We start from the raw sequence: 130,957 nt of genomic DNA, 5'->3' as shown, positions 1-130,957 counted from the left end.
CAACCTCAGAACGACACATGACGGGAAAATGGGGATGAACTGATAAAACTTAACCTAATGAAAAAGTCTCTTGATTAGAGTGCATCCTGTATGCCTTGACATGTCAGCTCATTGATGCTCAAAAACATATCCAGACAAGTGATATGGCCTTTCTACACTTGCCGATGACTCCTTGTAGATGAAGTAGGCCTATTATTAATTGATCTCATATAACTTAATAATATTCATTCTATTGTCATTTAAACTGAATTTGGAACAACTCTGTTGTGGGATGGTTGCAATATTTATTATCAGCATTAAAATACTAAAGATTTACACAAACAAACTTTTATTTGGTATAGGACATGTTCATCGTCCATTACTGACTTTTCGCATTCCTATGGTAACTGTAGAAAAATTTAATGTGCAATCTGCGCACAAAGTTTCTTTGCTGCACTCAAGAAACCATCATTCCGCCTGCGGCTCGTGTGTGAAACGTTTCTTTTGGTGCAGCAAAGTGGCACTTTGCGCACTAGTTGGCACAAATAACTATTTCAAAGTTTACATATAGAAATGATTAAATATAATGCGATATTCTATTATTATTGTCACCTGCAAAATGTATATCCTAGTGTTAAAATTGAAGCAAATTTTTATAAAGAACGGGGACAAGAATTCCATAGCATTGAAACAGCTAGCTAATTCAATATTATACTGCACTAAAAATTCAGATTATGTTCATTGTCAATAGTTTATTTATAGGCCTAACACATTTCAATTTTAGGCGTAACTTTAGGTCTAGTGCCATTATAACTGTCATCAATTTTTGGTTGGGATCGATTTTGTATGTTATTTTGATCACAAAAATTAAATGGTGGTTAGTATTGTTTTCAAAATAAACTAACCCCCTAACCTACCCTTTTACTTTTGAAAAACCAATAAACGGAATGGTTGGTAGCACTGGCTGCCTTGACTGGTTGATTGTATTTGTGTCTCCAAGTTTATCTCTTTTCAAGTATTTTCAATAGTTTTCCATTACTTAGAAATAGTTTTTCGAATACATACAGTGGTTGTCTTCAAGATTAGTGTCAAATCGTGAGTAAAAACCTGGAAATTGAACTTTTTGAGGTCAAAATTGTTTTCTAACCTACCTGAAAGCAATGGAGAAAGACGGTATTTGATGCATTTAATCTTGCTTAATAAACTTTGACCACCCTGCTTTAAACGTAAAGATTTGAAATTTCTCTCATAGAACTGTCACTAATAAGAAACAACTTCTGAATTGGGACTACACAGAGGAGTGCTCAATCCTCTGCGGTTCCCCGTTTCATCTAGAACTTCAACCGTTGCACGGTTGCTTAGCTGTTGTAGCAACTAGTGGTCACTACTCACTACTTATCGGCAGCATTGATCAATGGTATTGTTGTTGATCTGAGCAGCGTATCATCAACGGAGTCATCCTCTGTGAAATTCTCACCCTTGCTGTTATCTCGGCGTTGAGTGGAGCCTTTTGATAGATCTATGTGTACCGGTATCTTCTTATCTCAGAAAACCCGACTCTTCTTCACAAATTGAATCTACGAATTGTTGACAAGGCTGAGACTATCATTATCATCATTACTGATTTCTATTGTTTTCTTTCAGGGTTGAACACTTTTGAATTAGAACCTTAACTATATCTGGTGAATATAAGTATCGGTTTGTTTATTATTCATTGATTGCCGTTTATTGAGTTTTTTATATCATACAGTTATACAGTTTTTGAGTTTCGCTGTCATCAACTTCATTATCTTAAGATTATATAATTGAATATCATAACAGGTGTAATTGAGACTATCTCCATTGATAATAGCCTTCCACATTAATTATTCATTCAACACAGTATATAACTCTAGACTGGTAATAGTTCTAGTAGACTGGTAATTATTAGTTCTATTTTTTTTCTTATGATTTGGTAAGTAAGATGAGTAATTTTTCTCTTGGTGTCACCAGTCAGGGCAACCCAAAACTAGTGTATAAAAAGTACTCTTTTAGGAAATCAACACCAACTGCATTGGGTGATATTAGATGGCGGTGTCTTAATAAAAAATGTAAAGCATCTCTCAAAACAAATGGGTCCGTATCCAGAGTTATTGAGCCTCCTATCTCTCATAATCATTCTGCTCCAGATTGTAATGTGGATCTAAGTAACAATGAGTTAGATTACTCTGTCGCATGCTCGACTCCGATTATTGATAAGGAAGAAAGAGTATTTCCTTCTGAGTTGGATACTGACTATAGTAGTAAGAAGATTGTGAGTGTGGGAGCTAATGAAATCAACTACACCCCTAATGTCGAGCAGTGTTCTGAGAATGACTGTGTCGCTAATCACTCCTTTTCGCTAATAGGAAGCACAGGTTTAAATATTGTAAATACAGAAAGGTGCTCCTCACCTAAATGCGTTGAGAATTCCAAATTTTCCTGCTCCACAAATATAAATAGGCTTGAGAGGGAGAATAGTACACTAAAAAGTGAAATTAAAAAGTTAAGATCTGAATGGGACGCGGCAATACAAAGATCGATTGACAACGATATAAAATTAATGAGCTTTATAGATAAATCTGTTGTCGATTGTGGATCTCAAACAGAGAGTAAAAATCCAGGTGAGGTGTCGTTTGTTGATCGCGGAATTCAGACTGAGATCAATGAATACGTAATTGATTATGGAACTCAGACTGAACCGAGTATCGAAGACTTGCCAACTACAACTATTGAGAAACAATATGATTTTCAAAGCATTGCCACGCAAACGGAATCATGCTACAATCTGTCAACAAAGAAATGTAAGCCTGACTGCGATGGGTTGGATATAATACATCTCCGAGGAAATACAATAAAAATATTAAATGAGAATAACAAACTCCTCCACACAGAAATTGAAGACTTGGGGAATGAATTAAGATCCAAATTTGACAAAACTAACTCCTTATTGCAAGAAATTGATGAGCTAAAAGAGACTGTATGCGGTCTAAAAAATAAAATCAAAGAAATGAATTCCATAAAAAATTCAAGAGTAGCCTAACTTCTGAGCCTCCTTTCCCGCAGGTATTGAAAAATAAGAATCAAAAATCCTCAAACACTAAAAGCTATAATCACGCAACACAGGGTATTATAAAACTATTTGCTGACAGCCATGGCAGAAGATTGAGCGATTTAATTTCAAGTAAATCTAGCTGTCGTCTCTCTAGTATTCTAAAGCCTGTAGCTAAATTCTCCAAAGTGACTTCGGAGTGTGTGAATGAAGGTGAAAATCTATCTCACAATGACATGATGGTAATAATGGGCGGTACAATGATATTGATATCATTTACACACGGTATAATGATCTACTGAGCTCGATAAATAGTCTTCTCCCAAAGCTGACATGTACTAGAATCCTACTTGCAAATATTCCACATAGGCACGACCTCCCTTCGAACTCACATATCAATAATCTCATATGTGACACCAATAGTATGATCGAATCAATTTCCAGTGAATTCAGTAACGTTGAAATATTGGATATGAACAATTTGGGAAGAAGATTTCACACCCTACATGGGTTACATTTGAACACAATAGGAAAGAACATTATCGCAGACAGAATCATTGAAACATTTCGAAGAGTCAAACTTTCACACTCATGCCAGCCCTGTAATTTTATAAAAGTTTCTCCATTGGCTAGTCAAGAAACAAAAGACAAATCATGTACCGACCACATAGTATCTAGTCCAGCCACTTTAGTATCTCGTTCGGTTTCCGCTGAATTGAACTCATCACTTGGCTATGTAGATGCTTCTAGAAGGTGTGGAGAAAATGTCTCATTGACTGATTTAAACGAATAAATAACGACAAGGCTCAAGAGAGAGCTCCTTTTTCTCGATGTGACATGAATATCTGCCTACTTAATATCAGATCACTTAGAAACAAGCTTGGTCAATTGGAGGCTGTCCTTAACTCGAAACCTGCTGACGTAGTTTGTCTAAATGAGCATTGGCTCTGTAAAGAAGAAGTTGACTATTATGTGCCTGAAAGTTTTGAGCTAGCCAATTTTTATGCAAGGCAATCTCCATATGGTGGTTCATCTATATTTGTGAAAATAGGAATACCATTCAAATGTATTGACATCTCACAATTTTGCCTAGACAGTATTTGCGAGGCATCGGCTGTTAGATTGACTCAGTCCAACCTGGTTATCCTGTGCATTTATCGTTCACCGGAATCAAATCTTAAAGCTTTCGTAGAAAAACTAGAGAATCTTCTTGCGCATCTCAATGGAAAACATCTCAAAAAGAATGATTGGCTTGCTTTAGCTGGTGACCTGAATGTGAATCTTTTAGATGATGAAAGAAGAGAAATTTCAGAGGTTCTGGGAGTGTTAAGATCATTTAATCTGTACAGTACAAACAAAAGTCCAACCCGCTTCAATGCATGTCTGGACAGCATCCACACGAACATCCCCTCTGACTCTCAACAGGTGTCCTTACTGCTGCAAGATATTATTTCCGACCATGCAGGAGTCTGGCTGAAGATTAGAATGAATGAATTACAAAGAGATGGACCATATAAAAAAAGTCAAGGTACATTTGTGAGATTGATGAACGAGGAAAAAATTAGTAATTTCAAAGAGTGCTTATCACAAATTAACTGGTCTGGACTATATAGCATAGAGGATGCGAATTCTCCTCCACAACTTTTGTTGCTGTATTGTCTTCGTTATTCAATGAAATATGCCCGCTCATATATGAAAAACCAAAAAAACTAATAATAAGTACAGCCCTAGCTCTAATAAATGGTTCAATGCTGAATTGAAAGCCATGCGTGATTATTTACTCCTATTGTATGACAAGTGGAAATTCACTGATGACATAGATGACAAATTGAGATTTTCGAATTATAAGAAAGAATACAATAAACAAATTAAAATAACGAAAAAATAAGAAAATGATAACTTGATTAAATTGGCTAAAAATAGATATAGAATGGCTTGGAAGATTGTCAAAAAAGAGTCTGGGGCCATCAAACAAGTAATGAAATTTTAATAACTCCCAATGATCTCAATGATTATTTTGTCTATGTGTCTTTGACAGTAAAATCTTCTCAATGTAGAGCAGGCTTGGAAAATGGAGAAGTGCAACATTCTGACCTATTGGTGAACTTTCGTAAGCCTATTCCTACCTCAGGTTTCAAATGGAAATTAGTCAATTGTAAACAGGTAAAGCAGGTTATGGCCAATCTCAGCCTCTCGAAAAGTGAAGATGTTTTTGGTCTCTCTAATTTCACAATAAAAGCAGTTAGTGACAGTCTGATAGATCCAATGACTTTCATAATAAACAAAGTGCTCAAAGACGGTGTTTTTCCTAAATGTTTCAAATACACAAATGTCACTCCAATTTTTAAGAAGGGTGACTCGAGTAAACCAGAGAATTTCAGACCCATAGCTATTGTCCCTATTCTTGGGAAAGTTATTGAATCATGTCTTGCCTTGCAATTATACGAATACTTTGTAAATAATGACTTATTGTATGAACATCAACATGGCTTTCATCCCAAACACAGTACTGTCATGGCTATTGAGAAAATTGTTGATTTTGTCCTCCAAAACTTTGAGAATAAAAACATGGTAGCAGCAACCTTAATTGATCTCACCAAAGCTTTCGATTGTACACCCTTTGATATTCTTTATGACAAGCTCTTCTTCTATGGAGTGAGAGAGAATGACCTGAAGCTGATAAATCATACCTGTCTGATCGGAGGCAAAGGGTTGTTATTAATGGTAAATGTTCTGGCTTTAGAGATGTTGTGGCAGGTGTCCCACAAGGTTCTATTTTGGGCCCTCTTCTTTTTCTTATTTTGTTAATGACCTGTATTGTAATGTTCAAATGTTGTCTGTTTTATATGCCGATGACACGACATTAATATCCTCTGACCAGAATTATGAAAAAGTTAAATCTAAGCTGCTCTCTTTATTCTTCATACCTTGCTATATGTTAAAATGATTATAGAATCTTTTCCGCGTCTGGGAGCCAATCATTCTCACTCCACCCGACGTGGCAATGATCTATCACTGCCTCAAATAAGACTTTCCAAGACAATAAATAGCCATATTTTCAACAAGCCAAAATTTATAACAATCTTTCTTTAGAAATTAGAGAGCTGCCAATCTATGAATTCAAACAAATTTTAAAAAATAAATTGACAGAGAGTGCATACTATTCGGTAGATGAGTATTTTCAGTCTACAATATTATGAATGCTCATGATGCAACATTTACCTTTTATTTTTTGGTAAAACTGAATAACTTATTACTATGAATTGTAGTTTGTTCCTAAGACTAAGACAAAAAAATAAGACAAATTGTTATTGTAATATCTTCTTATTAATAAGTTTTATCGTTTTTAATAAGTCTTATTATTTTGTCTTAGTCTTAGGAACAAACTACAATTCATAGTAATAAGTTATTCAGTTTTACCAAAAAATAAAAGGTAAATGTTGCATCATGAGCATTCATAATATTGTAGACTGAAAATACTCATCTACCGAATAGTATGCACTCTCTGTCAATTTATTTTTTAAAATTTGTTTGAGTTCATGGATTGGCAGCTCTCTAATTTCTAAAGAAAGATTGTTATAAATTTTGGCTTGTTGAAAAATATGGCTATTTCTTGTCTTGGAAAGCCTTACAATATATTGTATTGTCTTGTAATATCTTATTGTATTGTCATATATTATACGATTTCTTTTATCATATGCTTAATTTTATATCACAATTTATCTTTTATTTCACAAGTGTTATATTATTGTTATTATTTTTTGACTTGCTCATACAATGTAAAGTTGTTCTGGCAATAAAGAATCTTGAATCTTGAATCTGAAAACATAACTCAACCTGATCCCTAACCAGTGTAATTGTAGGTCCATTGAAAAGAGGTGTGTGAAAAGTCTTAAACAATGTAAGGTTAGTAAAACTAAATTATTTTTTTAAATCTATGAGTGGCCGCCGTTTAATTTGTTGTAATTTTGTGGTCAAAATAACATAGGTACTTTATCGATTGTAATAAAAAATTTGATGACAGGTAATATATAATTGCATTAGAACTGGACTTAAGACTAATTTCATAGCTGATAGCTTCAGATAACCTATACTTTCAGATGTAAAAATTGTTTCCAAGCATTACCAGATTCTTCTTCAGTAATTGAAACATATTCAATCATTGATTCAGTAAGAATTTTATAGATATTATCACTGAAAACACTTGCTGGTCATAAATAAAATATATTAAACACTACTTACTTCACAAAGTCTTGAAGTAGGAGTTGGTTTCCACTTATCTCTTCGGCAATTTTGAACCCAAATTGCTTGTCTATTATTGTCGCTCTGAAATCTAAACAAGCGGTAGCCCTTAGAAGAGCTATTTGAACAATTTGGTGCTGAACAGCACAACATTATTAAATTTTATACTATTTACTAAATGCTGTAAATCGTTCACACGCCTATTATAATGGATGCTTTTTGACTGAGAATGACGAACCAAAATGGCGGCTGAGAATACCTGGTTTTTACAGTGCCCTAGTTGTAACAATTATCAGCTGGCCGACTCCAGTTCGCGCGTTTCAGATTTGAATTGCAGATTAAAAATATTTGTTGGCTGGTATTTTGAATAGAATAAAATATTTAAAAATGTGTATTCATTTTTATCGTCTACTGATATTAAGTATGTTATATCATACAAGCATATATTCCATTAGTTTATCAAATTTCTGGTTGAGGTATTTAATTCAGTTGGCTCAATTACAAACAACTCTATTATGTTTCCTCTTTTGAGCTTCGAGCTTCCAACCTATTTCCAATGTAAGTTTTCAAAATAGAGATGCTTCCCATGTTACTTTTTCTCCCTAGGGAGTTTTTTTGTTTTACAGTCCCGAGGGCGAAAAAGGCACACTTTAGTATTAGCCTATGTTTCAGGGAGTCAGGGAGTAAAGTAAGTACTTTAGACAGTAGGTGGAGGAAAAATAAATGTAGGTATTGAATTTACTTTTTTAGTAAAGTGCAATTTGCTTTTTTATTTACATCAAAATATATTTGAAACAAAATATTGTGACTTTTGAGAACTAGAATGATACCTAGTAGTCCAGTAAAGGAAAGGCTATAGAGGGAAAAGTTGGTAAGTAAGTCTGTAAAAGTTTAAGTCTGTTTTGGGTAGTAAGGAGGTAAACATATCAAAAGTCCCCACTCCTACCCCCTGTGCTAAGGGGGTGAGGGTGGTTTAAAGGTACCATTTTTTGGTTTCTCGCATAAAACTCTAAAACTATGTATCCTAAGGACTTGACTGTCATATAACAAATTAATGCTCACATAATTTCCTACAATATTCATCCTATAACTTTTTTTATAACTCCTCCAGTTTTCGAGATATCCGCTCTTGAAGGTGTTACATTTTTGAAAAAACCACGTTTGCACCAATTTTTTTTCTATTTTTGCTCTTATAACTTTTTAAAAATCGATCGGGAAAATCCATATTGATTATGAACTTATAGAGCATTAAATTCTCTTCAACTTGATGTATGATTTCACACTTTTACGAATTTTCCTACACCTTTTGCAGCAGCTTTAGTGTTGAGTGTGGAGTCTCTATTTTTGTAACAATAGACCATTTGACAGAATAATTTGGAGGGAATGTTTTAAACAAAATTTTAGACTTTGCAGCTTTGCAGCAGTAGGAGAACATATCAAAAGTCTCCATTCCTAACTCATGTGCTAAGAGGATGAGGGTGGTTTAAAAGTTGCATTTTCAGCATTTTGCTTCCACGATCATATCTTGAGAACAATGCGTTGAACCGACATAGCTAACCATTCAAGAATGAAGCTTGATAAACTCTCTACACTTTTTGTTCAGTGGAATTTTGTGATATTCCCAACTGTTCCCGACATATTCGCTCTTGAAGGAGTGTAATTGTTAAAATGTCAGGTTTTTATCCAATGTTTTACTCTTTCAGGGCTTATAACTCTCCAACAATGCATCATAAGAACTGATGCTTATCGTAGGTTTGTAGAGCATTGAATTCTCTTCGAAATGATGTATTATTCCACTATTCCAAGTTTTCCTTTCATTGTTATAGCAGCTTCAATGTAAGGGGTGAAATTTTCATTGCTACAACAATATTGATCGTTTGACAATGACATTTGAAGGGGGTGTCTGTGACACAATTTTTGACTTTGCAGCTTGATTTGGACTAGTTAGTAGGTGAACATAGCGAAAGTGCGCATCTTTATCCCCTCTGTTGAAGGTGTGGAACCACTGAGTAGACACTTGTTGCAGCAATGGAAATTTCACCCCCTACATTGAAGCTTCTATATCAATGGAAGGAGAGCTTGGAATATTTAAATAATACATCATTTCAAAGATAATTCAATGCTCTACAAACCTACGATAAGCATCAGATTTTATGATGCATTGTTGGAGAGTCATAAGCCCTGAAAGAGCAAAACATTGGATAAAAACCTGACATTTTAACAATTGCAAACCTTCAAGAGCAAATATCTCGGGAACTGTTGGTAATATCACAAAATGCTACTGAACAAAAAGTGTAGAGAATTCATCAAGCTTCATTTTTGAATGGTTAGTTATGTCGGTTGAACAACGTATTGTTCTCAAGCTACGTGCGTGGAAGCAAATCGCTGAAAAATGCAACTTTTAAACCACCCTCATCCCATTAGCACGTGAGTTAGGAATGAGGACTTTTGATATTATGTTCTCCTACCAACTAGTCTCAACATAGCTGCAAAGTCTGAAATTTTGTTTAAAACATTCCCTTCAAATTCTTTTGTCAATTTATTGGTCTATTGTTCTCTAGAGTAACTTGACAAATAAAAATGATTCAATGGATAAATAGAATAAATCCAATTTAGTTAGCTTTTTAAATTCTGATACTTTTGAAAATCAAGTTTTGAACGAAGCTTAAATGGCTTAATAGAAATATCGGGGCACCGAGCTTCGCTCGTTATTTTTATTTATTGATAAACAGAACACAATTCTCCAAAATGATCGTGTTTATATTTTACAGCTGGCTATACGTTAGTTTATGAATTTCGGGGATGTGATATTTTGATTTTCCACAGAATCATTTTTACTTTCCTTGCCCTATATTACCATAGGTAAGGAAAGTATTGCTTTCCAAAGAAAATTAAGGTACCATAATTTCATGTTTTCTATACGTTTCAAGGTCCACTGAGTCCAAAAACATGATTTTTGGATATATTGGTCTGTATGAGTGTGTGTGTGTGTGTGTGTGTGTGTGTGTGTATGAGTGTATGTGCGTCTGTGTACACGATATCTCATCTCCCAATTAACGGAATGTCTTGAATTTGAAACTTAAGGTCCTTACACTATAAGGATCCGACACGAACAATTTCAATCAGATGCAATTCAAGATGTCGGCTAAAATGGCAAAAATATAGTCAAAAACAGGATTTTTCGCGATTTTCTCGAAAACGGCTCCAACGATTTTGATAAAATTTATACCTAAAATAGTCATTGATAAACAACTTCCACAAATCCCATATCTGTAAAAATTCCAGGAGCTCCGCCCCATCTATGCAAAGTTTGATTTTAGATTCTCAATTATCAGGCTTCAGATAAAATTTAAACAAAAAATTCCAAATAGAAAAGATTGAGCATGAAAATCTCTTCAATTAATGTGCAGTAACATTTTCACCTAAAATTGAAAATAAGATCGAAATTCGAGAAAATGTTATTATTTCAATCGCAAACTGTTGGCAACTGTTGATTCTATTAAACCATTCATTATGAAGAGATAGCAGACCTCGTGTCTCCAGCGTTATAGTCCTGTCACCAGCTGGCTTAGATCTTTGCATAGTAGACTTGAGATGCGCGGGAACACTAGCGTCAGGTGATCAATGTTCATAACGGCAAGGAAAGTAGTGTGAGTGCGCCACACCAGATTTTTTACTATCCACTGACGACTAAAGTTTCAGCTTTTACAGTCAAGGATGAATTATCCTCTAAATGTCGTTCATCGAGTTCTCCCAAGGATGAGATCTAGTGCAATCGAATTTTTATATCATAAACCTACTATGTTCCAAATTTCGAGAAAATCGTTAAGAGCTGTTTTCGAGATCCGTTGAACATAAATAACCATATAACCAGGTATGAAAATAACCAGATATACAGAAACTGCTCGCTTAATATAATAGGATATTTCCAAATACTTGGCTGTATCGGCAAGTTCTATTACAGCTAGTATATTATACTTGTTTATCGAATAATTATTGCACATTTACAGGAAAATATGCAGTATATAAATTGGAAAATAGTGAGGCACATCCAAGTGCTGTCTGGTCAGAGGCTGGCTGTCCTGTTTATCCAGACTCCGAGCTGAGAAGCAGAATGAGAAAAACACAGGTAATTAAGTAAACAATTGATTAATTCAAAAAATCGAAATATATGGATATTGAACAGTGTATGTTATATTGCATCATATTTTTCACGACTGCTGGATTGTTTTATCTTTACTTTGTAGGGTACCCATCTTTCTACCCTTGGAAGCTTCTCTCGAATTCGTTCGTTGGATTTGAAAGTTCAAGTATCAATGCCGAGTATCACTCTTATAAACATCTGCGAAGATGGTGGCGTGAATGCAGCTTTATATAAGGTAATTTTATAATAATAACAAACAATCAACTATCAGTAGTTTATACTGATAGTTGTATTCAAAGAGAAATAACCCGTGCCTTTTTCGATTTATGCAAATTGAACATAAATGGATGGTTTTTATTAAAGTAACTCTATAACCATACAATCAATAGTAATTTTATTGTATTTTTACTTTCCTTGCCCTATTACCATAGGTAAGGAAAGTATTGCTTTCCGAAAAAAATTAAGGTACCCCAATTTCTAAATTTCTATACGTTTCAAGGTCCCCTGAGTCCAAAAAAGTGGTTTTTGGGTATTGGTCTGTATGTGTGTATGTGTGTGTGTGTGTGTGTGTGTGTGTATGTTGTCAAAAACACGGTTTTTCGCGATTTTCTCTAAAACGGCTCCAACGATTTTGATCAAATTTATACCCAAAATAGTTATTGATAAGCTCTATCAACTGCCACGAGTCCTATATCTGTAAAAATTTCAGAAGCTCCGCCCCATCTATGCAAAGTTTGACTTTAGATTCCCGATTATCTTCCTTCAGATACAATTTAAACGAAAAATTTCCAGTGGAAAAGATTGAGCATAAAAATCTCTACAATTAATGTTCAGTAATATTTTCACCTAAAATTGAAAATGAGCTTCAAATTCCAGAAAATGTGATTATCCAATTACAAAATGTTGGCAACTGTTGATTCTATTAAATCATTCACTATGAAGAGATAGCAGACCTCATGTGTCACCAGCGTTATTGTCCTGTCACCAGCTGGCTTAGATCTTTGAATAGTATAAACTTGAGATGCGCGTGGACGCTAACGTTAGGTGATCAATTTTCATAACGGCAAGGAAAGTTGTGTGAGTGCGCCACACCAGATTTTTTGAATTTGGAAAATCAACCATGAATGATCAAGCTGATCCTGTTGCCAATGTGGCAGACATTCAATCAATTGAAGATCCTGCTCAACCAATTCAAGTGGCTCAAGCGCCTCACCTTAGACCTTTGAATGTTATTGATGGTCAACTTGACCTCATCCTTAATGATGGCAATCTATGTGATGTACAAAATCAAGATGGCTATTTTGCTATTGAACATCTAAAAAATGAAGTAACTTTTCTCAAAGAGAGGTATCATGCATGTCTTGAAAGAGTAGAATCTTTGAATATTGAATTGGATTTTAATTTAACTCATACTATTCGTACAAAATTCACTAAACTTTTTTCGAGAATATCTTCTGTCATGCGTAACTTTGAATGTGAGAACAACTTACTTTCTAATGCCCAAAATTCTGTGACGAATTCTGGACCACAACCTGTGACGCACCAAGCCTTCAGCGCTCATCTCCCTGATATTCCACTTCCTACGTTTGATGGAGGTTTTGACCAATGGTTGAATTTCAAATCGACCTTCACTAGTTTGATCATTAATAATAAGTTGTTAGAGTTCGTTTATCAGTGCGCTCTGTGACCTGTAGCTTGCTGCTTCAACTTTCAATACAGTACCTATAGACTCTAGTTTCAATCTTCGTTATCATATCGTTCAGCTGATTGTTACATCGCTTTGGATGATATAATAATAACAAGGGTCAATCTGATAATCAATCCGTCATTACAGAAAGATAAATTACATATAAATTTACGTATGAATTTGGAAATCATTCAAATGAATTGTCATCCAGGTTGAATCTTACAACAAACTTTACAAATGAAAGTTTTCCCTGTCATATTGAACTTATGTCAAAAACCGCTTCAAATGTTGAACTGACTTGAGAATTGCTCCGTATCAACTAGCATTTCTCAATTACTACTAATCTACATTTTTGTATTTTTGTATTATATTTAGTGTATACCAGGATACCATAGTATACAGTGTTGTCTGCCTTCTTGTTCATAACTCTGCGTTTTGGATGCTGCATGCTGGCTGTGTTTAATTGCATCGGACACTACACCTGTTTGAGAGAATCGTATTGATAACTTGTGATAAGGAGTATTGAAGACTGATGTCATCCTTTCTATCGGCTTTATCTCCCACTCGTTGGTGTTTTCTTTGTAGAATTGAATTGGCTGCTTGGTGACTAGTTGTCCTAATCTACACTTCTAGTGCTTGATACTGAGACCTGAGATGATAATGATTACCTATTGAGCTTGACGACTGTTATCACGTTTTTCTCATTTCTCACTTTCTTTTAATGCTGATAGCGGGTTTACCTTATTATTCTAAATTTGTTTACTTAACTCTCATCCAGATATATAAGAGCATAGTTTTCTAGTTGAACAGTTGTAAATACATAACAGTGCTCTTTTAATTCCGCATAATATAATATTTCCTTTTCATTAGTGAAATTTGATCAATACATATTTAAGAAGAATAAATCTTTATAAATCGATTGTTCTTCCTATTTACTATCTATAAAAATGTGTTCCTAACTATATGTGAAAAGAAAATTGTTTGATGATAATTCATTTATGCCTATAGTCTATAGTATAGTTTCATAGTACTTAGATCATAGTATAGTATATTGTCAGTCGTTATATTTGATTCTTTCTAGTTTTTATTTTTAGTATAATTGCTATCATTCAAGGGTAGGGATGAATAAGTTTTCTCTTGGTGTTACTAGTCGCGGAAATCCAAAACTTCAGAGGGTACTCTTTTAGAAAATCAGCAGATACTGCATTGGGTGATATTAGATGGCGTTGTCTTGATAAAACATGTAGTGCATCTCTCAAAACAGATAAGTATGTATCTAGAATAACTGAGCTTACTCTCTTACATAATCATTCAACTCCGGATATTAGTAACAATGAGTTAGATAACTCTGTCGCATACTCCACACCAAATATTGACAAAGAAGAAAGATTTTTGCCTTCTGACTTCGATGCGGACTCTATAAGTAAGAGGATCATGAGTAAGGGAGCTTCTAGTGGTACGGTAATTGCACCCCCAGGGTTGAGCAGGGCTCTGTGAGAGTTTCCGGTAATTTCTCCTCATCCTTCATAAAGAGCATTAGTCTAAATATTAACAGTACTCAATGCTCTTCACCAAAGGAATTTGTATACATTGAAAACTCTGGTCACTCTTGCTCCTTGAATAATACAAATGGGTGTGTTTCTCCGATAATCGATAATAGGCAAGAGGGTTGTGGAGGTCACTCAGCGGCGGAGCGTGATAATGTCGCACTTAGACGCCAACTTGATAAGTTGCGAACTGAATGGGACGCGGCAATACACAGATCAATTGAGAATGAGTTGAAATTGATGAGCCTAACTGATAAATCTGTTGTTGACTGTGAAACTCAAATTGAAGATCTGACTGACTGTGATGGGCTGGATATTATTATTCTCCGAGAGAATACAATTAAACTTCTAAATGAAAATAATAACCTTCTCCATAGAGAAATAGAAGACTTGAGTAGTGAATTGAGAACGAGCTTTGATAAGATTAACTCACTGTTGCAAGATATAGATCAAATGAAAGAAGAATTGATGAATAAAAATGAAATAATTAGAATAATTCAAACTGAAAACGATAATGTACCTACGAATGAAGTATTGTCATAGAAAAACTAGGCTCTCAGTATGATGATTTTATTAAGCCAAGACATTCGATAAAGGCTGGAACCAATCTTAATGAAACAGGAGCTGCTATAATGGTACAAAACAGATTTGATTCGTTCTCTGAGTTTTCGTTATCTGCGACAAAGAATAGGCCTATTTCTCATAAACAACAGGTGGAAGCTAAAGTTCATAGACCTGCTGCTGAAAACAGGGTTCAAAAGACCCATTACTTGAAATATAGTGATTCAACCTACAATAAAAAGAAAAAGAGGATGACAATATTAGCTGATAGTCAGGGTAAACAATTGAGTAAATATCTTGATTAACTGCATGAGGACTTTGATATTTTCGTTTATACCAAGGCAGGAGCTAAATTAAAACACGTCATCCTGGATGGGCTACAGTTTGTCAAGGATTTCACTGAGGATGATGTCATCGCAATACTGGCAGGAACAAATGATTTTCATAAAGATGAACCCCATCAACTTACAATTTGCCAAGGAATAAGTAGTCTTCTAGATTTTAAGTTGGAGTCCAATATTTTGATTTGCAGCGTCCCTTGCCGCTATGATGACACCAGCCTAAACAAAAACATAATCTACTCAAACTCCTACATATCAAGAGTGGTGCACGGCTATGTTGGTGTGCTGCAGCTTTCCTTCCTGGACATCAATGACTTCCTCCAGAGATCCAGCCTCACAAAAAACGGTCTTCTTCTAAATAGGCACGGTAAACAATTACTCTCAAAACACTTGGGAAGATTCGTAAAGCAGACTGTGATGAGTGGTGCTGATCGAACGGTGACTACTGGAGGTAAGGCTGCTATAAATAAAATAATCAACCGATTGCTTGAATCTCCCAACATACGGTCTTGCCCCATCACAACAATCCATCCAGTTCTCCGACTCTCTGTTGTCTGACTCCTGTTCCTGCAGAGATGTCTCTTATGGGAGTAGCCTCCCTCTATGAATCCTCTTCTCTTGCACCCTTTTCATCGCAGTCTCCTGTACCTTGTAATACAACTCCCAATAGGACAATGTTTTCAGTTATTTCGGTGATGATGAATGATTCAAGCATCGAAGTATCGGATGATTTATCTGTTATTCAAATACATGATAATGGTAAAAATGTGGTATTTGAACATAATGATGCATCATCTTCATGTAGCCCGGATTTAAACGAATAGTTTATGACAAGGCTAATGTGATGGCTACTACTCCTTCTTCTTCTTCCTCTATCAATCATGTATAAATAACATTGTAGATAACTGTGAATTCAAGACAAATAGACATACGCAGGTGGCTAATAATTTTAAAGTAATTCATTAGAACATAGATGGTCTATTTCACAAGATAAATCTGCTAGAGATTTTAATTGAAGATGAAAGGCCTGACGTCTTAATTATTACAGAGCATGATCTAAAGGAGGACGAAATAAATTGTATAAAATTGAATAATATGTCTCTGTCATGTAGCTATTGTAGGTCCGGTATGAGAAAAAGGGGGGTTGCTATATTTGTTAGTGATGTTTTGTTGGATTTTTTGGGTAGCAGTTTGAGGATTCTGGATAATAGTAGCATATGTTCAATGGGCGACATTGAGATATGCGGTAGGCCCATTAGGTTAGAATTTGGGAAAGATGTAGACTTTGTAATCTGTGTGGTATATCGACCACCTAATGGAGATATTGACTTGTTTTTCGACAGATTCTCATGCTTAATTGAACGGATAACAGAGAGGTTGAAAAATAACATTATTTTAGCTGGCGATTATAATATTGATGTCTTAAAAAATACCCCAGTTTACAGAAATTTGGTTATCGTCTTGGTTCAGTTTGTTTTACCGTACGTTATACAATATCAGAGCCAACAAGAACTAGACCTGACTCCAGAACAGCGATAGATAATGTAATGACCAACATTTTTTAGGATAATTGTAAGGCAGCGGTTCTGCATACTTTTTGTCAGATCATTTAGCTCAAGTGTTCTCCACCACTGTTGATCTTGATCCGGGGAGAGCTGATAAGAAGGATGATCAGGCTGGTCCAGCATTTCCTTATAATTTCTCCAATTCAAATTTGAACAATTTGAAAGCAGCTCTTAGTAGAGAAACGTGGTCCTCTCTATATGAAAAGTCTGATGTGAACCAACAATTTGATTCCTTTCACAGCTGCCTATTGCATCATATTGGTGCTCAGTGTCCACCAATATTCCTTTCACAGCTGCCTATTGCATCATATTGGTGTTCAGTGTCCACCAATAAAAAAAGAGAAAACGCAGTAAGAGAAATGAAAATAGGATATTTTAGAATGAAACTTGAATCGATAAATCCTGAGATTCAGCAGCTAAGGGCGCTTATAGACTTGTCAAGATTCAGGATCAAGGAGGGGTTGGTTGTAGATGAGGATTTATTGAAGCGTCTTAAGCGGCAATATGTCAATAAGGTCATTGAGGCGAAGAAACAGCACTATGCTAACATTATTTCAAGTTCAAATAATAAGTCTAAAACTAGTTGGAGCATAATAAATAAATTGAGAGGAGGAAAAATACATTGATAGGACATAGTTCTGGAAGTGAATAATAGGAAAGTGTCTGAGCCGAAGGATATTGCAGATGTTCTCAATAGATATTTCATTTCCATTGCTCCCGTTCCAAAGTCTAGAGGTAGGCCTATACAAAATAATACACAATCACCAACTGTGAAAAATAGATTAGCAAGCTTCTTTCTAAGTCCAACAAATGTAACAGAAGTTATGCAAGTGATAAAAAGCTTGAAGCAAAAAAATAGTGTTGGGTATGGCAGCATTTCTGTTAAAGTCCTTAAAAAATGTTGTGATGTAATCGCTGAGCCTCTCGTTTTCATTGTGAATAGCGCTTTTCAAGCAGGAGTCTTCCCTGATTCTTTGAAAATCGCCAAGGTAATACCTATATTTAAGAAAGGTTATCAAGAAAATATGATTAACTACAGGCCTATATCTGTTTTGCCAGTCTTATCAAAGATTTTTGAAAAGATTATATATAACAGGATCATAAACTATCTGCAGAAATTCAAATTATTGAGTGAATGTCAAAATGGGTTCATAAAAAATAAGTCAACAATCACAGCCGCAGTAACTTTTATTGAAAGAGTTATTCAGGAGGTTGACAAAGGAAATTACACTATGGGAGTGCTGTTAGACCTTCCTAAAGCTTTTGATAGTGTAGATAAAAAGATTCTCTTGGAAAAACTGCATCTGCTTGGAATCAGAGGTCTCATGGGGAAATTAATTGATTCTTACATGAGAAATAGATTGCAGTATGTGAGTGTTTGCACTGATGGCCGACTTGGGAATTCAAGAAGATTAAACATGACTAGGGGTGTACCTCAGGGTTCCATTCTGGGTCCTCTTCACTTCGTTTTATATTCAAATTCAAATTCAAATTTATTGATTCTCAAAAAAAATATACAACACTTTCAAGACAAAAAATATATATATAAGAATCTACACCTGCAAGGAAACCCTGTGCGCAGGTGTGAGTTGCCATATAATGTTTTTCAAAATATTTAACAAAATGATCCAAAACAAATTTCTTGAAAAAAATACAGAATTAAAACTAGTACTTAATAATAAAGAGGATACTAAAAATAAAGGAACGGAAGGAGAAAAGACGGAAAAGGCCAAGAAGAAAGAAGAAGACGAAGAAGAAGGAGAATGAAGAAGAAGGGAACGATAAGAGGTAGGTAAGTCAACTGCAACCATGGAGTAGACAAAAATTAGTTTATTTAAAACAATTTTTCCTCGATTTTATTTGCTATTATCCATTTATCTATGTCTGATCTAAGCCTTTGGTTTATGTTTGTTTTTTCAAGAATATTTAAGGGAATGTGGTTTATTAATTTATTAACGATTAACGATTTATTAACGATATATTAACGATTTGCAGCTTTCAGTTGCAAAAAATTTTGATATAACATTGTATGCAGACGACACAACCTTGTTATTCTACAACAACAGTATTCAAGAGCTGGAGTTAGTTGCTAACATATCCACTAATGAGGTTGTACAGTATTTCAATGACTGCTCACTATCTGTTAACTCTGATAAGAGCCAGGCTATTCAATTCAACTTAAAAAGGAAATATCATTTTGAACCAGCAATCACAATAAATTATAGCGATAGCATGATTGAGAGCGTGTGTGTGGTCAATTTGCTTGGTTTGACAGTGGATGACAAATTATCTCGGAACGAGCATGTTGATAAGGTGGCTAATAAAATGAGCAAAGGCATTTTTGTATTATGATATATATTTTGTCACGATGTATATCGTAACTAGAGAAAGGAATTGAATTTAGGGCTCATTTATTTGACGCTCGGCTATCTTTCATAGAATCTGAGGGGTCAACGTTCAAGCCAGCCACTGGCCTACCGCTCAGCGGTGCTGCGCATCCTCTCTCCCCTCCCTCTCGGTCACTGAGGGAGGCTCGAGAAAGGCTAGCAGGAGGCAGTCGAGTTCGGAGAGCCAAGTCGAGCGGTCGAGAGAGGTGAGAAGGAAGCAGCGAGCAGCTAGCAACGTCACAGTACGTCTTGTACTAAGTGAACTCCGATTTCTTCAGCGACCGGGAGTGGTGTTGAGGCTAAAGACGATTAGCCTCCAACACGGTGAACTCCACTGCTCTACACTCGTTTGGGCGAGTGTTGAAAGACATTTAACCTGTTTAGACGATGGGCTACCAGTTTCGACCAACGGCGACACGTCAGGTTTGGTCGAAACCTGACTCCCCATTGGTAGACCACCAGTGGGACATCGAGGCGAGAAAGGACATCTGGGAAGGTGTGGAAAAACCTTTCCCGCAACTCCGCGGCCGATCCGGACCCCAGGAGACAGCTGTGCCCGGCAAGTGGGACTTAGGAAAGTCCAGAGTGCTGGCCGCCGCAGCGCACTAATCCAGTGCGGGATCAAGAAAGGACATCTGGGAAGGTGTGGAAAAACCTTTCCCGCGACTCCGCGGCCGATCCGGACCCCAGGAGGACAGCTGGTGCCCGGCAAGTGGGACTTAGGAAAGTCCAGAGTGCTGGCCGCCGCAGCGCACTAATCCAGTGAGGGATCGAGAAAGGACATCTGGGAAGGTGTGGAAAAACCTTTCCCGCGACTCCGCGGCCGATCCGGACCCTAGGAGGACAGCTGGTGCCTGGCAAGTGGGGCTTAGGAAGTCCAGAGTGCTGGCCGCCGCAGCGCACTAATCCAGTGCGGATCGAGAAAGGACATCTGGGAAGGTGTGGAAAAACCTTTCCCGCGACTCCGCGGCCGATCCGGACCCCAGGAGGACAGCTGTGCCCGGCAAGTGGGACTTAGGAAAGTCCAGAGTGCTGGCCGCCGCAGCGCACTAATCCAGTGCGGGATCGAGATAGGACATCTAGGAAGGTGTGGAAAAACTTTTCCCGCAACCCCGCGGCCGATCCGGACCCCAGGAGGACAGCTGATGCCCGGCAAGTGGGACTTAGGAAAGTCCAGGTGCTCAAATTATTGAGTGAATGTCAAAATGGATTCATAAAAAATAAGTCAACAATCACAGCCGCAGTAACTTTTATTGAAAGAGTTATTCAGGAGGTTGACAAAGGAAATTACACTATGGGAGTGCTGTTAGACCTTCCTAAAGCTTTTGATAGTGTAGATAAAAAGATTCTCTTGGAAAAACTGCATCTGCTTGGAATCAGAGGTCTCATGGGGAAATTAATTGATTCTTACATGAGAAATAGATTGCAGTATGTGAGTGTTTGCACTGATGGCCGACTTGGGAATTCAAGAAGATTAAACATGACTAGGGGTGTACCTCTGGGTTCCATTCTGGGTCCTCTTCACTTCGTTTTATATATTAACGATTTGCAGCTTTCAGTTGCAAAAAATTTTGATATAACATTGTATGCAGACGACACAACCTTGTTATTCTACAACAACAGTATTCAAGAGCTGGAGTTAGTTGCTAACATATCCACTAATGAGGTTGTACAGTATTTCAATGACTGCTCACTATCTGTTAACTCTGATAAGAGCCAGGCTATTCAATTCAACTTAAAAAGGGAATATCATTTTGAACCAGCAATCACAATAAATGATAGCGATAGCATGATTGAGAGCGTGTGTGTGGTCAATTTGCTTGGTTTGACAGTGGATGACAAATTATCTTGGAACGAGCATGTTGATAAGGTGGCTAATAAAATGAGCAAAGGCATTTTTGTATTATGATATATATTTCAAGACTTGTAAACAGTAGTATAGCTAAAAGTGTTTACTTCTCGCTTATTAATACTCATCTGGTGTGTTGTGTTGAGCTCTGGGGTGCAAAAAGTATAAAAAACATTCAGAGATTATTTGTTCTGCAAAAGCGTGCAGTAAGATTTTCAGCAAATTTAGAAAATAATTATCCATGCAGAAGCACTTTTAGAGATCTTAGGCTGCTCACTCTACCATCCATATATATCTATCGCTTCCCACTTTTCACTGCAGATAGAATTGGTACCTTAAGAAAGAATTCAGATGTTCATAAATATTTTACACGTGGTAGTAGAAATCCATTCATTGAATATCATAGGTTGAAATTTTCAGATAAGAGTCCGATTGTTTATGGCTTGCAACTTTTCAGCAAGCTGCCTAAAAATTTGTCAAAGTCAAGTAGGTCCAATTTTAAGAGAGATTTGTATGCATTTCTGGTTGACAAGGCATATTATAGTGTTGAAGAGTTTTTAAATGATAGGGTATTATAATTTGTTCAACTGTAAAATTACAGTTATTTTTTGTATGTAAAGTGTAGAAGAATGTTAAAATTTATGTGACGTGCAATATTTTTGTAAGCTTCTTTTATTCTATTTATTTATTTATTTCATGTATTTTTCAATACCTGTTGACATGGCCAGTTGTAAAGTGTTTTGGCTTGATAAAATTGAATTTGAATTAGACAATACCCTCAGGTACCATTACCTCCGTCAAGTCCTGTCAGGTGAAGCTCTCAATCGAATTGCAAACTCTCCTTCTGGGAATTTTTCTGTAGCTTGGGATTTACTTACACAATGGTATGATAATTCGTTGCTTATCCCTGAAACCCACATCTCTGCTATTTTGAACCCGCCCAAATTGGATAGCTGCTCAGCACAATCCTGGCATATTTTCATAGATAATCAAAAAACTAACATTTCTGCCCTTGAAAACTTGTCACTTGACATTCCCGTCAAAGATATAATTTCCATGTCAGTTACTGTCTCACATTTTGACACCTCCACCATTAGGGATTGGGAGCGTTTTGTTTCTAATAAAAAACAATTGAATATTCTCATCTTTGGGATTTTCTTGAATTCGCAACATAAGGTTTCTCATGCTGTTTCATTCACTAATAACAATGCATCTCAAATCAATTTGCGCAACAATGTAACTAATCAACCTTCTGCTATTAAGCCCCCCATGCAATCTAAATTTGGAAATGCTAATTTCAATTCCAATTCGAACCAACCCACCATGTTCAATAGGTCTACCAGCTGTTTATTTTGTCAGAATACCACACAATGTTTTCAATTGCAACATACTTAAGAATATTCCAACTTCAGAATGCATTCAAGCTGTCTTGTCAGAAGCGACTTTTTTTACTGCTTACTTCACATCGTTGTACTTGTAGCTGCCATACTTGTCAGAAAGCTCATCATTGATGCTCCATGGAGCCCAATAGCCAAATCGAGCTGCTAACTGCGCCTACACCGCCAACTATGCGCATAACAGACTTACCACTCTGTCACCGCCTAGTCAAAGGAAACAATACTGTGAGTACAACGATCTTTATTATACTCAGCCACCAGTCAACTGTACTGGGACCTCACATCACAGTCAGCAGACTTTGCCACATCCAGCGCATCATGAATTCAGCGCTCCTGTTAGCCAAGTCTCGTCCAGGGCACAATTTGCGCCTATGTTGTTGACATCCAATGCACCTTCTAGGTCAATGTATTACAATGCTGTCGACGATTCTCCTTCGCCGTCGATTAAGTCACAGTCTTTGCGTTCTGAATCTACAAGTTTCAACAGGTCAGTTGCATCCAGCGCTCAACTTGCGCCTGCCCAGCAGTCATGTCAACCGCCGACTCCAACTCCTAGTAACCAGATTGTCAGTAATTCGAATTGTGCCACTCAAGGTAGTATTCAAAATCCTCCTTGTACATGTATCATGCCCACAGTTCTACTTACTGTCTTAACCATTGGTGGTCAAGCTGTTCCTTGTCGTGCCTTGTTGGATAGTGGATCTGACAGTTGTTCTGTTTCATGCAATCTTGGGCTTCATTTGCAATTGCCGTCAACCTGTTCTGGTAGTATTGTGCATACCGTTTCTGGCAGCAATTCTACTCTCATGAATGTTTCATCTTCGAATATTTTTCTTCAGATCGCACTTGGTCTCGTTCTATCAAATGTATCATAACTGAGAAAATCACGTCTAGCCTTCCACCGCCAGGACTTAATATTGAAAAATTTAAAATTCCATCTTATTTGAAACTTGCTGATCCATCTTTCTGTCAACTTACTGGTGTTGATATTTTGTTGAGTGTAGACCATTTATGCATCAATTATTGTTGACCATTTATGCATCAATTATTGTTCCAGGTCAATTTTGTTGTCTAATAATTGTGTCTTGCAAAACACATGCTTAGGTTGGGTAGTTTGGGGTTCCATTCCTGCCTGCAATTTTGTTGGTACTGTTGAACCCATTTCAAACTTTGCCACTAATGGTGACATCTCCAAACAACTTGAGATTCTGAATCTAGCACCCCCACTGAACAAAACTTATAGTCAAAAAACATTTCATTGATAATGTTCAGCACACTGAAGATGGACGTTCCTCTGCCACTCTTCCCAGAAAAGATTCATTTTATACTCTTGGTTCGTCATACTATCAGGCACTGAATAGATTTTACTCATTGGAAAAAATATTGTCTAACCTTGAATTGAAAAGACAGTACATTGCCTTCATGGATGAATATATTGATCTTGGTCATATGTCGTTGGCACCTCCATCTCATCACTCTACAAAATGTTATCATATTCCACATCATCCAGTCTTCAAACCAGACTCTACCACCACTAAACTTCGTGTTGTCTTTGATGCTTCTGCAAAATCAAATACAGGTATTTCTCTCAATGAGGTCTTGCGTATTGGACATACGGTTCAACCTGAGTTGTTTGACACTGTGCTTTGTTTCTGCACACATCGCATTGCATTTATAGCTGAAATAATGAAAATGTATCATCAAATTCTTGTCCATCCTGAAGATAGAAACTTCCAACGTATCTTTTGGAGAGCAGATCCAAGCCAACCCATATAAGTATATTTTTTGAATATGGTTACATATGGTACGTCCTCAACTCCGTTTCTTGCGACACGCACACTCAACCACCTTGCTGATGTGGATTGTCAACCTGAATCTCCTGTCCTTGATGCAATTCATAATTCATTCTATGTTGATGATTCAATTTGTGGATGTGAATCTGTTCCTGCAGCTATTGAACTCGCTCAACAATTACTTTCTACACTTGATCAAGGAAAATTCAAACTTTGAAAATGGTTATCGAACTCGACTGAGTTGTTGGATACTATCCCCTCTAATCTTGTTGAAACAACGTCTTGTAAACCTCTTTCTGATTCAAATGACAGTGTAGTCAAAGCACTTGGTTTGATTTGGAACTCCACTGCTGATCAACTTGTTATTTCATCCAGTGTCTCTGATATCATCAGTAAGACTTCCTTCACTAAGAGAGAATTGTTGTCTCGTGTTTCAAGTATCTTTGACCCACTTGGTTTAATTGCTCCTATTGTCATACTCCCAAAAGTTTTGTTTCAAAAACTTTGGCTCCATAAAATTGATCGAGACCATAAGCTCCCTCCTGATCTTCTAGCTGAATGGTTGACTATTCTTCATGAATTGCCCAACATTTCAAATATTACGATTCCTCGTTGTGTCCTTCTGCAATCTACTGATGTCACATTGGAACTTCATGCCTTCTCTGATGCCAGTGCTACTGCTTACGGTGCCTGCCTTTACATTCACAGTTTGTCTCTCAGTGGTATTCAAGTTCGACTGCTTACAGCCAAACCTAAGGTAGCATCCATCAATCCCTTGCTCACCATTCCTCATCTGGAATTACAAGCAGCTCATCTAGCTGCTAGAGGTCATCAAAGCTATCAGCGCTTCCAAGTTGTCATTCTCGAAAGTATTTTTGTGGACTGATTCTAAGATAGTCTGTGACTGGCTTAAATCTTTGCCAAATAGGTCAGATGTTTTCGTTTCTGTCCAAGTTTCAGTGATTCAGAACATCATGTTGGAATTTACATGGAGACATGTCGCATCCAAATCGAATCCTGCTGATTTAGTTTTGAGAGGTTGTACCCCTACTTCTCTCATTTCCAGCAAACTCTGGTGGAACAGACCATCTTGGTTGATGGAATCACAGCCCTCATGGCATGACATCACATCCAATGTTGCAATTCAATGCCCTATTTCAACCTTAGCTACTCATGTCACCCCTTCACTCTTTTCTGCCATAATTTCAAAAATTTCTGAATATCATTGTATGGTTCAATCTACTGCCTACGTTTTGCGTTTTGCGCACAATATGATTCACCACAACGATCCTACCAGTTGACTGACAGGTCATCTATCTGTAGAAGAGATTCGAGCAGCTGAAATCAAGCTCATCTGTACTGTTCAAGAAGAATCGTTTCCAGATGAGTTTCATCATTTACAGCAAAATTAGTCCAATCCAACTAATGAGCATAATCAAATTCAACTAGAAGGAGATAATTTGTTAACTTTGAATAGCTCACCAAGGACAATTCCTGATAACCAGGCAGTACTAGATAAATCTCTCACCTCTTTAAACGACACAGCTGACATCGACATCATATCCTCTATTCACACTATTTTCTCAAGTAGTACACCACATTCTTCCAAGTCTCCTTGGAATTCAGATTTTCAACAATCAAATGTACATTGCAACGAAACCATAGAATCACTTAAAAAAGAAAATAATCAACTGGTTGAGAATATGGAAATACTTAAAAAACAATGGAATGACGTAATTGATCACTCTATGGATGTGAACAAGAGATTAATGGAAAGTGAAACAATAATTGAACAGATGAGAGTGAGTATTGAGGTGCTGGAAGCTGAAAATTCAGTACTGAGAGCTGAAAATAAAAGTCTTGACATGGAATTGAGTGATCTTAGAAATTTTTATGCTCCAGGTGATACAGTTTTCAACCGTGTAACAACTCAAAACCCAGTTACTATGACAGATAACTAATTTAGTGTTTTAGATAACTGTGATGCAGCGCACAACGATGTAGATAATGATAAGCAAGCTAGAAATGCAAAGAAACCTCCAAGTAAAGCTAGGGTAAAAAGGAGTAGGAGAGTATTGGTAGTAGCAGACAGTCACGGAAAGGATTTGGGATGGGAATTGAATCGTATCGTTCACGACGATGGTTTTGAAGCTACGGTAATGGCAAAACCTGGAGGGGATTTCAGGGCAGTAACACATGACTTGGAAAAACTGACTTCCGATTTCGATTTTGACGATAGGGTAATTGTACTAGCCAGAACAAATGACATAGTTGACTCTACAACTCAGCCTACTGACGCTGACCTGGACCCAATCATAAAGAATGCTAGACGTACTAGGGTATCTGTCATCAACGTTAATGTTAGTGAGTTCAATGCATGGTTGACTGGACAGATTTTACAGCTTGATGGAATCAATCTCATGGATATGGGAAACTTTGAAATAGCTGGCTATACGAGACATGGACTCCATCTGAATAAGATTAAAGGAAAACTTAAACTTAGGGTACTTTTGAAAGACCAACATATAAATGAAAGTTGACTCAGTACAGGAAGAGGAAATGCAGGTGAGTCTTGTGGTGGGGTGGTGCGTGTGTCAATGGATAATCAGGTGCGCTCAAATATCTCAGTTTTGTCCAATACTACTGATTTTTTATAGGATGTGAGGTTTTTCACGTAAACGGCCAGGGCTTGCTGAACTCTAAATTAGACATTGAAATCCTATTGTCACAAGAGGGAACTTGTTTTGATATTATTTGTCTGACTGAGCATTGGCTGCAACAGAATGAATTAGAGGTTTTTGCTCTTCCTGATTCAAGTTTGAGATCACAGTTTAGTAGACAACTAAAAAATAGAGGTGGGTCTTGTATATTCGTTCGTAACAGATCTATCAAGAATTGTAATATCAGAAATGACATAGTCTCATTGGCTATTGAAAGTGTATTTGAAGTATCCGCTATAGAATTGAGATTGAAATAGATGCCACAGAAGTTGATAGTCTTATGTTTGTATAGAGCTCCTAATTCGGATTTCAACATTTTTATCGAATCACTTAGATCTGTTTCATCAAAAGTCACAAAAGAGAAAGGTGAAATAGTATGTTTATGCGGTGACTTAAATGTGGATTACAATAAGGATGATAGAAACAGCAGTGTGTTCAAAGATTTATTAAAAACATTCAATTTGAACAAAATAACTAAGGGCCCAACAAGAGTGACTAAAGATTCAGCCACAGAAATTGACTACATTGTTTCAAACTATCCATCAGCTCTCTCTACTGGCGGAACTATACCCTGCTCTTTTTCTGATCACGATGGTGGTAGTGCTAAACTAAAATTCGAGAAATTAAAATCCAATTCTGAGGAGAAAAAATGTTCACCGTTCGAGAAAAGTAAAAAGTACAGAGTAATTAATCAAAAAAATGTAACAGCTTTAAAAATGGGCTTTCAAATGAATGCTGGCACTCTGTTTACAATTCTACAGATGTCGATACAATGTTCAATAGCTTCATGAACTCCTATATAGGTCACTGTAATCAATATGTTCCAGAAAGATCAGTGGGCAGGGGAAAAATAGATAAGCTATTGTGGATTACTCAAGGTATTAGGATATCTAGAGACAGATTGAGAGACAGCTTGTTACTGAAAATGCCATCTTCGGTAGGTACTATGATTCACCTAATTACATCGTCAGGTATAAAATACTTTAACTCAAAAACCTTTTTTTGAATTTATAAAAATACTTATAGAAAGGTCCTGAATGCTGCCAAAAAAATTGCAGCTAGTACATTTATAAAAAAATCTTCAAATCAAACAAGAGTAATATGGAAACTAGTTAAGACTGAGACAGGAAAAAGTACCGCTCCAACATTAGAAACAAACATAGCCAATGAAACTGGAATTATAAAAGGAGGCAAAGAAGCTGCAGAATTACTAAATAGGGGAGAAGTGGGAGGCTTGAGACATTTCCAACATTTTATGTCATAAATTATTCTTAATTGAAAAATGCAATGGTTCATCAATTGCATACTCTTCAATAAACTTTTGTCTATGATTTGGACACTTTCTGGCTGTCAAAGAAACAATATTATTTTTTTTATTTAATATTTACCATCCCATGTTTTTTGTCTCAAGGCTCCCTCAGTAGGGGTGGCTTGAGACAAATGACGGGAGGCTTGAGACACTGATTGAAATTTTAAAAATAAAACTCAATTTCTATAAAAACTGCAATATTTATTGAGAAACACTTGATGAAAAACTCATTTTTGACTGATATAGACCAACAGAATAACTATTCAAATTGTAATTTTTTTACATCATCGTAAATTGGTGTATTTATTGGTAAGAGTCTTTTTGAAGTAATATTTTCCTCTCCTTGATCGCAATAGTGGTACAGTTTTGCATATATCTGCAAAAGAAACAATTCATTTGTCTTCCACTGCTGGGTAGACAAATGCAATACCTTGCCAACGTAGAAATTTAACTTCATATTCAAATGAAGGATCAATCACCTTCTCCACTGATCCAATGTAGTGAACGATATTTTTTTTACCTGGAAATTTCACCACTAAAAAGTCTGTTTCTTTTATTGATAGATTCCCTTCCTCGTTTTCATCAGATGATAAAGATGGATTATTAGAAAACAAACAAAAGCCTGACTCTTGACACAAATCATCCTCATTTGCAGCTCTTGTAGATGGTGGTGACCGTGGTGGTACCTTCCAAATTTCTCTACTCTCCCTCTTTTTCTTCATTCTCGGTGCACCCAGATTCAGTTTCCTCCTACACCTCTCTTCAAACTCTCTCTCTCTATTCCCTCTTTCACTGGAGTGCTAGTCAAAATTCGAGATTTTCCTTTCTTCCTATTTACAGAAGGACCTTCCTTCTTAGGCTCTCCTGCCTTGGGGAAAGGCATTATGACTTCTGGTGAGATTACACTTTTACTCCTGGCTGATGACTGCTTTGAAGTTCCAGCACTCAAGGGTTGAGTTAATGGTGACAGATGTTGGCAGATTTCGGCAGATGTTGGTCCTGAAGAAGGTGAAGCTGATGATGTAGGCATTTCAAAAATTGTTTGTTGGGTGGGGCTTGTACAAAGAAGAGAAGTTGTCATAGTTGTCAGGTTGTCAGGTTGTGATGGTGTGGACTGAAGTTGAAATGTTAAAGCTGTCTCTGTGGTTGTGGTTGGACATAGTCGATCTGTAACATCAGATGGCATGAAGTCCAAATCATTGAAAATGTCTCTTGAGAATGGGAATATTCCTGTTGACTTGAATCCACTAATGATGTTCCGTGGAGTGAATGCTAAGGGAATAGCTTGACCTATGAGTTCTCCAATTGTTTGTAAAGTTATTGACTTCCCTGGATTGTTCAATATGTATTCATCTGCAATGCAGTTGTTGGCTGACTTGAATGGCCCATAAACTGTTCGGTCCAGTGGCTGCAATTGGTGGGAGCAATGTGGTGGAAGGGAAAGGAGAACCAGTCCAGTTACCTTGGCTTTTGTGATGATGCAAGGTGAAATATGACTTTCGTGGTTGTCTAATACTAACAGGACTGGGTTCTCATTGGATGGTTTGGAGTATTTTATAAAATGGTCCAGATATTCTTCAAAATTGGTTGAAGTCATCCATCCATTTTGACTACAACCAATTTTAGTGCCTGCCACTGATCCTCTCCCCATGTATTCTTGGTGGCAAACTCTAGGGTATATTACTTAGGGTGGAATGCTGTTCTTCAAGGCATTTATTGTACGACAGACTGTAACAGTTGGTCCACGTTCAGCTGATGTCATTTTCCCAACCTGTTTAGAACCTTTTGTGGCAATGATTTTACCTGGGCGGTGCGTGGTTTGAACACCAGTCTCAACACAGTTGTAGATATTTTGTGGCTCAAAGTTGAATTTCTCCATAACTGCCTCCAAATTATTGTAGAATAATCCAACATTGTGTCGGTTAAAGCTGGAAGAGCGGCCTATGCTTGTGGGTTCCGGTTGTCTCAGAGATAGCTGTGGATGACGTTTCATAAAACCTTTCATCCAGTCAGTACTGGCTGATCCATTTTCTGTCCATGTTGGTGGGACTTGCACATCATTTGCTTCAGCAAATTGAAATGCCAGTTTTCGAGTCAGTTTTGGGGTGAGACCATAATTTAAAGAAGCTGATTTCTTTAAATACTCCTCTAACATCATTTCCATCTCCTCAGTGAAAAACTTTCTTGTTACATAATTTGGCGTGAAGAGATCCATCAAAGGAGCTTCAGTTTCATCAGTTCTACTTATAAATTTCTGTACATACCTTGTCAAAGTTTACTTATCTATCTCAAACTCCCTTGCTGTCTCCCTAATTCCTCTTTTTTCCTCCACAACAGCTTTCACAGCCTCCTCCATTATCTTTGGCTTGTTTTTTTCCTTGTTTTTCCACTTTTGCTTCTCCATTGAAATGGCATCCTGAGAAACAAATAAAGTACCAAATATAGTACAACTGTAAGTAGAGGACAGACTTGTACTGTTTTTATGAAGATTTCAATAATGGTTTTAAAACATAGAATGACATGTTTGTTTGAATAACATAATAAAAACATTTTTCATAACATTTCCATGAGAATAAACCTATTAGAAGGACTATTAGAAGGACTAAAACCTAAAGTTTAGAAGACCTAAAGGACTAAAACCTAAAGTTTAAAAAACCTAAAGGACTAAACCTATTAAGGTTTTCTATAGATTTAAATAATGGTTTCATAACATAGAATGGCATGTTTGCTTGTATAACATAATAAAACCATTTTTCATAACATTTCCATGGAAATAAACCAGAAAGGATGTATAAGAATCAATTCATTATCAGAAAAAATGATAGGGTGGTTTGAGACAGTGAGTAGAATTAATGGGAGGCTTGAGACAGTGTCTCAAGCCTCCTTCAACCAAGTGTCTCAAGCCTCCCTTGAGAACATAATTTTTCAATTGCAATAATAAAATTTTCACATCTAACTTACATAGAAACTAGATCATTAACAGCTTTCTACATACCTTTGCAAGTTGTTGGTGACTGTCCAATACAAAAAATTATCAATATATGAAGATCAGGACCTTATAATAACACTCCTGATAATTGCATCGATCACTTCTGAAACATTGATCGCCATCTTGAAGAAGCCAAACATCAATGCCATCACCATCAAACAAAAATATATACTTAACATATGTCTAGGTTGGCTGCAATGAGCCGGGAAACTCCATTTGAATTCAAAATACAGAGATAGAGCACTGTCTCAAGCCTCTCACTTTTCCCCTAATTATTTTATAAATACTCCTCTGAAAATACAACAATCTATCTGTAAATATACTGAAGTAGATGAATTTTTAAAGTTCTTTAGCAGTGTTCATCAACAGTCACACACTTTCCACTTGAAAGAATTTGATCCAATAAGTAGAACAGAACTAAGAAAGATAATTAAATAATTAAAAAATAGAAAATCCTATGATCACTACAATATTTCAAACTATCTAGTAAAGCAAACATCTGAACATATAATTGAACCTCTGACTTATATCTTTAATGAATCAATGAAAGCCGGTTGTGTACCGTTAAAGTTGAAATATTCTAAGGTAGTCCCCATTTATAAGAAAGGTAACCAGAAGCTTCCTGAAAATCACAGACCGATTGCCAATCCACCTGTATTTCTAAGGATATTCGAATATGTAGTGCTCCACAGATTAAGAAAGTAAAAACTGCGGATTAAACAAGTTAAAACTGCTGTTCCCTAAACAGTTTGGATTCAGGCCCGGCACTTCTACAGGTGATGCACTTTTTTCTTCTATTAATGGAGTGCTGAATTGTGTGGATGGAGGATCCAGGGTATGTGGTCTGATTGCCAATCTTCCCAAAGCTTTCGATCTTGTAAACATTGAAATTTTATTGAAAAAGATGAAATTATATGGTTTTGAAGGCAAGGTTCTCAAGTGGTTCATATCATACTTTGATGAGAGACATCAGCGGGTGAAAATACAGTCTCACTCTTTTGTGTATCAATTGGAATGGTTACAGGCGAGGAGTGGGGTCCCTCAGGGATCAGTCCTTGGTCCTTTGCTTTTCCTTCTATATATTAACGACTTGCCACCACACCTTGAGCCAGCACACTGTGTTTTATATGCTGATGATGTAAGTATTTTATTGAAAAGTAACAGTCAGCATGATATGGAATCTGAAAGTAGAAGAGCTCTTCAGAAACTAGAAGAATGGCTGGCTTTAAATATGTTGGTACTAAATTACATAAGATTATGCAGATTCCATTCAGGACAGCTCGGGAAGCAGTATTGGATACGAGAGATGGAAACATAGGTTCAGCAAACGAGGCAAAGGTACTTGGATTAGTGCTGGACTCTGAACTCTCCTGGCGACCTCATATTTTAGACCAGCTGAAAAGCAAACTAAACTCGGCAGTATTTGTTCTTAGAACCGTGAAGAAATTGCTGGATGCAGGAGCGCTTACAAGTGTTTATTTCTCTGTGTTCCATTCTCTTCTTCCATACGGTGTTATATTTTAGGGGAATTCAACTCATGCAATACATATATTTAGGATTCAAAAGTGGGCAGTTAGAGTGATGGTGGGTGAATCTATTAGAGCAAGTTGTGGAAATTATTTCAAAGAGTTGAAGATTCTCCCACTACCAGGTGTATATATTTTGGAGGCTCTTTGTTTTATTGATAGGAATAAAGATAGGTTCAATACAGGAGAGTTGTTCCACTCATACAATACCAGATATAGACAAAACCTCAGAGACGACATTCATCAAACTGGTATGCATGAGAGGGGGGTAAAGAGTGCAGGAATTCGGCTTTATAATTCATTGCCAACATGCATAAAGGCTCTTACAGTGGAAAAGTTCAGAATTGAGGTGAGGGAGGAGTTCTTGCAGGTTTGTCCTTATTCCAGTGAGGAATTCTTTTTGCATTATGGAATGCAAAGATTGATGACTTAGATTATAATTGACAAATCCTTATACCCCTTTCATAGGTGGTCAATGGGATGAAGGATGAAATGAAATGAAAAAAATTGTGAAATATCTGCTAATAGTCCTTTGAAAGCATTCTCACCGTTCATCCATTCTGACACTCTACTGAGAGTAGGCAGTAGACTTCAAGAAGCTGATATTTCATTTGACTACAAGCATCAAATTTTGTTGCCTTCAAAACATCATTTTACGCGTGCATTAATTATGTCATATCATCGCCGTGTACAACATGATGGAGTTCAATCAACAATGACTGCTCTAAGTCAACAGTATTGGATATTATTTACGTGTCATACTGTCAAATCAGTCATCAAATCATGCAAACTCTGTTTCCGATTCTCAAAATTTTGATCTGAACAAATCATGGATCAACTACCTACTGTCAGAATTCAATCAGACAACCCCTTCTACAATTCTGGAATTGACTAAGGTGGCCCCTTTTCACTCCACCTAGGTACCCCTAAGTCTCGTACTTTTTCCAAAGCATATTTTTAGCACTATTTGTGTGCAGGTCACCAAGGCAGTCCACATCGAAGTAGTGTCAGAATCAACTACTAAATCTTTCATTGCCACACTTGTTTGCTTTTCAGCACGTCGTGGTGTCCCTCATGTGATCTATTTGGATAATGCAACCACTTTTGTAGGAGCTCACAATGAACTTCAAGATTTGTATCAATTTTTTGAATCTGACAAAACGCAATGTGAAATTCACAACTACACTTTAGTCCTCAATATTACTTGGAATTTCATTCCTCCTCGAGCGCCCACATTTGGTGGATTATGGGAAAACGCTGTAAAGAACTTCAAGAAAATTTTCAAAGTTATCATACTCAACCAAGTTCTGAATTTCGAAGAAATGTCTACATTTTCAGCACAGATTGAAGCCATTTTGAACTCGTGCCCTCTCATTCCATTGTCAGAAGATCTGCAAGATTTGCAATACATCTCTCCAGGGCATTTTCTTGTAGGCAGACCACTCACTGCTCTTCCATTTCAAGACCCTCCTACTATGCATCTTGATCACAGATCACGATGGCGTCAGCTTCAAAATGTCACCAAGGAATTATGAGAAAGATGGTCTAAGGAATATCTTGTCACCTTACAGAAAAAGAACTAATGGACTTCAGAATCTCCAAACATCACTGTTGACACCATTGTACTATTGAAGGATATGAATATGCCCCCTGCCTCCTGGAAACTTGCTAGAGTCGTTGAAGTACACCCAGGTCGTGATCAAAAAGTTAGAGTCGTTACTGTCCAGACTAGTCATGGTAGATTCGAACATGCCATTTTGAGCATTGCTCCCCTACCCGAATTTGAGGATTGATTTTGTTGGTCCTTTGTCCAGCACTCTGCATTTTCTTTTGTGTATTTACTTGTATCATATTAATTTTATTATACTATAAAAAATAACATTATTTTCTATTCAAAATTGAGAGCAAAAATTTCTTTATATCTTTCAACATTAAATGACACAAACCATAGTTCACATCACAATATTATTCGATAGAGAATATTTTAATTTAACAACAATAATATTTTATAAGGATAACAAACTTGCAAAATAATGATACAGGGTTGCAACAGAACATGTAATAGTATAATTGTCTAATAGTTGTTGCTTGTCATTGCAATGCTCACTTTGTATTGTTGTTTGTCTCAAATTGTCTTTACAGTATTATCATCTGCTGTATTTCAGTTGTTTTTAACTGTATGACATTCATTTTTACATTTTTTTTTCTCTTTTTCTTGGGCCTCGCTTTGCTATCACTGCACTTCCCCCAAGGCCTGGACCTCATGTAAAAACTCAGTCATACAGACTTGGGTCTTTGTAAGTTGGCGTCAAGCTCCTTCAGTTTGTAAGTTGTCCGCTCTGATGCTAGTTGTTTGTTATTGCTGCTTGTCATACACACACTTTGCCTACTTCCAATTTTGTATATTTTAGATGTGATTTTCTGATGTATTTTATTCATTTCATCGTTCTAGTAATTTATATTGCAGTTTTCGTCATATTCTGCAATTATTCAAGCCATTTTGCATTGGTTCTGTGTCATTTTTATTCTCAATATTTCAATCTCCCATCAGTTGGTTACGATAGAGACTCACTTCTGTTCTCTTGCTGTCTTCAGTCAAATTGCCTGTTCAAGGCATCGCTTCTCATTTCTTCAAATATGTAGCAATTTTATCTTTTCAGCTAAAATTAAAGTTTTAAAGTGTTCTCCAAGTTCTCCTAGTTGTTATGTGCAAATAAGTTTCTCTGAGGGATTTTTTCTCTTCAAAATATCTTCATTGTTCCAAAAGCTAACCTATTAGTGCTATGTCACCTCATGTTCAACTTTAAAAATGCAGAACTAATTTTCCACAGACTCTATCATCAAAATTCAAATGTTTTCTGCTGTCATAAAGTAGTATTATTAACACTAAAAAATTGTATTTGTGAGTATTTAAATGTAGGTTCAATTTTTTCTCTCTAGGCACTTTGTCTGATTGGTTCAGTTACAAGTCACAGTGACTTGTAGGCCACAATACTACCTTTCTGCATCAGGACACCATGTCCGCCACATTCAGCATCAGGATTGAAGATCTGCCGCTCTACTATTTTCAAGATTCTAGATCTTGTGGGTGTACTAACCCAGTTCAATTCTCAACCAATCATAAAAGTAGCCTTTGCTGCCAAACTCAAGTTTCATGAACTCTGTTTTTGCCCATGTGCGATTCTTGCCCATGTGCAATTTCTGTGTGCATCCAGTGATCTGGCTTATCAAATGTGCTCAGAACCTTCTTTATCAAATTGTTTTCAACTGTGTCAAATGAACTGTATCAAATCAATTCAAATTATTTTCACTGTTGTGATGGACAATTCTAGTTTGTGCTAACTGCAACCACTACCTCATATTTGCATATGTTCTGAACTCTGGCACTGTGCCATTCGAACCTTCAATTACAAATTCTGTGTGTCAGTCCACGCTGGATCCTGTCTATCTGCTCTGAGGTCATTCATCAGTCTTCGGTGCTCTTCTCTTTGGTCAATGGAGCTCATCTCATCGGTCGTTGGAGTTCTGCTTCATCAGTCTTTGGTGTCCTTCTCATTGGTCTCCCCTTCTCTCACTGATTGCATCCAAGGTGCCCTGCCGCCTGTCCAGGTCAGAGTCACTGGTGTGTGTCTCACGCGCCCTCCCGGGAACAAGTTAGATGGCTTGACTTGCAATGATTGCTTATCAGATGAGTTTTTTGACACTTTCAATATTTTCAGACTTATTCTTTGGTCCATTTTTCACAGAGGTATTTCTAATATTCATATTTTAATTCTGTTTTAAATTGCTACATATTTGTTACATTGAAACTTCTACTTACCTTTTTTATGAGTCTCTTTCTCCTTTTACAACAACATTGGAAAGCCTGTTGTGCAACAATTTTGCCACTTCAAGTATTTGAAGTCACATTTAGTAATTCTGTATATGTATGATTCTAGGAATTTTCAACGTTTTCACATTAATTATCAATCATTTTAAATCAGACAGTACAGCTGTCTTTGCTCTGTTCTACACATTAGCCAAGTTGCTTCTGATGTACTCTCACGTCTCACGTCATTGTTATGATTCATTGAGACTTATTATGAATTTATTGATGGTCCATGGTTGATTCTAATCATCAATACTGTGTAATATTTCTAGCCTTTTTGTCATTCATTTTTCAGGAACAATAATCTTAAGAATCAGTGAAAGTGAATTCACAGACAACTGCTTACCTATTGAATTATTGACTTCATAAAATTTATATGTTAATTCAGGACTATTAAATTTCTCAATTCAGTTATTGGTAGAAACCAAAATTATTCAAGTTACATTTATCTATATTTAAATTATATATTACTCTGTTGTATATCCATACTTTTTCACTGTTCAAATTGAAATTGAATTTTAAAAAACACTTTTGAAGTGAAAATGCACTTACTTTTGTAGTGACGATCATTTCGACCTGTTGTTGGTCATCATCAGACTGTGGGAATTTACTCAGATGACAAGGCTATGTGTGGTAAGGGATGAAGGTGGTGGAATAGGTTGTGGTGGGGGTTGGGTTGGTGGATACTTAGTCAGGCGGTAATTTTGAACTGTGGATTATTTTGTCGAAGAGTGTGTGGGAAGAGAAATCTATTTGATCATTTAGGAGACTGTTGGGAAACTGTTTTGTGTGGTTGTAAATTTCGTATTGTTCCAATACATTGAGATTTCTGCTTTTTTGTGAGATATGGAGGATTTCAAGATTGGTGGCAATGTCGGTGTATGTGTGATCTGTTTATATAATATGGTCAGCAAAGTTTGAGTGGCTATGTGGTTTACTAATGGCTCTGATGTGCTCTTTGTATCTTGTCTGAGAGTCACGTCCAGTCTGTCCGATATACAGTTTACTACAATCATTACATTTCAATTTGTAGATGCCTGGTTGCTCAAATCTCTGTTTGTTTGTTTGGTAATTTTGACCTAACCGTCTTGTTTTGGAAGTGTCAGAGATTCGATGTGTCTGACTTTCTCGTTTCTGTACGAATGTAAAAGTATCCGGTTTTGGCGCCTAACGCACACGCCAATTCCAGACTCTTTCAAAACAGTCTTTCCCTGTCGCTGGCATACAGTGTCGATGGATGAGATAGTCGCTGTTCACTCCTGTCAGGTTCTGGGTGTGTCGGAGGACTAAGGTGGCGCGTACCTGTCTTGACTGGTAGCTTGAAACGGCGGTAGGAATGAGTCATGCATAGTTGGTGGGGAAGAGGAATTTAGGAGTGGTAAGGTGCCTGGCCGCGCTCCTGCCATTCGTGCGAGTGCGGGCGCTGTATAATCATCCGTTGTGTGCGTGCCGAGCATAGCAGACGTAAAACCGTGCTTTAAAGGTACACATACCAGCGGCTATAATTGTGTCTATAAAAGAAGTTTAAGCATCCACTTTATTCATGAAGAACAGCGCTACGAGTTGATATAAATTTGAAATCTATAGAACGAACATTAAATGTGAAAAAGAAGTTTAAAATGCATAAAAATTTAATTTTTCAAGATTTTAAAAACAAAGTTGACGTGATTTTTGCTATTTTGATGAGGAGACTTGCATATTTTTCTCAAATTTTTCTGATCATTAGTTTTTGTAGGGTATGTGTACCATCTGCCTGAAAAAGTGACCTTTGAAGCCCTATTGTTAGCTAACAGAACCTGATAAAAATGTTTTAATTGCTAGATTATGTCCTAAGAACCTGTCCAATAGATTAAAAGAAGGAAAAAATTTTTTGAAATAAAAAATATTGAATGCACAACCTTAAGCTCATTTCAGTTTTTGAAAGTTTATCGTTACATACCCAAAAATCAGCTTTTTTATCATAACATTAGTGTTTTACGAGCAGTTTTTGAAAAATATAACAATTTTCTTAAAATACTTTTTATTCGAAAAATTTTTTGATCTCAAATATAATTGTTTTTATTTTCAGCTAATTAATTTTTTGGTTAATATTTTGCAAGCTAAATTATAAATAATAATTAAATAAAAATGTTCAAGCTAACTTAGAAACACTCGTTTCTCACAAATCTTGGCGGAGCATGGATTACACCTTCTCGTTGTGAAATATGTCATTCTCCACTTATAAATTACAGTATTGCATTACATTCTCCGCTTTATCTGAATTATTGTGTCCAATATTAAATTTGGGAAATAAAACTAATTGCTGTATTATTTCTAGAAATTTTTTTGTGACATTTTCAATTAAATTAATAGATAGATTATACTTTTTCCATTAAAATACAAAAAAAAATCGAGAAAATGCACATAATATTAAAAATTAAATATAAAATTTACTGTAGATCTAAAGAAAATTTATTTTTTCCGGAAATTAACCTACTCAACTATTGGAAAACCATGTACTAGAGCAGGTGTTAGTAGCGGTAATAAATTTTGGGTGGGGGTGCTAATACATTGCGTAAGTGAGCTCATATATTGTTCGGAATTATGTTTTCTATATAATGCCTCCCAATTGTTGTAATCCAGTTTTTAACGGCGCTTCTCTTGGGTTTTCTATTATCCTGATGTGTGCAGAAAGTAAATTGTGTAGTTTTGGTGCTAGGTGGTTGAAGTGTCGTTGGTATGTTGATTCATAGCCACGTTCATGATAAGAAGGTTTCTATTCATTGTGTTATGACAGTGGTTTCTATGTTGAAAGCTTTCTGGGTTTTCGTGTAGTCTGCAAATGATTTCCAGGGAGTAGAGCTGTCTTGCGTCCATCACACCGAATTCATTGTAGAGCTGGTCTGATGGATTCAATATGTCACTTGATTCGACCATGAAAGTTTGATTTGATATTTTTGATTTTTTAGGTAACCAATCTAAGGGCTTTCAATGTTACCTTCAATGAAGTATTACTACTGTGGAGTGACAATAAGGTTCATTCACGGTAAGCGTTTTCTATTTTTATCATTATATGCTTTGTTACATTTAATACTCAGTGAATCAAGTTTTTTACTCTCAACAATGCCATATTCTGATAACTTGAAATGATGCTTTCAGTGAAACATTACTTTAGTATGGAAAGTTTCATTCACTCTTCTTTTACATTATATCTCTTGTAGTCTAATCCATAAAAATTCGAATTCAAAATGTTTTAGATTTTTTTTCCTTGTCAAATCGTCCAATAGAATCGTCTAATATAATTCAAATGTTGAACAATACATTAAAAATAACAAATTTAGTGATCATATTTTATCCCAACTTGAATTCTTCGAATGGAATTCGGTATTATCTGAGAATTTGTGTCGTTCAATTACCATTTTCCATTGTTACAATTCGCCTTATTTTATTAACTACTGTATGTAATACTATAAAAGGATTAACTCTGTTAATGAAAGGTTTCATTATTTTTTAATTTATCAACTTGAAAACTTAAAAACTTTCTTTGATTTCCGCAGATGTATTCTGATGTATGAAGTGCAGTTTTGTCCAGGATTATGTGAGGAAGAAGATTTCAAACGAATTAATAGATTGAATGATAATTCCTTATCATTCCATTTCTCTCGTTCACTGCCGTCAGGGACTTTAGGTAATGAAACTTTAATTTTGAAAATTCTCTAATGCTGGTGAACACCCATTAAGATCAAATCAGGAGTCGCGCTTGAAATATTTGATTTAGAGTGGCCTATGTGAATTTGCAACAAAGCTGAATCAGTAAGATCGAGGTTGATCATTGACCAGATTATTTGAAAATGTTGTTGCAATAACCGAGGTTAATGTACTTAATTCATCCAACTAAACAACTGAAGAAATAATATTTGAATTGTGAAGTATTACTCTCGGTTTATTATCATTATTATAAATTTATTAATAGTTTACTTTTTCTGAGTGGAATTTAGGTAAGCTTAGACTTGAATGTGTTGGTTTAACCTCAATTCTTAATACTCATAGAGACTGGAATTTCGAAATAGAAGTTTTGAGCTTTTCTTTCCACACTGTCACATTGCCCCTTGTAGTCTATAGTTCATAAATTTTAGTTACAATATATAAAGTAAAATTTTATTTCATTCTCTCACGCTGCTCTTGCTGTAGGTCTATGCATTCGCGATTGGAATCAATGAATTCATAACAATCATCACTCGATTGGACTTGATTATGTTCGTCTCCCGACCCTTCCAGAAATGTTCCCATCATTTTTTGATTGATAATTTCTTATCCAATATCATTAATATAAATTAGTTACTTGATTATACAGTGCGTTCATTATGTCGTGCACATCAAAATAAACATGTCTGTAAAAATTGGGGTTTTCCTATTGGTGTAATACTTTGGTTTTCATTTTGGGTTTTCATCTTGCTACCACAAGATAGCATCATATTTATATATAAAAATAAACTTATGCTATCTTATTTAAGTTTTACAGGCTACAACAGGTCTGCAGTATTTTGTGTACGATAATGTCGTAAGCATGTCGTTTTGCCTAGAGCAACGAGGGAGTGTTCTTTCTTGGATAGTTTTCATCAGTATTCAACGCCACCAGATTTTTTCCTCACACTTTTATCTCTAAGGGTTCAATGAATAGGCCTCGTAATGAACATAGCAACGGTGTAGGAATAATGTATGTTGTTGTTAATAATTATGTGAATTAATAATGAATCTATTTATATATAAAGCGAAATGGCACTGATTCACTCACTCACTGATTTATTTATCAGTGTCAGAGTCTAGAGAGATTGTGTACAGAGAGCCTCAAGATTCTACAAACGTTTTTTCGGGGATCACTGAACTTGAAAGTTTGAACTCGATACACAAGTTTAGTTTGGGCAATGGTGATGCTACTTCTGTGGGTTTCCTTTCTACAGTTTTTCAATTCATTGACCTACATTTTTCAAGTAGATTGGAAGTTGAAAGGGTGAAATGAATGTTTTTTAAGTTCTGTACATTATTTGTTTCAAAGAACTAGACTGAAATAAAATAATTCTCATATTATTATCATTCCACGTTGGAAATGATATATATTCAAAATGAACAGACATTTTGTCAACCCTTTGCTACATAGTTGTTATCACCTTTTCTCAAACTGATGGATAGGAAACGTTCATATTCGGTACAGAGGCTCAGCTAGGGTCTAGAAATATAGAAAAAGTTTCAAAATTCCGCCAGTCATACGACCAAAATCGGTGTTTTCCAGCGCATTCCTGCGCGGTCTCAGTCAACTGGTGATTGAATCGAACCTTAAATTCTGTATTTTACCATTTGACGGGAAGAAACAAGCTCAAATGAAGAATTCTGTTCTAATCCCTGGATGATTGAGCCGGTGGTCCAGACTGATAGACGGATAAGGCAAGCGAAGCGAGAACATAATGTTCATGGATGCTATACAAAAACATTTCATAAACATAAGTTTAAAATATCTGCCTTGTTCATTGATACACGCAAAAATTTGTTGACACCTCTTGATAACACTTTTGTTTATGAAATATCTCTAAAATAATATTTCTAATCTTCGTTGTAATGTTCATTATTTATCATTTTATTCAGAGTATGAGGCCTATCTATTAAACCATTTGATATAATATCACAGGAGTAAATCTGGAGGCATTGAATACTGGTAAAATACTAGGCCTATTCAAAAAGAAACACTTAGGCTAGGGCCACACGAGCGCACAAAGTGCGTTCGTTGCAACTTACTTTTTGACGTTCGTTGTAGATATACATAGAAGTGAATTGGAGACAACACACGAGGTACGTACCTAGTAATGGAAGTCGTAACGGTCGGTGATTTTTGAACTGCGCAGAAATGCTACAACGCACTTTGGGACATGCAAAAGTTATTACTACGTCTGGTTTGTGCCGTGCTATGAATTTAGAATTTAGAAGCACACACAATATAACTTAATAAAGGGGATGCTTGATAAATATACTTAGTGCTAGAGAACGGGAATCCAGAAATGACAAAAGAGACAACGAAATAGAGAGAAGATATCAAATATATTGTCGCCTTTAACAGTTAAATTCAACAGTAAATAAAACAAAAATTAAATCGCATCATGAAAACCGAAAATAGAATTACTAATTTTAGAAAGTATCTCCGATACAGATAATTTTGTAGTAGCCTACTCTGTCTGCTTCACATTGGAAACGATCTAGATTGAATCATAATAAGCTTGAAGGACTCTAATTCAAGAAAGAATAATGAAAAGTTATCAGAGATATTTATCGATCGTTAATCATAAATAACAATAAATATATAAAAGACAGATCAAAATAAAGTTCAGGAAACACTTGGAGAAATATTGACATTAATAATCCCAGATATAAAAAACACTGTAAAGACAAATGTTCCAGAAGGGTTATATCACGACAATTTTACATAGGAGGATTATTCAAAATATGTGACATCAAAACAAAATTTAGAAAAGCTAGAGTCCTTGAAACTTCAATCGATTCTTTACAACTTTAAGATGAAAATATCATTTAAAAAACATTTATCAATAATGGACCTTTAAACATTTCATTTACTAGTTCAACTCTAAGTAATTTAGTAGATTATTAAATATAAATTTGAAGAAAACTGAAATTCCCAGCTGGATCCTTACACAGAAAATATGGCCACATATTTATATGTAAAGGTACAACCGGAAATCCACTATTCAAACAAAATAAAAACTTGTAATCTATTGATCTCCAAGTCCCAAATCCAAAAGTTAAGATTTAACAATAAAATATGCATCTAATTCAGCACGTTTTAATTGATTTAATGGTTCACGTTTTACCCCCTCTTTGAAAGTCTATAGTCACTGAAACCCATTCTGCCACATCCGGGATTCCTGGGACGTTTGTTTGATTTGGAAAAAGTTGTTACCTCAAGGCTGTTTCGTCAATTTGAATCTAAGCTCGGTGGTTGAGCTCTACACGTCCAGATGGGACAGGAACTGCAAACCCCAAGAAGGCTTGGCTTCCAGGACCGCCATCAGTCAAAGGCATCTCAGCGGTTTTAAGACACACGTTCACGAGACATTCATGGACCCGTACATTGACTGCTGTTAGAATAAAAAAATAAACTAGGATAATGCAAATTAACTTAACTTCAGTTATATCATAAAAATCAACATTATTTAGTTTCTTCCAATATGAAACTCAAATACAAAAAATACTTTAAAATACAAATAGCCATTACTTTTATAACTTGATTTAATAGAATTTATTTGTAATCAGGGTCATGCCCTATATACAAAGAGGTGAGTACATAGTATTCCATAATACATAATTTACTAGTTGATTGAATCACTTTTCATAATAAGGTCTTTCGATTATTGTTGTTAGTTTGTTCAGTCTGTTCTCTTACATAAATTACATATAGTGCAATTTAAAGGTAAATTACATGATAGGTGTTTCCTTAAGAATCAAGAAAGCTTTTCATTAGAATCAGCAAAACAAATAAAATCTATATCACAAAATATCAATAGAATTCATAATAATATACTACAAACATCAGTAAATTTAAATTTAAATAACAGTCATTCAAATTTAGGTTAATAGCTTCCTCTTCAGAAATAATATCATACAAAAATATTTCAATTCCTTCTAATAGGTTCGGTACTCTACATTTCTACAAGAGCATTTTCTTCCATCACTCATCAGTTTGAATTACAATTTCCATCTTCATTACGAGAGAATCAATAGGACTATTCTCAATTACTTTACTTATATCACAATAAATTTAATACTTTGATGGAAGCTTTCATCGATAATAATTTCCTAAACTATATTATAATCTACATACCTTTAGTAGCGGTTATGTATGAGGTTAATATCCATAGTAAGGTAACAAATTTGATATCCTCTCTTCTTAATTAAAACATTTACTAAGGCGATAATACTAAAATATACTATTGGAACTGATGGTTCCAAAGCCAAATACTACCAAGCAGGCATAAAGCCATGATTAATACAAAAAACTGAGACTACATTTAGTACTGCTTTCAACAGAGGACAGACTCAAAGTGTCTTTGACATTAGCTACATAAGCTACTGTACGCTTGCCAGCTGTGTGATCGGCCATACTAGATTCTCAACTATAGCACCCTAAACAAAGTTAAGTGTGATTGGCGGTTACTATTTTCTATAAAATATTCATCAGATTTTCTGCCAATGGAAAGGAGCGGTACAACTACAATTTAAGATACATTCTCCCACCAAGTGCCAGATATTTTCCAAATTCCTAACCAAATAAGGCATGATTGATAATCAATCGGACACAAATTCCTTGACTTAAAAGATCATGAACCAGGCTGATGCTCCAGGAAAATCGTTGATTTTCCTAGTAGTGTACCTTCTATATGCACACACTTACAACGTTAACACTACACAATGCAGAAAAGCAAAGCAGTGTTATAAATTTTCATAACAGGCTGACTTCTCATGACAATCAGCATAATCCTCATCATTCATAATTGGAACAATGAATATTTTTACAGGTTCAATTGCGTAAAGACAACTGATGTTGACGCACCACACTCAATGCTCGAGTGGTGTCATTGGCGACGGCCGCAAAAAGTAAGGTGCAACGGACGCACTTTGTGCGCTCGTGTGGCTCTAGCCTTAATCTTGGCAAAACAACATGCTTACATTATTGTATACCTGTTACAAAATTTACACATTAAATAACTCTACTATGCTTTTTTATACATAAATGTTATGGTGATGATATCTTGTTGTAGTCACGCACCAAATATAAATAAAAAACTTACTTTTCACAGCTGTTTATTTTGATGTGTGTAACATAATGAACGCACTGTAGTTGAGTTATGATCAGTATCATTTTTCGAGAAAAATGTAATATTTATGCTTTTATGAAGAGTTCTAATATTTTTCAGATTGTAAAGAGGAAGTGATTGGCAAATTTAGAGTTCGCGCTTCCGACTATTGGAATAGAACAGGACCATTTTCAAGCATACTACACTACAAAAATGTTGATCAAAGACATTGATACATGTGACGAGAAAATTCAAAGTGAATCAAAACATGAAGCTCTGTAGTGAGTAACAGCCTAAAGGCCTTTCCACACAGCACGTGGCGTGCGTGGCTGGACGCACGCCACGCCAGCCACGCTAGCCACATGCCAATTCACACCGCCACGACTGTTGCGATGCTATACCGGCCACGTATCCCGTCAGTATGCAGGAAGATGTCAACTCCGACGGTTCCGTGGTGTGAATCTGGATTTTCTTGTGGCTTACCTTGGTTTGATGACTCCAGCAGCAACAGTAGTAGTGATAATGAGCTGGTTTTATTGTATTCGGTGACAGCACGGGACCAGTGGGTACATCCAATCAATAAAAAAAGGAAGACCTATGGCGAATTCCATCATTTAATGCGCGACCTTGAGGCTGACAATGATAAATTTTGTACATATTTTAGGTTAAGTTGTGACCAGTTTAATGAAGTGATGTCGATGGTTGATGGTGACATAAGGAAGACCAATACCACCTACAGGGAGGCAATTGTAATTGCAGGGAGGCAATTAGTATTTGCTTACCGAATAGCATAGAGCAGCACGGATTATTAGCTCTTTTACATAAATTTAGTGTTTTTCATCATTTTTATTTTTTCAATATACATTTATGTTCCATAAAGTGGATTATTTTTGTTTAATATTTGTAATATTGTTATTATTATTCACATCGTACTGTGTATTTTCTTTCTTGAATTTGTTTATTTGTCTTTTTTTATTACACTTATATGTTCCAAGAATATGTCAACTTAGAAGAAGTACTAGTTGACACAACGTTTCACGAAAGTAGTGAAAGCTGTAAGCTATTTTTAAGAGGAGAAAATGATTTCTCTTTATTCCACGTTAATATTCGTAGTATCTTACAAAATTTTGATAGTTTAGTTGTTTTATTGACTGAATTAGAAAGTGAATTTGATGTCATAGTTCTGTCGGAGACATGGATGAGTAGCAAGAATTTTTCCAACTATTTCTTACCAGGATATTCAACTTATTATACTGACAGATTTGTGAACCAAAATTCAGGAGTGGTATGTTTCTTGAAGGATACATTGATTAATCATAATATAAAAGAGATTACAATTACTAATGCCAATGCACTTATTTTAGAGTTTACTAAGGGTTGTAAGAAGCATGAGGTCATTGCAGTTTATAGATCTCCATCTGGATGTCCAGATTTATTTATGACAGAGATTGGAGAATACTTGGATAATAGAGGTAGTGAAACTTCCCACATAGTCGGTGACATAAATATCGATATAGCATCTGAGAATGACTCGTCGGTTTCAGAGCGGTATCTAGATTTTATGTATGAGAAGGGTTATATGCAGATGATTAATAAACACACCAGAGTAGTGATAGGGGGATCTAATACATGTGTAGACCATATTTTTGTAAGAACGGTTGGTGACATTAATATGGCACGCCCAATTGTTCTTGATTATAGTATAACTGACCACTATCCTATAATGATAATTTATTTAGCTCAAAAATCTAAACCGAGCAGGCATGATAACATGAGGGCGACTAAAACAAAAATTAACCAAGATATACTGCTAGAGAGACTTATAGGTGAAAAATGGAATCAAGTTATCAATACAATAGATGTCAATGATGCAGTGAGTGAATTTTACAAGATTCTAAAGAATCACATGGATGAGTCCACTACTGTAACACCTGTAAAAGTTAGATCTAAGCTACGGAAAATAAAGCCCTGGATCACACAAGGACTGGTAGTGTCAATAAGAGCTAAAGAAAAACTATATTTACAAGCTAAGAAAAATCCCAATAATGTTTCACTAAACAATTATCTTAAGAAATTTCAGTCAAAATTAAAATCATTGATAAAGGAAGCTAAGCAGAAGTATTATCACAATAAGATAGATAGAACACATGGGGATACGAAACATATTTGGAGGGCTACTAATGAAATACTAGGTAGAGGGGTGAATCGAAATGATATAAAAAACATTAATGTTGGGGATAATGCTTTGAATATGGATGAACACAGAACGGAAATAGTGAATTATTTTAATCAATATTATATTTCCGTTGGAAAAACACTGGCTGAATCCCTGCCACAGTATGCTGATGATGTAGATGAATGGCCGGTAATTACCAATCAGAATCGGCAGTTATGCAACTTTAGATTGATTACTGTTAGCGAAGTTGCAGCACTCATTAATAGTCTTAAAGCGGGTGCCAGTCCAGGTGAAGATAATTTGAGCACAGATTTTCTGAAGCAAATTAAAGAGTTCATAGCTGAACCGATAGCACATATTATAAATTTGAGTATTGCAACAGGAATTTTTCTCAATAGTTTCAAAAGTTCAATTGTTAAGCCAATATACAAGGGAGGTAGTAAACTGGAAATGGTCAATTATAGGCCGATTTCCCTTGTGTCTAACCTTGCCAAGATTCTAGAGAAACATATTAAAAAGTGTTTAATCGAATTTCTTGAAGAATGTGAAGGGTTATCTGATAAACAATATGGTTTTAGAAGTGGTAGAAGTGCTGAGGAGGCGATAGCTGATTTGACTCATATTCTTTACAATGACTTAGATGAGGGGAAAAAATCACTTGCTGTTTTCTTAGATTTGGCCAAAGCATTTGATACGGTTTCACACCCTAGATTGATAAGAAAACTTGTGGAGAAGGGCGTCAATGGTCTTGCTCTCGGTTGGTTCAGATCCTATTTGGGCAATAGGAGTCAAAAGGTAAGAATAAACAATGTATCAAGTGAGAGTCAGCAGGTAGTCTATGGAGTGCCCCAGGGTACAGTTTTGGGTCCATTATTATTTGTAATATACATTGATGACTTGTGCTCTATGGACCTGGGTGAGAATGTCCATCTGCAGTCCTTTGCCGATGACACGGTTCTGTGTGTAAAAGGCACTACATGGGAGGAGGTTTATAATTTGACAGAAGATAGGTTGGCGAGAATAAAATGCTGGTTAGATGTGAACAAATTAACTTTAAATAGTAATAAAACTAACTTCATTGCCTTCTCTCTTAACAAGACTGGCCAGCCTCCTGCACTGGATTTGCTGCTAAGATCAGGGGATTGTAGGACTGATGGGTGTAGTTGCTGTGTAAAACTTAAAAAGGTTAACACCTGCAAGTTCCTTGGTGTCACCATAGATCAGAATCTACGCTGGGATGTCCATGTAAATAATATAACAAAAACTATGAGGTATTTGATGATCCAGGTTTCACGGCTAAGGGATCTCCTTCCGAGTAGAGCTATGCGACAGGTGTATATGGGGTTGGTGCAGGCTGTCCTCCAGTATGGTATTGTGGCATGGGGTGCAGCCTTTCATACAACTGTTGAACCACTTAATAGGGCACATAGAATAGTTCTAAGAATAATGTTGAAAAAGGATCCATATTATCCATCAAAGGAACTATTTGTTACAGCAAGGGTTTTAAACATAAAAAAGCTGTACATCAAGGGCTCGATTCTATTCATGTGTAGAAAGAATAGTTTTACAATGTTACCTCATGCACATCAAACTAGAAGGATGGTGTCAGGAATGGTAGAGGAGACAAGAAGGGAAACGACCACAGGGCAGCGACATTTCTATTATCTGGCCCCAAGATTATTCAATAAATTGCCGCCAGAATTAAGACAAAAAATCAATCAGAAATGCTTCAAGTTAGAGCTTAAAAAATTCCTTTTTTCTACTGATATTAACTCAGAATTGGCATTGCTTTTGAATGCAGTTTAGTATTGATCCTGAATAACTTCCAGTCTTGGCCTGTACCAGTACCTGTCTCATATGTTATGAGAAATGATTATTATTCTTCTATCCATTTGGTAGAGAGTTAGTGGGGAGGATATTTTTAATATTCTTCCCAAAGAATGGACATTGATATGTCCAAAGCTCCGCCAATTTATGTAGATGCATAACAATATGATTATTATCTATAGTTATTATATTACAAATTGCTTTTTCATATCATATACAGTTCAATAGTTATTTTCTTAGTCTATATTATGTAAATTCATCTATAACTTTGCTGTATTGTAAGCTATTGTATATAAGTGTATAAGCCAGTATATATTGTAATCTACATAAATAAAGTACTCAATCAATCAATCAATCAATCAATCCATGTTAATAATTATGTATTGTAGAAATTATTGTTTTCAAAATGTGTAAATGAGTGCATTTAATGTTTGTTTCCAGAACTATGAAAAAAGAAAGGAAGCAATCAGTTTTTGTTTATTGAATCTATTTCTATTATTACTTATTGGCTAAGAATTTGAGATTATATTTCTTTCAATTATTGTTTTATGTGTTAGTATTGTTATATGTAAATATGTTTGAATAGCTTATGCTTGTAAACTACAGCAGTAGAAAGTCAAATTTTTCTTTCTTGTATTGTGTCTATTGTTGTAATGACTCCTCCTCTAAACATGGACTTGTTCCATATTAGAGGGAGTAATTTTCAGGGAATATATTGTAAAATGTACTTTCTGGAAATAAATTGTAAAATAAAAAAAAAATTAGTAGCAGAGAGTGACTAGCAATTTGTTTGAGGTAAAAAATTATCCAACTTAATTAGAAATGAAAAGTGAAAGAGCAGCAAAATAAATTTTTGTTTTAATTTCAAATATTTTGCCACACGGTTTGGTCAATGGAATTAAATAAATATCCAGTTTCAAGACGGGATGAATCAGTGTGCTTGTCTTTTAATAAAACTTCAGCGATTTCATCCCATTCTTTATCCTTTAATGTGTTGTCTCTGTACAACTCTGATGTGGAGTCCCAAATCACTGGACAAGTACAGACCTCTTCAATAAGCTGCTCCATATCAAACTCAGAAAAGAAGAGCCACTTTTAAATAAAAACCACTACAAACACAACAAAACCAGTAGATACAACAGATAAGCATGTGTGTTGGACCGCCGTTCTAAGTGAACTGTCTGTTTCCACGTGGTCTAGTATACGTTCTGCGCATGCTCGGACCAAAACGTGGACGAATACGTTTGAAAAGATCGCTCAGAGAGCAAACGGTAGCCACGCGTGGCTAGTATAGCAATCGTTGCCGCGTGGCCGTGGCTGCTATGTGAATTGCTTCATTTGATTAGCTGGGAAGCGATGTTTTGAAAAATAGCTAGCGTGCGTGGCTGGACGCACGCCACGCCGGCTACGCTAGCCACATGCCAATTCACACCGCCACGACTGTTGCGATGCTATACCGGCCACGTTTCCCGTCAGTATGCAGGAAGATGTCAACTCTGACGGTCCCGTGGTGTGAATCTGGATTTTCTTGTGGCTTACCTTGGTTTGATGACTCCAGCAGCAGCAGTAGTAGTGATAATGAGCTGGTTTTATTGTATTCGGTGACAGCACGGGACCAGTGGGTACATCAAATCAATAAAAAAATGAAGACCTATGGCGAATTCCATCATTTAATGCGCGACCTTGAGGCTGACAATGATAGTATACGTTTGCGCATGCTCGGACAAAAACGTGGCCGGACACGTTTGAAAAGATCGCTCAGAGAGCGAACGGTAGACACGCATGGCTAGTATAGCAAGCGTTGCCGCGTGGCCGTGGCTGCTATGTGAATTGCTTGATTTGATTAGCTGGGAAGCGATGTTTTGAAAAGTAGCTAGCAGTGCGTCCAGCCAAGCACACCACGTGCTGTGTGGAATGGCCTTTAAGAACAGATACAGTAGTTGTAATATTTCTTGAGTACGGTATCCATTTTTGAGTTGCAGTGTAGTACTACTATACCTCCATCTACAATTATTATGATGTTATATACATTTACATCTTCCTCACTTTTTGCTTTTATCATACTTGGCTCATTCAATATTTATTTATTCCATCAATGGGCGCCCATACTCGGTGGCAGGGGGGCCGTGGCCCTCCCCCCTGGCACTCAGGAAAAAATAATTTCAATAAAAAATTGTACCTTCACAGTTAGTTTGAACAAACTGAGATACTGTTTTACAGAGTTAATTGGAACCATTCAATAAGTTGGAGATTGTTGTGGATATAATACTGTGACTTCCATGATAAGTTATTGTTCGAATACATTACCTTTTGATGTGGGTACAACTGAATTTCAACACCTCATAAGGCATGAACTTAGGGGTTGTTACTCAAATATTTCAAATGTAAACATCTTTTGTGATGTTCAATCAGTTTAAAGGCCTTCTTAAAACAAGAAAGATGGTATCAATAAAAATGTTCTATGATACTTGTATTGAAAATGGCGCCTGATTGGAGTTTTAGTTTTTTAAGAAATCATTAATGAAGTTATGAAACTTAAAACAACACTTTTTGAATGAATAACAAAATGCATAGAAAAAACTGGTTATTTATTTAGTAATTTGTTTACTGCTATTCACATTTCATTTCAAAAGATGCTCGAAATGTTCTTCTCTCTTTTGACAGTGTGCCATCATCTCAAATCATTGTTATTGATAATAACATGAAATAGTTAAATGATACATAAAATTGAAGAGAAATCAATGATCCACAAATATACGACAAGTATCCATTTTTATGATGCATTTTTGGAGAATTATAAGACCCGAAAAAGTAAAAATTTGGATGAAACGTTGTTATTTAAACAACTTTACACTTTCAAGAGCGTACATCTCGAAAACTGTTAGGAATATTACAAAACTGCACTGAACAAAAATAGTAGAGAAACCATCAAGCTTCATTTTTGTATAGTTTATCAACTTAAGATATAAGCGTGTAAGCAAAACATTAAAAAATGAAACTATTAAACCATTCTCATCCCTATAGCACTAGGGGTAGGGATGGGACTTTTGATATTTCCACCCCCTAACTGGTCCCAACAAAGCTGTGAAGTCAAAAATTGTGTTAAATGTTGATTGACAATGAAATAGACTAAATAATAATATGTGTGATTGGCAAGGCACTGGTGACTGAGCTGCGCGCCAAAACTTCACTGTACTGCACTCTGTCTCTGTGAAGTGTGTGTAACATGCCTTAAGTAAAACGTTTGAGTTCAATGTATTGGTTTGACTTCAAAGTAAAAATAAAATCAGTAATAATGTTCAAATAATCGTAATACTTTATTTCGTCTTCTTATCATTCTGTTTTTTACGAAAGTAACAGTCTTTGTCTTCATGATTATTCTTCTTGCAAATACTACAGAATAGACCACTTTTCTGTTTCATTTTATTTCTGCATTCACGGGAAATATGTCCATAATTTTTGCATCTGTAGCACTGGATTTCCGATGTTTTGAATACCACTGGTTGCACAGAATCACCTTTATCAGTAGATAGTCTGCGTTCTTCATTCACCAACCGGGAGGTTAGGTTTGTGAGATTTCTGTCACAAATTGCGGTTGCTTCCCACGAAGTTTGAAAGTGGGTGTATTTCCTGGGCAGGGAGCTGAATATTTTGCCAATAACCATCTCGTCATCGATTTCGTGTCCAACAGATTTCAATTTATGGGTCAAATTTTCCAGACGGCTGATGAAACTAGCAATGTCTTCATTAGCCTCTAGTGTAAAATTGAAAAAGTCCTGCATTAGAGAAAATTTCTGTTGTTTTTCATCACGTTCATAGATTTGACACAGTTTTTTAAACATTTCACATGAAGTTTCACAGTTCAAAATGTGATTCAAAGGTTTTGAGTCAATTGTAGTTATTATTATTTTCTTGGCTTTAGCGTCCTTCAAATTGAAAATAGAAAGTTCTTTTTCTTTACTAGGGTCGTTTGGTTTTAATTCTTTTCCATTAACAATATCACTAAATCCTTGAGAGTCGAACAAAATTTTAATTTTAAATTTCCACATTTGAAAGTCTTCATCGTTGGATAGCTTTCCAACCATACCCAAGTCCGAATCACTGGAACCAGCCATTTTTACTTTGAACTCGATTGCCTTACCTGATTTTACTTTTGGGTATTTTACTTTTACTTTTAATGTTTTTACTAGAGTTCAATCACTTCACCGGTATTACTATTTTAGAGTTGAATCTCCGAACTTCCATTGTCTTGCACGAGAGTATTTAGGTTAAAAAAGTTTTTTACTTGCACACGAAAGATCCAGCCTGGGCCCATAACCTGTTGAAGGTTATATCGGTGAAGTAATAAAGTATTACGATTATTTGAACATTATTACTGCATGTGGAGTACAAGAAACTGGAATAAATGAAGTTGAAGAAATTGAAAATAATGAAGTAGAAGAAACTGATACAAGTGAAGCTGAGGGTATTGAGATTGAAACAAATGATATTGAAGATGGAATCAATGAAGTAGAAGTAAATGAAGAAAGTGGAGAAGAAATGATGGATGAAAATAATGAAATAAGAGGGAGAGAGAAAAGAGTGATTAAAAAACCAGTGTGGTTGAAAGACTATGAAACCAGTTATCTTAGTCTACAAGTAGATGAGCCTCTTACATTTTCTGAAGCTATGAAATCAAACAATTCTGTAAAGTGGTTGGAGGCAGTAAAAACTGAACTAAATGCTTTGAAAGAGAATAATACTTGGACAGAGGTAGATACTGTGCCAGAAAACAAAGAAATTATTGATAGCAAATGGGTATTTAAAATAAAAATGATGAGAAGGGTAACATTCAGTACAAGGCTAGATTAGTTGCTAGGGGGTTTCAACAAAAGGATAGCATAGATTTAAATGACATTTATGCCCCTGTGGCCAAATTGCCAACTTTTCGGATTTTCATGAGTGTTGCAAATAAATTAGGGTTTCCTGTATATCAGATGGATGTGAAAAATGCTTTCCTTAATGGTGATATCAAAGAAGACGTTTATATGTCATTACCAGAGGGAGTAGAAGGATTTAGGAATAAGGTTTGTAAACTTAAGAAGTCAATTTATGGTCTGAAGAAATCTCCAAAAGATTGGAATTCTAAATTTGATTCTGTAATGAAAATGAACAATTTTACTAGGTCTAAAAATGATTATTGCTTGTATTCTAAAATTGTGGAGGGTAAAAAGGTATTTCTATTATTGTATGTAGATGACATACTTATTTTTGGTTCAGATGAGAATGATGTTTCAAGATTGAAATCAGTATTACAAGAAAATTTCAAGATGAAAGACTGGGCTTAGTTTCTAATTTCTTGGGAATTAATGTCAAACAAGATATTGAGAAGGGGGTAACTGTTATTAGTCAGAAGGAGTATCTCAAACATGTATTGGAAAAGTTCAACATGCAGGATTGTAAGCCAATGGACACTCCCATGGATAAAAATTTCATTTTTGTATAGTTTATCAACTTAAGATATAAGCGTGTAAGCAAAACATTAAAAAATGAAACTATTAAACCATTCTCATCCCTATAGCACTAGGGGTAGGGATGGGACTTTTGATATTTCCACCCCCTAACTGGTCCCAACAAAGCTGTGAAGTCAAAAATTGTGTTAAAAACATTCCCTCCAAATCTCTTTGTATTGGTCTATTGTTGTCAAACCAAGGATTTTACACTCAACACTATATAAGGGCTGCAGACAATCGTAGGAGATGCGTAAAATAGTGGAATAATACATGAGATTGAAGAGAATATGATGGTCTATGAGTTCATGATTAGCACGGATATTTTCAATCGATCGTTGAAAAGTTATAAGGCCAAAAAGATAAAAAATCGGAGCCGGAAGAGTTTTCCTTGAAAATGTGACACTTTCGAGAGCTTATTTTTACCTAGAAAACTAGAAGAGATAAGTTCAAAAAGTTGAAGGAAAAACTGTTTTTTACACTTTTAAAAGTACTGTACCTAGATATCTCGAAAACCAGTCCAATATTGTTTTCCAAACGTTCCCTCCAAATTTCTGTTAATTGATTAGTCCAGTCACTATATACATTGGTGCATGCAATTATATTGTAGTTCTGATTTTTTAATATATTATTTGGGTACATGAGAGAAGTCCAGAACCAATTTCTTCATGCAAAATTTCCTTGTGCTAGATACAGAGTGGCCCAAAAACCTTGTATTTTCGGCTCATTTTCCAGTTTTCAGCTATTGATGCCAAATCTCGTAATCGGACAGAAAAATTTGCTCTTGCTTTTTTTCTAGACTATGAAATTCTGAATAAAATGAGATCATTCGGAACTCTCTATATCCATTGAGTACTGAGTTATGATTTTTCAAAAATGAGTGAAATTTGAAGAAAAAATCAATTTTGATGAATTTTAGTTTTTGATCAACAATATCTTCCGATTGTTACCATTTACATGTATAATTCGAAATCCCTCTGGGCGTATTTTTGTGCTCTACAATCTGAAATCAGGTAGAGCGCTCTATCTCATATAGATTTCCAGGTACACCTGACAACAATGCTCCCAGGTTCCACCCCTTCCTTGAGTGATCGCCTAACTATTGTGTCTCCGCTGTGATGTGATCGCGCTATTCGCACCACAGTCTCAGTAAACTCTAAATAATTATGTACTAGGAATCCCAAGTGTAAATTGCACATTTTAAAATTATTTTTGTTTCATAAACTGTTTTATGTTTCCGGTTGCAGATATATTTTTTATAAGCCGACTTAAAGGTTATCAGCTGTTTAAGTTACAATTTATTGACATTTAAATAAATAATATCGGGGCACCGAGCTTCGCTCGTTATTTTTATTTATCGATAAACAAAACACAATTCTTAATAATAGCCAGATATAAGAATAACCAAATATAAAAATCTGGTGTGGTACACTCACACAACTTTCCTTGCTCATTGAACTGTGAGCCTCATTCTTGAACGAGAATAATTCAGAGGAATAACATAATGACGATTGGCGTCAACATATTTGAAACTACGATCAGACTACTGTATATGTGTATATATAAATTGTTTTCAGAGTACTGTTTCCTTTGTGTAAATTGTGAAATCCGGTGATTTTTTCAAAAGTCGTCAAAACAGCTGTTATACAGATGAAATATCTTGACTATGTGTTCATTTTATAGACTGCTCTGCCCATCTACCTCATGCACGAGAAGGAGGTTACGAAGTCCATTTCTCAAGGATGGGGTGGACCCCCCATTAGTTTCCCAGGAAGGAGACTCATGCCAGTTGATAGAGCTGATAAATAACTATACAGAGTATGAATTTGAAATAAATCAGTCAAGTCATTTTTGAGAAAATCGTGAAAAACATGGTTTTTTAGTAATTATCCACCATTTTTCTCAAGAATATTACGGAGCTCCTTCAATTTTCCCAGAAATGATTCATGTCAGTTGATAGAGCTTATGAATATACCATAAGCTATTCATGGTATAAATTTGAAGAAAATCGTTGAAGCCGTTTTCGAGAAAACCGTGAAAAACATGGTTTTTCAGTATTTATCCGCCATCTTGAATTGAATTTTATTGAATTTCTTATTGTCGGGTCCTCATGGTATAAGGACCTTAAGTTTAAAATTTCAAGTTAATCGGTAAATTGGGAATGGAGTTATCATGTTCACAGACATACACACATACAGACCAACACCCAAAAATCATGTTTTTGGACTTAGGGGACCTTGAAACGTATAGAAAACTTGAAATTGGGGTACCTTATTTTTTTTTTGGAAAGCAATACTATCCTTACCTATGGTAATAGGGCAAGGAAAGTAAAAATTATAGTGTTAATATTTTACAGCTGGCTATACGTCAACCTATGAATTTCGGGGATGAGATATTTTTATTTTCCAGAGATGCACTCGCTTACTCACTATTAATTATCCACAATCGACGAAAGTCTCAGCTGCTTTTCCAAGGATGAATAATTATCCTTTTAATGTCCTTCAGCGAGTTTTTTCCCATGGATGAGACCTAGTGCAATCGAATTTTTTTATCATAAACCTACTATGTTCCAACTTTCGTGAAAATCGTTAGAGCAGTTTTCGAGATCCGTTGGACATAAATAACCATGAATAAATATAAATAACCAAATATAAAAATACAGAAATTGCTCGCTTAATATAATAGGATTTGACAAATATGGGGGAACATCTGCAGAAAATATCTGATTGAACTATTTTTATGTTCGGAACAGATACGGTACACAATAAGAAAACAGGCTCTGCAAAGGCTAAAAGTTAACTTTCCACTGGTGATATTTTTCAAAGTTTTTCTATTTGTATATTATCAAGTCATCAGAATGAAAAAGTTTTCTTAAGCTGCATTCACACCAAATTAATTAACAAAATGTTAATAACTTAAATCCTTATTGATCCTATTAGATTGACATTAAGTTTCATACACATACTCATTTGATGATGAACATGTGTTTGTCAAGTTCCGTTCAATCTAATAGAATCTATAAGGATTAAGTTATTAACATTTTGTTATATAGTTAGATATTAACATTCAACTTTGGTGTGAACGCAGCTTTCGGAAAACATTTTTCCGATCATTACTTTTTGAGATATGAGCACCTAAAGTTTAAATTTCTTGGACAGAACATTTCAAATTCTTCAAGAGATAAATCCATGAGATTTGAAAGATAAATTCTTCATGGTATTGTTGATTGAATTGAACAAAAAATTTCTGAAAATATCAATTTTTAAGAAAAACCTTCAGAAGCCAGCCCCTTGGTCGCTTTTATATGCAGATGACATAGTCCTTGTAGCAGAAAATTTACAACAGGTTCAAATAGACTTAACAGCATGGTGCTCAGCATTAGAAAGTCGAGGGTTGAGAGTAAGTCGTACCGTACTAAAACAGAATACATGCACTGTAACTTCTCAGGAATCAGAACATCTAACATCAGCGTGTCACAACCTCAGCTTGATGGCACCCCTTTAAAACAAGTTGACCACTTCAAATACTTGGTATCTACTCTTCCATCTACAGCTACCGTTGACTGAGACATCAAGGACCGAATAACAGCTGCATGGCTGAAATGGCGATCATTGACGGTAGTCATCTGCGATGTAAAAATGCCCATCGAGGTCAAAGGAAACATATATAAGAGAGCAATTAGGCCAGTTTTAATGTATGGATCTGAATGTTGAGCTATGCGAAATACAGATGAACAACAAATTCATGTTACAGAGATGAAGATGCTCCGGTAGTCGGGAGGTGTAACCTTGAAAGACAAAGTTAGGAATGAATATGTAAGAGGAACATTTAAAGTTGCTAATATAACTGATAAGCTGAAAGAAAATCGCTTGCGCTGGTACAGGCACGTAATGATATGCGGTGAGGATCACATGACCAGACTCGTCATGGAAATTGAACAGCCTAGGAGACTCCCTGGTAGACCGCCGACAACCTGGATGGGTACCATCTCCAAGGATATGAGGACAACGGATTTAGAGCCTGAGCTGACTCAGCAGCGCTGGGAATAGCGGAAGGATTAAGAGGGACGACCCCAAGAGAAATGGGACATAGGCTCAGAAGAAGATCAATTTTTTTACTGGTGGATCAACTCAGGAGTACTATCAAATCGGTTGAACTATCAATTCACTTGAACCAGCAAATAGAAATAAGCTTGCATTTTTTGAAAGTAGGTTCAACTCACTTGAATGAACAACAAGAATGAACCTTGTACCGTTTGAAAGTAAGTATGTGTTAAGAATAGCATGCAATCATTGAAAACAGCAATTTCTGCTGGATTTGACCAGTTTCAAGAACAATGAAACCATTTTATGTAGATACATTAATTCCAGTGTTGGATACCAGTAACATTGAAACAGATATTCATTCATCAATAGTACCACCCATTTGCAATGGAGTCAGCAGATAACTCTGAATCTTCATGTTCCTGCATCTTTACCATGATCACCAGGTGGACTGTGGAGTTACTGTTTGAGTATAGAAAAGAAAATTGTGAACCATTCAAATCTTTGGAGAACTTTCTTGATTCAATGACTTTGATTTTCCCACATGCTTCAATTTACCTCTGCAACAATGATCGAATGGTTATTCTGACTTTTCCATACAGCCGATGTTACTGTAAAATGGCAGTGCAGTGCAGTTTTTAGTGAATAGCAAAGTAAGTACAATCTATATTGTTTATTATTATTGTTGGTTATTATTTTAAAAGATCCATTTTGATGAATACTTTGTGTGGGGGACTTTAAGATGTCTCCTCATCATTATCCTAAATGAGAATAATGGCCACGCCCACCAGCATTAGAGGCATCAATGGGGGACCTATCTTTCTAGCTCAAGTTGATCATGCAGGAGCATGGTTGGGGGTCGTCCACTCAGTGGTCAGTCAGTCAGTTCAATTACTGATCAGTCACTGTTCAGTCACTGTTCACTTTCAGCTCACTAGAAGCTGCAATGAGCTTGGATATAGTTGTTAAAGTATACATAATAAACAACAAGTAAATAGATATCCACTGTGGTGTAGTGGTTAGCACTTCTGCTTTCCATTCTAGAGGACTCGGGTTTGAATTATTCATAAGGACTTGGGTTCGAATCTTCTTTGTATATATGGGGATGTAAGATGTTTGGTTAAGGAATGTAGGTAGGTAGGTAGAGTGTAGGTGTAATTGTTTGTAAACCATTACACCATGATGGATATCTTTTGTTGAAATATGATTCAACATGAAAGTTTTCATGTTTCAGCTATCAATCATCATTCTTTAATCATGGTGGCTACAAGCATGTACCAAGCAGCGCTCTACCTTGTGCTAGTACTCAGTGCTAGTGCATTGGATCCAAAGTACAGGACACAGGAATTTCTCACTTCAAGGGAACACAGACTGGATACATCAAACATCTGTCATATGCAACAGTGCCTGCTAACATCAGGGATTCCTGCTCTACATGGTAATCAGTCAGCAATCGATCAAATGTACATCGATATCAGAGACTGGTACATGAATATGGCTGGGGAACGAGCTGTGGTGGGATCTCTCTGCAAACGAGTCCACTGCGTATACAATCTGCACACCTGTCTTCACCCTACATTCACATTGTTGGACTTTCTGGAAGTGGTTGTTGTAAGGTCAGTTGAGGTCTGTGCACCGTACTGTGAAGAACAAGCATCCATTGTTATTACTACTCCAGTGAGTACTGCAACTGCTACAACAACTCTTGCTGCTATCATCACAACTACTCAAGCTATTACTACAACTCCTGCTAGCACTACAACTCCTGCTAGTACTACTCCAACTAGTACTGCTGCTACTACAACTCCTACCACTGTGCCAGACCCAGTAACAACATCAGCCTGCAGTGGAGCAAGTAGACATGCGTGAGTGTGGAGACTGTCTACTAGTAACCAGCAACCAATGGATCATACAACCATTCCTAAACTTTGGAGATAAGGACCTGCCTGAACCGTTTGGAACGGCTCAAAACTTCTTGAAGACATTGACATACATCTTCCACGACGCTGAAGTATCAAGCTGCTGCACCGATCTATGCAAGGGAGCAGTCATCTTGAAATTCATGTTCGGCAGAGGATTTTGTGAAATAAGCAATCGACTAGGAGATTTGTATCACTGGATAGTTCTTGATATATTGGACTGAAATATTATCTTTGTGCACTATATATATATTTTCATGCATACACTGTAAATAAACATCAAGTAATACCACAATTGTTGCACATTTTATTCCATACAACCTTCAACTTCTAGAGTAAGCACAGGGTGTGAGATAAAGCATAAATTATATCCTATACTGTTAGTCATTCAATACAATAGGAATCATCCTACTCTGATAAACTTATCTTTATGCAGGAAGTTGGTTAATCATGACTTCTGCCAACATCATGATCTGATGAACTTGTTGCCTCCAACTCAGGAGTACTATCAAATCGGTTGAACTATCAATTCACTTGAACCAACAAATAGAAAGAAGCTTGGATCAACTCAGTTGATGGATCAACTCAGGAGTACTATCAAATCTGTTGAACTATCATTTCACCAGTACTTCGTTGAAAGTATAGTAAGGTGATTTCTTACCTATATGAGCTCTAAGTGAACAGTGACTGAAAAGTGACTGAAAATGAGGAAGTAGGATAGTCAATAATAACAAATGGCTTATTACACATAGTATTTATTGACAAACATATAATTAATCTTCAGTATTGAACAGAATATACAGCTGAAGAAGTCTTTCTCCTCGGCTATAATCATTGTTGGTGACATAACGCTCAACTGATGGCTTATTCCTTTCACGAACATTGCATGGTCCATCAACTTCATCATATCCCCCAGTAGATGGCAGTGGCATAGGTCTGCGTATAGCCTTGTAGATGCTAATCTCAAAAGCTGAATCACCAGATGTTCCATCCTCCAGCCTGAATCGTTTCACATGTCCTGTACTCTCAATTGTTGGACTTTCTGGAAGTGGTTGTTGTAAGGTCAGTGAGGTCTGTGCACCGTACTGTGAAGAACAAGCATCCATTGTTATTACTACTCCAGTGAGTACTGCAACTGCTACAACAACTCTTGCTGCTATCATCACAACTACTCAAGCTATTACTACAACTCCTGCTAGCACTACAACTCCTGCTAGTACTACTCCAACTAGTACTGCTGCTACTACAACTCCTACCACTGTGCCAGACCCAGTAACAACATCAGCCTGCAGTGGAGCAAGTAGACATGCGTGAGTGTGGAGACTGTCTACTAGTAACCAGCAACCAATGGATCATACAACCATTCCTAAACTTTGGAGATAAGGACCTGCCTGAACCGTTTGGAACGGCTCAAAACTTCTTGAAGACATTGACATACATCTTCCACGACGCTGAAGTATCAAGCTGCTGCACCGATCTATGCAAGGGAGCAGTCATCTTGAAATTCATGTTCGGCAGAGGATTTTGTGAAATAAGCAATCGACTAGGAGATTTGTATCACTGGATAGTTCTTGATATATTGGACTGAAATATTATCTTTGTGCACTATATATATATTTTCATGCATACACTGTAAATAAACATCAAGTAATACCACAATTGTTGCACATTTTATTCCATACAACCTTCAACTTCTAGAGTAAGCACAGGGTGTGAGATAAAGCATAAATTATATCCTATACTGTTAGTCATTCAATACAATAGGAATCATCCTACTCTGATAAACTTATCTTTATGCAGGAAGTTGGTTAATCATGACTTCTGCCAACATCATGATCTGATGAACTTGTTGCCTCCAACTCAGGAGTACTATCAAATCGGTTGAACTATCAATTCACTTGAATCAACAAATAGAAAGAAGCTTGGATCAACTCAGTTGATGGATCAACTCAGGAGTACTATCAAATCTGTTGAACTATCATTTCACCAGTACTTCGTTGAAAGTATAGTAAGGTGATTTCTTACCTATATGAGCTCTAAGTGAACAGTGACTGAACAGTGACTGAAAAGTGACTGAAAATGAGGAAGTAGGATAGTCAATAATAACAAATGGCTTATTACACATAGTATTTATTGACAAACATATAATTAATCTTCAGTATTGAACAGAATATACAGCTGAAGAAGTCTTTCTCCTCGGCTATAATCATTGTTGGTGACATAACGCTCAACTGATGGCTTATTCCTTTCACGAACATTGCATGGTCCATCAACTTCATCATATCCCCCAGTAGATGGCAGTGGCATAGGTCTGCGTATAGCCTTGTAGATGCTAATCTCAAAAGCTGAATCACCAGATGTTCCATCCTCCAGCCTGAATCGTTTCACATGTCCTGTACTCTCAATTTTTGTAAATCCTGCAAATTTAATCTCCTTTTGACCCAGTCCCAGTAGACATTTAGATTGTTGTCCGCATATAAAATCACACTTGTAGTATTGGTCTTGATTGAGAACACTCAACACAATCTTCACATCCTTATCCCTCCAGTTGGGTACCTTCTCAAGATTAACAATAGCAGCCATTCACCCTTATCCAACTTGAAGAAAGATTTTAGCAGTATGCAAGTGTCATCAAACATGACAGTGAATTTCATTGCAAGTCCTGGTGGGCAATGACGCATTGCCCTCTTGTTGATATTATCCTTGATACTTTTCATAGTTTGCGTGAAAACTTTCAGCAGGAAACATTTCACATCGGTGGAGGTTACATGAGTATTTCTCAATGGGTTGTGAAGATCATCACATACATAGAAAACGTTGCTATCCTTGACTGCATCAACAACAGCCTGCTGCTTCTGCCTGAGTCGTATGCATGCACAACTATGAGATTCACGATCTGCACAAAACTCTAAATGACCGCTCTCCTTGAAAAAGTCACTCAATGTCATTATACCATGATAATTCAGTTCAGCTTCAAGCTCACTCACTGCATTAAGCAGATAACGTTCACGTTCACTGTCTGACAACATTGTAAGACCGAGTGCATTTTGTTGTCAGCATCATCTTTTATACTCTGAGAACTCACAAAGATACAAGAATCTCACATTTATATCAGTTTTATGTGAAAATAAAAATTAAAGTACAAACTGGCAAAACTGATTAAGTAGTTTCAATTGAATGAATGTTCCAATCAGAATTGTGGTAGGAGTAGTCCGTTGCATATGGTCTACTTTTGTTCAAAATTTAATCCCATTACACATCAAGGTGAATCACAATTCAAAATAAATTATGTAGTTAGAACATTGGCAAAATGTTACAACAACGTCAGCTCACATATCAATATCAACAATATAATAACACATAATCAAATCAAATGAATCTTGAAATGATTCACATGATGCACGAATTAAACTATAAAAACAATATTATAATAAATAAAAGTAAAACTCCTTGATAATTAGTTTTCAATAGTACAATTATCACAATAATGAACCATAAAAGACGACTTATTTGAATAATTATCCATTCATAATAATTCTCATAATAATTCATATAATAATCCATTCAAAATGCTCCCCAAGAAGTGGAATTCTCTGAAGAGTTGCTAAGAATTCAATCATCTCATCAGAAAAGCCATCATCATGACCTGAACTAGTCAACACAAAACCAACTAATCTCATCTGCAGTTGCAAAACTCTGGTCCAAATCACCTGATTTGCGTCTTTTCATATCAATAAATAATCACTTATCTTGATAAAGCTGTGTTTTCGTAACGGGCAGAAGCAGAATCGATTGCAGCACACCCAGGCGGGCAGAAACAGTAACATTCAAAGAACTAGTTCTTTGACATGAATTTTGCTTTATGTGTTATGGGTAATGAACTTTTTGGGTTGTCCAAAAGGTAATTCTGAAATGATTATTGGAGATTTAATTCAATAAAGTGAATTAATTGCTTTTTAAAACTCAGATAACTTTTCCACAATTATTAGTTACTTCAATAATTATGCAAAATTCTATGCTTTATAGGCATGTCAATCTAAGAGTTAACTTTTCATTTCCTATGCTTGAAATTTGTAAGGGTAAATTATTTGAAGTAACTGATTGTATTTCATTATTAATAAGATATTGTTTTATTAACTAGAAGCATTCCATTATTAATAAGATATTATTATAATTATTTTATTAACTAGAAGCATTCCATTATTAATAAGATATTATTATAATTATTTTATTAACTAGAAGCATTCCATTATTAATAAGATATTATTATAATTATTTTATTAACTAGAAGCATTCCATTATTAATAAGATATTATTATAATTATTTTATTAACTAGAAGCATTCCATTATTAATAAGATATTATTATAATTATTTTATTAACTAGAAGCATTCCATTATTAATAAGATATTATTATAATTATTTTATTAACTAGAAGCATTCCATTATTAATAAGATATTATTATAATTATTTTATTAACTAGAAGCATTCCATTATTAATAAGATATTATTATAATTATTTTATTAACTAGAAGCATTCCATTATTAATAAGATATTATTATAATTATTTTATTAACTAGAAGCATTCCATTATTAATAAGATATTATTATAATTATTTTATTAACTAGAAGCATTCCATTATTAATAAGATATTATTATAATTATTTTATTAACTAGAAGCATTCCATTATTAATAAGATATTATTATAATTATTTTATTAACTAGAAGCATTCCATTATTAATAAGATATTATTATAATTATTTTATTAACTAGAAGCATTCCATTATTAATAAGATATTATTATAATTATTTTATTAACTAGAAGCATTCCATTATTAATAAGATATTATTATAATTATTTTATTAACTAGAAGCATTCCATTATTAATAAGATATTATTATAATTATTTTATTAACTAGAATCAATTGCCTTCAGAGTCAATGCATGTTCTTTGAATCACATCGTTTATAGGTAGGCCTACCTACTATGAGTACCGTATTCAACTTCAAAGGCCTATTGAAGCTCTATCGAAAAAAAAATCAATAAATAAATAATAAATAAGTGCTTTACTTTTGGCATTTTTGGAATCTACGGGTTATATTACACCAAGGGATATCAATATTGTAAACGTTTTTTAGGCAATTTTATTTTAGCAGTCCCCTTTTTGATCATTGGATGGGTACGGTCCCGGCTGATATACAATCATGTATAAGAATCGTGAGGCCAATTGACTGCCTAAATCAATATGCCTTCTCAGGCAATGTTCAATTAGGGACTCCTCACCAGTAAAAGCTATACGAATATTGGAAATTATTATTATAGATTAACACATATGACATGTACAAAGTGTATTCAAACAGGCGAACTAATTCTAATAATAATTATTGTTGAGATAACTATATCTTGCTTTAATAAACGAGTTCTGTTATGGTACTTTAAATAACACATAGCCTATTTTAAAATGGATGAATATTTATTAATTATAGAAGGTAACTAGTACCCTTGTGATATTCCAAAATGAAACATGATTAGTTTCGACATTTTCAATAAGGACTCTCTTGACAATGACATAATTAGAAACTGGTCATGCTTATTTTGAATATTTTAGGGTAGGCCTACTAGTTATTTTCTACAATTAACCATTAAAGTTGCCCTATTAAAATTAATACTTTATTAGGGTATTAATTAGAATTAGAGTAGCCTTTCAAACTCCTTATTCACTATAATGTTCTAGAAGCTTATCAATTTTAATCAAAACCTTGGAAATATAGCCTAGAAGGTAGAATTGAAAGTGATTATATTTGATGTGGCTTGGAACATCATATTTTCAACTTTTGCTTAAGTTATTTTTCATATTCAAAGAATTATTACCCCTTCAATGCAGTAAATAAGTACTATTACTTAATTCTTAATACAATACATAATAATTGTGATACCCTATTTTATATCCAATTCAAGTCTATTATTTAACTACGTGTTACCTATAGCATTTGCCAGTCAGCAATGTTAAATAATTTTATTAGTTCCAAAAAAGCAGAAGACATACAGAACCAATAAAGTTGTTAATAAGAGTTCGATGCTTTTGGGTTAAATATAGTTTTAAAAATCCCTCAAGTATAAACAATTAAAACATATTTTATTAATTTCATGTCACTCGCAAACTATTTCTGTTTTCTTCAAAACTACCTGAATTAAAGCAGTTAGCAGGAGCGATCAGAAAAAGAAGATATTATTATGAATAACATGAAATAAACACATCAAGATGTACTGAAAAAATGAATATATTTCTTAGATTAGTCCATCTCTTTCTTCTGTAGGCTACTACATCATACATGAATCATATCCATGGAATATTATTCATAGTTGATTTTCTTTGTCATCCTCTACTTCTGGCTGGTACATCACTAGGCCTGAAATCAAAAAGTTATAGATAATTTATTATTCATTATAAAAAAAAACTTTGCAAAGTGAATTCTGAAATTGATTGTAATCTGTATAAGTTTTTAATTATATTTCTTGGGAAGGAACCCCCCAATAATGACAAAGTAATATTATATGAGAAATTCCAATAAACCAACATTCAGTTGAATTATTATTAGCATCAATTTGTTAGTTTTGTGTAATTCTGAATGATTGAATAAATAAATCTCCATGCAGGAATTGGGATTAATCAGTGTGCCCCTAGGTCAAAAGAACTTGTTGGTGAACAATATATTTTTGGATACCATGAACAATTATTTATTTATTTCTGTGGTCAGTAGGCCTACTTCTCGATCGTTTGGTTTACTTAACTCTTCCAAAATGTACTGCATAAAGTAATTTTTAGTTCTACATTTAGAGAAACAAGTTTAATGAAACAAATGGAAATAATCAATAAATTAATTGCTTAATCTGAAATGATGATTATCTACAACATTATAAGTAGAACTAAGTGATTTGAAAATGAATACCAAACTGCAAATACATAAATCTCTCTCAGAACAATGTGGGTATTTCATCCATGAATTTAATCATAAATTTTAAAAGGTGGAATGACTGTCATTAAAAGCTATTATTCAGTGTTTTCTACCAGCACTTGCTGGGTGAATTTTTGAAGTCATCTATTCATAGTTCTAATGTATGGTCATTTATAAAGTCATCATCCACTCAAGATCAAGATGGACAGTTGAGAAGAGTGTTTTAAAAACAATTTTAACATCAAATTATTGATGTAATGTTATCACATTATTAGATAATGTTACATTAATTATTTCTTTATGGAAGGAATCCCAAATATTATGAATAACTCTATTCCCTGTAAAATGATAAGTGAATACATTGTTTTTTAAGCACTCTTCTCAACTGTCCATCTTGATCTCATGTGGTTTCACGTAGTTTCGAAATATTAAGATTTCCTGTAAGCTATTAATGATTTCAAAATTCAGTCAGTTTTTCTATTATTTTAGTCACGTACCATAGTTAAATCTTACTATTTGAATATCTACCATCAAATCGATAATAAAACATTGAAGTGGATAAACCTTTTTAAAAAATGGGAAACTGTATAAAATGACATCGCCTATATAAAGTTTAAAAAATGAGTGGAATTTCATCTTACCTAACTAACTTATTCTAACTATAGGTTCCAAAGAATTGTTCCATCCTGGTCAACAAAAAAGAATTCATATGCATTTCCTTTGAGCACATTCTCTTCAATATTTTGTTTGTAAATGGTACCTGAAAAAAGAAACATAATCTTTCAGCATATTCATTTTGGAGATAATGTGAAGTTAATCATCAATGATAAGACATAGTTTGGACTTTGAATAAATTAGAAGTGAACTGGGCCTCAATAAACTATTTACATTAGATATAAATACTATAAGTATATACTGACATTCATAGCACATAACAGAAAACACTTTAAAGTTTTATAATATAAATTAAAACAGGTGACACACGACATAGATAGATTAAAAACACTGAAAAACTTACATTACACTCTCTGCTCGGTTGAGAAAGGGGACACAGTTCATTAAAAATTTCTGATTATAATGTAAGTTTTTCAGTGTTTTTAATCTATCTATGTTGTGTGTCTCCTGTTTTAATTTATACTATTCACATTGATATACCTGGCATCACGCAATATATCGATCAATAGAGCATGAATAAGTTTTTCAAATACATTACTATTGTAGTTTTAAATGAGTTTGGTAGCAATGGTCAACCAGAAAAATAGTACCTATTTTATATTTTTCCAATGGCAGTCTTTCAATATTCAATTACACTGACTCTGATCAAGTTATTACTATAACAATCTATTTAATATTGTTTCCAAGTGATTTTAAATTATAAATTAAGAGAAGATTAATTCATAGATAGGTACCAAAGACAAAGTAAATGCTCTAATAGTCAGGTTAGTTTTGTTATTATATTGATAAACTATGGGTTTACAATATTTTGAGGTGCAACAAGGATAATGGAAGTTTAGGACTTAGAATGTAATGAAATACTTCTAAGTCAAATTATGATGTTATTTTTAATAAATCTGTTTGTGAAAACTACTAGCTGCATTATAAAAAATGTATTTTGTGATTAGGCCATGTTAGAGCCAATGTAATGGGCTTCAAATCACGTTACTTAGTAGCTCAAAATAAAGTCGTTACCTTTAAAAAGCTTCTCGTACAAGGATGGCGGGTTCGCAGCGGACTGTAACAGCGGTTTTCTCGTTCGGGTAGGCGGTAGCACGTTATTGTAATAAGAAATCACTTGCACTGGCTGGGGGGAAAACATGGGCCCATGTCGCAGCAAAGAGGTCGTACATTTATAAGTTCTTTCAAAGGGAGGAAAAATTGGTAGCGTTAGTGCACGTTTTAGAACAAGCCATCTTGACAAAGCGGAAACGGGCGAAGTAGTAGTGGGGAGTGGAACAAGCCGAGAGAGAGAGCAGTGCCATCTACAATGGGCTTGGCGATATCATTGCGGCTGATGGCAGTGGCATGTTAGATGGCCATGGGTGAGCGCGGTTGATTCAAAACACACAGCCAACTTACCGACAGATATAAGAGGGAAACTGCCGAAGTTATATTGGCGGTAACATACCCCCCCCTCAAAAACGAACAGTTTTTCATAGCGGTGGAAACAATCTCCAGCGGGTCGGTGACAATACACAGTGAGAGCGTTGCACAAATGACCAGAAAGGTGGCGCAGACAGGAACAGTGGTGTAGCTAGGAGCAGCGGTGTAGACAGAAACAGCAGTGTAGACAGGAACGGCGGTGTAGACAGTAGCAGCGGTGTAGACAATAACAATCCTCACGGATGTGAGCGAGGCGGTCTTCATGCGGTGTGTGCGGTAACTTGTAGAAGGTTTCAAATGATGCGGTGAACTTTGCGTATGTCTCGAACAATGTTCCCAGATGCGCATTTGATAGTGACTACACGTACTAGTCCATCTTTACCAGGGTGTAGCGCAATAATCCTGCCTAACGGCCAGCTGAGAGGAGAGGTGTTGACAGATTTGATTATGACCAAATCGTTAAGTTGCAAGTTTCTTTCAGCGGTTTTCCATTTTGTGCGATTGATCAAGGTGCATAGGTACTCCTTGGACCAGCGATTCCAGAAATATTGGGTCATTTGGTTTGTAAGTCTCCAGCGGCGTGCGACCAATAGTTCCTTCGTCTCTATGGGTTGCGGTGGTGCGGTAAGAGGTCTACCAATTAGGAAGTGCCCGGGAGTGAGCACGGAGGCAGCTTCAGCAGGTTCAGAGGACAATTCTGTAAGCGGTCGACTATTTAGAATACTTTCAATTCTAACGAAAATGGTGTCATACTCTTCGTATGTAAGAGCTGTGTCCCCAATACAGCGGTGTAGCAGTGTTTTGGCGGATTTGACGGCGGCTTCCCATATGCCTCCTTGATGCGGAGCATAAGGGGGAATGAACTTCCAGTTTATGCCGTAGTTAGACAGAAAGCACTTCACTTCAGAGGGCATCGTCTTCAAGAGTTTTTCTAACTCATACATTTTTCTTGCGGCGGATGTGAAAGTCTTAGCGTTGTCTGAAAACAGAGTGTGCGGCGCACCTCTGCGGGCAATAAATCGGTGTAGAGCGGCGATGAAGTTGTTGACAGACATCGAGGACAGGAACTCTAGATGAGTAGCTTTGGTGGTCAAACATACAAATATGCACAGATAACCTTTTGTTGTTTGTGTGCGTTTCAATAAAGATGTTTTGCATGAGAAAGGACCAGCAAAGTCCAAGCCAGTTAAATTGAATGGTCTATTGGCGGTGACTCGTTCAGCAGGTAGCGGGGCCATACGTTGCTGTAGGTTGGTGCGGCAAAAGCGGTTACAAATGACACATTGATGTATTATGCGGCGAACTTGATTGCGGGCAGAGATTATCCAATACTGTTGGCAAACAGCTGCTTGTGTGGTGCGGGGACCGGCATGACAATTTTGAAGATGTATGTGTCGAATGATGAGTGAGGATACATGCTCATTTTTCGGCAGCAATAATGGATTTCTAGCTTCACTAGAAATCGGAGCGTGCTCAAGACGACCAGATAAGCGTATCAAATCGTAATCATCAATGTACGGTTGCAACGTTAGTAGATGCTTAGGACATTTTCCAGCTTTCAACTCTGTTATTTCCTTCTGAAATTTATCCCGTTGCACAACATGAACAATGAGTTTTCTAGCTATTTCAGCTTCACAGGCGGTGGTGTCAATTGAGGCAGGCGTTTCACAGGTTTCAATCTGTTTGACTATTTTGCAGCGATATTCATAACGGGCTGGTTTGATGCGGTTGACAAATCTTAGTATGTAGACAAAAATACGACATAGCTTTCCAAATTTGGATACACGTTCTATAGCGGTATACAAACGATTCTCAATTGGTTCTTCAACAGTAGCGAGAATGTACAGCGGGTTAGTTTTCATCTCAGGTACAATGTTGGAAACAAGATGATTGGACACGGGAAAGTCAGTGGCGAGACAACGAAACGCATTGGTAGTGTGCCACCAATCATGGCAGGAGACGATTTCAGCGGGAGTCAAGCCTCTCGAAGCAATATCTGCACAGTTGTTAGCAGAAGTAACGTGATGCCATGACTCAAGTTTTGTTAACTGAGTAATTTGCTGTACTCTGTTGGCAACAAAAATCTGCAATTTGTATGTGGGTGTGTTGATCCAATCCAAGGCAGTCTTGGAATCGGTGTAGAGTCGAATTTCTTGTAAATCATATTCGGACAGCGTAGGTAAGATGGCGGATAGTAAACGAGCAAGCAGCAAACAACCCATCAATTCCAGGCGTGGAATTGTCATAGTTTTCAGCGGGGCGACATGACTTTTGGCGGCTATGAGACGGCAGTTAACATATCTATTTTCAGTCTCTTCATGAATATATATACAAGCAGCAAACCCCTTTTCGGAGGCATCGGCGAATCCAAGCAGCCGGGTAGTAGAGCGGTTACAGGCGAGTAAACGCGGGATTACAACATTGTCCAAACGGGAAATTTCAGCGGTAATCAGCTCCCAATGAGCTCGAAGTGAGGCTGGAACCTCAGTGTCCCAAGCTAATTGCTGAGACCACAGCGTGCGCATGAATAGCTTGAACAGCATTATGAGAGGAGTGAGCCACCCAAGGGGGTCGTAGACTCGAGCGATGAATGATAGAACGGTTCTTTTAGTGATTTGCCCATTAAAAGGAGAAATGAAATAGCGAAAGTTGTCCGCGAGCGGGCTGTAGACAATTCCAAGAACTTTTGCAGTAGCGTTGTCATCAAACATACAATCTTGATTTTCCAAAAATTCTGCAGGCAAGTTAGCGATCAATTCAGGAGTATTAGAGTTCCATTTCCGAAGTTCAAAGGAGCCAAGCGACAATAACTCAATCAGTTCAGAAATAAGCGTTTGTGCTTCAGAAAAATTGTTACTTCCTCCCAGCAGGTCATCAACATAAGTTTGACTTGTTAAAACTTTACTTGCCAGAGGGAATGCTTCTCCTTCATCCTTGACAAGTTGTTGCAATGTGCGTTGCGCTAAATAAGCACTGGAAGTAAGCCCATAGGTTACGGTTTTAAGTTCAAATTCTTTTGCAGGTTCATGATAATTAGGTTTCCAAAAAACATGTTGGTGACGGCAGTCTTCAGGCCTTAACAAAATCTGGCGATACATCTGCTTGCAATCAGAAAGGACAATGTACTTGTAAGTGCGGAATTTGGTCAATACTTGAATAATATTGGACTGCAGTTTTGGCCCTGGTAACAAATTCTCATTTAGTGAATGCCCATTGGTATCCTTGCTGGAAGCATTAAACACCACCCTGATTTTCTGAGTGGGGTCCTTATTTTTAAAAACTGCATGGTGTGGAATCACATAGTCAGAAGCGGATTTGGCAAGTTCCAAATGGCCAAGCTCATGATATTCTGTCATGAAGTTGTCGTATTTCTTCTTTAGTTCCGAAGAATTTTCCAAGCGTTTTAATAATCCAAGGTGACTTCGATAAGCTTGCTTGCGGTTTGAAACAAGAACAGGCGCGCTAGGCTTGAAGGGGAGTGCGACTACATATCTGCCTTCATCATTGCGGTAGGTAGTGGACTCATAGAGCTGTTCACAGAGTTCATCTTCAGGTGATAAGAGTTTCGCATTTATTTGGACATCTTCAGTCTCCCAAAACTTGTTCATGACCTCAGCAAGCGGTTCTTCGCGGGCAAACATGGTGCAGATAAGTTGCATCTGATGAAGCGGAGCAGGCGAGTCCTCAATATTTAGCTTTCCACTCAGAACATAGCCAAATATAGTGGCGAAGGCAGCGGGATTTCCTGGTATAATAGCATTGGCGGAAGAAACAAATACATTAGGATAAATGTCAGCTCCAATCAAGAGGTCTATCCTATTGGGTTGGTCAAAACCAGGGTCAGCGAGATCCAAATGTGAAAGTGAGGTTTTGAGCTCACTGCTGATTGGAAAAGCGGGTAGGTCACCAGCTATTTGCTCTAAGACAAGGGCTTCAGTTTGGAGAAAGGTGTTAAACTGCGGTCGAGATAGCAGTGTCAAATGAGTGGTACCTTTTACAGCGGTCGCTTGTTCAGAGATACCATTAATCTGAATGCGTGCGGGCATGATGGTGATACCAAGTTGCTGGGCAGCTCGGGTAGTGATAATCGATCTCATGGAGCCACAATCCAATACAGCACGTAGTAATTGTGATCGGTTGTATTGATCAACAACGGCAACGATAGCGGTGCCCAGTAAAGCAGAAGCGTGTACAGCTTTCACTTGTGCACAGCCACTGAAGGTGTCCGGCATGCCGGTGGATGAACTGCGGGTTGGGGTTGAGATATTGGTCACAGGCGCTGTGCCAAAAGGTGACGAAGAAGACCGTGAGGGACTGGCCGTGTTTTGCGGGATTCTCGAATCGGTACAACATGAATTACTTACATATTGTGATGAGTGTATGTCATCGGTAAACCGCTGTGTTGACATTGGTTCAAATCCTGGTGGCGGGGAGCGACAGCTAGCACCTCCAGAGGTGGAAGCTGGTTGGTAACTAGATATGGTAGGCCTATTATGAGAGCCAGAAGGGTAGCGATCTGGTCGGCGTTCAGCAATTAAAAAGGATTGTGAACTCTCATTATTTTTGCATAGCAGGGTATGGTGATGGATTGATTTACATGCACGACAAGAGGACAGTGAATTGCATTTGGCTTTGAGGTGGGACCCGAGGCATCCGAAGCATCTGCGGTTTTGCTTGACAATATCCATTCGTTTGTTGATAGGTTCCTTCCTAAAGCGCTCACATTTGTACAATGGATGAGGAATGTTGCATAGTACACACAGATTGCTGCCACTTTTGTTTTCAGTAAATTGCGGTTTTACTACTTGTGAATGATCTTCAGTCTTCACTTTTGCGGTTGGTATAGCGGTGTAACTAGCACTAGATAACTGTTCGCTCACCTCATTGATGGCGGTTACCTCCAGCGATTTTTCTTGGTTGGAAATGAATTTCATCAGGTGGTCAAAAGCAGGTAAGTCGTCAGGGCCCAAAGAATTCTCAAATTTGGCTCTTACAGCGTTAGGCAATTTCTGAAGGCAAATCATTGTTATTAAGAAATCAGCATGGTTCAATTTCAAATTAAATAGTGATTGCTTAGCTGAGCCTAATTCAATGGCAAAATGTCTAAGTACTTCAACAAGACTGCCCTTCGGCTGAAAGTTTGTGATTTTGCTGTATAAGGCATAAGCTCGATAGCGTTTGTTGTCATATCGGTTATGCAAACTTTCGAAGGCAAGCTTGTATGCATTTTCAGTGTCAGCAAAGTTTTGAACTAAGCACAAGGCGTCTCCACGTAAATAGGATACAAGTAGATAGTATTTTTCATCATTTGAAAAGTCTTTGCAATTATGTACAGCCGCTTCAAATACGTTTTTAAAGGAAGCCCATTGCTCCATGTCTCCAGAGAATACTGGGATGGACAATTGCGGCTTGATAAAATTTGACGCTTTAGATTCAGTAGGAGTGCAGGTATTTACTTCTTCTTTTAATTTAATTTGATCAAAAGTGTCTTGAAATTCCTTTTGAACGTTATCGAATTCGGTCAAAGTAGCTAAAGGCATTTCATCACGTTGTAGGTTGTTAAAATCATCAGCTAATTTTTCAAATTTTTTGTTTAAGTCCAAATAATAATCGCATAATTTTATCGGTATTTCAAATTCATATTTGTTGGCTAAAGCGCAAAGCGACAGCTGAGTGCGTTTTAGCTTGTTGAGCAAGAGTACCTCGGCCATTTCAGCGAAATAACATTCAAAAACAGTTCAAAAAATAATTTTGTAAACAAAATTTTGAGGCTAGGTCGATGTTTCAGTAAAATCGATAGTCGATAGTCGATATCTCGATGATTGATGACGGTTAATGATCGATATTTCGATAGTCGATGCTTGCACGCTACTGATTCGATTCATCTAACCTCAACCTTGAGAAATTCGAAGAATGCGAAAATAATTGAAGATTCATCCATAGGTCGATCGTAATAATTTCATGCGGCTCGGTTGGACCAGAATCGTGTTAGAGCCAATGTAATGGGCTTCAAATCACGTTACTTAGTAGCTCAAAATAAAGTCGTTACCTTTAAGAAGCTTCTCGTACAAGGATGGCGGGTTCGCAGTGGACTGTAACAGCGGTTTTCTCGTTCGGGTAGGCGGTAGCACGTTATTGTAATAAGAAATCACTTGCACTGGCTGGGGGGAAAACATGGGCCCATGTCGCAGCGAAGAGGTCGTACATTTATAAGTTCTTTCAAAGGGAGGAAAAATTGGTAGCGTTAGTGCACGTTTTAGAACAAGCCATCTTGACAAAGCGGAAACGGGCGAAGTAGTAGTGGGGAGTGGAACAAGCCGAGAGAGAGAGCAGTGCCATCTACAATGGGCTTGGCGATATCATTGCGGCTGATGGCAGTGGCATGTTAGATGGCCATGGGTGAGCGCGGTTGATTCAAAACACACAGCCAACTTACCGACAGATATAAGAGGGAAACTGAATAATGTTTTGAATCTGATTATTTAATGTTAATCTAATCAATCAATCTTGAATGAGTTTAAATCTAATCAGTTGATTAGATTTCTCTCTTTCTTGTAATAATTCTCTACCATACACAAACTAGCTAGTCTAGGATTTACATTATTATTAATCACTACAAATTAAACATTAAAAAAAGAAATAAATAAACTTTTGTCAACTTCTAACCTCTTGAAAAATGAAAAAGATAGCAATTTAGACCTAGAGACTAGGTTATTAAAGGCCTACTACAGTGGGCTACCTGAATAAAAATTGTAAACATGCTAGTAGGCTACTCATGAAATTTATATCAAATAATTGTGTACGGTAGATCTAGCCTACTTTATTATGAGAAATTTAAGTGTACTTACTTGAATCCTCTATTACATCAGCAATTTCTAACCATATTCTATTTTTCAAATAGGTAATTCGTTGTGCAGGTCTGGAAAGTACAAAACTTTGAACTTCGAAAATTTCACGCCTTTCTGTTGTAAATCCATTTTCAATTTCTCTTGTAAAAATTATAAGAATAAAGAAACCAATAGAAATATTTTATACCTCAATTTTTCACTGAAAATTAATTTCACAGTATAATAGTAGCAATCCGAAATCTGACAACCAATATCAAAACTCAAAACAAACCATCCAACAATTAAAGATTGAGGTTAGTTAAAAAGAACATGGCGTCTGATCCACAGAAAGATTATTCTGCCGGTGTCATGTGATCAGAGCAGAAAAGTGATTCGAAGCTGTCTGTTCTCGTTGACAGAATCCCGAAATTAGTTCTTTTTCGATAAAACGGTTCACGAGCAGTGATCGGTCGAAGCAAAATAGCATTGTGTTGATAGGCCTTATAAAGAACGGCAAGATGAACGACAGTTTGTCTCTGATTTGAACAGTTCTTTTTTTCTGCTCAACTTTCTGCCGATGGGTGAATACTCCCATAAGAACCAATGTTAATTTAAAGTGAATTCTGTCGTCTGCTGTTACGAAAACACACCTTTAGATGTGTTATTTTTTCATCTACCTCACCACCACTCTAGAATAGAGTAGATTATATAGAAGAGGACTCTTGTCATACACATTAGTCTATTGCTAACTGTTCACACAGAAAAAATGATTGCAAAAATCAGCAGATGTATATTGTGAAACAAAAAATATCAAAGAGGATCATCAATTTCTAGTATGTGTATTTTATTCTTGAATGCTCAGTGACATCATACAAACAAAAAAATATATATATCCTCTGTCGTGTAGTAGACCTTTCAGGTTTGATGATACTTGCCTTACCTTATACCTTTCCTAAGAGTACAGCTCTAAGTCTCGAACCTGGGACCTTGAGTATAACAGATAAGACTGCTACCCATTACACCACAGTGGATATCTAGTTTGAACTGATAAAATTGCTAAAGATAACCATTTTTGAGCTTTCCTTATAATCCAAAGAGTTGAGTCCAATTAGATTATGATAAAAAATTATCTATGCTAACAAACATTAGGCTATTATGAGTGACCTTGTGAGCACACACATTATACCAGGAGTAGCAATACATGCTTTTGCATCATAGATGATTCTTTTGGAAAAAAAAATAGTTCTTCAAAGTCCTTCCCCATTTCAATTAAAGAACTATTTTTTTTTCAATTATCATCAATAAGTGATGTAAGAGGATAGAGAGGAATATGTATTAAAAAAAAAAACAATAATCCTGCTAATAATAGATTTATTGATGAAAAATACAATGAGAGCATAATATTATCTTTGATTTTAATAACATTTTCATATTATATTTAAATAACAACACATTTATTTATTCTAAATAAATATCTATATTGCAAAAGTGCAGGTTCGATTCATATTCACTTCTTATTACTTCTAGTTCATTAAAATTGATTTTTAATTTATAATGAATATCATCATTTATTATCAATGAAATGCTACATTCTATACTTTCTTCTACCTCTTCTATATCCATATCTACTATAGTCCTACCAAATGAACTTGAAACTATCATTTTTTGGATTTCAAATCATAAGTAATGTGTATACTTTTACTAGTAATATGGTATACAAGGATGTTCAAAATTTTTCCTGCCATCTGAAAAAAAATGAATAGAATCTATGAATACAATAGTATATTTTTTTACTTTTTTTATGAATTAAAACTGAACAGTGAAGAAGATGGTTATGAAAATTGATGCTTACGGTATTTTTAGTTCATTTTTTTACTTTAATCTTTGTTCAATGAAAAATGCCCATAGGCCAAAGTATTTATTCCATCTTCACAAATAATTCTCTTATCATCCTGATTACTTAATGAAATTTTGTTACTTTCCACTGTATTTATAATATGTTCATTAGATCTGAATGTGCTCATCAAATAGTAAATACATTTCATAATCTGTTAAAAGTTCCAATTCAATTTTAGTATATGAAAGCATTGCATCAAAACTGAATCCTGATAGTGTATAGTAATGAGCACAATCTAAATTATATGAACTCAAGCAAACTCTTCGAATCCTCTATATTACTTTTTTTATGAATTAAAACTGAACAGTGAAGAAGATGGTTATGAAAATTGATGCTTACGGTATTTTTAGTTCATTTTTTTACTTTAATCTTTGTTCAATGAAAAATGCCCATAGGCCAAAGTATTTATTCCATCTTCACAAATAATTCTCTTATCATCCTGATTACTTAATAAAATTTTGTTACTTTCCACTGTATTTATAATATGTTCATTAGATCTGAATGTGCTCATCAAATAGTAAATACATTTCATAATCTGTTAAAAGTTCCAATCCAATTTTAGTATATGAAAGCATTGCATCAAAACTGAATCCTGATAGTGTATAGTAATGAGCACAATCTAAATTATATGAACTCAAACAAACTCTTCGAATCCTCTATATTACTTTTTTCATGAATTAAAACTGAACAGTGGAGAAGATGGTTATGAAAATTTATGCTTACGGTATTTTTAGTTCATTTTTTTACTTTAATCTTTGTTCAATGAAAAATGCCCATAGGCCAAAGTATTTATTCCATCTTCACAAATAATTCTCTTATCATCCTGATTACTTAATTAAATTTTGTTACTTTCCACTGTATTTATAATATGTTCATTAGATCTGAATGTGCTCATCAAATAGTAAATACATTTCATAATCTGTTAAAAGTTCCAATTCAATTTTAGTATATGAAAGCATTGCATCAAAACTGAATCCTGGTAGTGTATAGTAATGAGCACAATCTAAATTATATGAACTCAAACAAACTCTTCGAAAGTTTTCAAAAACATCACATAGCAAAATAACATCCAGTTTTAGATAAAGATCACTGTATTCTCCTAATGTTTGTATTTTGAATGATTGCCATACTTTGTGAGCATGAATATAATCTTGAATTGGAAAAAAACAATAATCCTGCTAATAATAGATTTATTGATGAAAAATACAATGAGAGCATAATATTATCTTTGATTTTAATAACATTTGCATATTATATTTAAATAACAACACATTTATTCATTCTAAATAAATATCTATATTGCAATAGTGCAGGTTTGATTCATATTCACTTCTTATTACTTCTAGTTCATTGCTTGATGGGGTACAAGATAAATATGGAACTAATAAACATTCAAAAACAGCATATAGTACTATTGGAACTCTAAACTTATTCTGATAATTCTTAAATTCAAGTATTGGGTCAATATTATCACAAATATTTTTCTTAGGCATTATAACTTTCGTTATTTTTTTCTTCGAACATAATCTTTGGTGGGTTTTGAAATTTTTCTTCACTCTTGCATCAAAGTATGAGAAACATCTTTTACAAATTGTTATTTTATTTTCACGTTTTGTCAATTGACTTCTAATGAATCTTGATAAATTTTTAATTAAACAATAATGATATTTCCCATTCTCTTGCAATATTAATAAATCAAAATGCTTTCTCTCCTCATAATCACATATTTTCATCTAGAGAGTAAACGTTTATTGATATGGACTTGTTGTTCTTTTCAAGAACTTTTATATCTTTGATTGGTGTGGGGAAGAGATTCCTTTGAAATTGAATTTTTGTAATAATAAGTCTTTAATGCATTATTGAATGCACTCTCCAATTCTGTGAACTGACCAGTGGTAACTTTTATTCTATCTTTTTTTCTTCTGCACCCCTCTGAATAAATGAATATTGCTGCTCATTGCTTCTCATTTGTTATCTAAAAAAAAAAATGAAGAAAAGTGATGTAATAATAATATTATTATGTTTGAATACGTTTTTCCTATCTGTTGGATACAGAACAAATCAATTTTGCATATTGCTATTGAATGCATTAATTTTGCATGATTCTTTTACAACATTAGATTTTTTAGATAACTCTTTCAAAAATATTTCCAATCCATCATTAATTTTTATAAATTTTTCATCATTCTTGTTCTTTGCAATAAATATAACCTTTTTGTTGATTTTTCTGCACCTAGAACTCTCATCAATATTTTTTAAATCATTAACATCTGTTATTTCAACTTTCACCAAAATTCCCCCCTTTGAAATATTTTCACTCTCACATGTAAGTATTTCCTGCTTTGTCTGGTCCCTAATCATGAATGACTGTGTTAATGTTTGATTATTAAACTTTTTACCCTCAATTTTATTAAAAATTGATTCAAAATCTGAATCATCCCCACTCATCTCTACATCATCATCATCACTAAAACTATCTGATTCATTTATTGTACTACAGTTATTTGATGATATGAAATTTTCAGCTATTTTCACAATTGAATCACACAATTCTTGAGAGTATTTTTCATCATTAAGTTTCAATTTGTATTTTTTAATTGAAAGCCCTGTTGAAATAAATTCTTCAAAACGATCTAATGCTAATTCAATAGTAATATATTCAAAAGACTTTTCTGACTTGAAGATGAATCCTGATAACCACATTTCATGCATATTTGAACAGTTTCTTTATATCATAAAAAATATTTGATAGTTTTTTTCCCATTTTTAACTTCTTTTTCAAGGTATAGAATAAACTTCTCCCATAGATCAATGCTGTTCACTCCTTGAATGTGTATAAGTTGAAATAGAGAAAGTATTGAAATCATCTAGAAAAAAAAAATGAGGAAATCATTATTTCACACCATAACTTATAACACAATGAAATATAATATAGAATGCGATTATTTAAAATACTTATGTTCTCATAGGTTTTTTAGTAGGTATTTGAATTTATAAATAATATGTTTTTTTTTGTAAAAATCTTACTGAGTTTGATGAATTATTATCTTATGCCATCATAATTTTTTCTCTTTTTGTTACCATCATCAGTGGAACCAAATCCACCATCACCTGTTTCTTTCCTCAATACATTACAATTTTCTATGTCATTGATAATCTTATGAAAAACAATTTGTGCAATTCTATCTCCTCTTGTAATTTTGAAATCTTCTGCCCCCAAATTGTACAGCATGACTCCGATATTTCCTCTATAATCACCATCAATAACCCCCCAAAACAATTATTTTATGGTTCCTAACCATCCCTGATCGTTCATATATCTTTCCAAAAGTATCTTTTGGACAGTTAACTTCTAGATCTAAAAAAATTGATACCAATGATTTTGATTCAATTGTTCTTGATACTGGACTTTTTAGATCAAATCCAACAGAATTTGCTGTTCCCTTTTCAGGGATATATGCATGCTCTGTGATTTTTTTGATTATAATAGACATCTTGTCTTTTTACACAGAGCAAATATGAAGAATATACTCACTTCAATTAAATTTTGTTGATGAAGATTGGTGTTGGTAGCCTACTGTCTTGAAGCTGGAGCAAACTCACACCTCAATAAAATTTGGTTGATGAAGTTTGGTGTTGGTAGCCTACTGTCTTGAAGCTGGAGCCAACTCACACCTCAATAAAATTTGGCTGATGAAGTTTGGTGTTGGTAGCCTACTTGAGATTGGAGCTGAACCTACAAAATAATAAAAACAATATTGAGTAAATACAGGTGGGATGGTAAGGCAGAGATACATGAATTCCCAAGTGAGCAGGTTCATTCTCTACTATTTGTTGAGCACACAGGTGATCTTGTCAAAACGATTCCTTACTAAGCTCAACTAAAACCTTTTCCAATTATAAAGTCTTCAAAATTACACTATCTTCGGAACAGCAGATAATAGAGAAATCTATCTTTACAAGTTAGATTATAGCAAAGGAAAAATGTATGAGCAAAACGAAAATAATATTACTAACCATCAATTGAATAAACATTTTAAAAAATTACTAAACATCTAATAACCAACGTTACTTCCAACCTATTCTACCTAACAGTATATATTGTACAAGGAAATTAGTAGAAAGATGTAGCAAAACTGTACTTATGAACTAGAATAGCAGGGTACTGCAGGGTACTGGATAGAATTGGATAAGCAATTCCAATAAAATCAAACAGTAATTTATATATAAGGGTAATACTAATAGGTGATCTTGTCAAAACGATTCCTTACTAAGCTCAACTAAAACCTTTTCCAATTATAAAGTCTTCAAAATTACACTATCTTCGGAACAGCAGATAATAGAGAAATCTATCTTTACAAGTTAGATTATAGCAAAGGAAAAATGTATGAGCAAAACGAAAATAATATTACTAACCATCAATTGAATAAACATTTTAAAAAATTACTAAACATCTAATAACCAACATTACTTCCAACCTATTCTACCTAACAGTATATATTGTACAAGGAAATTAGTAGAAAGATGTAGCAAAACTGTACTTATGAACTAGAATAGCAGGGTACTGCAGGGTACTGGATAGAATTAGATAAGCAATTCCAATAAAATCAAACAGTAATTTATATATAAGGGTAATACTAATTTCAATTATTCAAGTGTTATCTTGAGAGTTAACAAGTATATACTTGTTCAGATACAGTTTCTCTGTATCTACATAAAATGGTTTCATTGTTCTTGAAACTGGTCAAATCCAGCAGAAATTGCTGTTTTCAGACAGAGAAAATATAAAAAATAAACTTACTTTGTTAGGATATTGTGTGATGCTGGCAAATAGTAGCAGAGTAGGCAGTCTTGATGTTGAAGTCCTGGAAGGTGATAGTGGCTATATAGTAGATGTTATCTGATACTTGCTTTTATACTAAAATTGGCTGGTGGAGATAAATGGGGGAAGCATCACATCTCTTTCTTATCCTTATTCTTTCTTGCTCTATCAAATAATTATGTGAAACTTTCCATTATTACCTTGGAAAAAGTGCATTGAAGATTGCATGATAAACTGCACTATAGTAATGGGTCTTACATAAGTGCTCGTTAAATAATAATGTTGTTCAGTGAAAAAGTGCATTCAAAGTTGCATAACAAACTGCACTATAATTATAATGGGTCTTCTATTTGCATGACTTATGTAACAGCTCGTTAATGTTGAACAGCCGAATGATTGCATGCTATTCTTGGCACATACTTACTTTCAAACGATGCAAGGTTCATTCTTGTTGATCATTCAAGTGAGTTGAACCTACTTTCAAAGCATGCAAGCTTCTTTCTATTTGTTGGTTCAAGTGAATTGATGTTCTAGAACCTACCTTGAAGTACTGGTGGAATGATAGATCAACCGATTTGAAAGTACTCCTGAGTTGATCCATCAACTGAGTTGAAAGTACTCCTGAGTTGATCCATCAACTGAGTTGATAGTACTCCTGAGTTGATCCATCAACTGAGTTGTTGGTGATCAACCATCCTTTTTCACTACTAAACCTGTTTAATAAATTAGAACTCGTCTGACCTTTGCATGGGAAAATTCCTTCACCAATATTCTTCAAGATCTAGTGACTGAGCTATTTTATGTTCGCTAGACCACTCAGACGTTCCTGGGACATTGTTGATCTTAGAAAAGTCTTCAAGCTCGAGTTTGGAAAAGCTTCTCATATGATTTTACTATTCACATTTAATATTATGAATTTATTATTTATTTCTATTTTAAAATTTTCCATTCCTTAATTTTTGCCACCCCCAAAATCTGCCCTGCCTTGTCTATATGCCGTTTCAAAGTCACAGAGGCAAAGCTATGGGATGCGTCCTGTAGGTCACTGTATTTACATTTTTACTTGTTACAATATTTATTACAATGTATTCTACATTGTTGAACTCTATTGATCAATTAGGGCCAACCACACGAGGCGTTGGTATGACAGGACAGGAAGCTTTGTGGTTTATAAAATACAGTGATATTGTGATATACAGTATCCGATAAAGTGGTGAATAAAATATGTTGAATCAAATGTCTTGAAATTGAGTCAGCTACTCATTTATTAGAATGACAATCGATTTTTGAATATTTTTTCATCATGTAGTTGAAATATTTTAAATCTGTTGTAGTTGACTAGTTTGTGAAACTGACGGTAGTGTAACAAGCAAATCTATTTTCTTGTTTTTTCCCTCGATAAAATAATTAGTAGTGATAATTTATTCCAAACATATTTTCATTGAATATCGATTCAATTGATATTTAATTATCAATATTCGCTCTAAATTTCTTTTGAAACATTAAAATTTGATTGAATATCGTATGTTTTGTGTTGTGATGGATTTATTTCGTGGATATAGTAGTGGATAGTAACTTCAAATAAACTTACTCATTAAATTTACAGAAATTTATTATAATCGCCTCATAGATCACTTATAAGAGTTCTCTGATGAAATATTTCAAACTACGGGTGGAGTGAGGGCTGTAGCTGCTTTTGATGCGGCAAGCGAAGGAGTGCCAGTCAATGCTGATGTTATATCGTTAACTGATCCAAGCGTTCTGTACATATTATCCAACATGTTTAATGGTATAAACGATTTTTGCTTCATGCCATCAGCGAAGCTGCTGGTTTTGGAAACAATCTTATCACCTGCTGCTATCTTCTTTTGTGCAATGTATGCTAATAACCTCTGTAACATTTGAGCACCTGCGAGTGGTCCTTTCGTCATGACTTCTTGTAGTATTTGCAACATCTGTTGTGATGTTGCTCCAGTTAAGTGTGCAATAGAACTGATCATTGTCCCCATTTCAGTGAGAACGGCAGCGTCCGTCTTCAATATATTATTCAGTATGTTTGCGCCTCCCTTCATCTGCGCTCCTAACATGTCCTGAATGTTTCCATTTAATATTCCAACTTCCTCCGTCATGCGACCAGACATGGAACTAGCAGCACCCATTCCTGCATTCGCCAAGCCCTTTCCTGCATCCATTCCAGTACTTGCCAGTCCCATTCCCGCTGAAACTCCTGCATCCACCATTCCCAGTCCTGCATCCGCCATTCCCATTGGGTTCACAGCCACTCCCTGAAAATTTGAAAAAACATACTATTATTATTTGTTATACCTCATGAACCCGCAAATGTTTCTATAGGATTTCAAAAAGATTTACTTATGAGAAAGGGCTAAACATCAACAAATGACAAACTACATCACTCATAAAATACTTTTTTCAAATGCATTCTACTCATTTAATACTAGCAGGTAACCCGTGCTCTGCAAAGGCCTGTTTAAGGCTGTGCAAAAGGATAAAAAAACTTCCAACTGATGATTTTTTTCAAAGATTTTCTATTTGTATCATATCAAGCTATCAGAATAAAAAAGTTTATCTCAGAAAAAAAATTAAATCATTAATTTTTGCGATATAATCATCTAAATTTTAAATTTTGGTACAGATCATTTCAAATTCGGTAAGAGATTAATTTATGAAATTTAGGGAATCAATTCTCCATGGCATTGTTGATTGAATAGAATAAAACATTTCTGATAATATCAATTTTTGAGAAATATATATTCAATTTACTAAAATCACTGGCAATTAGTTCCAAGCCCTTTCAAATCATTTCCTTGCTGCTTGGGGGATTAGAGCATCACCATCTCGGTGGCAAACTTTTGTCACAAATAGAGTTTCCCAGATTCAAGATTGTCTGATTGATCGTTGGATGCACATAGCGGGTGTGGAGAATCCAGCGGATTGTTTGTCCAGAGGCTTGACTCCGTGCGACCTTGTAGAGCACAATTTATGGTGGACGGGGCCTGAGTGGTTGTCTATGGATGAGAGTCATTGGCCGGTTAATACGGAATTTGTTGAGCTGGAAAATCCACCAGAGGCGAAAAAGAACACTGTATTGACTGTATTCGAGTCAGAAAATTTGTCTGATAATGTAATCTATCATCTGATTGAGCGCTGTTCCAACTATAATTATTTGTTGTGTGTTGTTGTCATTGTTTTGAAGGCAGTACTGAAACCAGGAACTTCGGACTTGGAGATAGCCGAGTTGTACTCGTGCAGAGTGATTCAAAAAAATCATTTTTCATCAGAACTGAATTTATTGAATAATGGAAAAGATTGTCCTACTCGTTTTCAGTGGTTGTCCCCCTTTTTAGATAGCAAGCTTATTCGAGTTGGTGGTAGCTTGCAGAATGCGAGCATTGAGTTTGATAGTTGTCATCAAATTGTGTTACCGAAAACAGATCACTTTGTCACATTGTTGATTGATCACTATCATAAAACAAACTGTCATGCAGGGCCTCATTTATTGTTGTCACTAATTAGACAGAAGTTATGGATATTGTCCGCTTGTACAGTTATTTGTAATCGTGTTCATAAATGTAATATCTGTTTTTGATGTAGTCCAAGAGAGATCACACTCAAAATGGATAGCCTACCGTCTTGTCGAGTCACATCATGTAAACCCTTCCAAGAATGTGGAGTGGACTATGCAGGTCCAATAAACATCACCATGGCTAGGCACAGAAATTCTTTCATCCTTAAAGCCTACATATGTTTTTCTGTTTGCATGGCGACAAAGGCAGTACACATTGAGCTGGTGTCAGGTTTATCAACGCCTCAATTTTTGGATGCTTTCCGGGCAATTTTTATCGCGTCATGGGCCCTGTCATGTGATGCACTCCGATTGTGGTACGAATTTTGTTGGTGCCAACAAAGAATTGTCACAATTATTGAATTCAGCAGCCTTTCAAGAAATGTTCTCATCTCAATTGTCGGAGTACTGTATTGAATGGAAATTTTTACTGCCAGGTATTCCTAATTTTGGTGGCATATGGGAGGCGAACGTTAAGTCAGTTAAGTCACACCTGTTCCGTGTGATTGGGTTGACCTACGAAGAGTTGAACACCGTATTACTACAAATCGAAGCTGTGCTGAATTCAAGACCCCTGTGTCCATTGAGCTCAGATCCGCGCGAACCACTAGCGCTTACACCTGCACATTTCCTGACATTGACACCTCTCAAATATCTTCCTATGCAGGATGTCGAAAAATGTTCAATTTATCGTTTGAATCGTTTCGAGTTAGTCAGCCAAATGGTTCAATCTTCTTGGAGTAGATGGCGAAAGGAGTACCTCCACGAATTACAGGTCAGACAGAAGTGGTGTAAAGATACACAAAGCTCTAAACTATTGTAGAAAATATCCAAAATCAAATAACTTGCTTATATCTTTAGAACCAGTTACAGAAAAAGAGATAATTGAATTAGTTGAAAAAATAAATTTATCTAAAACACCTGGCTGGGATGAATTTCCTCCATTCCTGCTCAGAATTTGTGTGTTATCATTAGCAAAGCCAATGGTGTCTCTGATTATTTCTTCATTTAGAAGTGGAGTGTTTCCGGACTTTCTAAAATATTCGACTGTGATACCAATATTTAAAATGGGCGATGAAAGCGAATTCAGTAATTACAGACCAATTGCTATTTTATCAGCATTTTCTAAAATTTATGAAATGGCAGCTGCTTCCAGATTAATTAAATTTTGTGACATGAACAACTTACTTCACACGGATCAGTACGGTTTTCGTGAGGGCAGGAATACAACTGGGGCCATTTATGAATTCATATCAAGTCTCTCATTGGCTGTTGATGGATCGCAGTTTGTTGCCGGCATCTTCTGCGATTTATCAAAGGCATTCGAATGTGTGAATCATACTATTTTCTTGGAAAAGCTTCGCTGTTATGGTGTAGTTGGGACAGCCTTCAATTGGTTTAGCTCTTACTTGAATAATAGACAACAATGTTTGAAAGATAAAGAATCACTTAGGTATTCTTCCTTTTCAAAAATAACGAATGGAGTGCCTCAAGGATCAATACTTGGGCCTCTATTATTCATCATCTATGTGAACGATTTCCCTGAGTCAGTTTCCCAATTAAGACCTATAATGTTTGCTACTGATGACACGACTGCATTAATATCAGACAAAAATCACAAAACTCTAGCTGGTAACATAAAAAAAGACCTGGAAAACATAACTGATTGGCTCAAAATAAAGGGCCTCTCTCAACTACAGTAAAACTTATCAGATGGAATTTAGTTACAGAAGAACCAACTTGAGAAGTTTTCTCCCTCTTTATGATAATGGACTAAAACAGCTAAATCTTTAAAATTCCTAGGAGTTACAATAGATGAGGGACTAAATTGGAAAGAACATATAAAAAATCTCACGACGAAGTTGAACCGTGCATATTATGTTATTCTCAAGCTATCTCATTCAGTTAATAGAAATACACTCATCACCGTATACTATGCCTATGTCTACTCCCACCTATGCTATGGAAATATTTTCTTGGAAAAGCTTCGCTGTTATGGTGTAGTTGGGACAGCCTTCAATTGGTTTAGCTTGTAATATTACATTTTTTCTCACATTGGAATCGAATCTTCAATTCGAGATCTATGAAACTTTATAGTAAATATCAGAGTCATCGATAGACGGACAAACTTTTCGACTGAGAATTTCTTATCGTAAATGATTGTTGCATTGTTCCATGGTGTCACCGAGGCTGGGTTAACAGAATTAATAGATAAATGGTTTATTTAAATAGAGATGATATATATAAAAATTTAAATAACAGTTTCAAAATAAAGTTTTATTGAGAACAAATATAAAATGTGAATTCTAAACTTGTAATTTATAATTTTTTGGTGACGTGTCTGTAACGTTGAGTTGTCTAGAAGCTTTTGCTCTTCTCATAACTTGTAGCTTTTCCGGTGGCTTCTTTCTCTCTGAAACTAATGGCTGGCTATGTATGTTGTAACTTGGTGCTCTTTGAATAATTTTCATTTAAGTGAATTTATTAATGTTTTAAATTGAGTTTTAAACAGTTTATAGTGTTCTATTTTGTTTGTATATTGTTATTTGTGTATACAAGCCAATAACCACTTTTTTTCAACTATAATCTGGATAAGTACCCTTAGCTCATAGTAACTTTAAATGCTTAGGCTTGTAATATATTGTTCTTTGTGTATTTGTGTATATTGCCAAAATTCTTTTGAAGATTATAAGTTCATTTGCTCTGAAAACTGGATTTCTCATTCATAGGCGATAGATCCATTCATAGTTTATCAAAAATCTATTACATTGGAGCCGACAACTATCCTTAGGTTAATAGGTGTTAAATGCTATTCCAACCGAATTAGGAAAAATTGGTAGCACGGCAAATGTTACCCCTGTGGTGGGACCGAATTACAAAATAAATATGTCCCAAATGGTACACCATGAAATCCCTGGTTATAAAAAATTATTAGTAGGATAGATATCTTGATAGGTTATGAATGGTATACTGCTGAATGGGAAGTCGGTTCAAGAGAGATCAAGTTTTAATGAATAGATATCAGAGCATATTACAAAATGGCAAACATTAAAAATGATCTGAATCTTAAAGCATTCTTAACACAAAAGTTTGATGATTTGAAACAATATCAAAGTGCCAGGTTTGATGAGCTAAATGCTAGATTTGATGAGCAAAATGCTAAGTTTGATAAATTGAAACAAGATCAAAATGCTAGGTTTAATGATATGAAGCAAGAATTTGCTAGCATTAGACTAGAGCAGGTTAGTATAAACTTTCTATTGAAAGATGCACATGAAACATTGAAAGATAATCATGAAAATGAAAGCAAATTGAAGCAGGATAATAGTAGTATTAAGATACAAGATCAATTAGTTCAAGTTTCTGACAATGTAGGCCTAGTTACTGTTGTTGAAAAAGTCAACCCTAATGAGATAGTAGAATTGAGTAAAGAAGTAGGTAGGGAGTTGTCTTCACTGAAAGTCAACTATCATGAAAGTAATATTGCTACATTGAAGGTTAGGAAAAATATGAACAAAGTGAATGATCACATGAGACAGGTTTCTGTAGAGGTTAGGAACAATGTAAACAAAATGAATGTTGCTTTGAGTCAAGTTGATGAGTTCAACTTTCAACTGAGAATTGAAAAGGTGTATGCAATGCATTCTCAAGTGAACATGACTAACTTTTGCAAGCAAAATGGCTTTGTTGAAACAAATGAACCCATGAATAAAATCATGTTCTTGAAGAAAACAAAGCACAAAGTTTCCATTGATGTATAAGTATTCAAAGGTGTTTCAAGTTGCTTATTTACAAGATGATGACAGTGAATCACATGATGAAAGGTATTCCCCAACACACAATGATTAGGATCCTGTGTTATGCCGGGATTCAGAATAGCATAATCGCTACGCAGTGTATGGTAAGAGTCCATAATTGTGTCTTTTTTCTTTCCTGTAGCCTATTTTTCTTGGCCCTTAATCTTTTCAAATTTCGATTCTTTCCTGTCTTTGTGTAATGTTCAGTAAAATTTCTTCTATGATGCATTCTTAACCAATCTGTCCATAGTCATTTAAATTTGTATTTTTCTGAAATAATTAGAAGTTAAAATAGTAGCTTATTTCCTAATCTTTAAATTGTTGATAAAACTTAACTTTTCTAAAATCTATCCATTGTAGTGTAAGAATTGTTTGCTTGTGGTATATTTTTTCATCATGTATTACATATTTTAATCATGTCTATTTTTTTTTTAGGTATCATATTAGGTAATTAGGTTTTTCAGAGCAATTATGTCCCATGTTCTCATCTTTCATTGCATATTGTGCCATAAGCCATATGTAATTAGGTTATAGTTTTCTTCTGGGCTTTTAACCCATTTTGCATTTTATTTTTTTTTTTGCTGTCCAATACTTTGGATTTTTGGTAGACAAGTAGGTGTGATTCTTTTAGAGGTGTGGGCGTGAACCACATACGGCTGGACTCGATTATCTGACCTACTTGTTTGCGATATAAAAACCTTAAGACTGCAACATCAAATGTTTGTAAAAACTTTTGCATACTTTTGTTCTTGTGGTCCGATACTAGAGTCTGCTATCACATTGCCTTACAGACATCTAGGAACTCTCCACCCAGTCACAATAGTCAACATTTTTTTTTCTTCACCAGTTGTTTTTGTGGGAGTGATAGCTCACAATTATAACAAATTAGAGTCATACTTGGAATTTACAAAATTCCATAGTAGTATATTTTATTAAATATACTTCCTTATGAAAGTTCAGTACTGACATGTAGGATAGGCTCTAATTAATCTTTCTCTTCTTTGTATTATTTAGGAAATTTATTTACCCAGTTTTCTTTTTCTCTTTTTTGTATTTTTTAGGGAACTTATTTACCCATTATTCATCTTGATCATCTTTGTATTATAATCTTGAAATGTTGTACTTATTATATAGTCTTCAAATTATAAATTATTTTCAAAAATAAATGGCTCAATTTAGAACATGCTGAAATCTATTCTTATGTATAAATTCTTTTGTTATAATGAATAAACTTAAAATTTGAAAGTATTATTAAATTGTGTATCCATATATATGTGATGTATTAATGAAAGTTAACTTGAATAATAATGTTTTCATTGAATAAAAACGTTGTGTTATATTATCAATTGAAATGAGTTAAAGGCTAAAATTCACTAAGTTTTTTGTGATTGATGTCTTTTTCAAAATTTTAAAACTGTTTGTTCTATAAATTTTGATATGATTGATTATCGTTTGAAATGGATGCTGGAGTGTATGTAGAATTTTTAGTGGGGTTTGTTGATTAGAATTTTGCTGGTATGTGATTGTTTTTTGAGATGGAAACCCATTATTGCCTAAAGAAGGAATAACAGAGGTTATGACTTAGAGAGGCAGTAATGAGATAATATTTTTTGTGTTGATTAATAATGTTGATTGCCATAAATGATGTTTACTTATGAATATTGATTGCCTTTGAAGCAAAATATTATTGATGTTTTGAATGGTTTCTTGTTCAATGATTGATAGTAAAGTTTTGTCATGAAATGTAGTTTGTGTTTAGAACATTGAAAAGTCGAAATAAACTATAGTATCCGGCAAACGATGATTAATAATATTAAATAATATGCTTTTTATACAATTTTTGAACAAAAAATTAAAACCAAATAATTTTGAAACCCTGAATGATAAATCATAAATGTGAAATGAACTTGCTATAAATGAAATGTTATACTAAATGATAATGAAATGCAGATATATTATGAAATGATTGTGAATAGAAGACCAATTGTCTGAAATTATTGAAATATATATTGAAATAATTTTTGTTGTGATGATCTGATGTTTTTTACAATTTTGATAAATGATACAGGGTGTTATGAAATTCTATTTCTATTTTGAAGAATGGTTTAAATTTTGATATTTGAACAGTGAATAGATGGAAATGAATTTTTTTTTTTATATTGAAATTTATAATTGATATCTCCATATTTCACAATTTATGTATTGCTGATTGTATAATAAGATGTTAACAAATTTCAATTTTATATTGGTTATATACTTAAAAATAATTTTCATGTGTATTAGATTGTATTGATAGCCTAATCAAGATTTTCTTCTTAGTTTATAAGCATTTTAAGATAACAGGTACAGCACAGACATTAACATTGAAATAGTTATCATGTGAATCTCGAAATCAGCAACAAGTGAACGCCATGAAGAGTGTTAAGAACATTTGGGTGATTTTCGAACTAGTGTGACATAACTACGCCAATATCTACGCTGATGCCTACACTAATAACTATGCCAATGTCAACACCAATATCACACCAATAACTACGCCAAAATCTATGCCTGTGCCAATGCTGATGCCAAATCTGCGCCAATGCTGATGCCAACGCCAATAACTATGCCAATGTCAACACCAATATCAACACCAATAACTACGCCAAAATCTACGCTGAGGCCTACACTAATAACTACGCCAATATCTACACCAATAACTAAGCCAATATCTACACCAATAACTGCGCCAATGCCAATGCCTGCGCCAATGCTGATGCCAATGCCAAAATCTACGCCGATGCCTGCGCCAATGCCAATGCCTGCGCCAATGCTGATGCCAATGCCAAAATCTACGCCGATGCCTGCGCCGATGCCAATGCCTGCGCCAATGCTGATGCCAATGCCAAAATCTACGCCAATGCCAATGCCTGTGTCAATGCTAATGCCAATGCCAATATCAATGCCAATGCCAATGCCGACACCAAAGCATACGCCAATAGCAATGCCATGCTTATTGCTGACTTTGTATCTCAAACTTCAACACTACTACATTACCTGGAGGTAATTGCCATCCATGTTCACATTTGCAACTTTGAATTCAGAATAACAGTCACAGTATCATGAAAGAAATGAACATTTTTTGATTTATTGAAATTTTATGTGAAAATTAAATGTAACAATTCATCAATTCATTAAAAAAAAAAAAAAATAATAATAATAATACATTTTTTCATTCAACATACTAATTTTTTTTATGCAATAAAAATTGAATTTTTCTATCTATTAAATTTATGCGCAATTTCAAAAAACTATTATTTACATATTAAACTTTCTGTTGAGATATTTTCCTTTAAATTATAAAGCTAAATCAAAAGTAATTCTATACTTTGAAATATTGTTTGGAAACATATAACAAATGCTATTGATGAATTTTTATAATAATTTTCAATTATAGTTGACATGTAATGTTTTTATATAAAAAAAAAAATTGTTACTGTTCTCGAATTTACAATTCAAAATTTTCATTAGGGTCAATGTAATTTTTTTCTTTAAATTTTCAAACAGTAAAATTTTTTCATGTCAAGAGGGGGGTATTTGTAATATTACATTTTTTCTCACATTGGAATCGAATCTTCAATTTGAGATCTATGAAACTTTATAGTAAATATCAGAGTCATCGATAGACGGACAAACTTTTCGACTGAGAATTTTTTATCGTAAATGATTGTTGCATTGTTCCATGGTGTCACCGAGGCTGGGTTAACAGAATTAATAGATAAATGGTTTATTTAAATAGAGATGATATATATAAAAATTTAAAATAACAGTTTCAAAATAAAGTTTTATTGAGAACAAATATAAAATGTGAATTCTAAACTTGTAATTTATAATTTTTTGGTGACGTGTCTGTAACGTTGAGTTGTCTAGAAGCTTTTGCTCCCTTCCTGACTTGTAGCTTTTCCAGTGGCTTCTTTCTCTCTGAAACTAATGGCTGGCTATGTATGTTGTAACTTGGTGCTCTTTGAATAATTTTCATTTAAGTGAATTTATTAATGTTTTAAACAGTTTATAGTGTTCTATTTTGTTCGTATATTGTTATTTGTGTATACAAGCCAATAGCCACTGTTTTTCAACTATAATCTGGATAAGTACCCTTAGCTCGTAGTAACTTTAAATGCTTAGGCTTGTAATATATTGTTCTTTGTGTATTTGTGTATATTGCCAAAATTCTTTTGAAGATTATAAGTTCACTTGCTCTGAAAACTGGATTTCTCATTCATAGGTGATAGATCCATTCATAGCTTATCAAAAATCTATTACATTGGAGCCGACAACTATCCTTAGGTTAATAGGTGTTAAATGCTATTCCAACCGAATTAGGAAAAATTGGTAGCACGGCAAGCTCTTACTTGAATAATAGACAACAATGTTTGAAAGATAAAGAATCACTTAGGTCTTCTTCCTTTTCAAAAATAACGAATGGAGTGCCTCAAGGATCAATACTTGGGCCTCTATTATTCATCATCTATGTGAACGATTTCCCTGAGTCAGTTTCCCAATCAAGACCTATAATTTTTGCTACTGATGACACGACTGCATTATATCAGACAAAAATCACAAAACTCTAGCTGGTAACATAAAAAAAGACCTGGAAAACATAACTGATTGGCTCAAAATAAAGGGCCTCTCTCAACTACAGTAAAACTTATCAGATGGAATTTAGTTACAGAAGAACCAACTTGAGAAGTTTTCTCCCTCTTCATGATAATGGACTAAAACAGCTAAATCTTTAAAATTCCTAGGAGTTACAATAGATGAGGGACTAAATTGGAAAGAACATATAAAAAATCTCACGACGAAGTTGAACCGTGCATATTATGTTATTCTCAAGCTATCTCATTCAGTTGATAGAAATACACTCATCACCGTATACTATGCCTATGTCTATTCCCACCTATGCTATGGAAATATTTTCTGGGGAAACTCGACTGACAGCTATAAAATATTTTTAATTCAAAAAAAGATCATTAGGGTGGTTTTTGGTTTAAGAGCTAGAGATACATGCAAATCTATTTTTCGGGAATCGAAGATCCTCACTCTGCCTGCCATCTACATATTTCATTTGTTAATATTCATAAAGAGTAATATCCATAAATTTAATTTTTGCACAGACAGACATAACTATTCTACGCGTAATCAGATATGATTATAATCAGATTGATATTATACCCTATTCACAGACATGCCTCTTACGAAAGAAACCCTTCTTATTCAGGAATAAAATTGTATAATAAGTTACCCGAGGCCATCCGTAAAATTGATTCATTGCCGCTGTTCAAAAAAACTATAAAGTCAATGTTAACTGAGAGAGTCTACTACTCTGTGGCAGAGTTGATAGATTTTGAGGTGAAATTTATTCTATTATTATGAATAGTTCTATAACTTAGACTTGAAATGTTATTGATTTTATTTTATGATTCTATCATATATGTTATTGTATATTCTTATGTACCTATACCTGTATTATTATATCTGACAATTTACGTATCAAACGGGAATATTCCCGGACATGATGTTATGTAATGATGAGTAATAAATAAATAAATAGATACAGCGTCGCTCACAGTCGGAATGGTGGTGATAGTGGACCAGCCTAATCTTCCCCCTTTGAAGTGGCCAATGGGTGTGATTGAGGAGGTATTTCCCGGATCAGACGGAATTGTAAGGGTGGCTACAGTATGGTTGGTTAATGGACGTTATAAGCGGCCGGCTACAAAACTGTATCCATTGCCAACTGAATGAGCATTATATATGCTCCCATAGCCTTGTATTCGTCAAGTGGTTTTTTTGTGTGTTTAGTTCACACATTTTGTTTATTGGTCTTTTGTTTTTACTTGGTGTTGGTTTTTTCTAGCATGTTTTTTTTGTGGGTTTGCAGATTTTTTTTGTGTTTCCAGCTTTGGCTGAAAATGAATTTTTCAGGGTCGGGTGTATGTTGACGCCGTTTGCATAATTGTTTAATTGTTGGTTTGAAGTTTTTCGTTCAGTCGGCTTGTATAACTGCCTCCGTTGACAGGACAGTTCGACTCGTTTGCTGATTTTGTTTGTATTTTTATCGGAAATTATTAATTGTAATTCCGCGTCTCTTATCGTAGGGAGTAATAATTGATTTCAAAGTACATTTGAGAATTTGAGTATTTTTTATATTGAAAGTAGTAGTGAATTAATCGTAAAATTGAGGAGCAGAATTCCATACATGATTCAACAACTCTCTGCAGTGCCTGGCTACATCATAAATCATCAGAGGTCAAGTGATTTATTTACGTTTCTCTATTCCTTAATTCTTTCCTTTACCCTTTTACCACCCAAACCTATAGGTAAAAATCACTCTGACTTACAGCGTCGATCATCAGCCGGGGTAAGTTCTAATAATAGAGATTTCCATTGCATCATGAATGGATTCATTAGTCTTTTTCTGCCAGAATATATTGAATATTAAATTGATTAAAATATTACAGTCCACTTGATCAGAAATTTGTATAACTAAAAACAATTGATTAATTCAATTCCATATAATCGAACAAGGGAATATATAATCGTCTTTATTAAGCTAGTGCCTGGCAATATACCATTATCGCACTTATTAAAACTATTACTTTGAAGAAAAAACAATCATTTTATTATAAATATAATATCCTCACCTGTGAACCAGCGACCAACACAAGAGCGGATAATAGAGATGTGAATGAAGCCATGTCTGCAGCTTGAAGCTTGAACCTGAAATGTATTCAAATGTTCTGATCAAGCTATTTTATATGAACTATAACTGACAGTGGCTGTTTGATTCATTTCCGTAATGTATTATGTTTAAGCTTTGCACCTTATTAAATCGACTGATTTATAAGGTAAATATTGTCTCAAGAGCAATAAATAGTATCCCTACTTATTGTTGAATAAAATTGGCCTTGCTAGTGTATAGTGAGGTAATGTACTAGAATAAATCTCTAAAGAAGTATGTTTGCCTTTGCAGTGTGTTTGATAAACATTAGAATGACAGCTATTTTATTGGTGACTCAAGATATGAAACTATAAAAAAAACAATGGAAAAGAATGGAAGAAATAGACTACGTTTCTATCAACGAATGATCATAGTTATTTTGTGATCGAAATGTGCTAGATAATACTTTACAGCACCGATATTCAAGTTTACAAAAATTGAAGATAAATAAATAGCCTATTCTTAAGGTTGCAGGTACTAGAATAAATTTCTAAAGATGTATGTTTGCCTTTGCAGTGTGTTCGATAAACCTAGTGGTTTTATTCTGATAATGTAATGGGCAACATCTACGTTCAACGCTAATATACTAGTAGGCATCGTCGCGTTTAATATAGCGTTCTTCATTCCTGGTTCATACCAACAGGTGGTATATCCGTGATATCCTGAGATGGTACATATATGGGCCTAAAGAATAAAATAAGTTGAGATTCTTAGCTTCCAACCGACCAAACAACAACGTTGTCAATTCGTTTTCCTCATGTCAACCCATGTGAAGAAACACATAATATATTCAATATGGAAAAACTCCAAATGATATCTTATGGACCGTTGACACATTGAATAATAATATCGGGGGACCGAGCTTTGCTCTGGAGTGTAAAATCATAAAAAAATTGTAACGAAAGATTGAATTTATAATTTATATTTATTTATTCATTTTCTCAGTCTTACAGTTATTTTTACAGTTATATGAGGGGGCACAACAGGCTTATGTCCAAAACTGTCCCTTTTTAAATTTATACTACAGTCCAAATCAAAATCTAGGTTAAGCTACTATCACTCATCAAAATAACAATTTATTCACACTTCAAAAAACAAACACATCATCAATTACAAATAGATAGATACCGGTATACTATGAATTCTATTTAGAATGATATAGGCTACTATGTTTGCTACATATATTTGTTAATATACTATGTACTATTCTACACTAACAGCATCTAGTTACTTCTTTGGACTTTCTGAAGTGAACATGTTTTCTAAAAAAAGAGAAATAAACAAAATAAGTTTTTCTTGCTGAATTTTCTTCTCGTGAGATCAGCTGAATGATCCCACACATGCACTCGTTTACTCATTACATTACGGTATCGACAGACGACAAAATTTCCAGCTGTTTTTCCAAGGATGTATTTATCCTTTTATTATCCTTCAGCGAGTTATCCCACGGTTGAGACCTAGTGCAATCGAATTTTTTATATCATAAACCTACTTGGTTCCAAATTTCGTGAGAATCGTTAGAGCCGTTTTCGAGATCCGGTCACATACAGACGATATAAATAATATTGGGGACCGAGTTTCGCTCTGGAGTACAAAAGCATAACAAATTTATTACAAAAGAAGAAATTATAATAATATGCATGGTTCATACAGAAATGTTCTATCTAATCACAGTGAATTGAGATTAATTCCCAGAGGAGTGCAAAAATTTCCCTCACAAAGGCCCGGTTGCACAAAAGCCGGTTAAATTTTAATCCAGAATAATTTCACATGAACAAAATCAGAGAAGACCATTTCAAAAAGATGGTTTTACTGGAATTAATCAGGATTAAAAATAACCCGGTTTTTTTGCATCAGGCACTAAGTACCTGATTGAATAATTACAAAAGTTCAACAGCTGAGTCATAATTTTGACAAAGTCACACACACATGAACTTGCTCACTCACTTCCATCATCAACGACGAAATAATTATTATCAGCTGTTTTTCCAAGGAAAAATAATAATTATCTTTTCAATGTCCTTCAGCGAGTAGATCCAGGGATGAGACCTAGTGTAATCGAATTTTTATGTTATAAACCTACTATGTTCTGAATTTCGTGAGAATCGTTAGAGCCGTTTTCGAGATCCGGTAAAATACAAACATATAAACAGAAATAGCTCGTTTAATAGTATAGGAATATTGGGGCACCGAGCTTCGCTCGTTATCCTATTATATTAAGCGTGCAATTTCTGTATATCAGTTTATATTTTTACTTTCCTTGCCCTATTACCATAGGTAAGGAAAGTATTGCTTTCAAAAAAATTTTAAGGTACCCTTATTTCATGTTTTCTATACGTTTCATTACTTTCCTTACCTATGGTAATAGGGCAAGGAAAGTAATGAAACGTATAGAAAACATGAAATAATTTCATGTTTTCTATACGTTTCAAGGTCCCCTGAGTCCGAAAAAGGGGTTTTCGGGTATTGGTCTGTATGTAGTGTGTGTGTATGAGTGTATGTGCGTCTGTGTACACGATATCTCATCTCCCAATTAACAGAATGACTTGAAATACGGAACTTAAGGTCCTCACAATATAAGGATCCGACACGAACAATTTCGTTCAAATGCAATTTAAGATGGCGGCTAAAATGGAGAAAATGTTGTCAAAAACAGGGGTTTTCGCGGTTTTCTCGAAAACGGCTCCAATGATTTTGATTAAATTTATACCTAGAATAGTCATTGATAAGCTCTATCAACTGCCACAAGTCCCATATCTGTAAAAATTTCAGGAGCTCCGCCCCATCTATGCAAAGTTTGATTTTAGATTCCCAATTATCAGGCTTCAGATACAATTCAAACAAAACATTTTGAGTGGAAAAGATTGAGCATGAGAATCTCTACAATTAATGTTCAGTAACATTTTCACCTAAAATTGAAAATAAGCTCGAAATTTGAGAAAATGTGATTATCCAATTGCGAACTGTTGGCAACTGTTGATTCTATTAAATCATTCACTATGAAGAGATAGCAGACCTCGTATGTCTCCAGCGTTATTGTCCTGTCACCAGTTGGCTCAGATCTTTGTTTATAAGTAGACTTGAGATGCGCTTGTACACTAGCGTCAGGTGATCAATTTTCATTACGGCAAGGAAAGTTGTGTGAGTGCGCCACACCAGATTTTTATATATCTGGTTATTTATGTTCAATGTATCTCGAAAACGACTTAATGATTTTCACGAAATTTGGAACATAGTAGGTTTGATATAAAAATTCGATTGCACTAGGTCTCATCCCTGGGAAAACTCGCTGAAAGACATGAAAAGGATAACAATTATTTATCCTTGGAAAAACAGAAGATGTGAGTGTCTGTGTGGGAAAGAGACAGAATTATATTTCCAGCTGTGTAATCAATCAGCGAGAAATTTTATCTAGCTAGACAATTTAATCAACTTGATCAACATGATCTGATTTGTTGACATGACATGATAATCCTCCTAAACTAGAGTATATCATAATTATTTTCAAAGTTGATCATTATTTGACAATTTTAAGTGATTAGTGAGTGTTATTTTGTTATTCAATTTGGTTTGTAAATAATCTAAAATATCGGGGCACCGAGCTTCACTCGTTATTTTTATTCATTGATAAACAGAACAATAATTCTCTAAAATTATCGTGTTTATATTTCACAGCTGGCTATATGTCATCTTATGAATTTCGGAGATGCGATATTTTGATTTTTCACATACTCACTCGCTCACTCACTTTTTTACTATCCACAGCTGTTTCAGCCAAGGATGAATTATCCTTTTAATGTCGTTCAGCGAGTTTTTCCAAGGATGAGACCTAGTGCAATCGAATTTTTATATCATATACCTACTATGTTCCAAATTTCGTGAAAATCGTTAGAGCCGTTTTCGAGATCCGTTGAACATAATAAATAACCAGATATAAAAATATATACAAATATACGGAAATTGCTTGCTTAAAGCTGCATTTACACTGTGTAACTTTGCTATATGTAACAGGCTATATGTAACTTTTGTTAGAAAAATAAGTTATAAAACTTTTGTTATACAAAAGTATTGTTATACAACAAAAGTTTTATTGACAAAAAGGAATTTGTAACATGTTATAAAACAAAAGCAAGTTTGTGGGTCTCTACAGTAACTATATTACTCAAAGTATGGCCATTGACTGTCACGTGGTACAAATCCGCCATTAAGATTATAAATAAACTTTATATTCCTATCTTATTTATTAAAAATTATTTGGAAATATATTGGAAATTTGAAACTTATCACTTCTTTTACCGATTCGAAACGTATTTTGAACTTCCGATGAGTTTGGTATGCAATTTTCGAAGGGAAACTGATTATACTTTGATGTAGATCAATAAAGTTTATTTAAATAACATTAATAACACTTAAAACATCAATTCTTCTTCCCTCGGGCGCGCATAAGTAGGGTACACCTCAAGGATCAAAATTTCAAACACTCAAAACTTTTGTCACAATGATCGGATGTCATTGTACCACAGTTCATTCTTCTCGGCTGGTCAAGGCGGTTCAAAAAAAGGCTTCATAAGTATTCATGAGTCGAATTCGATCGAAAAATTTGAAATTCATCCCTGAGTGTAGATTAACCAGTACTTCAATACACAAAGAAATGACAAATCAAAGCTATTTATCTCGGTAACCCATTATTATAAAAAAGACTTGATCTTGAATTCAAGAATTGAATTTGAATTTTTTCTCACCAGTTTTAGTTGCTGGACACGGAAGAATATAATCGTAATGTAAGATTCGATCGTAAAAAATCAAGAAATCAAAGATACTTTTCTCATAAATTAACGGTCTAGGCAGTGCTATGATAGGGAACAGTGATTCAAGATTAATTTTAGGCAATTATGAGCTCGTAGAGGATGAATTGTCCACAATTTGGAATCAATCATAAGTTCCTATGATGTATCAGACTCTTGATTAACAGAAAAATCGCGAAAAAATGAAAAACTGGAATCGCCCTTTTTAAAATCGGTTGTAACTGACTAATAATACTGGAATCGAGAGTATTCTTTATTGTAGTGGAAAGAGGAAATACTTTTCCACATTTTTAAATTTTATCCGAAGTATTTTACAATATGCAGCTTTAAATAAGGAAATTAGTCATTCTTTTGTGAATTGAAATACTGTTTAAAATACACTCAAGGATGAATTTCTCTATTTTTGTTCAAATTTCACATATAATGCGTGATTTGGAACCGCCTTGACATGCTGAGAAGAATGAGCTGTGTTACAATGAGATCTGATCATTGTGTCAAAGTCAAAAGTTATGAGTGTTTGAAATTTTGATTCTTGAGGTGTCCTTATACGCGCCTCTCCACTAAATTGAGAGCATATAACGGGTGATTCTCATAGAACATGATCTAATGAACTTATATCATGTGCCGTGCTACCAATTTCTCCTAAATAGGTTGGATAGCATTTCTCACCTATTAACCTAAGGAAAGTTATCGGCTCCAAAATAGTAGATTCTTGATAAACTATGAATGGATCTATTGCTTATGAATGAGAAATCCAGTTTTCAGAGCAAACCAACTTATAATCTTCAGAAGAATTTTGGCAATATTAAAGAACAACACTTAAACATAATATAGCATCATTACAAGCTAAAATACTTATCCAGTTTATATAGTTGAAAACAATGGCTATAGGCTTGTAAACACAAGAAACAATTAATTATAGACAAAATTAGAACACTATAAACTGTTCAAAACTCAATTAAAACATTATAAATTCACTTAAACAGAAAAACATTCAGAGAACACAAAACCAGAACACATAGCCAGCCATCATTTTTTAGAGAAGAAGGAAAAGCACAAAGTCAGAACAAAAAACCACACCTCAAAATCAGTGATGACTTTATGAACATGTCACCAAAAAATTATAAATTACAAGTTTAGAATTTACATTTTACATTTGTTCTCAATAAAACTTTATTTCGAAACTGTTATTTTAAATTTATATATCCTCTATATGATCTGTTAATTCTGTTAACTCTGTTTACTCTGTTTCGGTGATACCATGGAATATGCAACACAATTATTTACGATAAATTCTCAGTCAAAAAGTTGTCTGCATATCGATTACTCTGATATTTACTATCAAGTTTTATAGATCTCGAATTGAAGATTCGATTCCAATCGAGAAAAAATGTAATATTACAAATACCCCCCTCTTGACATAAAAAATTTTACTGTTTGAAAATTTAAAGAAAAAATTACATTGATACAAATGGAAATTGTTGAAATTAAATTTGAGAACAGTAAGAATTTTTTCTATAAAACATTACATGTCAAATATAATTGAAAATTATTATAAAAATTCATCAATAGAATTTGTTATACGTTTCCGAACAATATTTCAAAGTATAGAATATCAAAATTACTTTTGATTTAGCTTTATAATTTAAGGAAAATATCTCAACGGAAAGTTTAATATATATGAAGAATAGTTTTTGAAATTGCATATAAATTTAATAGATTAAAAAAATTCAATTTTTATTGCATAAAAAAAAATTTAGTATGTTGAACAAAAACATTTTTTTTTGTAATGAATTGATGAATTGTTACATTCAATTTTCACATAAAATTTCAATAAATCAAAAAATGTTCATTTCTTTCACTATTGATGTGGTTGATTTTATTGATGCAAATTTTGGAAAACAGTCCGTTAAGGCACTCAGTATGAATTTCAGTTAAGTGTGACTCCAGTGTGATGACATCAGTGTTGGGCTGATCCGAATACTCGTAGTGTTGGGCTGATCTGGATGCACGTAGTGTTGGTCTGATACTTGTAGTCGACTGATGCATACCAAACTCGATACAGGTGACATCTCAGTTAGCATTGCCTCATGTTTGTAGTAGACGGCTGCATACCAAACTCGATACAGAGTCACATAAATTTTGTATCATATTTGTAATTATACAATGTACATTTCAGGCTTGAAATGACAATGTAATTTGTTTTTTGGAAAAGAGATAGACGCTGCATACAGGATTAACTTAGGTGAGGATTAATTTAGGTAAGGTTTGGTTTTTGATATTTTCAGCTTCCAAGGTTTAAAGTTCTGCATACAGGGATAATTTAGGAGAGGATTTTTTGAATCAATTTCTTTCATGATACTGTGACTGTTATTCTGAATCCAAAGTTGTGAATGTGAACATGGATGGCAATTACCTCCAGGTAATGTGGTAGTGTTAAGTTACATGGTCAGCAATAGGCGTTGGCATTGTCATTGGCGTATGCATTGGTGTCGGCATTGTCATAGGCATTGGCATCAACATTGGCGCAGGCATTGGCATCGGCGCAGGCATTGGCATCGGCGCAGGCATGCGTAAACATCAACATAGATATTGATTGGCATTGGCATCGGCACAGGCATCGGCATAGACATCAACGTAGATATTGGCATTGGTGTAGACATCAGAGCAGATATTGGTGTTGATATTGGCATAGGCATCAGCATAGATATTGGCATAGTTATTGGTGTAAATATTGGCGTTGGTATTGTTGGCATCGACATCAGAGCAGATATTGGCGTTGATATTGGCATAGGCATCAGCGTAGATATTGGCGTAGTTATTGGTGTAAATATTGGCGTTGGTATTGGTGTAGGCATCAGCGTAGATATTGGTGTAGATATTCAATTGATGAGTCACACTAGTTCGAAAATCACCCAAATGTTCTTAACACTCTTCATGGCGTTCACTTGTTGCTGATTTCGAGATTTACGTGATAATTATTTCAATGTTAATGTCCACGCTGTACCTGTTATCTTAAAATGCTTATAAACTAAAAGAAAATTTTTATTAGGCTACCAATACAATCTAATACACATGAAAATTATTTACAAGTATATAATCAATATAAAAATGAAATTTGTTAACATCTTATTATACAGTCAGCAATACATAAATTGTGAAATTTGGAGACATCAATTACAAAATTTAAATAGAAAAAATAATTTCATTCCCATTAGTTCAAATATTTTATGAAAAGCAAATTATTCAATATTATTAATCATCGTTTGCTGGATACTATAGTTTATTTCGACTTTTCAATGTTCTAAACACAAACAACATTTCATGACAAAACTTTACTATCAATCATTAAAGCCATTTTGCTTACAAAAGTCAGTCATGTTCACTAGTTAATGCTTTGCATACACCTTTTCAATTTTCAGTTGAAAGTTGAATTCATCAACTTGATTCAAAGCAAGATTCATTTTGTTTACATTGTTCCTAACCTCTACAGAAACCTGTCTCATGTAAACATTCACTTTATTTACTGTTTTCCTAACTTTCAATTCGGCAATACTACTTTCTTTACTGTTGACTTTCAATAAAGACAACTCCCTACCTACTACATTACTCAATTCTACTATCTCACTAGGATTTACTTTTTCAATAACATTAACTAGGCCTACATTATCTGAAACTTGAAATGATTGATCTTGTATCTCAACACTACTATCATCCTGCTTCAATTTGCCTTCATCTTCATGACTATCAATCAATGTCTCATGTGCATCTTTCAATAGAAGGTTTATACTAACCTGCTCTAGTCTAATGCTAGCAAATTCTTGCTTCATATCATCAAACCTAGCATTTTGATCTTGTTTCAAATTATCAATCTATTAGCATTTTGCTTATCAAACAGTTGTGTTAAGGCAGCTATTAACTCATCATCATTTTTAATATTTTTCATATTGTATGCCATTTTGCTAGTCTGCACAGATAATATATTCATTAGGACTTGATCTCTCTTGAACCGATTTCCCACTCAGCAGCATCTCATTCATAACCTATCAAGACATCAGCCTACACATAATTTCTATAACCAGGGATTTCATGGTGTACCATTTGGGACATATTTATTTTGTAATTCGGTCCCACCACAGGGCATAACATTTGGGACAATTTGGAGATTCAGTCCCACACCAGGGGTACCATTTGCCGTGCTACCAATTCCTCCTAAATAGCCTGGATAGCATTTCTCACCTATTAACCTAAGGAAAGTTATCGGCTCCAAAGTAGTAGATTCTTGATAAACTATGAATGGATCTATTGCTTATGAATGAGAAATCCAGTTTTCAGAGCAAACCAACTTATAATCTTCAGAAGAATTTTGGCAATATTAAAGAACAACACTTAAACATAATATAGCATCATTACAAGCTAAAATACTTATCCAGTTTATATAGTTGAAAACAATGGCTATAGGCTTGTAAACACAAGAAACAATTAATTATAGACAAAATTAGAACACTATAAACTGTTCAAAACTCAATTAAAACATTATAAATTCACTTAAACAGAAAAACATTCAGAGAACACAAAACCAGAACACATAGCCAGCCATCATTTTTTAGAGAAGAAGGAAAAGCACAAAGTCAGAGCAAAAAACCACACCTCAAAATCAGTGATGACTTTATGAACATGTCACCAAAAAATTATAAATTACAAGTTTAGAATTTACATTTTACATTTGTTCTCAATAAAACTTTATTTCGAAACTGTTATTTTAAATTTATATATCCTCTATATGATCTGTTAATTCTGTTAACTCTGTTTACTCTGTTTCGGTGATACCATGGAATATGCAACACAATTATTTACGATAAATTCTCAGTCAAAAAGTTGTCCGCATATCGATTACTCTGATATTTACAATCAAGTTTTATAGATCTCGAATTGAAGATTCGATTCCAATCGAGAAAAAATGTAATATTACACATGGTGCAAAATCGGAATGTGATGACAATGGAGTTGCTGATGATGAATGAAGCTAAAACTCAGGTGTTTTCCAAAATACAAGGATCATTGTTGTCAGGTTTACCTGGAAATCTATATATAAGATAGAGCCTGTAGAGCACAAAACTACGCTCAGAGGAATATTGAATTATAAATTTAAATGGTGACAATCGTAAGATATTGTAGATCAAAAACTAAAATTCATCAAAATGATTTTTTTTCCAATTTTATTCATTTTTGAAAAATTGTAAGTCAGTACTCATTAAGGATAGAAAGTTTTGAATAATCTTATTTTATTAGTAATTCAATAATCTGAATAAAAGGCAGGAGCAAATTTTTCTGATTTACAGGATTTGGCGGAAATAACATGAAAAAGACTGGAAAATGAACCGAAATACAAGGTTTCTGGGCCACTCTGTATCTAGCACAAGGAAATTCATGTACCCAAACAATATATTGAAAATCAGAACTACAATATAAAATGCAAGAATAAATGTATATTCAAAGTACTGTAGTTGCAGAAATAGGTATCATGACTTTAGAATTTAAATTAACAAGTTCAAAAATCTAATCAATTTCAACAAATAAAGCTCTCAAATGCTGTTTTCGATTAAAAACCTCAACAATTTTCAGGTGGGGGGTCCCCTGGATCCGAGCCTGTAAGCAGCTGATGATTCAGCTACTTCCCCCACCACCTATTTCAACTCCATTTTATAACTTGTAACATATTATAAGTAGTAAAACGTTCTCATAACACATGTAACATGTAACAAAAAGTTATACTTTTCTTTGATCTTTACCAACGTCGTGCAGGAAAGGAAAAACTTAAAAGGAAATCATGTTTTAAAACACAAAGTTACATGTAACAGGTTAAATGAATTATTCATAACATTTTTGTTAAAGTTGTTATATAACCAATGTTTTATAACAAAGTTACACAGTGTAAACGCAGCTTAATATAATAGGATTAGAACTTTTGGTGCTAGTTTACAACGGACGCATCAGGTATTTAAAAAGATATACTTATACTCTATTCCTTATAAAACTTATGAATTTGATAATGTGATGAAATTTTGTTTAACATGGAACAACATTTTTCCTTTGCATTTCAAATATATTAATATAAATTCTAAAATTACTTCTAAACTACTTCTCTCATCAAGGTTATGTATGGTTATGTTTATTTTTTCTCATATCATCACTGAACTGATTGACCAATCATGTGGTTGCCAAATAATCAAAATTATAAAAAGTTGGAAAATTTTAAATTATAAATGCCGTAAGACCGTTCTGTATGTAATTATGGTTGCTCTTTATGAAGAAAATGAAATTGTAGTTTATATTTTGATCAACAAAGTTTGTTTAAAACTATTGAACCAAGTTATTTCAAAATGGATTGTGTTGGTTGTAGAGTGAAATATTTAGAGAGTTCAAAGATGAGGAAGTTTAAGATTTTATGTTAAAAGAAAATATTTTTAAATTATCTCCCAATTCTTCTTCTCGAATCATGGTAACATTTTCTCCGACATTAGTTTTAACTTCAAGATATCCCGATATCTCCCTCGTATTTGTTTCCTTGGATGGTAATTCTACAATGTATCTACCAGTATTCAAACGACAAACAGTTGATTTGTATATCTCCTCACAAGCCATTTCACTTTCCAATAATTTTTTGTCCTAGGTGGCTCTTCTACGACCCAAAATCGCTTCACCAACTCTTCTGAATTAGCATTGGAATACATGCACAGATTATTTGAGATAGTAGAACTCTCCTCTGATACCTTACCCATCAGGCAGTAGCCCCATACTGTTTCTAGGGCAGATGGTGTACCCGCTGGACCAATCACCTTTCTTCCAGTCAGAATGAAGGGGAAGTATTCAGCACCCAATAAAATATCAACCTCCTCTGAGAGGAAAAATTCAGAATCTGCTAGCTCCAGTCCTTCAATATGTGCCCAGTACGCATTTTTTATCTGATTTGTAGCTGCTATTTTGTTGACTCCCGACACGGTAATTTTTAATGAAGGGGAGTTCGGTATTTCAATTCACAGTTAGTAATTTCATCTGTCACTTCCAGTTTAGTATCAGATAATCCATAGATTGGCAAACTATGTGTTTTCTGTACCACTAAACCCAGTTTTTTCATGCATCGCCTTGTAATGAATGACTCGGTGCTTGCACTATCTAATAATACTTTGACCTTATGATAATTGCCTTGATTACCTCGAACTCCCAATTTAACAGTTGGTAACAATACTAGGAACTATTTACGTTCGAAAATACTTTCTTCGCTGAGTCAGTAACAAATGTCTGATGGCTTTGATCAGCGACGTCGTGCACGTCTACCCTGCTCATTTGTTTATTACCGGCCAATGTGTTGGTGTTTTCAACAGGCGGCTGTCTCGGCTCTAAATGGAGGAGCGAATGATGACGCGAATTACAGTGACTGCACGGCTTCCTTCTTCTACAATCTCTAATAAAGTGCCCTGCCAATAAACAGCCGATACATAGTTTCCATTCTTTTACACGTTTTAATCTATCAGATGGTTTGAGATTCAAGAACACTTCACAATTTTCCAGTTCATGAGAATTATTACATTCAATACATTTCAGCTCGCCCGATTTCGATTTAACAATCATAGCTGAAGCCTTGTAATTTCCCATAGTTGGTTTCGATTTCCCAAACTGCTTACGTGAGGAGGCTTCTGACGATGTAGATGATCCCAATAAATCAGTGGATTTAGTAGCCTCTAAAATAACAGCTTCATCATTCAAAAATATTTGGAAGTTTTTCAAATCGGATACTGTTCCATTTCTTAGCAGTCTCTGCCACTTCTCTCTCAATTCTTCAGTCAGTTTTTTACGTAAGACAAATAATAACGGAATCGACCAGTCATTAACTGCATGACCAATTGGTTTTAGTGCTGCAATATACTCAGCTAAATGAGTGATGAATTTTCGTAGCGAGTCTGGTTGCTTATTAACTGCTGGCATATCAAAAATTGCTTGCAAGTATGCGTCAGTCAGATTGTAAGAGTCATTGTAGCGATTCAATAATAATTTCCATGCCTCAGCATAATGATCACTTGTCAATGGGACTACAGAAATGACTGACAGTGCATCGCCTCTCAGTACAGACCGAAGATACATATGTTTTTGTATGTCAGCAATTTGACCATTATTATGAACCGTGGCTTCGAATAAATCTTTAAATTGACTCCAAATTTTCAAATCGCCGTCAAAAGTCATTAAAGGAAGCTTAGGTAGGGCAACTGGCGAGATATTTCCAGTTGTAGGTGAAGAAGCTACATTGGAAGAACTAATATTCAAATTTGTTTGAGTGGATGGTAAGCTTTCGAGAATAGCCTTGACATTGAAAAAAGTGTCATCAAATTGGCTCATCAAATTTTCAAGGTCACTTGTTTCCAATCGAGGATTTTGTTTGTTATAGTAGCTCTGCATCTTATCTATTATGTCATTGAACTCCACCTGGTGGTGATCGATATGCTCACCCATAACTTTCAATAAATTCTTCATTTTTTTATTTTTCGGATCTTTTTCGACAGCTTCGGCAATTTCATTAATCCGTTTTATTTTACGAATTAATGCATCTCTTTGAAATGTCAAATCTTCGATAACACCCATAGTGAGGCGATAACAGTGAGCGCTCGTCGAGAGAGTGAGACAAAGAACCAAACAAGAATAAGAGGGAAAACACGAGAGCAGGCGACACAATGGAACGAACAATGGCTGGCTTATCTAATCATACAAGCCAAGCCAGCATTTCAACTATGCTCGGTAGAAATGATCGGTTACAAGGCTAATAATACCGTATCGATACTCATTGGAACAAACAATATCTGCTATTAATAACGAAGTAACGACAATAATCAATGCCAATAACTGCAAGTATCCTTTGAAAAAAGTAACAGTTCCAGTTACTGTTACAGCTAGACGACGTATAAGTCTTTCTCTACTTATCGACACGAACTTGCCAGTCCAGCGTTGTGGCGCCAATGCAACAATCTTACGCAATAATACTACACACAATTATTTACGAAAATATTACTTGTTCTACTCAATTTCCAACTTAAATTGAGCCAAATTTCTTAAGAATACCACAATTAAAGCGTATATTCATCTACGACGACAAAAACAAGCCATATACACAGAACAAACCAAGAATAAAATAGGCATAAAAAACGACAAACCTATTAGACGATATTTCAAACTTATGTCCTATTCAAATTCGATGAACAAATCAATCCCGGACGGTGGACCATTGTTTATTCGACAGAGGCTGGCTCAAACAGCAATCTGGTTTGTGGACTGTATCATTAATTACATCGAGAACTTTTGGGTTGTCTGGCGTCGGGTGGCAAGTTGAACAATTAAAATGGCTAAGTGCACAATAACATAGGCCTACCTTCATGTCCAAATCCTCCTTGCTTCCAGGATCCCGGGTCCAGATCACGATACGAGACGAGACGACACTTGTAATAAATCACAATAAATAATCAATAGATCACTTTGCAAAAATCGACATTACGAGAAGTGAGCTGTTCGGTTGGCTGGCAAACGGCAACTGGCCACAATTATGTTTTGCGCATCACCGTATAATTGCCCCCTCCACCACACAACGCCAGACAAGAAAGGGAAGCATTCATAACGTCCGAACAGAATTCATAACATTTTTGTTAAAGTTGTTATATACCATGTTTTTATAACAAGTTACACAGTGTAAACGCAGCTTAATATAATAGGATTAGAACTTTGGTGCTAGTTTACAACGGACGCATCAGGTATTTAAAAAGATATACTTATACTCTATTTCTTATAAAACTTATGAATTTGATAATGTGATGAAATTTTGTTTAACATGGAACAACATTTTTCCTTTGCATTTCAAATATATTAATATAAATTCTAAAATTACTTCTAAACTACTTCACTCATCAAGGTTATGTATGGTTATGTTTATTTTTCTCATATCATCACTGAACTGATTGACCAATCATGTGGTTGCCAAATAATCAAAATTATAAAAAGTTGGAAAATTTTAAATTATAAATGCCGTAAGACCGTTCTGTATGTAATTATGGTTGCTCTTTATGAAGAAAATGAAATTGTAGTTTATATTTTGATCAACAAAGTTTGTTTAAAACTATTGAACCAAGTTATTTCAAAATGGATTGTGTTGGTTGTAGAGTGAAATATTTAAAGAGTTCAAAGATGAGGAAGTTTAAGATTTTATGTTAAAAGAAAATATTTTTAAAAGTTTAACATTGTGTAAAATGTGTGGGGAACAATGCAATTTGGCTATTCATTGATTCTGATGAAAATAAAGATTTTTGCAACCCTGCACTACATAATTACATAAAAGAGAACTGGTGATTGAATCGAGCCTGAAAATCTCTTTTGACTTTTTTACGGAAGGAAGAAAGCTCAAATAAAAAATTCAGGTGAGCTAAGTGAGCCTGCTGATCCTATTTCTGAATGATTCAGCACTGCAGAGGAGAAGCGCTCGGGAATAGCCACTTTTTCTCTTCTGAAGGTAGGAGGAACAATATTCTATTCATGTAGAGAAAATATAATATTATGAATGATCCAGCTATCACAATAGATTATTAGAACTTTGAATAATTATAGTACTTGGAAGCATAATATTGTAATTGAAAAAAAAGTAATATAAAGGTCCATCTCGATTCATTTTATTGGTGAAAAACATTGAGACTTGAATAATAATTCCATGTAAACATTGTAATATTACATTTTTCTCCTCACATTGGAATCGAATCTTCAATTCGAGATCTATGGAACTTTATAATAAATGTCAGAGTTATCAATAGACGGATAAACTTGTTGACGGAGAATTTATTATCGTAAATGTTTGTTGCATTGTTCCATGGTGTCACCGAGGCAGGGTTAACAAATTACTAAATAAATCGTTTATTTAAATCGAGATATATATAAAAATTTAAAATAACATTTAAAATAAAGTTTTATTGAGAACAGATGTAGAATGTGAATTCTAAACTTGTAAATTATAATTTTGTGGTGACGTGTCTGTAGCGGGACAATGAATTTTTGAGGTCTCTCTGTCTGGCTTGTAGCTTTTCCTGTTCTTTCTTCTTCAAAAAACATGGCTGGCTGTTGTGTGTGTAATTTTGTGCTCTGAATTATTGTCTGTTTACGTGAATTTATTAATGTTTTAAATTGAGTTTTAAACAGTTTATAGTGTTCTTTTCTTGTGGATAATTTGTTTTTTCTGTAGTAAGCCAATAGCCACTGTGTTTCAACTGTAAACTAGATAAGTATTTTAGTTCGTAGTTACTTGAAATAATTAGGCTTAATAGATATTTTCTCTTTCTGTATTTTGTGTATTTTCATCTGAAGATTATAAGTTAATTTGCTCTGAAAACTGGATTTCTCATTCATAGGCAATAGATCCATTCACAGTTTATCAAGAATCTATTTTATTGGAGCCGACAACTATCCATAGGTTGATAGGTGTTAAATGCTATTCCAACCGTTTAAGGAAAAATTGGTAGCACGGCAAATGTTACCCCTGTGGTGGGACTGAATTACAAAATAAATATGTCCCAAATGGTACACTATGAAATCCCTGGTTATAAAAATTATTAGTAGGATAGATATCTTGATGGGTTGTGAATGGTATACTGCTGAGTGGGAAATCGGTTCAAGAGAGATCAAGTCCTAATGAATATATTATCTGTGCAGACTAGCAAAATGGCGTACAATATGAAAAATATTAAAAATGATGATGAGTTAATAGCTGCCTTAACACAACTGTTTGATAATTTTAAACAAGAGCAGAATGCTAGGTTTGATGAGCAAAATGCTAAGTTTAATGCTAGGTTTGATGATATGAAGCAAGAATTTGCTGAAACATTGAAAGATAGTCATGAAGATGAAAACAATTGAAGCAGGATGATAGTAGTGTAAGTTACAAGATCAACTCATTCAAGTTTCTGACAATGTAGGCCTAGTTAATGTTGTTGAAAAAGTCAACCATAGTGAGTCAGTAGAATTGAGTAAAGAAGTAGGTAGGGAGTTGTCTTCATTGAAAGTCAACTATCAAGAAAGTACTATTGCTACTTGAAGGTTAGGAAAACAGTAAACAAATCAAATGTTTCTATGGATCAGATTACTACATCAAAAGTTAGGAAGATTGTAAACAAAATGAATGATTACATGAGACAGGTTTCTGTGGAGGTTAGGAATAATGTCAACAAAATGAATGTTGCTTTGAGTCAAGTTGATGAGTTCAACTTTCAACTGAGAATTGAAAAGATGTATGCTATGCATTCTCAAGTGAACATGACTAACTTTTGTAGGCAAAACTGTTTGGTTGAAATAAATGAACCCATGAATAAAATCATGCTATTGAAGAAAACAAAACGCAAAGTTTCCATGATGTATTAGTATTCAAAGGTTGTTTCAAGTTGCTTATTTACAAGATGATGACTGTGAGTCACATGATGAAAGGGTATTCCCCAACACACAATGATTAGGAATCCTGTGTTATGCCGGGATTCAGAATAGCATAATCGCTACGCAGTGTATGGTAAGAGTCCATAATTGTGTCTTTTTTCTTTCCTATAGCCTATTTTTCTTGGCCCTTGATCTTTTCAATTTCATTCTTTCCTGTCTTTGTGTAATATTCAGTAAATTTCTTCTATGATACATATCTTAACCAATCTTGTCCATAGTCATTTAAATTTGTATTTTTCTGAAATAATATTAGAAGTTGAAATAGTAGCTTATTTTCTAATCTTTAAATTGTTGATAAAACTTAACTTTCCAAAATCTATCCATTGTTGTGTAAATAATTGTTTGCTTGCGGCATATTTTTCATCATGTATTACATATTTTAATCATGTCTATTTTTTTTTTTAGGTATCATATTAGGTAATTAGGTTTTTCAAGGCAATTTTGTCCCATGTTCTCATCTTTCATTGCATATTGTGCCATAAGCCATATGTAATTAGGTTATAGTTTTCTTCTGGGCTTTTAACCCATTTTGCATTTTATTTTTTCTTTGCTGTCCAATACTTTGGATTTTTGGTAGACAAGTAGGTGTGATTTTTTTAGAGGTGTGGGCGTGAACCACATACGGCTGGACTCGATTATCTGACCTACTTGTTTGCGATATAAAAACCTTATGACTGCAACAACAAATTTGTAAAACCTTTTGCATACTTTTGTTTTGTGGTCCGATACTAGAGTCTGCTATCACATTGCCTTACAGACATCTAGAAACTATCCACCAGTCACAATAGTCAACATATTTTTTTCCTTCACCAGTTGTTTTTGTGGAGTGATAGCTCACAATTATAACAAATTAGAGTCATACTTGGAATTTACAAAATTCCATAGTAGTATATTTTATTAAATATACTTCCTCATGAAAGTTCAGTACTGACATGTAGGATAGGCTCTAATTAATCTTTCTCTTCTTTGTATTGTTTTAGGGAATTTATTTACCCAGTTTTCTTTTTCTCTTGTTTGTATTTTTTAGGGAACTTATTTACCCAGTATTTAATCTTGATCATCTTTGTATCATAATCTTGAAATGTTTATACTTATTATACAGTCTTTAAATTTTAAATTATTTTAAAAAATAATTGGTTTAATTTAAACGTTGTGTTATATTATCAATTGAAATGAGTTAAAGGCTAAAATTTTTCTAAAGTGTTTTGTAATTGATATTTTTTTTCAAATTTTAAAACTGTTTGTTCTATAAATTTTGATATGATTGATTATCGTTTGAATGGATGCTGGAGTGTATGTAGAATTTTTAGTGGGTTTGTTGATTAGAATTTTGCTGGTATGTGATTGTTTTTTTGAGATGGAAACCCATTATTGCCTAAAGAAGGAATAACAGAGGTTATGACTTAGAGAGGCAGTAATGAGATAATATTTTTTGTGTTGATTAATAATGTTGATTGCCATAGATGCAAAATGATGATTACTTATGATATTGTTTGCCTTTGAAGCAAAATATTATTGATGTTTTGAATGGTTTCTTGTTTAATGATTGATAGTAAAGTTTTGTCATGAAATGTAGTTTGTGTTTAGAACATTGAAAAGTCGAAATAAACTATAGTATCCGACAAACGATGATTAACAATATTAAATAATTTGCTTTTTATACAATTTTTGAACATTAAAACTAATATTTTGAAACCCTGAATGATAAATCATAAATGTGAAATGAACTTGCTATAAATGAAATGTTATACTACATGAAAATTATTCACAAGTATATAATCAATATAAAAATGAAATTTGTTAACATCTTATTATACAGTCAGCAATACATAAATTGTGAAATTTGGAGACATCAATTACAAAATTTAAATAGAAAAAATAATTTCATTCCCATTAGTTCAAATATTTTATGAAAAGCAAATTATTCAATATTATTAATCATCGTTTGCTGGATACTATAGTTTATTTCGACTTTTCAATGTTCTAAACACAAACTACATTTCATGACAAAACTTTACTATCAATCATTAAAGCCATTTTGCTTACAAAAGTCAGTCATGTTCACTAGTTAATGCTTTGCATACACCTTTTCAATTTTCAGTTGAAAGTTGAATTCATCAACTTGATTCAAAGCAAGATTCATTTTGTTTACATTGTTCCTAACCTCTACAGAAACCTGTCTCATGTAAACATTCACTTTATTTACTGTTTTCCTAACTTTCAATTCGGCAATACTACTTTCTTTACTGTTGACTTTCAATAAAGACAACTCCCTACCTACTACATTACTCAATTCTACTATCTCACTAGGATTTACTTTTTCAATAACATTAACTAGGCCTACATTATCTGAAACTTGAAATGATTGATCTTGTATCTCAACACTACTATCATCCTGCTTCAATTTGCCTTCATCTTCATGACTATCAATCAATGTCTCATGTGCATCTTTCAATAGAAGGTTTATACTAACCTGCTCTAGTCTAATGCTAGCAAATTCTTGCTTCATATCATCAGACCTAGCATTTTGATCTTGTTTCAAATTATCAATCTATTAGCATTTTGCTTATCAAACAGTTGTGTTAAGGCAGCTATTAACTCATCATCATTTTTAATATTTTTCATATTGTATGCCATTTTGCTAGTGCACAGATAATATATTCATTAGGACTTGATCTCTCTTGAACCGATTTCCACTCAGCAGCATCTCATTCATAACCTATCAAGACATCAGCCTACACATAATTTCTATAACCAGGGATTTCATGGTGTACCATTTGGGACATATTTATTTTGTAATTCGGTCCCACCACAGGGCATAACATTTGGGACAATTTGGAGATTCAGTCCCACACCAGGGGTACCATTTGCCGTGCTACCAATTCCTCCTAAATAGCTTGGATAGCATTTCTCACCTATTAACCTAAGGAAAGTTATCGGCTCCAAAGTAGTAGATTCTTGATAAACTATGAATGGATCTATTGCTTATGAATGAGAAATCCAGTTTTAGAGCAAACAAACTTATAATCTTCAGAAGAATTTTGGCAATATTAAAGAACAACACTTAAACATAATATAGCATCATTACAAGCTAAAATACTTATCCAGTTTATATAGTTGAAAACAATGGCTATAGGCTTGTAAACACAAGAAACAATTAATTATAGACAAAATTAGAACACTATAAACTGTTCAAAACTCAATTAAAACATTATAAATTCACTTAAACAGAAAAACATTCAGAGAACACAAAACCAGAACACATAGCCAGCCATCATTTTTTAGAGAAGAAGGAAAAGCACAAAGTCAGAGCAAAAAACCACACCTCAAAATCAGTGATGACTTTATGAACATGTCACCAAAAAATTATAAATTACAAGTTTAGAATTTACATTTTACATTTGTTCTCAATAAAACTTTATTTCGAAACTGTTATTTTAAATTTATATATCCTCTATATGATCTGTTAATTCTGTTAACTCTGTTTACTCTGTTTCGGTGATACCATGGAATATGCAACACAATTATTTACGATAAATTCTCAGTCAAAAAGTTGTCCGCATATCGATTACTCTGATATTTACTATCAAGTTTTATAGATCTCGAATTGAAGATTCGATTCCAATTGAGAAAAAATGTAATATTACACATGGTGCGAAATCGGAATGTGATGACAATGGAGTTGCTGATGATGAATGAAGCTAAAACTCAGGTGTTTTCCAAAATACAAGGATCATTGTTGTCAGGTTTACCTGGAAATCTATATATAAGATAGAGCCTGTAGAGCACAAAACTACGCTCAGAGGAATATTGAATTATAAATTTAAATGGTGACAATCGTAAGATATTGTAGATCAAAAACTAAAATTCATTAAAATGATTTTTTTTCCAATTTTATTCATTTTTGAAAAATTGTAAGTCAGTACTCATTAAGGATAGAAAGTTTTGAATAATCTTATTTTATTAGTAATTCAATAATCTGAATAAAAGGCAGGAGCAAATTTTTCTGATTTACAGGATTTGGCGGAAATAACATGAAAAAGACTGGAAAATGAACCGAAATACAAGGTTTCTGGGCCACTCTGTATCTAGCACAAGGAAATTCATGTACCCAAACAATATATTGAAAATCAGAACTACAATATAAAATGCAAGAATAAATGTATATTCAAAGTACTGTAGTTGCAGAAATAGGTATCATGACTTTAGAATTTAAATTAACAAGTTCAAAAATCTAATCAATTTCAACAAATAAAGCTCTCAAATGCTGTTTTCGATTAAAAACCTCAACAATTTTCAGGTGGGGGGTCCCCTGGATCCGAGCCTGTAAGCAGCTGATGATTCAGCTACTTCCCCCACCACCTATTTCAACTCCATTTTATAACTTGTAACATATTATAAGTAGTAAAACGTTCTCATAACACATGTAACATGTAACAAAAAGTTATACTTTTCTTTGATCTTTACCAACGTCGTGCAGGAAAGGAAAAACTTAAAAGGAAATCATGTTTTAAAACACAAAGTTACATGTAACAGGTTAAATGAATTATTCATAACATTTTTGTTAAAGTTGTTATATAACCAATGTTTTATAACAAAGTTACACAGTGTAAACGCAGCTTAATATAATAGGATTAGAACTTTTGGTGCTAGTTTACAACGGACGCATCAGGTATTTAAAAAGATATACTTATACTCTATTCCTTATAAAACTTATGAATTTGATAATGTGATGAAATTTTGTTTAACATGGAACAACATTTTTCCTTTGCATTTCAAATATATTAATATAAATTCTAAAATTACTTCTAAACTACTTCACTCATCAAGGTTATGTATGGTTATGTTTATTTTTTCTCATATCATCACTGAACTGATTGACCAATCATGTGGTTGCCAAATAATCAAAATTATAAAAAGTTGGAAAATTTTAAATTATAAATGCCGTAAGACCGTTCTGTATGTAATTATGGTTGCTCTTTATGAAGAAAATGAAATTGTAGTTTATATTTTGATCAACAAAGTTTGTTTAAAACTATTGAACCAAGTTATTTCAAAATGGATTGTGTTGGTTGTAGAGTGAAATATTAGAGAGTTCAAAGATGAGGAAGTTTAAGATTTTATGTTAAAAGAAAATATTTTTAAAAGTTTAACATTGTGTAAAATGTGTGGGGAACAATGCAATTTGGCTATTCATTGATTCTGATGAAAATAAAAATTTTTGCAACCCTGCACTACATAATTACATAAAAGAGAACTGGTGATTGAATCGAGCCTGAAAATCTCTTTTGACTTTTTTACGGAAGGAAGAAAGCTCAAATAAAAAATTCAGGTGAGCTAAGTGAGCCTGCTGATCCTATTTCTGAATGATTCAGCAGTATCAGCACAGCAGAGGAGAAGCGATCGGGAATAGCCACTTTTTCTCTTCTGAAGGTAGGAGGAACAATATTCTATTCATGTAGAGAAAATATAATATTATGAATGATCCAGCTATCACAATAGATTATTAGAACTTTGAATAATTATAGTACTTGGAAGCATAATATTGTAATTGAAAAAAAAGTAATATAAAGGCCCATCTCGATTCATTTTATTGGTGAAAAACATTGAGACTTGAATAATAATTCCATGTAAACATAATAGTAAATCATACAATAAGACTTGAATAATTCCATGTAAACATAATGGACTGTATGAATAAAAACTGAGCATATGATCATGAGCATGAGCATGGAGCATAAGGTTTTGCTCATGAGCATTAGGTAGAAGCATAAACATTTGCTCATTTTTATATGATGACGTGCTACCAATTTTATCCTAATAGGTTGGATAGCTTTCACCTATCACCCAAGGAAAGTCATCGGCTCCAAATAAGCTAAAATCTTGATAAATCATAAATGGATCTAATGCCTATGAATAAGATATCCAGTTCAGAGCAAATCAAATTATAATTTTTAAAATTATTCAAAAATTTTAGTTCACACCAGAACAAATAATCATACATGGACTGAAAATAGATTGAACATGATTGAGGTTACAAATATGTTTGATCTGTTCATCAAAATAGATTCAAAATCTTTCACAAAAACTCAGAAATTATTGTTTCAAATCAAGATCGAAATATATAACTTATAAATTAAGGATACTTATCTATCGTTTACAGGTTTCAAAACAGGCTTATGGCTCTCAACATTAAATGAGAAATTCAACACAAAATGAAAAGAAAATTTGAAATCTACATTTTACGTATGTTCAATAACATCAATAAACTTTACAAAAACATTTAGATCACAAATAAAACATCTTAACTTTCAATTATTTAGGAAAATTTCAACAGCAGACAAACACTTCTAACATAAGCCAGCCATTAACAATTTTGAGAGAAACGCCTGGCAGAAATGCCTGAGACAAGTGCCTAGAGCTTCAAAGTGGGGAACCACCATAGCATTGATTGACAAGTACCTTTTTTAAGGTAATAAAAAATACAAATTTACAAGTTTTACTTATTACACTCAATAAAACTTTATTTTAAAACTGTTTTGAAATTTCATCCACCCTTTATGTTGTTTAAAATTATTTGTTAATTCAGAAATAGAACTTTGTTACAGTAGTCAACACAATTTGTATCTGATAAATTCCCAGTTAAAAGTTAAGTCCGCATATTGATTACACTGATATTTGCTATCAAGTGTTAATAATATTTTGAATATGGAATTGAAGATTCAATTTTAATCGAGAAAAAATTCAATTTTACAAATACCCCCTCTCGACAAAAAAAAATTTACTGTTTGAGGAATTAAAAAAAAATTTACATTACATTGAAATATTTGAAATTTAAGTTTTTTTTAGATTTGAGAACAGGAACAATTTTTTCTACAAAAACCTTTCATGTCATCTATAATTGAAAATTATTATACAAATTCATAAATATCATTTGTTATATATTTCAAAGTATAGAATATCAAAATTATTTTTACTTTCCTTGCCCTATTACCATAGGTAAGGAAAGTATTGCTTTCTGAAAAAAATTAAGATACCCCAATTTCTAAATTTCTATACGTTTCAAGGTCCCCTGAGTCCAAAAAAGTGGTTTTTGGGTATTGATCTGTATATGTGTGTGTGTGTGTGTGTATGAGTGTATGTGTGTCTGTGTACACGATATCTCATCTCCCAATTAACGGAATGACTTGAAATTTGGAACATAAGGTCTTTACAATATGAGGATCTGACACAAACAATTTCGATCAAATGCGATTTAAGATGGCGGCTAAAATGGCAAAAATGTTGTCAAAAACAGGGTTTTTTGCGATCTTCTCGAAAACGGCTCCAACGATTTTGATTAAAGTTATACCTGCAATAGTCATCGATAAGCTCTATCAACTGCCACAAGTCCCATATCTGTAAAAATTTCAGGAGCTCCGCCCGATCTATGCAAAGTTTGATTTTAGATTCTCAATTATCAGGCTTCAGATACAATTTAAACAAAGAGTTTTGAGTGGAAAAGATTGAGCATGAGAATCTCTACAATTAATGTTCAGTAACATTCTCACCTAAAATTAGAAATATGCTCGAAATTCGAGAAAATGTGATCATCCTATTGCAAACTGTTGGTAACTGTTGATTCTATTAAATGATTCACTATGAAGAGATAGCCGACCTCGTTTGTCTCCAGCGTTATTGCCCTATCACCAGCTGGCTCAAATCTTTGAATAGTAGACTTGAGATGCGCGGGAACACTAGCGTCAGGCAGGCAGGTAGTACTACCCTTTTCTTGCTCAACAACGATGCCAAATCTGTTTTTAACAATGTAGAAAGATAACTAGTCAAGGCAGAGAATTGGCAACGCTGTTCTCCCATCTTAATCCACTGTCATTATAACGTGGATCTCACTATAGATAAATTTTAATGGAATAGTGAGCATTATTACATATCTTTATTTTATACTTCGAATAATTTTGAATAGTTCATTTGAATTGAAGTACCTAGCCTAGTAGATAATTATCATTTTATTGCTTTCTATTAGAATTTATTCAGTTTTTTGCTGGTGTGGCAGGCTTTATTTAGACTTCTTCAACGAGCAAGTGATTCATTTATTTATATTAATAGCTCTATTTCCTATTCCAATTTAGAAAAACTATAGTTGTAGTCCTCTCATTTTAGCAATATATATTTTATATAATAAGAGAGAGTGAGACTGTGTGTTTGCAACATGTGTGTTTTTTCAATTATCCAGTCAAGAAATATTGTTTGAAATATGTTTAATTATAAGTAAACTTTTGTTTTATTCTGATAGGAGCTGTGGTGATAAAATTTTCCAACACAAAAGAAAAAGACATAGAAGCAGTATGGTAGTCAAATACTGGCTGAAGTCTCCAAAAACTCGGTTTACCAGCAAAGAGAAATCTAAGTAAGTCTCAATTTTGATTAATTCAAAACAGAATATAAAGTATGGTGCACATACTTTAAATTCATTGTGCACATTGCACAATGAATTTTGCAAAGGACCAACGGTTTTTGGAATGAGTTTCGTAGTCTGTAATTTTTGTGATTTCATCCAGGAAATATAGGTAAGTCGAGTGATTTTGTTTTTATTAATGTACCGTAAAATGAAAGAATAAATTTATTATAGGTCTAAATACTTATATATTTAAATGATAATCTTTTCGAAAGGCTATTATAGGCCACGCATAACATAACCTAATAATAATAAGAGAAAAGCCTCTGGAATTTATCATTGCTGGAAATAAGATGATTATTATTCTAGGCAGACACATTCCAGTGGTGCTGGTACATATAAATTCAAATGTGTAGCAAAACTTTTTATTTAGCCTAACCTAAGTAGGCCTAATTGAAGTCACCACAAACTAATCTACACTCATGTTATTATAATGAACTTAATATCAATAATGTATGACTGTGGATTGATAGATTAAAATTTATTCAGTTGTTTTCTGGACCGGCAGGCTTCATTTAAACTTTTTCCAGCAAGCAATTGATTCATTTATTTATATTAACAACTTTATATCTTATTCCAATTTAGAAAAACTATCAGTGTAGTCCTCTCATTTTAGCAATATATATATTTTATATAATAAGAGAGAGTGAGACTGTGTGGTTGCCACATGTGTGTTTTTCCAATTTTCCAGTCAAAAAATATTATTTGAAATATGTTTAATTATAAGTAAACTTTTGTTTCATCTCTGATAGGAGCTGTGGTGATGAAATTTTCCAACACAAAAGAAAAAGACATAGAAGCAGTACGGTAATCAAATACTGGCTGAAGTCTCCAAAAACTCGGTTTACCAGCAAAGAGAAATCTAAGTAAGTCTCAATTTTGATTAATTTAAAACAGAATATGAAGTCAAACAATTTTTTTCTATGGGTGATGTCCACATGAGCTCTAGGCTTGTGCTAATCATTATAAGTTAGTAATCATACCGGGTGAGTCATATGTATGGGAACCTTTCAATAAATTAGATATAATAGATGCTGTTGTAGATATAATACTGTAGCTTTCAGGGTATGTTACTGGTCAAATACTCTAACTCTTGACATACGGTACAACTGAATTTCAACCCCTTCATAAGGGGTTGACTAGGTTCAGAATGTATAATATGGTGACTCAAGAGTTTTAACTGGAATATTTTTAATGTAAACGCCTATTGTGTGGTACATTATTTTAAAGGGCTTTTTAAAACAAGAAACATAACCTCAATTAAAATGTACTATGAAACTTGAATCCAAAACGGTGGCTGATTGAAGTTACAGTTTGTAAAGAAATGAGGGGTTATAACTCAAATATTTTTAATGTAAACACCCATTGTGTGATACATCATTATAAAGGCCTTTTTAAAACTAGAAAGATGACATCAATAAAAATCTATGATACTTTTATCCAAAATGGCGGCTGATTGAATTTTATCAATTATTTCTTTAAAAACCAAAACTTCAATCAGCCGCCATTTTGGATAAAAGTATCATAGAAGATTTTTATTGATTTCATCTTTCTCGTTTTGAGAAGGCTTTTAAGATAATACACAATGGGTATTTACATTCAAAATCTTTGATTTACAACCCCCAAGTCACTCCCTTATGAGGAGTTGAAATTCAGTTGTATGTCAAAAGGTGGAGTATTCGACCAATAACTTATCCTGAAAGTTACAGTATTATATCTACAACAGTCTCCAACTCATTGAAGGGTTTAAGACTGTGATGTTTTGAAAATAAATTCAATTTTGATATAAATTATTGTTGTTTCACCATTTTATTAAAGCAAAAATCTCCCTATTGGCCATCCAGACATTTATGGTTTCTTTTCCATTGGTGATACAAAGCTAATACAAGCAAATGGCTGATACAAAGTCCAACAGCTGAAAAAAGAAGCTTACATGAAACATTTTTGAAATTTGTCAGCTGTTGAATGATTACAAATGAAAATGAGCTTTCTTTTTGTAATTAAAGTGTTCAGCTGTTAGATTGCATAATATATCATTACTTATTAGGAATAATCCATTTGTCTGGATAGGACTTTATAGTTGAATTTAATTTTTATTCAGTTTTGTGTAAAATTATAGTAAAGTTAGGGTAGAGAATTTACTTCACATTATATTGTGGTTATTCAAAAGTTTTATAAGATTTATAGTTTTTTAATGTAAAAATAAAGAATTGAAAAGGTTATTCATTCAGAATAATTAAGGTAATCCTTCTCCATCTTTTCACGATAAAATATTGTGAAAATGTATTTTAAAAACGTTATTTTCATGTGAATTTTTGAAAATTTCCATGCGAAAGAAATAACTAAATGTGGGACAAGAAATGTAGAAAAAACCTTTTTATTCATATGTTATTTTCTGAGAGTTCAGTATACATGTTAAGAACGTGAAAATGTAGAAACAAAAAAAAAGTTATTTTCAAGTTTCAGTTTCACATACTTTTCACGTGAAAAGTTTGAACATTTACAATTTTTTTCACGTGGAAAAATGTGATTTTCTCGACTTTTCCACCAGAATATGATGTAAAACTGTGAGGACATAATTTTCACGTGAAAAAAACGCTCTTGTGTTATCTTGGACTTTCCTTTCAGGAGAGGGAGAGTCATGCATATTTAAATACTTTTTTAGGTTATTAAATAAATTTGCTAGCAGATTAATTCAGGAAATAAAATCCTTATTTTCTAATTTGTAAAGATTGTATACTTTGAACTGTTATTTGTTCTAGAAATGTTCAAACACCGGATCCTGGAGGAAAATCTGAATGCTAGAAAAATTGAGATTGAATTGAGGTACAGTAACATAAACCAGTATGTAGTTCAAAAAATTGCTACTTTAAACAGGAAGAGATTAAAGTATTCTGGAGCACCACAATAAGGACCTTTCTTAATAGATAAATGACATGCATATGAGTTATTTTAATAAACAAACTTCTCACATTATTCATGTCTTAACTATTTACATCCCTTGATTTTTCATCAATATGTCAACAGACATCTATTCACTGAATCCAATTCACTTATATTAATTATAGATAATTAAACAGGTATACTCTCTTGTCTGATGCCAGTTGCAGCTGGGTTAAAATATTATAATCCTTGCAAATGTTATCTTCATCCTAAGCTGCTCTCCTAGATTTAAAAGAGGATTTTTTCTATAAGGCCCGTTCCTAGCTGAACGACGAAAAATCGGTCGGTCGTCCGAGCGAGCGAATCCGTCGCACCAAAAAATCTGAAACATGTGGATAAGCGTGAGATCGTCCTAGTTGGGCGACCGAAGATGCGACCGAAGATGCGACCGACGGAATCGGTCGTCGATGCGACCGATGAAAGACAAGCATGTTTGTCTTTGGCAGTGAACTCTAAACTAACTGGAACGGGCTGTCCAATGCTTAGCTACAACCACAGAATTACAACATTTATAATAATCTCCATCAGAAGTTAAGTAATTCTTATTGTCCCAGTGAAATACGTTCCCTTAAAGCTTCTATTCCCTTCATATCTATTCTTCGATGAATATCACAAGGAATCATATTAATAAAAATCTAGTGCTTGATTTGATGTAATTCTTTCGATGTGATGTAAGCTTTTGAGAAATAATTTGTAATTGTTAAAATGAATCGAGTCTAATTAATCACAGTTTATAAAGTTCCAATTTAAATGGGTAGATATAGTTAACATAACAGCGCAGAGTGACTGGGTGGAAACGTTAAATTTTTTATTGTTCAACATACACACACATTATTTACATACATATAAAAACTAAATGATACACATTTTTTTGAACAATAATGCTCAAGGTAAAAACCTGTGAGGGGAGAAAAATCTAAATTTTCACATGAAAACGTCACTTGAGAATAATTATATCACCCGGCCTCACAACAGAGAGTCTTAGAGTCCTTGACTTAGAATAGTTAATCTCACAGTTGTACAGTCAGTGTGAGTGAGATTTTCTGCACACATCATGCGTGAATACGCCGGATGGATCGACTCGTATAATTTGAGGATGGTGATAATGATGAGGAACAGAGGAAACATGATTCTGTTAAAAGGAATAGTCTCCATCTCCATTATGTTCTTAAGGATTTGCTTGTGATCATGTTTCTATCATTTTATCAATTCGAAGATCAGCCTTCAAAAATTTAGGTCAACTTATACATTTCAACTCACGTTGCTACATGTTTCAACTTAGCAAAAGGACAGAGGGAATTAGTATTATTATTCTCTAGAGCCCTGGAAATATCTCTGTTATTGTTCTTGGTACCTTATACAAAAGGGACTCCATAATACAAAAACAAATCAGTCCTTGCCGGACAAAGCTAGAGGAAGAAGAAAAAGAAGAAGAAGAAGATGACAGGAGGAGAAGAAGAACAAGCGAGAAGAAGAAGATAATAGAAAAAGAAGACAGAAGAATAAGGAAGAAGAGGAAGAAGATGAACAATAATAAGAAGAAAAAATATAGATAGGAGAAGATTATAACCGTTGAGTACTCTATTTTATCTATAACCACTCTTTTGACAAATTGAAAACTTATAAATTACTGGTGGTACTCTCATACAGTAACAGTCAGGGGTGTATTCAAATACCGTTGGATAACATCTTTCCAATATTGTTCCATTCATCTAGAAGTATATAATCTGTTCTTTCTTACATTGATATCACTTATGTATAAGTTACTGCAGAATCAAAATTATTTTATATTGACTGAACAATTAAAAGTCACATTGAAATAGTTATTTTGGAGTTTGGTAGACAAAATTGTTTGTCAAAAGAGTTTGGTAGATAATACATTTACATGGAAGTCAATTTATTCATTAAAGGCAATCTACATAATTCTAATAGGTTCTGATAACACATAATGATAAAATAGGTGCCAATGAATTAATGAAGCCTAACAACTTGAAATATATTTCAAATTATTTAAGATTAAATTGATTCTACCTCGGTGCAAGTCAGCTTTACATTTGTACATGTATCATTGTATTGAATTATTAAATATTTGATGATTTTGGTAAAACGACATTTTAATCCTGGACTAGTAGTTCTATGAACAGTAGACCTCGCGCAGTTATAAAACACAGCCTCGTCTCATACTGTCCATAAGAGTAAATCCTGTTTGTATGTTGTATCGGCAAGATGTCGGTGTGAAAACGGCTAATGGCTGTTGGGGTTAGTGTATAAAAAATATGCTAACATCAAAATCTAATCTCCTTCAACTTACTGGCAACAGGTCAGACCGAGTTGAAAGCAGATAAAGGTCGAGAGAAAATACTATGTTTTCTTTTCGTTATTAATTGCATGCGTCATTGCATGCAATGAATAGTCAACACGACAGCTGATTTTTTACTAAGTTACATTGATATATTAATTGCATGCGTTATTGCATGCAATTAAAAATCCACTCAACAGCTGAATTATTATGGATGATTCTATTCTGATTTTTACTGTAATATTGGCGTTCGCAGGAGACTTTACCTATTGTATTAACCTTAAAATGCAAAATTTTCAAAAAACCTTGTATATACGTCGAGGCACAATTTAAAAAGAAATATACCTGTCAAATTTCATGGTAATCTATTGCTGCGTTTCGCCGTAATTGCGGAACATATAAACATAAAGAGAAATGCAAAGCCGTCGACTTGAATCTTAGAACTCATTTCGCTCGGTCAATAAATCGAAATTTTAAGAGACCACAAATATCCTGGATGAAAAGGGGGATCAACTGTTATGTATAGATTTGAATCTGAATGTCTAGGATCCACTAAAAAGTCTACTAAATTCATCATTTTTTCTCCACAGGAGAAACGTTTAAAGCTGGCATCAAATGATGTCACCACATTATTAACATATGTAAATTATATATTTATATATGTATGTCACGTGGATTGAAGGAGCGTTGTTTGTGACGTTGTTTGTTGATTGAAGGAATATTCTATTCTACTATTTAAATAAATCATAATGTAATTTACTTATCCACTTCGAGATTTACATAGTGATAATAAGTAGGAAATGAAATGTATAGCAAACACTTCAGTTGCTATGTAGGCCTACTGTATTGTATTCTGTAGTGTCTTATTTTTTACTAAAGTGATGAAGTATCAGAAAATACTATCATTCAGCATTGTTATGTATTATTTTCAATGTCATTTTTTTCTCTTTCTTTTCAATAATTTAAAATTTGTTATTATTTTAAATAAGTAGATAACTTAACTATTGTTTGTTTTTAATCATATTATTTGTATCTATTTTTTCGTATTGTTATAATACTTGATAGAGAGTTGAGTGTAAGAGAGGATCGACTGCGCCCTAACTTCGCTTTCTAAGAAAAATAAAGACAGTCATTCTATTCTATTCATGTCACCATAATATATATGTATTAAAAAAACAGACGCTTTCTAAGAAAAATAAAGGCAGTCATTCATATATTTGTATATATATTGAAAAACAGATGACATCCAATTTATTAATACTAATTATTAATTAGTATTAGATATTAATTTATTCCAAATGGAATGCCTTCATCTTCATGTGTAGGCAACACACCACACCAACCTTGTTCCTGTGAGACTGACCTTGTCTCTGTGACACTACACTTGTTCGAATGGGACTCTACCCCTCTTCTTGTTCCACTGACACTACTTGTTCCAGTGAGACAGACCTTGTCTCTGTGAGACTCACCTTGTCTCTGTGAGACTCACCTTGTCTCTGTGGGAACTTGTTCCTGTGAGACTGCCATTTATAAAACTACTTGTTCCTATGAAACTTGTCTCTGTGACACTAATATCATTCAAAAACACTACTTGTCTCTGTGAGAACTTGTCTCTGTGATACGGACCCATCCAAAAGAAGTATTGTTACAATTATACCATGCAATTATTGGTTCTAGAATAAATTATGGAATAATATGCTATGGGAGTGCATACAATGTTCATATTAAACCTGTGATTACTGGTCAGAAACATATATTAAAAATAATTTGTAATAAACCTGAACAATATAGTTCAATGATGCTCTTCAGAGAACTATCAATATTATCAGTGAGACATTCTTTTCTATTCAAAGCATTGCTGGATTTAGCTGAAAATAATTTCGATATTCAGCAGATGAGAGAAAGAATAAACCTCAGGAATTCACAGGACATTAA

The 130,957-nt window shown here is 34.4% G+C and overlaps 5 protein-coding genes and 1 long non-coding RNA gene across 8 annotated transcripts; 2 read left to right on the top strand and 4 right to left on the bottom strand.

Annotated features, from left to right (window-relative positions):
• The first annotated feature begins 10,902 nt into the window (after window positions 1-10,902).
• On the top strand, window positions 10,903-50,734 carry LOC120351182 (alpha-L-iduronidase-like). Its single transcript, XM_039427498.1, has 5 exons — window positions 10,903-11,420; window positions 11,539-11,670; window positions 39,923-39,999; window positions 40,511-40,641; window positions 45,932-50,734. Exons 1-5 carry the CDS (start codon window positions 11,406-11,408, stop codon window positions 46,042-46,044), a joined length of 468 nt encoding a protein of 155 aa, XP_039283432.1. The 5' UTR covers window positions 10,903-11,405; the 3' UTR covers window positions 46,045-50,734.
• Window positions 50,735-58,547: 7,813 nt separating this feature from the next.
• LOC120351179 (integumentary mucin C.1-like) lies at window positions 58,548-62,913 on the top strand. Of its 2 annotated transcripts, none has more exons than XM_039427495.1 (2): window positions 58,548-60,972; window positions 62,337-62,913. In XM_039427495.1, exons 1-2 carry the CDS (start codon window positions 60,550-60,552, stop codon window positions 62,577-62,579), a joined length of 666 nt encoding a protein of 221 aa, XP_039283429.1. In that variant the 5' UTR covers window positions 58,548-60,549; the 3' UTR covers window positions 62,580-62,913. The 2 variants fall into 2 exon arrangements, with proteins under 2 accessions (XP_039283429.1, XP_039283430.1); XM_039427496.1 differs by lacking the exon at window positions 62,337-62,913 and having other exon boundaries at window positions 58,548-59,999; window positions 60,581-61,549.
• Window positions 62,022-64,363, bottom strand: LOC120351180. The gene is made up of 2 exons (XM_039427497.1): window positions 63,656-64,363; window positions 62,022-62,280 (listed from the first exon to the last, which is right to left on the bottom strand). The coding sequence occupies exons 1-2, from the start codon at window positions 63,846-63,848 to the stop codon at window positions 62,039-62,041; spliced, it is 435 nt and encodes a 144-aa protein (XP_039283431.1). The 5' UTR covers window positions 63,849-64,363; the 3' UTR covers window positions 62,022-62,038.
• Window positions 64,364-67,542: 3,179 nt separating this feature from the next.
• LOC120351178 lies at window positions 67,543-77,397 on the bottom strand. Of its 2 annotated transcripts, XR_005571218.1 has the most exons (3): window positions 77,176-77,397; window positions 68,869-68,987; window positions 67,623-67,681 (listed from the first exon to the last, which is right to left on the bottom strand). XR_005571218.1 is itself a non-coding variant. In XM_039427494.1 (2 exons), the coding sequence occupies exon 1, from the start codon at window positions 76,036-76,038 to the stop codon at window positions 70,621-70,623; it is 5,418 nt and encodes a 1,805-aa protein (XP_039283428.1). In that variant the 5' UTR covers window positions 76,039-76,780; the 3' UTR covers window positions 67,543-67,681; window positions 68,869-70,620. The 2 variants fall into 2 exon arrangements, 1 of the variants encoding a protein (XP_039283428.1); XM_039427494.1 differs by lacking the exon at window positions 77,176-77,397 and having other exon boundaries at window positions 67,543-67,681; window positions 68,869-76,780.
• Window positions 77,398-81,779: 4,382 nt separating this feature from the next.
• LOC120351177 lies at window positions 81,780-84,189 on the bottom strand. The gene is made up of 3 exons (XR_005571217.1): window positions 83,853-84,189; window positions 82,587-82,787; window positions 81,780-81,918 (listed from the first exon to the last, which is right to left on the bottom strand). It is a non-coding gene; the product is annotated as an uncharacterized LOC120351177 (long non-coding RNA).
• A 1,278-nt stretch (window positions 84,190-85,467) lies between these two features.
• On the bottom strand, window positions 85,468-98,099 carry LOC111049490. The gene is made up of 2 exons (XM_039427493.1): window positions 97,937-98,099; window positions 85,468-86,158 (listed from the first exon to the last, which is right to left on the bottom strand). The coding sequence occupies exons 1-2, from the start codon at window positions 97,988-97,990 to the stop codon at window positions 85,535-85,537; spliced, it is 678 nt and encodes a 225-aa protein (XP_039283427.1). The 5' UTR covers window positions 97,991-98,099; the 3' UTR covers window positions 85,468-85,534.
• Window positions 98,100-130,957: the final 32,858 nt, after the last annotated feature.

The sequence above is a fragment of the Nilaparvata lugens genome, chromosome 4 (assembly GCF_014356525.2).
Source record: "Nilaparvata lugens isolate BPH chromosome 4, ASM1435652v1, whole genome shotgun sequence".
Lineage (NCBI taxonomy): Eukaryota > Metazoa > Arthropoda > Insecta > Hemiptera > Delphacidae > Nilaparvata > Nilaparvata lugens.
The sequence above is the reverse complement of the archived record's forward strand: the minus strand, read 5'-3'. Positions and strand labels throughout refer to the sequence as shown.

Excerpts from the sequence above, each read along its gene's own strand:
- LOC120351182 (XM_039427498.1), top strand. Across the intron at positions 11,671-39,922 it reads TGAATGCAGCTTTATATAAG|GTAACCAATCTAAGGGCTTT; the intron begins GTAATTTTATAA and ends TTGATTTTTTAG. Across the intron at positions 40,000-40,510 it reads GACAATAAGGTTCATTCACG|ATGTATTCTGATGTATGAAG; the intron begins GTAAGCGTTTTC and ends TGATTTCCGCAG.
- LOC120351179 (XM_039427495.1), top strand. The coding sequence starts at position 60,550 with ATGATTCAACATGAAAGTTTTCATGTTTCAGCTATCAATCATCATTCT. Across the intron at positions 60,973-62,336 it reads TTGTTGTAAGGTCAGTTGAG|GTCTGTGCACCGTACTGTGA; the intron begins GTCTGTGCACCG and ends AAGGTCAGTGAG.
- LOC120351180 (XM_039427497.1), bottom strand. The coding sequence starts at position 63,848 with ATGGCTGCTATTGTTAATCTTGAGAAGGTACCCAACTGGAGGGATAAG. Across the intron at positions 62,281-63,655 it reads AAAAATTGAGAGTACAGGAC|ATGTGAAACGATTCAGGCTG; the intron begins ATGTGAAACGAT and ends AGAGTACAGGAC.
- LOC120351178 (XM_039427494.1), bottom strand. The coding sequence starts at position 76,038 with ATGGCCGAGGTACTCTTGCTCAACAAGCTAAAACGCACTCAGCTGTCG.
- LOC111049490 (XM_039427493.1), bottom strand. The coding sequence starts at position 97,990 with ATGGCTTCATTCACATCTCTATTATCCGCTCTTGTGTTGGTCGCTGGT. Across the intron at positions 86,159-97,936 it reads TGTTGGTCGCTGGTTCACAG|GGAGTGGCTGTGAACCCAAT; the intron begins GTGAGGATATTA and ends TCAAATTTTCAG.